The sequence below is a fragment of the Xiphophorus hellerii genome, chromosome 1, assembly GCF_003331165.1.
Source record: "Xiphophorus hellerii strain 12219 chromosome 1, Xiphophorus_hellerii-4.1, whole genome shotgun sequence".
NCBI lineage: Eukaryota > Metazoa > Chordata > Actinopteri > Cyprinodontiformes > Poeciliidae > Xiphophorus > Xiphophorus hellerii.
The window spans coordinates 1,972,922-2,117,100 of record NC_045672.1 but is presented as its reverse complement, the minus strand read 5'-3'; the positions used below and the strand labels follow the sequence as shown (position 1 = coordinate 2,117,100).

The 144,179-nt window shown below is 37.8% G+C and overlaps 5 protein-coding genes and 1 non-coding gene across 9 annotated transcripts; 4 read left to right on the top strand and 2 right to left on the bottom strand.

Annotated features, from left to right (window-relative positions):
• The first annotated feature begins 37,715 nt into the window (after positions 1-37,715).
• trnaq-uug (transfer RNA glutamine (anticodon UUG)) lies at positions 37,716-37,787 on the top strand. The gene has a single exon. It is a non-coding gene; the product is annotated as a tRNA-Gln (tRNA).
• Positions 37,788-38,478: 691 nt separating this feature from the next.
• Positions 38,479-77,412, bottom strand: LOC116723574 (calcitonin gene-related peptide type 1 receptor-like). The gene is made up of 13 exons (XM_032568605.1): positions 77,283-77,412; positions 57,035-57,092; positions 56,763-56,937; positions 53,551-53,658; positions 53,278-53,390; positions 52,913-53,004; positions 52,612-52,741; positions 52,242-52,395; positions 45,303-45,363; positions 43,757-43,823; positions 42,975-43,190; positions 41,488-41,529; positions 38,479-40,782 (listed from the first exon to the last, which is right to left on the bottom strand). The coding sequence occupies exons 2-13, from the start codon at positions 57,086-57,088 to the stop codon at positions 40,519-40,521; spliced, it is 1,476 nt and encodes a 491-aa protein (XP_032424496.1). The 5' UTR covers positions 57,089-57,092; positions 77,283-77,412; the 3' UTR covers positions 38,479-40,518.
• A 1,933-nt stretch (positions 77,413-79,345) lies between these two features.
• On the top strand, positions 79,346-105,001 carry itchb (itchy E3 ubiquitin protein ligase b). 2 transcript variants are annotated; one of them, XM_032568596.1, is made up of 25 exons: positions 79,346-79,502; positions 84,137-84,175; positions 85,109-85,200; positions 86,639-86,780; positions 88,119-88,243; positions 90,121-90,255; positions 90,376-90,424; positions 91,019-91,188; positions 92,339-92,570; positions 92,920-93,015; positions 93,827-94,001; positions 94,711-94,780; positions 95,903-95,987; positions 96,063-96,191; positions 97,141-97,213; positions 97,481-97,552; positions 97,745-97,833; positions 98,050-98,209; positions 98,312-98,445; positions 99,018-99,158; positions 99,236-99,356; positions 99,448-99,552; positions 101,415-101,511; positions 103,158-103,230; positions 103,354-105,001. In XM_032568596.1, exons 3-25 carry the CDS (start codon positions 85,131-85,133, stop codon positions 103,451-103,453), a joined length of 2,643 nt encoding a protein of 880 aa, XP_032424487.1. In that variant the 5' UTR covers positions 79,346-79,502; positions 84,137-84,175; positions 85,109-85,130; the 3' UTR covers positions 103,454-105,001. The 2 variants fall into 2 exon arrangements, with proteins under 2 accessions (XP_032424487.1, XP_032424481.1); XM_032568590.1 differs by lacking the exon at positions 84,137-84,175 and having other exon boundaries at positions 79,347-79,502.
• Positions 105,002-105,727: 726 nt separating this feature from the next.
• znf341 (zinc finger protein 341) lies at positions 105,728-117,102 on the bottom strand. Of its 2 annotated transcripts, none has more exons than XM_032568571.1 (16): positions 117,047-117,102; positions 116,088-116,198; positions 114,806-114,996; positions 113,673-113,822; positions 113,287-113,601; positions 113,003-113,174; positions 110,819-110,912; positions 110,648-110,738; positions 110,059-110,218; positions 109,750-109,982; positions 108,495-108,703; positions 108,174-108,270; positions 107,777-107,909; positions 107,538-107,649; positions 107,334-107,404; positions 105,728-106,430 (listed from the first exon to the last, which is right to left on the bottom strand). In XM_032568571.1, exons 1-16 carry the CDS (start codon positions 117,075-117,077, stop codon positions 105,886-105,888), a joined length of 2,715 nt encoding a protein of 904 aa, XP_032424462.1. In that variant the 5' UTR covers positions 117,078-117,102; the 3' UTR covers positions 105,728-105,885. The 2 variants fall into 2 exon arrangements, with proteins under 2 accessions (XP_032424462.1, XP_032424469.1); XM_032568578.1 differs by having other exon boundaries at positions 110,819-110,909.
• A 499-nt stretch (positions 117,103-117,601) lies between these two features.
• e2f1 (E2F transcription factor 1) lies at positions 117,602-132,039 on the top strand. 2 transcript variants are annotated; one of them, XM_032568561.1, is made up of 8 exons: positions 117,602-117,740; positions 118,666-118,957; positions 119,227-119,326; positions 123,747-123,966; positions 124,034-124,186; positions 124,784-124,898; positions 125,237-125,525; positions 126,768-132,039. In XM_032568561.1, the coding sequence occupies exons 2-8, from the start codon at positions 118,706-118,708 to the stop codon at positions 127,007-127,009; spliced, it is 1,371 nt and encodes a 456-aa protein (XP_032424452.1). In that variant the 5' UTR covers positions 117,602-117,740; positions 118,666-118,705; the 3' UTR covers positions 127,010-132,039. The 2 variants fall into 2 exon arrangements, with proteins under 2 accessions (XP_032424452.1, XP_032424443.1); XM_032568552.1 differs by having other exon boundaries at positions 117,603-117,740; positions 118,626-118,957.
• Positions 132,040-133,245: 1,206 nt separating this feature from the next.
• On the top strand, positions 133,246-140,524 carry LOC116719683 (protein-glutamine gamma-glutamyltransferase 5). Its single transcript, XM_032562290.1, is given in 11 exon segments — positions 133,246-133,889; positions 133,978-134,076; positions 134,161-134,309; positions 134,465-134,642; positions 135,034-135,147; positions 135,150-135,171; positions 135,299-135,402; positions 135,554-135,819; positions 135,884-135,949; positions 136,038-136,078; positions 138,672-140,524. Coding segments are annotated over 11 exon segments (1,452 nt in total). The 5' UTR covers positions 133,246-133,633; the 3' UTR covers positions 138,829-140,524.
• Positions 140,525-144,179: the final 3,655 nt, after the last annotated feature.

The following is a 144,179-nucleotide window of genomic DNA, read 5'->3' as shown; positions in this document are numbered from 1 at the left end:
CTTCAATAAATGAAGCAATGATTGAAATGAGTCAGAAAGACCATGTATGTAACCAGATTTGTATACCCAATGTATAAAATGACATAATCCTTTTCTTTAATTTCTTTTCACTAATTTAATGTCACATTAAATCAATGTCATCTAATTTAAAGTCACTACATTAAATTAGATGTAAACTTACCTGTTTTAGGTTAGTTAAGATGACAACACTTATTTTTATTTTCTAGATAGAAAATAAATGAGAGAAGGAATGTTATATTGCTTCTGTAAAATTCACTTAAACAATCTAGGAAATCCCAGATAATGTAGTAGTGATGTAGATAGTTCTCAACATTTAAGCTCAATGAATCAAAACTAGTGGATGCATCTGAAGGTAACACATAAATACACTGTTTCCATTTCACATCACAGTATATCTGACATTAGCCAAAAAAGATAAAATATTGAAATTATTACTATTATCATTATAGTAACAAAAACAGACAAATTTTGACAGTTTTACATATTTTCATGTAAAACCTGTGTAAAAGTACAGAATTTCCACAACAGAATGAGACTATTGATAAAGATTGTTTTTTGTTGTCATTATTGTTTGTTTTTAGGGTTGAAAAATTGCCTTTTTCTCTTCACTTACTATTAATGTGAAATTCAACACATTAATAGTCAATGTGTTGAGATGTGAGATATCTTTTGTCACATTTCTTTGATGAAAGAGATGTGTTTATTCTCTTTTGTCAAAGTTTGATGTTATTGCTTATTGTAAAACCAAAAGATAGAAAAAGAAAACTACTAAAAATGTATTATCAAACCAGGTTACACAGACATAGCCTGTCAGGTCACACAGGAAGGAAGAAGCCAATATTTTTTTTAAAAAGCCACATTTGTGTAAATAAACACAAAGACAGAGAGCTGAAAAAAATGGTTAGTTAGCTCACAAATAAATAAGCAAATATTTGTAAGCCTATAACTAAAAAAAGCAAAATCATATCTCACAATTCTGGCATGGCATTAAGTAGAGTAGAAATATTTTAGTATTGCTAACTGAACTTCAATAGTAAACACTGAAAATGACTAAATGCCAGACAGAAAGGTTATGTGGATTATTTTTATACAGTCCATGTACGTAACCAGATCTGTTTTACGGTTTTCATGGAGTTGTTTTGAAACCTTGAATTAGCTTTTTACACAATGTAAAAGAAGGCTTGAAAAAGTCATTGCTACAATATAAACAGTTGTGTTTGTTTTTATCACAACAGTCCTTTTCAATTCAAATCACTAAAAGCCTGACATGATTTTTAGACCTTCAGAATATAATTTCTATTGCCTCTGACCAGAATCTGTCTGGCACTCACACCTGGTCCCATAAAATTATAACGGCGTGTAGGGGTGCGCAACCATTCATGAGGAATGACAACCGTGTGAGAGAACGGTTTGTTCACACATCTTTCTTCTTTTTTTAAAAGATTACCATTGTTGTGGAACGGCACTGCTCTTTCATGACAGGAATGTCAGAGCTTCTTGGTGAGACAGCAGATTTGCAGATTGACTTGTTTCAGGCTCCTTTGCAGCTGTCATGTTCTTTATTATGTTAATCATGTACGACTGAATGGACGTTAATTAGCACGCGTGGTTTTTGTTAAAGATGTGCATTAATCCAGGACAGTTACATCTATGTAATATTTGCCAGTCAAAATAAAACTTATTTAATTACAGAAAGCAGAAATAGCATTTGTGGAAGTGTTTTGAAATGTTTTCTTTGTGATTTCAGACTACTTGTTATGCATGGATGTGTGTATGTGCGTGTACACACATATATGCGTGTGTTTGTCTGAGCTCGATGTTTTTCCTTGCAGCCTGCTTGTGTGTACATGTGCTGGAATCTAGGCCATCCCTTGTGGCTTTGTGTCTGAGAGGCAGGTCGGTCTATATATGAGGGGCACATGGGCGTGTTTCTGTTTGGGGTGCATGCGCAGATGGAGGGAAGGGGGGGCGACTTCATTTTCCTCTATGGTTCTATGTACATAAAACATAAAAAAAACAGAGAGAGTTTTGGGTATTGGAGATGATTTCGCTGTCTTGGAGTGTTTCCAACAACAGAAAGAGGAGACAGTCTGACTGAACACACACTCAAACACACACATTCTCTGCAGTTTTCTTTTCCCTCACCAGCTTCCTTCCTAGAACTATGAATCTCTCCATCTCGCTCCAAAGCCCCCAACTCCAAAAACCACCGCCTTCTTCTCTCCAACTCGCTGGGTGAGTCGAGGAAACAGCTGGAAAAGCAAATAGTTGCGAGCAGGCCCGAGTTCTCCGTGGCCCGCTCGCTGGCTCTCAAACATGATTGCATTTCAGTAGGAATGAATGCGGTCCTCACACTGAATCTCTCTGCTGCATGCAAACATCAAGAAAACCAGAGCGGCGGCACAAACTGGAGAGAAACCCCTGAAAAATCCACGTCTGTTTTGACCTGGATAGATATAGAACGAGGTTCAAAAAAGGGTTGAAATAAAGTGTTAAAATACAGCGCAGCATTTGACAAATATAGTTTTGAATCACAGTCACATGTGCAGTTGAAAGATTTACTACAGTGTCATCTGCATGTGCAATGGATTTCTAGAGGATGCACACAGAATGGTAACTTAATAACCAACTCATTACGTGGCAGAAAGGTGCAAACACCTTGAATATTTTTTAATACAAACTCTACCACATTTTAACAAAATTTAGTATGATAAACCAACAACAAAAAAGATTTTGTAGTTGTAAAATGAAATAAAAATCATATATCCTGAAAAGTGTGCCCCCTAAGCTAATTCTTGTAAGCCACATTTGGCTACAGTCACAGCTGCAAATCTTTTGGGGGAATGTCTCTGCCAGGTTTATGCAACTAGAGACTTAATTTCCCCCATTCTTCTTGTTGATATTATGGACAACTCTGAGCATCTTCTTCATGAGACTGTTAGAAAGTCAGAGGGTCTTCAGTCAGAAGCTTCTTCCAATTTACTGTATTCCATTTTGGTTTCACCTGACCAAAGCTCAGAACAGATGGGCAGTTATCACACCATTTAACAATATTATACAATTTTCTTTTATCATTCTAAGATTTATGTTAATCTATGTTAATTTACATAATAGTATTTGTAACTTCAAATACTAAAATTATGGTTAGTTTTGTTACTTTTATGGTTTTCTCTCCAACTGTTGATTTCACAAAGGCAGCAATAAATGTCAACATCTGAAAGGGGTGGTGTGAAATATTTTCTAGGCACATACTGCCGTTTATAGTATAATCAAATAACTATGTTATCCTCAGTTGTTATAAAAGTGCTATATATCAAGTATAACGTCAAAGAAATTTTATTTCCTAATTTAATACCTTGAAATTATGCTTCTGTCTTTTAAGAAGCTTCTTCTCTTTCTGGAACTCCACCATGTTGTGATTATGAGGTCATCACAACATCGCTCCACTGTTAACCCTTTAAAATCGTTTTTACCAGGGTTGCTCTGAGATGTTTGCTAATTGTTGCTAGCTAGTCTGAAGGAGCTGAGTGGGTCAATTGCTCTGTAAGGTGGAAGCTCAGAAACTTGGAAACTGCAGCTCAGTGGAGGGGTTGCTTCCAGTTAAAGCTAAAAACAAAAGTGGATTTAACATAATACTGCCCCTATAAAAAATCTGATCATTATGTGCAGTTTAGTGATACAATTGCACTTAATGTAACTTGTGTCCTGACGTAGCCTATTTATTAATTGGAAAATATTTTATTGTTGTGTCTGTTCTTTGACTCCAGGAGTTCACAGTCATTCCATCTGTTGCAAAAGTAAGTCCATAATTTTGAGGATTCTGATGTGGTTTCATTGGATTTTACTGAATTCAAATTTACATTTTATTTGCAAAAATACTTTAATGCCACATTATTTTCCTGTCATGTGACCCATGGTGTGCACTTTATGCCTGGTTCATCACATGAAATTTCAACTGACAATTTTTTTGGACCCATCAAGAACTCTGTTTGCAGGTGGGGGCAGTGTAGAAGATAAGACTTCCCTGGAGCCCATTTAAAGTGGTGATCATCTGAGTAGGAAGCAGAAAAGTTTTTTATAAAAAGGAAGCAGTAGGCGAATGTGGCTTGTAGTCCGCTGCACTTTCAGTGGTCGAGAAAGTTTGTGAAGCGCTGTTGAAAAGAAAGTCTCTTAGCATTCCAACATCAATAAACTTGACCAATGTTCAAAAAAGCCGCTGCATTCTTTCCACTCAGAAAGCAGGAATTTAGAAAGTGGGGCAGACCATGTACTGCATAGGAGAAGTGTAGCAGCACTGATTAATGGACATCATAGTTATATATTTGGTTGGAAAAACACTCAGGTAAATGTTGCCTATGTGAGCTGATTGAGGCTTGACAGCAAAGTCCTTGAAGTGGCAGCATGTATTCTCTACTATTTAAGACTTGTGGCGTTTACAGCAAGCTCCAAGAGAAGTTACAGGGGGGTTTCTGTGTAAACAGTTGAAAAGCAATAAATCACAAGTCCTTTGAAGCCACGTTTAATTGAATCACTTTGCCATCAAAAGAAAATCATTAAAGCAGTTAAAGAATCTGTACACCCTGGAGAAATGGCTTCAATCCAGCAACAAATTGACGTGATCTTCGAAACTTCTGCATTTCTGCAGTAATCTCAGAAAAACATCTGAAAACCACCAGGTTTTCAGATGTTTTTCACAAAATATGAGTTTTTCAGAAAACTCATATTGGACCGTCAGCTGACCTCAGCCACAGCTTAAATCGCTTCATTGATCAGCTGTTTCTTTTCTAAACACTCATTCACCAGGTAGGCAGGAGAAAGATGCAACAACACACTTTAAAAAAAATACCCCAAATCTGCTTCATAAAATTAAGGCAACTCATTTCAACCAATGTTATTAACTAAATCTGACTACATTTTTAAATTTGGGTTAAAGTTAATTAATTTACACCTTTTACTTCTAGTAATTTAAGTATACTCAAACAGTCATATAGAGATAAATGACCTTTAAAAACGCTAAAATAAAAAAACTTTATAAAAACTTGATAATCAAATCTCTCATTACTACAGTGTAAACTGCATATTTAAATAATTTAGAATGAACCAGTATTAAACATCGTATTCAAATAATAAAAAAAACAAAACAATGTGACAGCTTAAAAATCCAAGTTAATGTTAGATATGGATGATCACCAATGTTAAATGCAAATTTGTGTATGAAAAACTAACAGACAAATCTGAAGTCATTTAATGAAACTTTAACTTTGCATTTTCAATAAGAGTAGCTGGTTCATTTTACTGACAAAAAATGTGCATAAATAAAATTCTTTCATTTCATTTAGCTGTAATAAGTAAATTTGACTTAATTTGATTTAACAGGGAGATCTGAATCATTTCATGAAAAGCTTATTTATTCTGATCAGAAACATAATCATTTTACCAGAATTCATATAATCATTGTGAATTTGTGTCACAATTGTGACAGAATTAATTTTGAGTCACAAAATTAATTGAATTGAATTGACACAAATCCTATTTGTTAAATTAATTGTACACTAAGACAAGCAATTCAGGAATGAAATTTAAAAAATTAAAACATCAGAGATTTTAAAAAAAACACCTTAATTTCTCAAAATAGTATCCTTTTTCTTTAAATCGAGATTTGTGTAATTTGTCTCACTGACCTTGTGCACATTACATGTTAATGTTGAAATGGTTTTATGCTTCTTATGAATATTTTTGTGTTTTATCAGATGGACCCAGGAAGATTAGTAATGGGTAGTTTACACTAATGGGGATCCTATTAAATAAATAAATACACCAAACAGTTTAATTTCAGATTCAAATAAACAACTGCCACAAAGTTATTACGGTACCTTAGTTATATTTTGCTTAACATATGAGTTAAAATCTTGATCAGGGAATCGTTTTTTTCTTTTCTTTTTTTTTTTTACGGCGCATACAGGAGGAGAAAGCTGCTGCAGACCCTATTTTATTAGGGTCCGCTCACCCTGGTGGTGAGCGGAGTGTCAGGAAGCTGCGAGAGGAGAAAAAAGGAGACAATGAAGAAAAAAAAAACACACTTCTAACTGAAAGGAGATGTAATTAAAGGTCTGAAGGGAAGTGGTGATTGGGTGAAATGGGAGGATAAAACCGACTGGGCTGTAAATACGCGGGGGCGAAGAGGTTGTGGGAGGATCAGGCTCACAGTTGGAACGACAGACGACTTTCTATTACAGTAAAATTGCTACTTGAGTCGAGTGGTGTTGTAATAAAATTGCAGTCTCCCATAAAAAAAATCTAACCGGGATACAAATCTTTAGTCTTTACCTCTCCTAGACGACTTCTGCATCACTTTGAGACAGGCTTTTGTCTCAGATCAAATAAAACGACAGATTCTCGGCAAGGAAACACATGAAGCACGTTGGCATATCGGTCATCTGGAAGGGCTATTTTTGTGTTTGTTTTGTTGTTTTTTTTAGAGTGGGTGGAGTTTTTTAAGCTTTCAAATAGATTTGGATTGTTTTTCTTATCAAGTTGATTAAAAAATAGTCATTTTGAAATTCAATAATTCAGTTTTATATCTTTCTTTATTGTAAAAGTATAATTCTGACCCAATAGTTTTATCCAATTTTAGACCCATAAAATGGCCTTTTATTTGCCTCTTTTTTCCACGCTGCTGTAGAGAACCCATTACGTCTTTCACATCACTGCTTCTTGGACTCAGTTCTGCTTTTGATATGGTAGACCATTGTATCCTTGGTTATGCCATACTGTCAGGATTACAGAACCTAAATAGCAACATGCTTATTTGAGGAGCTGCAGTCAGACTGAGCGACCTTTTGTCCTCAAATGCTTGCCTCTCTTGTGGCGTCCCTCATGGCTCAATTGTTGGACCAGTTCTTTTTGCTCTCTCAATGCTCAAATGTTAATTGTTAAAGCACATCGTCAGAATTATACGACTGCTTATTACGGCCATTGTTGATAGAAAAAAAAAAATAAGAGCAGTAAATTTCTGCTAAATTTTTTTTAATTTTTAAGATTAATCTCAGAAATTTTCTAGAAAACATTTGGAATTTTCTGAGGTCGAAAAGTCAAACATTTTCAACTTTTGAAAAGTTTTTTCTAGAAGATTTGAGATCTCAAAATTACTGAGTTTTTTTGGAAGAAATTTGCTCCTTTTTTTTTGTCTGCAATGGCCGTAGTACGGTATGTAGAATTTATCACTATGTGGATGACACTCACTATGTGACACCAGACCTCTTTTGAAAGTCAATTTTTACCTTGAGTGTTTAGAGGAGGCTAATATGCGATGGGATGAAACCGTCTGAAATCAAACACAGGGAAGATGTTGTATATTTTAGAACTTACATCCAGTAACATTTTGTCTCTTCAAGTTGTAAAATGAAGCCCTTTGTCAGAAGCTCCTCCGCCTCTGGACAATTTCATCTTTTTTTACAAATAGACAAATCCTGCAAGCTTTTGTTTTCTTGTGTGATTAAGAATGATCACAGAGGTGAGTCCACCTCTTTTCTCTAAAGTTGCCTTCATTACATTCAGCCCAGACTTTTAAACTGGTCTTTAAGTTGGCGTTAGAGTGTCATAGTAGATCCAGCTAAATGTTTTAATGGAACATGAAAGTGAGATCACGTTACTGACATCAGTGGCTGCCTGTGCGGCAATTTTAGAGTCAATTGTACGATTTTATTATTTGCTTTTAAATCTTTATATGGGCCAGCAGCTTGCTTTATTAACTCTCCATATTCCAATTAGCTCTGCTGAACTACTTTTTCTTGCAATAAGGTGGAAACAGAGAAAACTCTGGAATAAACTATCCCTGCAGATTAGGCCCGCCCCATCATTACTCTTTTTTAAAATGTGTCCTATTTTCTGTTTTGTAAATTTAAGTAAACCGATGCTTTTCTGTGTGATGCCTTTTTTGATATTTTATGATTTGTAGAGCCTTTTGGTTAACTGATGCTTTTAATGTGCCTCAAAAATGCATTTGATTTGAACGGAATAGTTCATGTAATCAAAAAACCTCATTAAAAAACATTGAAATTTTACAAGATTCTCGTGGTTAATCTAAGAAATTAGCCTGCCATTTAAAATTTAATTTCTATTATAAATTAGTTTTTGAGTTGAATTAAATGAATGTTCAAGGTTTAGATCTGTCATTTGTTTCTGCTCATTCAAGTATTAATAGAAAGGAAGCTTTATCAGATGTTCAGCTGATAAACCACGTTCTGCTGTAAGTGTTCAACCCATTTTTTCCCAGCCTTCCATTTCATTTTATTTATTTTTCTCCACTTTAAAAATGTCAAAACAAGTGTTCTTCTGACATTTTTACACCTTCCCCTTTTCAAGAAACCAATATTCACGACATATTTCCCAAGACAGTAAGGCGTTTAGCACGTGTTTCCTGTGCAGTTAAAACTTTTATAGTTTTGTTTTTCTTTTCTGCTTCTGTCTTCATGTCAACAGTTTGAACCACTCAGAAAATTTCTTCTCTGCATTTTCTTTTTTGCTACTTGAAAATACAGTCCAAAGTATCCACCAGCTTACTGTGTGTTGCACCACCTTGGCAGAGTCCAAAATATATTTGATGGATTATGTCCACTTGCTTCAGCTCTTCAGGAAGTGTTTAATGTGAAGTGGCTGGTTTGGAGAGTGGATGCTCGCTGTGTAAGGAGCTTCCAGCGGGACTAAATACAGTCATCTGCACAGAACAACACAAACATAAATCAACCGTACCCTGACAAAGCATCTGTGGAGAGTAGTTTTTAGTAAAAAACCCCAAAAAATGACAGTCTTTCACAAATATGTTTCATAAGTCAAGATCTAACCAGTGTACAATTACTTATCTTCAAACTAATGCACACTTAAAGGAAGAAAATGAAAGATGGACATAATGCTTATTTCTAGTTCTTCCAATTGTGAAACAAATAAGCAAACAGAAATTAGATTCAATTGCAGCTCAAGAGAGAGAGAGAAAAATCCATCAATTAAGATGCAGTTATAAAAATACACATTATCTCATCATCCATCAGCCAATCAGAGGAGACATCAGCGTCTTATTCAGGAGTTGGAGCTACAAGCCTCTTATACTCCGGAGGTTCTGCATTTTTGTCTGAAAACAACCTATCATCCTCCTATCACTTCCAATGGTCTTTTTTTCTTTTTAGCCATTAGTAACGTCCGGTTGTTGATCATGTGACTTTCCTAATGTGAAACTTTTCATCAAAAAATTAGTTTTTTTCGAAATTGCCATGCTACCATTTAGCAAATTTTTGGAATTTCAATTTGTGCAATTCTATGGTTCAATGTAACTAATGTTAGCTAAATGTTGTCATTGATCATATTATTCATACATAAGCCTGTCGCAGTCGTCAATTAATAGCATGATAAATTAAAATGAGCTTCATAATTTCCATTCTGAATAATATTTTTTAAGGCATCATAATCAGTTTTATTTATGGTTTCGATTGTGTTTTTTTATTTCTGTTTTGTTTATTGTTTTTGGTTGTTTTCTTTTTGAAATGTAAAAAAGAACATGTAAAAAAAGAGGTGTAAAAAATCTCCCAGTTGGTTCTGTACAAAATTAAAGTTTATTAATCTTTGAAATGGTGAACTTGCTTCATAATTCAATATATATTACTTGAAAATTGTCATGATGGGTTCCAGTTTCTTCACCCACACACAGAACACCACCAGGAGAATAGATATTCAGACAAATAAAGTTTATTTTGACAATAATGAGAAGTGAGATTGTGCGAGTCTGGTCCTTGGGGTTGGCAACCGGAGTCATCTGTACAATGAAGAGCAATGAAAAAGAGAAGGTGAGTTTGAGGTCGTAGGAAAGTGGAACTTCGAGAAGAATAAGACTGATCTTACTTGATTTGAAGATAGACCGCCAGGAGGGCAATACAGTGGTTTCCAGAGTATGGTCTATTTGTGGGTCTCCTTGAAGTGGTCCGGGTTCCAGGGGGAGGTCTTGACAGAGTGAGTTCTTGTTGGTGATGTAAAGGCTGCTGTGGAGGGCGGACAGGTAAGTTCAGGTGGGGAGGAACAGAGGAGCAAACCGACTGCCAGCTGGGAATCCAAGAACGGTTTATTGGAAATCTGCAGGGGCGAAGAAGGTACTCGGGCAACCAGTGGGTAACAATACATGGCATCATGAGGGAAGAAAACCCAGAAATCCAGGTCTCGGACTTCACAGGGGAATTTCTAAGGCGTCACAAAGAAACACCTGAGAGAGAGGGGCAACAAAAATAAATTACTAAAAGTAATCTTCAGAGAAAACTCAGAGAGCTAGCTCGGAGGGGCACAGAGTACCATAACTGGCAAACACTCAGGCGTTGAAGTGCTGGCACCCTGCTCCTCATATACTCCGGGATGATATAGAGTGATGAAACACAGGTGCGCTGACACAGTCAGCGGGCACGCCCTCCAAGCTGTGAAGCCTCTAGTCACCATCTAGTGGATGAAGGGGGAAGCAGCAGGCAAAACAGAAAACAACCCACAAAGAAACCAAAACCCCGGTTCCCAACAAAAATGGTCTCAAAACAACAATGTTTATCATCAAGTAAAGCTTGTTATTGTGACAGGCCTATTCACACTTGCGCAAATAGCTGCTAAATACAGGAAATGCAGAGGAGAAATATGTTTTGTTGGCGCCCACTCTACCGTGGCACCCAATGCGTTCCATATCCACTTTTTGCACTACTGGGTCGCATCTGTTTTAGTTAGTAGTTTATAATATACACAGTCTTTCTCAGCTCTGCTACAAAGAAAAAGCAAAACTGTGAACTGTGTGAATTTTAACACTTGAATACTTTATTATTACGTTCCTGGTTTTGTACGATCTTACTTCTGCTTTTCTATCTCAATATATTCGTCACATTCTCGGTTTTAAAATCTGCACTTGTCTTAGATCATTCACGTTTGTTGCTGTTTGTTTTGCCTCAGAAGCACACTGAATTGACGATCGTCTCATCTACAATGTCAATAAAGCTGACTCAGTGGACCACGTTGTTCTGACTTATGTGAGGAAACGGGACTAGAAGTGTGTGTGTGGCTCTAATTGAGAGAGACGGAGAGGACAGGAAGGAGAAGGGGGGTTACACTACAGACACATGAGACAATGGGAGTGCCGCGTCATCATTTGACAATGTCTGGTCAATGTCAAGCTGTTGCACAACACCCATCCCACCCCTCCCTCTCTGGTCTCCTGTGTCCTCCTTTGTTGCCTCGTTTTCTTGCAGCTCTGCACGCTCTCTGCCTGTCTGCTCTCTCCAGTCCACACAGCAAACGTAATTATAGAAGGCCTTTCTGCTCTCTGGAGCAAAACGTAGGACATTTGGGAGCTACCTGAATGTCGCAATGATGAGAATGTTTCAAAATGGACCTAAACTCAAAGCATTTTCAATGGCCTCCACTCCCCCCTCCTCCTTACATGTAGTCCTTCAGCATTCTTTAAAAGGAATAACAATGCTGTGTCTCTTCGCTGTCTCGCCTTTCATTCCTGTGCGCCTCTCTCTCCCTCTGGTCCCTTGTGACCTCTGCCTCAGTGGGAAATACAGAGTAGGAAGTGCAGATCACAGCTTTAAATGATTCTGTGTGTCTGGAAACACGGACAAGTCCACAACCAGCCAGCTAACCCCTGGCTGACCTGAACTCTTCTGTCTTCCTCCATCGTTTCCCCTACATCACATTCCTCACTGCCCAGTTCTTGCCTCATGTAATGGTGAAACATAATTCTCCTGTAGGGCCATCATGTGGTAACGATGCAACCATTGGTCAAAATTTCTGATATTTGCTGCTATAATTCTGTTTTTTCAAGAACTTCCTTTTAGATTCATTGTTCTTGTTGAAATGATTCTAGTTGACAGTAAAATTGCATAAAACCTCCCTACACTTGTTTTGCACAGCTGGAAACTGCCAGATGGTCTGGAGAAGGACGCTTGGCTTTAACCCATCTGACACTGACCTACCGCTGCTGTTTATCTTTACTATTAACAGCCCCACTGGGAAAGTATTTGTAGAAGAGCATTTTCTGTTCAATATGTTTCTCCTCATATATAAATACAATCCTGAATAATCATGATAAATATTCTTCCTATAGGCTAGACTGTTGGCTAAATAAGTGATTAAATTGAACCCAATTTAGAGTTTTACAGGTCAGCCAACCTCTACAGTGAAAACAACATTTAAACCTTAAAGTAATAACAGAAAACTGGAATAAAAAAAAATTATCAACTAAATTGCAGAATCCGTAATTAATTGAAAAACACTTTTTCTTGCAGAATTATTAAATAAATAGTCACATGAGCTCAACAACAGACATTTATTGTTTTTGATGTCACCTTTATGTTATTTAACTATCAGACCAATGCAAAGTGCTATTATATCTATTCACATTTTCAGGGTTTTATTCACGTAGCTTCTTTGAAAAAGTACTTCTTCAGAAATGTGGACACTGACGTTAGCATTGGTAAGTCTGTGCTGCTGCTACATGCTTAGCATTGAGATGCTGTTTGGACAGCTTTGCAGACAGGCTAACTCCTTTTAGCACAAAATGAACACAACAATAGTCTTTTCCAGCATCCTATCAGATCAGTTTTTAAAGCAAAATCAACCCCCAGTGAGACCAGAGAAGCTGCTTTGTTGTCAGTCACTGGTTTTTTTTTTTGCTTTTGCATCAGATTTACTAACGTACCAGAAACAAATACAAAGGTTACCAACTAGTAGCTTTAATTGTAATTTTATGTTGAATGCAATCACATACATCTAGTCAGGTTTGCAAAAGCAGACTACTCATTAAACTTGGTAAATAAAGTGTCCCGTTTCCCATTCTTGTTATCCAGAATGGAATAAAAAATGTATTAGGTATCAAAATACAAATAACCGACCCCAAAATGTACGATATTTCATGACTTTCTTCTAAAAGAGAATCTTTTTTTTTTCAACAGAAATCCTTTCTGTTGTATTATTAAAATACTGTGCTTGTTGAAAACATTTCATAATAATAGCAGTCGTAGTACACTAAACGTGACAGCTTCTGTTTGTCGGTCTGATGTAAAGAGCAATGCAGTTGGCTCCTCCACATCCTGCTGCCCAGAAAAAGTAGGAATCACCATAGCAACCAGTGACTATCCTTTGTATGAAAAGTATGAAAATTACACATGGGAACAACTCATTTCACCCAGATCCTCAGAGGAGATTCCAACCAGCATTATAACAATCTCTGACTTCGTCCTTAAATAAGAGCCACTTGTTTTTTTCCCTGAATGACAGCAAGAGTGTCTTCAATCAGAGGCTTCTTCAGGTTCATTGCAAGACTGACTGCTACATAGCTGCTCACAGCATTACCATCTTTGAAAACACTAGAATGATATCACTTTCCACAAAAAACATTTTCTCTTTGGGATGAACAAGGTATTTTTGAACTGAATTACAGAGAATCGGCACCATGAGGGACACAACTGCTGAATCTGTTGGTTTTCTATTGCTTTACTACATCTTGACAATGTAGAAAATTAATGACAGATCTGGTTATGGTGATGTTGGGTTGCTATTATTTTGACCAAAGCTCTATGTTAACATATGAAATAACCAATAAATTACTACTTGCTCTTTACTTGAAATGTGTCTTAAAATGAAGTAGATTGCATAAACATCTCTCACCGGAATGGAAGATTTTCAGTAAATAAAAATTTACATACATTCTGTTTCTGCTAAAATATACAAATTAGAGTATATTTGTATTTGTAAAAGGTTACTCCTCCTGAACATCCATAGGCTGAGCTTTCTCTGTGGAGCTTTGATGAATTTTGCATGGCTGTTTGCCTAAAACGTTCCCCTGCATAACCTTATTTTCGAACACACTCGTTAGTCTATTAATGAGCAGAGCCATGTGAACCTGATCACAACATCCTAAGAGCGCACAACGCTGACAGTTAAAACCAGCACAAAGCTCGTGACAACGCAAACATCTGGCGGGTTTTGCTCCATGCGGGATGATACGTGCACATTTCCACGCGTACAGGTATGATTGCTTCTTGTATCCACGCGTTTGGACACACGTGTAACACAGGTTGTTTTGATTTTCATTCCCAAGACAACAGGTGCAAATCGGGAGCTTATCCAGATTTCCACCTTCCTCTGTTATCCCGCCTAATTTCCCCCAGAGGGAAAACACGGAGCGGGGGAAGTGGGTTCAAAGAGGTATAGGCCAGACTTATATAAGTGGAGCGTTTCCCAGCTGTGATGGCTGAAGAATGTACGGTATGCGCATAGATGCACATGTTCACAATTTGCACAGATGCATGTCTTCCTACTTGCATCTATTGCATGTTGAAAAGCAGAGCGGGAGAAAAACGTAAACAACAGCTCTGATCGTTATTCCTCAGAGGCCGGGTTATACATAGAAAATTATACACTGGAGAGCCAACACCATCTGACTGAAGCTCGCTCTTTCAAACCAAGAAGTGAATCACATTTGTTCCATGAGAAAAAACAGCATTAAAAAAACATGAAAAACAAAAGTTTTTTCCTTACAGTCAAGCATGTGGAGTCCTGGTTTAGATAGTAGAGGGGCCCCATTCGCAGTGTGTGTGTGTGATTTACACCCCCACCCCCGCCCCCACATACGCACACACACACTAATACACATACCTGCACACGCACACACGCGTAAGTCTACTGATGGTGGGACAAAACTTAAATTTTTAATAAATTTAATTTCACGGTCTGTAATGAATTATTCACATTTAATCACATTTGAATCAAACTACATAAAATAAGCAACATGTTCAATTTAAAACAATCATTTGCTGTTAAATTATTGTGTAAATAGACACATGAACTCTGCATCAAATATTTATATTTTTGATACCAGCTGATTTAAAGGGCAGCTGGCTCTTTAAATCCTCGTTTGATTTTTACATCACTCTTTATGTTCTGCTGCAATTCAGTGCGATTCTGCTTGAATTTTTTAAACCTGTAGTTTTAAAAGGACATGAGGTAGAAAAAGGCAGCCAAGTACTGTTGTGGCTCTACGACCAGAGCAATAAGCTCCCTGACATGCTGGGGCTAAATCTTTCATGTGAGAGGGGAGATGGGAGTTGTGTGTGCGTGTGTGTGTTAGTATATGAGTGACAGACAGCTATAAAGCAAGCTTGGTCAGACTGTGACTGAGTGTTCACATCCTTAAAATTCCAACTGAAAGGAAAAGTTATTTAGAGCTGTAAAGTAATAAAACAATGAGCGCTGTATTTGTTAATGTTTGATGAGAACTGATTCAGTCTATATTGTAAACGCGCTGCAGCTGCTGAGGGCCGTTTTATACATTAAGGTTAGTTACAGGACTTGGCTGGGGTCAATGTTTAACCATGAGTGTCTGTGCTCTCCGGATTTGTTGCATGAACTAATAATAATAGAGGCCTAAACTGGGAAAAGTACACAAAAAACACAGAACTGAATGGAATAAAACAGTCAGTCTTTTAAAGCTTTTTCTACCTAATTATGGCTCTTAGACAATCAAATATTATTAATTCTGTTTTAATATGAATGGCTTGTATTGTGGTGAACTTTTGTGCTATATGGGTTTTTATTCTTTTTAAATTTGTAACCTGGTATGTTTTTCAGATAAAAAAAGAAGCTTTTTATTCATTATTATTGTTATTCTCTTTTTGATGGAAAAAGCTTAACTTGTGTGTAATGGACAGTAACATATTGTGTTTTTATTGATTGTACCCTGAGGGACTACAGATGAAAACTAGCACATTATATCATGTGCAACATCCGTTTTGAAATAAATTAACAGCAACAACGTTGATCATACAGCAAATATATTTATGACTTTTTGGTCATGTTGAAACCACGGGCTACCAGGTGATTTATTGGGATTTTATGGAATAGATCAGAATAATGCCCACAAATTTATCTTGAGGATTTTCATGTAAAGAATTGTAATTTGTTTTTGTTATTTTTTATTGTTTCCTTTCTGACAGTGTCAATGTGAAGCCCATCAGATTTACCTTCACAAGTGGAGCATTACTGCTTTCTGTATGATGCGCCACCTCCGACATATGTATGAAACTTTATTAGAAATTGTTTTTGTTTATTTCAAATGTAATAGACACAGAAGCAAAAAAGAAAAAAAGAAATGGACAAAGGTGGAGGAAAAGGTTTAAAGGGAAAGAAGTTGATTAGAGAAAGAAGCAGAGGGAGAAAACAAGTCAACACCCTAAAAGTGAATTTATACATGTGTATCAATGACGAAATGTAAATACAATACCGACTTGGAAAAATAGTTACAGTCATTCATTTTTTCCACATTTGGTCACATTGCCATCTCAAACTTTAATGTATTTTATTGGGATAGGCAAGGATTGATATTTACTATTTATCCTCCTTCATTTACTCCCCGGTAAAATCACCTTTCACTGTAATTACCACTGCAGCTTTCTACATGAAGACTGACATTTTAGTCCATTCTTTACAAAATAGGTCAACCATAGTCAGACTGGGTGGAGAGTATTAGAACAGTACGTCATGCCACAGATTTGTATCTACATTTTCTGACTGACATGAATATGCTTTCATGTAACCACTCATTTACATGAAAGCAGACAAACCCAAAAGTGTTAAACTCCAACCAAAATTTCAGAACCAGCAGGACTAAAGTTTGAAACCATCTGTACTAACAGGTTTTCTTCCAGGACTTCCCTTGTATTGAGCTCCATCTGTTTTCCGACCAACTCTGATTTACTTCCAAATCCCAACTAAAGTCAATGATGGTACCTCCACCAGGTTTCACAGCAAAGATGATACTTGAAGTGTTCTTTCAGAGTTAGTTTGGAACCAAGCATCGTGTTTTGCACGTGGGCCAGAGAGGTTAGGTTTTAGTCTTGTCTGACTCTTTCAAATGTTTTTTTTTGTTGTTGTTTCCTAAATTGCTTGTAGCAGGCTGAAAACAGGATTTCTTATTGCTTTCTTTCAACAATGGCCTTCTTCTTTCCACTTTTCCACTAGGGCCATGTTTGTGGGTACATAAATAATACTTACCCTGTCAACAGATTCTTCTCTCTGGTTTCTCCAGAGCTACAATGAGGCTGATTCTCTGACTGGTGCTCCCTTTCTCCAGGTTTCCATTCAGGTAAACAGCCATGTCTTGGTAAAGTTGCTGTTGTGCCATACAGAGTATTCATATTGAAAAGCTACATACCAGCGACCTCTACAAGCAATGATTGTACTTTTAAAAATGTTGTTAAAGAAAATGTTTTATTTTTGCCCCATTTCATTACTTTGTGTTTGTCTGTTACATAAAATCACTACAAAATACTTTGGAGTTTGTAGATGCAGTGTGACAAAATGTGAAAAAGTTCAAGGATGTATTTTTGCAAGGCTCTGTGCTTGAAAGAGCCTTCTCTTTTCTGGTCGGTCTTTTTAGTTCCACTGAAACAGGCATTATCTTTTAAAATTACTCTTTATTAATAGTTCTTCAAGAATTCTGAAGGTCTTTTTGGTAGAATTGTACTCTCGTTTCCATTATATTGCCTGAAGATTTTCACCAAATGGTTTCTTTTGTTAGTATCATATGGGCATAAAAGAGCTTGCTAAACTCTCTACAAATAACAGATGATTTAGTAAAGAACTAGCCAGGGATGACTCATCCACTTATATCTCATTTTAAGCTGCTACACTCACTACAAAGTCAGTCTCTGTTTACTTTCTCAAACCCTTAATTTATTATTTGTTCAAAATAAATGGAGTTCCCCACAGGACCCTGAATACTTAGGCTCCACTGTGAACAGCCATCAGAAGTAGTGTTCAAACGCAGAGCACAGACCGAGGAAAGCTTTAAAGATTTATGGGGAGACTAAGCTTCGGTTTAGAGATGAATGATGCAGGCGGAGGCCAGTGACCCAAAGGGCGGAGGGAGTGGGTGTTGGGGGTATGGTCGATTAGGGTGTGGCTACAGACGGGACGAAATTAGGACACGGTTCAAAAACACAAAGGGATTCCAACAAGGAACAAAGAGCCAACTATAATGAGTACAACTGTGGCGACACAGAGCACGTTAAAGAAGAGGTGACGACACGTCTGCAAGTTGTTTGACCGCTGGAGGTGACTGAGGGATGAGACGCAGGTGTTGATGATGACTGTTCTGGGTTGCCCAGGGAAACAGCGAGAACAGGAAAACAGAAACAGTGCTGTTGTTACAGATGCACTTGTTCACGCTCACTAACATCCTATGCCCTTTGAAGGTTTATTAGCTGTGGTCAATTGCCTAAGGAAACCCATTAATAGCACTATCTGTGACCCAGCCCATATATTTTGTGTAATTTTTGGGCTTTATGGTGACATGTTAAGCAGGAACTAAAGGAGAAAAACTAAATGTCCTTTGAGGTGATGTAATTACATTCAGTTCCTGACGAAACTCACCAGCCAAAAAAAAAAAAAAAAAAAAGGTTCTGAATGTTCTTCATCTGGGAGCCATAATTATTTAAACAGTGAAAAGATGACTTTCAGTTGAGTTAGCAATTAGTGACTAATCTAATTTCCCGGAATAGTTGCAGGGGGTCACCATCTCTGTCTCAGGAAGCCTCAAAGATGCGTCATTAAGTCTGGATTTCAGTGGAAAGTTACTGTGTCGTAAAAATCCTGCCGAGGTTTTTCCTCCCCTCGCCAGGAAACACTGCCGGCTTGCAATTTGGGAATGAAAAAAAAATAAAATCTTTAATCCCAGTTGAAATTTGAACATTAATTGTGGGTTTTGGTCAGTGACTGCTCATACGTGGAGCATTTACAGATGAAGAGCACAGGGTCCAGTGTGTGGTCAGGCAGGTCTTTAAAGTGCTAAAATAAGACCACTGACACTTCTCTTCTGTTAGCAAACCACTTGCATTTCATACCAAGACCTTGTAAACAGATAAAAAGCGGAAGATTTCAAAGGAGACAGTATTTTTCTCCAGGTGGAGGGCAGATTAAATGAGTTTTTACAATATCCATCCGTCCACCAGTCCATCCGTCCACCAGTCCATTCGTCCGTCACTGTCCTGTACACATTTAGAAATTTATTTCATGTCTGTTTTCTGTTTTCAGTTTTATACATAAAACTTTGAGCTTCCTATGTTTATTTTAGCCAATTCCCATTAAAAATCTAAAATATAAGAAATCAAGGATCCAAAATATGTAAGCATGTTTGATGTAAAACATATTTTTATAAATATTTAAAAGACAAAGCTAAAATGATTACAGATTTGACATTTTGAACAACATTTTATGTGTTTTTTATCTGTTGTATTAACAATACAGTTCAGTTTGGTGCAAATAATAGCTGCCTTTAAATTGCTTTATAAAAAAAAATGGACATTGACATTCTTACATTAGCAGTTAGCTAGGTTAGCAGGGCTAGCTTTACTAAGATGTCAGTTTTTGTGTTTATATAGAGAATGTATCTTTGTACCTTAATGCTGAGACTTCCAAATCCAGTGTAACAGAACCTGATATTTCAAAATATTAAACTTGTTTAAGCATGTTTGCTTCCTCCTACTCCCCAAGGATGAAAAACCTCAGACATGTCTCGACATGTTGCAGGAGATTCAGTTTCTTTTGAAACGACTTCTTACCTACTTATACTGCCTCATATTTGTTTTTGAAAATAGTTTACTTTAAAACTTTATTCGGTATTAGCTTCCACTCTGAAAGATGTTGTTAGAGCATCAAGGATGCGTTTATGTATCCTGTGTACAGCAATGAGAAAAACCTTTGACTTTTGAGCTTCTGACATCAGTTAAGGTTGAGCTCTAATGACCAACATTACCTACGCTACACACAGAAAGACACACACAGGGACATTTTAGAAGCACCCCTTAGCCTCACACTCTGCTATTTTTGCTAATTTATGGAATATTTTGCCTTGAAAGAATCATGAGAATTTTATGTTGTGAGCTAAAATTTGTGTCCTGTGTTTTTTTTTTATTATTATTATTCTATAATAAAAGACTTCATATATTGACTGTGATGTAGTTCAGCTGCAGAAAAAAAACAACCCTCTAGCTTGGTAAAAACCAGCCCCTCGTTCTATGCTTTGCAGAGGGTCGGGACTCTTAGCTATTGAGAAAATTGCTTCCTGGAGGCGTGAACTGTTGAAATTTTAAATTTTACCCAATCGTTAACGTTGCCTGTGACGTATGTTATGCGCAAGTTTCATGCAAGTTTAATTGAAATTGCGTGCGCTATAAATAACTATCAGAGAGAAGTACTCATCCAAACGAGGTGGCTGTTATTGCTAATTCTTTAAAATCACTTCCTCTGCTGCCTTTGCTAAAACTACATACAGATTACAAGTGTAAAACAGCGCAGAAGTTCAACGTCCTCATTCACAACTTCTTCTGTTCGTCGTTTGGCCTTGTAGAAATTCTACCAGAGGGAATCCAAGCGAAGGGGAGCAAGCCCAGACTGTGCTGGAAGTGAGACTTTATTCTAACAGAATTGCACAGGAAGGCACTGACGTGGCTAGCACCAAATAAATCTTATGTCATAATTCTGACTGGCCATCAAAAAGACAGGTCTTAATCATTTTTGATTGTAGACCAAAAGTGCCAATACCTCTCTCTTGAAGTTTTGTGTTCCTGTAAATTACCACCCTGTCATGTCTCACCTTAATTTTTGAGGGGATTTTTCAGTTTCCTCACTGCATTGAAACAGTGTTGATAAACCTGATTTTAACTGTAAACCAAATGATTGGTTTGTGTTTGTTCTACATAACTAAGCTACAGTATGGAACATTATTTGTCATGAGTAACACTTGTATCAGTTGTCTGTCTACCTAAAGAGTCTAAATAACGAGGCATTTTGCCACAGCCGTTGTTACAGATTGCACACTGATAGCAGCTAGGCATGATGCTTCTGTATCCTGCAGCCTGAAAGGTCACTGTCATCCAGGAGTTATCATCTGTTCTCAAGCTCATCAGTCAGTTATCTCAGTGGCGCTGAATGTTTACTCCTATTGCTGCTGACCTTCAAAGCAATCTGTAAGATTCGGTTTTTTCCAAACCCCATCTTATCCAGGTCCATCTGTATTTCCTTTTTTTTTCTCTCCTTCTACAATATAAAGGCCAATGATCCAAATACATTTCATTTATTGTGGAGTGGAAGACCTATTTACTGGGCTGGTAATGTTTAGTTCACTCTGAGGAGTGCTTGCTTACACTGCAAGTCTGTCTGTGGGAGTTTTCATCAGTGCAGCCTGTGGGTTTTATCAGAGGTGTCCCACCTGGAGGGAGTCTGGGAGTAAAAACAGCTTCAGACAGATTTAGAGGTCTTCCTGCTCCACAGGAATGAATGAATGAAGAGTGTTTGTGTTGCAGTGGTGTTTGAACAGCGTCCTTTTTTTGGAGCGAGTCTCACGTAAGAGGCTCCTGAACTGAGCAGACAAAATGCACCACGGCGCATATGAATGATTTTTTAAAAAGAACTGAAAGGACAAAAACCTCTAAAACAAAAAAAACATTTTATGTACAAAAGAACATGACAGAAAATTGGGGCCTTTTTAAATAATAAATTACAGAAATTACTTTGTTTACATTTATTTTAAGTTTGCAAATCACAAGAATAAAACTTTAGAATGTTTTATGTAAAATACAAAGGGCAATATCCTCCTGAGACCCAGCAATACATTTTTGTCCTCTGTGGAGGACATAGGTTTTTTTGTTCATAACTCTGAAACCATACATGCCACTGTGTTAAATCCTGTTGGTCCTTAGAGAGGACATCCTGGGCCTCGAAATGTGTTCATATTTGCCACAAGAGAGTCCCGATGTCCTCTCCAAAGGACATACTGTAATAAATAAATAATAACATGTTTTGAAACTTTTTCAATTGTAGTGATGTTTTTTCACTCCAAAGAGTCATGTAGTGAAAAAAAAAAAAATTCAAAAACTTTTTTTTTTCTGGGTCTCAGGAGGATATATATTAAGGTTTTGGGATTTTTAGTCTATTTTCTAGAAACTATCAATATTTCCAGAACTTACATTGGCATTTTGTGGAATTTACAGGTAAGGAATCCTAAAACCGCCCTGCGACAGACTGGCGACCTGTCCAGGGTGTATCCCACCTCTCGCCCAAAACGTTCGCTGGAGATAGGCACCAGCATCCCTCTAGGGACAAGGGTGGACAGAAATGGACGGATAGATGGATGGAATCCTAAAACCTAAAGATACAAAGTGGTATGGACCACCTGTGATGTCACTCAAGCAAAATTCTGCCTCCCTCCCTCCCATCTCCTAACTCCCTGCTAGAGGGCAAAAACCTGCAGACTCATGATGACTAGCATTGTTTTTAGCTGCTAAGTCGTCAATTTAATGTGCATCACTTTAAATGTATGTGTGATATATAAAAGAAAAAGGGATGCTACTTTACTCCTAATTGTCAACGCTACAACAACTAGACACAAAGTCAGGAAAAAGATTTAATTAAAAGTAACAATAAAATAGCGGAGGATAAAATAGGTCAGTTATGCTAGCCTGACTTTGACAACCTTATCATGTAGCTGTTATGTGGAATTTGGTGTTTCAGTTCAGTTAAAAAATAAAAAAGGCGACCCTCACACCGACTCTGACAGATCATCAGTAGAGCAGGGGTTTACATTAGCCAATCAACCACCACAATGATAGATTATCTCCCATCCAAAAACAGCCAATCAGAGCCGATGGGAGGGTCTTAGTGCCAACAATTAATCTCATGCACTTGCTGCTAAATGTGCTAATGGTATAGAAACAACTTACCGTTACAGGAAAACTGTTTATCCAGTGTCATCGGTGGTCATGCTAACTAGTATTAGCATTCATGACAGGCTGTGCTAGCTGCAGCGCAGCAGAGAGCAAGGAGGAGGAGTGATGACCAGCGCCACATGGAGGGGTGACTGACAGTCACTCTGGGTCTTTGCAGTGCTAAGACCCGCCTCCTGGCTCTGATTGGTGTCTCTAGATAGCACTGGAAAAAGACGAAGGTGCTCAGTTTTTTCACAGATTATCTGTCTCATACCATACTGTCACAAACATGGGAGTTTCAGCAATATGTAAATGAAATTTTTTTTTTATAAAAGTTATATACTGCAGCTTTAAAAATCATTTTACGTCCTCTAACAGGATATGTTGTGGAACTTAAAAGGATATTCTGAAGAACCAAAAATTATTATTTTTTGGATGTGAATAATAATATTTTCTGAAACTTAGAGGTTCCCTTGAGGACATTATGCTCAATGGCTGCTCTTCAAAAAGTGTGACGGTTTTTATCTCACCTCATTATCCAGTTCTTGAAAGTAGCCAGCAAGTTTTGTAAAGTAGCAAGTTCCAAAATGTAGTTTGTCAGTCATAGGAAGTATCAGAGTACAAGCACCATTGTAAGTCATTGCGGTCTGCAAATGAACCCTGTAAAGTTCCAGAAAGTATTAGTTTGCAAATTCCCCCTAGAACACAGCTAGGTACTGATAAAAACAAAAAAGAAAGTAATCCAAACATTTTGGAACGTATCAGGTTACAAGTCAACTCGAAGTCCCTCTACAATATAGCCTTATTCATGAAAGTACCTTGGATGTTCTGCAAAGTAACTTTTAACTTTCAGAAGAAAATATTTAGCTTTCAGTATGTTCCAGGCTGAAAGTGACTTTATAAATCTATATGGTCCTAAAAAGTAAGCTGTAAGTTTCCAGGATTACCTTGTAGGATCAGAAAGTAAACTACATTTTGTAAAGTAGCTTTGTGGAAAATAGCCTGAAAGTAATTTTACTTGAATCAATTGAAAATTATTCCCTACGGTCAGTTCCCTCCTTCTATAAGTTCTCAGTTCAATTAACAATTTGTTGAATTTTAAGGCCAACTCAGGAATGACAGACAATAGAAATGAACTGCTGGCAAACACTGCATTGATTTGCTGAATGACTGACAAAGCCATGTGTTGAGCATCTGTCTTGTGCTGAGAACTTTGTGACGTTTTAAAATATAGTTGTTTCTAAGATTAGGTCTGTTCCTGTATCCATCCATCCATTTTCTGTTCACCCTTTGTCCCTAATGGGGTCGGGAGGGTTGCTGGTGCCCATCTCCAGCTACGTTCCAGGCGAGAGGCGGGGTACACCCTGGACAGGTCGCCAGTCTGTCGCAGGGCAACACAGAGACATACAGGACAAACAACCATGCACACACACACTCACACCTAGGGAGAATTTAGAGAGACCAATTAACCTGACAGTCATGTTTTTGGACTGTGGGAGGAAGCCGGAGAACCCGGAGAGAACCCACGCATGCACAGGGAGAACATGCAAACTCCATGCAGAAAGACCCCGGCCGGGAATCAAACCCAGGACCTTCTTGCTGCAAGGCAACAGTGCTACCAACTGCGCCACTGTGCAGCCCCCTGTTCCTGTATGTGACACAAAATAAATTTAGTGAGACTGAAAAAGAGTCAGACCAAAAGGAACTGCAGGCAATCATTTCTATGGGACTTTCTTCCATGTTTGATATTTAATGTTTTTGTGTGGAACGAAGAATACTTAATGATTTCATATTACATGCTTAATGTGTTTCAGGTCTTAAAGAGTCTAACATATGACTTATACTACAACAGTTTGCCTAATTTGGAGAAATTACACATGGTTACAATTTTCTTCCATTAACTCCAACACTTGTGGGACCCTATAAAAAGGCTCATTCTGGTGCACTTAGCAAATCCACTTCACTTTGGCATCAGATGGTGCCTGTCTATCTGTACCAAGTAAACAGTAATAATATTGTGGACATACAGTATCTACATTTCAAGGTGTGTTAACCAAACAGGCAGGTAAAATACAATTCATACGTAAACCAAAATTATCATCTTGACGTTTATCTTGATGGGATTTGTGGCTCTTTGAAGGGATCTGAGTCTTCAGTTTCACGTCAAAGAGCCGTTCAAATTATCCATTTCTAAAAATACATTTTTGAAAGAAAAAGTCATCTTATTCCAAATATAGATTTATTTTAATTGCTTTTATGACTGAGCTTCTCTGAAAAGTTGAATCCTCTGTATTAAAGGGGAATTATTAATGTTTTACAGGCACATAGTGCCATTTTATAGCACAATCAAGTCACTATGTTACCTTCAGTTGTTATGAAAATGTTACATACATGATATATGACTGAAAAGAAATGTGACTTTCTAATTTAACGCCTTAAAATTAGGCCTCTGTCTCTATAAGAAGCTTTTTCTTTTTCTGAAACTCAGCATTCGTGGTGGAAACCAACTCCGCACCTTGCCCTGAACACAACACTTCCACCACAAAGCATGGTAATGGCGACATCATGCTGTTTTTCAGATGGAAGATGGATGGAGCTAAATACATGGTAATCCTGGAAGAAAACACATCAGAGACTGGGAAAAAAAAGACTTTGAAGCTAGGAGGAGGTTCACCTTCCAGCAGGACAGCAACCTGAAACCAGAGCTACAATCGTGGTTTACATCAAAAAACATGCATGCGTTAAAATGCCAGTCAAGTTGCACGTCGGAGTTTTTCTCTCTCTCTTTCTCTCACACACACACGCACACACGCGCGCATACGTCCCCACATGCACACACACAACCAGTGAGCTATTAATGTAAATGTTGGTAATTTTACTTGCTCATTAGAGAGTCACATTAAAGTAATGAAGCAGTTGGATATAATCATCAGTGGAGGTGGGGTTTATTGGAACAGTCCCTGGGAGTCTGGGGATCTTTGGCAGGTTCCTGTGCTGCCCCCATTAGTACTCAGCTTTTGGGGAACATTTTCTGGGGCAAAAATAAAACTAATATCTCTAACATGATCATTTATATCTCTGACCACAGGAGGTGTTTCACTGCAGAGTTGTGTTTTTTGTAAAACAAAAGTCCAGCCTGCAGGATCTGGTAATAAAAAACAACAACAACAAAAACAAAAAACAAACAAACGCTGCAGTGTCATGGAGGACAACAGACTGGGCCAGCCCAATAACAGTTTTATAGGCTGATTCAGTTTGTTAGAGAAGCTCAAGGTTTTTTTGTTTTTTTTTCATGTTTATGCATTCATTAAACTGGAAAGTTATTGGGCTCTTTAAGCATTTTACCTGCCGATCAGATCCAGAGTGGAAAGCAGTTTGTTTGCTTCTTTTTCTTTTGCATTTCTTTTGCTCAATCTCCACTCCAAAATGATTTATTTGGCAAAAACATGTAAACTGACAAAATTAAGATGATTCAGCTTTATTCTGGCTTTAAAATATTTTTGTTTTGGTGATATAAACTTGTTGTCATGCAGATGATGTCCCAAAACCAATAGATAGCAGTGTTTTGAAAACATTGCTACATTGGACTGGATCTCTGTCAATACGTTTCAAAAGTCCTTTTCAGTATAAATAATCTTATTTTTCTAATTTAACAGTTCAGAAATCTTTTACAAGAATTCTTAAATGATCTATGATTCATTCATTAAATAAGGATTAATGTGTTTAACTATAAATCTACAATAAGTCTTAGTTGGGTTTTTTTCTTAAATGATGATGCTGAGTAGGTAATGTAGAACACTACGTAGCTCTAGCAGGAGTATTTATTTTTTCATTAGATTCCCATTAAATTAAAACAATATACTCCAATATTTCTGATTGGCTGGTTTGGCTTAATTATCTTTTTCCAGTTCCTAGTCCTCGCTCATAAAACATTGAAGAAAAACAAGGAAAAGACAAAAAGACATTCAAACAGGATTTTCTGACCAAGTCAGAACAAGCCCTGATCCACCCAGCTCTGTTTGTTTGTGTAATCATCTTTGCTTCCACTGTACACTTTGCTATATTCACCTAATTCTGTGTAAACTTTGTGACTGTTTTTACTCTCCTATTGAACAAGAGGAAAACTAGTTGTAGTTAAAGGCTAGTTGTAGTGTTCTACAACTAGCCTTTAAGCTGAAGCTTGAATCAAATTTCAAACTTACATTACTCTAGTTTTCTTAATCTTTTTACTCACAGCGCAGTGTATTTGTCTTGACTACGTCATACTTTTACCACAAAACATCAAAAATGTCTGCTGCACCATAAAACTTTATGCTGTAACTAGGCTGAGAGTTGCTTTTCAACTGTAATAAATGGACCTATTTAATGTGCGGATGAATTTGATGATGACACTTGACAAAATGTAATGTCTGTTATTGGCTTTCATAACTGTTGACTCTATGATGTATTTCTGATGTTTCCCTTTGTTTTCACGATGTAAAGCACTACAAACTGCCATGTTGCTGAAATGTGCTACACAAATCAACTTGATTGATTGATTGTAATAACATATATATGAGATATGTAATTTATTTTTCTAATTTAATCTAGTAGTTTTATTTTAAACTTTTTCCTGGTGGTGGCCATAGCAGACGTACCAGCAAAAGATTAGTCACTGATTAGCCTGATCTGTTTTGAGGAAACAGAGAAAGCTCCATTGAGAGTACTATTGATTTGGTGGAGGTGTAGGCATTCTCAACTGGTTTATCAGAAATGGAAGCGCAGATGAAAGATGAGGCCAGCGGGAAGAAAGTAGGACAGGAAAAGTAGGGGTTCGAGCAGACAATCTTGGGGAACGCCGTGGGATGGAATTGGCCAGGAGGAGGCGCAGTTGTTTACATAGATGAACTATGTAAACTATGTCTGTCTGAAAGGAGGGATCTGAACATATATAGATGGCACAGAGTCAGTGATGTGGAGGAAGACTCCAGGTGGGTGCGTTGAGTAGCCTGGTTGATAGTGATGAAGGAGAGGTGGGGTTAAGGTTACTTGATAAGGAAGAATACGTTCTTCAGATTGAGTTTTCAATAGAGTAACATTTAAAGAGACAAGTCAATTATATAGCATTATGTCATAGCATAGCAGTGAAGCGGGCATATGAGACAGGAGTTATTAGAGAAAATAAGAGGGTGGTGAAGGTTCACTGCAGCTGAGGATGTCAGGCCAGCTTTGGCTTGCTTTCCTCTGCCGCTGTCTCCTTTTTGGAAGTCGGTCGGGGTTACCCTCAGCAGAGTCCTGAAGGTGCAAAGCGGGGATTCTTGATGACTTGATCAGACATGACAGAGCAGCGGTGAAGGAGCCATCCGTGCCAACTAGTATAGAAGGAGAGGACAGAGGAGAAAGTCAGTCACAGCCCAAGGGCTGAAGAACACGAGAACGCGTCATTGTTTATATATCTGGTTTATTGGAGATTATTGTGACATAAAAGAAAAACAAGAGGAAAACTAACTTAACTAGCAAGATCCCCTGGATGCGCTTAGCAACAAGGAAGACATCTGGAAGACATAATTAGTAAGAGAGAACGGGTTCAAAATAAGATCAAGGGAGCTTATATGTCCAAGGTGTGAGGAGAGCAGGTGTCAAAGGGTGCTAATCTGGAGCTGAGTGCGCTACTTAGATGATCCCCCCGTTACCCGGCTGGTTGAAGTCAGGTTGCTGGGTCCAGTCAGAGCATGTGATGTGATAAACACAGACAGAGCCTAGCATGCAGCTCCCTGGGCCAAAACACCAATCTGGAGCATATGACACGTACCAAGGGATTCAGATCAACAACAGAGTAGGCTCATAGACGCTTTGCTTTCTTCATAATAGTTTTTATCTTTTTGTGATGACATGAAAAGATGCTGATGTAGGCTATAATAATGTAAAAAAAACAAACAAATAAACATTAGTGAACTATGCAAGAAGTTTAAATAGTAAAAAAGAAGCAGCTAAAATATATTGTTTTTATTTTTGATTTTGATATGATTAATATATTTTTGTTTTTCTTACAATATAAAAAGGGATTTTGTTTTTTTTACTTTTTCATTTTAATATTCGTAAACCATTATGCTTGTTTAATATATATATATATATATATATATTTTTTTTTTAAGTATTTATAATAACATTAGGAAGAAAACACTCACTTTTCTATTCAATGAAAATATATCTTTATAAGCTTCACTAAAACTCCCATTTTTAAAAGAAAAACAATTTCAAAAACACAAACTTTGGTTTGTTGGCAACCTCTAAGGTCTTTGTCATCGTCACTGATTGGCTGCATTTTTCTTTTGCCTATAAATTGGAACAAAATCTCAGCTAGAGTTGAAACAATTAATCGATTTAATTGATTATTGAAATAATCAACTACTGTAGTTTAGTAATTGATTAATCATTAACTGGACAAACTCAGAAATGACTTTGATGAATAAACAACACCTTGTAATTATGTTAAAACTGTAGAAGAAATGTTACAATTGTATTCAAAATAATTAAAAAAACGTCTTTGTCACTTTCCTTACTTTGCCTTATTCAATTTCTATAATTAATTAATAATTAATTATTAATCGGTAATGCAAAAATGAGTCAATCAATCTATTAATAATTAAGCACATTTAGTAAAGAAATGCTGTTATTGCATTTCAGTCAATAAAATGTTTATTTTCTTATAATAAGAATAAAATTGAATCATTTGTTTGCATCTTTTAATTTATTTCTAATATTGTATAAAGTAAACTGAAGCGGTTAAATAAAAAATCGCCAGAAAGGCCAATTTTCTTATCCAATTAATCAGTTAAGCATCAGCATAATTGATCAGCAAAATAACTGTTTGTTGCAGCCCTAATCTCAAATATTACAGATAACAAAACAATAACTAATGGATATGGGAAACATAGTTTCCTATGTGTGACACTCCAGCTGCATTTCCTCTTTCCTGCAGCACCAGCACTACCCGCAGCACTGCCGGCACACAGCAACCATCAGATATCCTCAATCTCAATGCGAGCCATCGTCCCAGGAATGAGGCTGTGTGCTTACAAACTGTCTGAAATAAAAACATCAGGAAATCTCATGAAGCACACCTAGATGCTGACATGGGGGTGCAATAAGGAGGTAATCTCTCCAAGCTGTAATGTAACTTCATATGGGGCAGATTTTGTTTTAATGCACGGAGCACACCTCGCTCAGCTCAGCTCTGCCTCTTTCCTTAATTTTCTCTGTGACTTATTTAAAAACTTCTGCTGAAACCTAATAGGTCCAGGTGCTCCTAAGGTCAGTCCAAATGCCGTCCCAGTGAGCCACTGCTGCAAAAACGCACTCTGGGAGCTGCCGATTTTAACATTACCGACTATTACGTGTCAGTTAACACTTCTATTTAAAAACTGGTCAAATTATCCCATTTCAATAAAGCTAAAAGCTGAAAATAATACTTTCAAGACCGACTAAAACAATTCAAAGACTTTTCGGTGTGTTCGGTGTCTGGTTTCACCACCAAAATAAACCCTTCAGCCCATAACAAACATTATCAGGTGGGAACGCCGGACCTGTCCCCTGTAATTCTCATTCCAGTGAAACCAAACCCAACCTACCGCATTTAGACAGCTCAAGTCTCGCAAGGACTGTGATGAAAATCTTGTGACATGTTTAGCTTTTGCAGGAGGCGGACTCAGGAGACTCCAATCAACTGTCCTAAACATGCTGTAACAGTGCAAGTGTGTTCTAGTTCCTGAAGTCTTTTTTCCCTTTAGGTTGCCTCTCTGTTTAGGCAAGCCAAATGAACACATGACATCACTAAGGTTGTAAGTCTAAAAAGGGAGAGAAGGTATGTAAACTATGCCAAATCTGTCAGGCTAAATTCAAGGGAACTCAGTGGTCCTCTCAGACTCCACAAATAAGTTGAAATAGATTACAACTATTTATTTAATCCTGTACTGTTAATGAAACCTACTTTGTTACACTACTAAGGACTGACTTGATGTCATTAAAGGGCCAGTGTTATGTAAAATCAACTTTTTTGAGCTCTAGATTATAAGATTACTCCCTCATGAAAAAAACATAACTGGAGTGTCACCTTGACTCTTTGCATGCATGTTTGAGAAATCCTTTAATCTCTGGTGGCAACCATTTGGGTTATGTAAGGGCTTGCTCTGACCTCCTCAGAGCTGCAATCTCGAGCCAAGCTTCTTCATTACAGAGCACCTCTCTGCTGCAAATCCCCCACTCAGCTCCTCCAGACTAGCGGCAGCAGCAGTTAGCAAACACCTGCTGCAACTGTGCATCTGCTGACCTCAGCAGAGGAACTACTTCTCAGTGCAACGCTCCTGAGAACGAGTGTTAAAGGTGTTAATAGAGAAACATTGCTGCAATGACTTCCTCAAGGTGGAGTTTCAGAAAGACCAGGAGCTTTTAAAGAGACAGAGGCCTAATTTCAAAATGTTGAATTGCAAAGCCAAATTTCTTTTAAGTCATATTTGATATACATAGCATTTATATACCAACTGAAGGTAACATAGTTATTTGATTGTGCTATTAAAATGTCACTAAGTAGTTGGAAAATATACAGTATAACTCCACCCCTTTAAGTCAAGGCCAATTTTTGGTACAGAAGCAATCATATAGATGAAAATTCAAGACTAGAGTTATGTAGTTAAAACTATCAGGAGAGTTTAGGGTCTTAAATAGTCAGGATTATACTTATACTCAAACCGTATAGCGTATCAAAGACCACATTCTTTTTATTCTCCTCTTTAAATTCCATTTTATCAATTTTCTTTACCAGCTCAATTCTACTGGGTCAGAGGAGGGCAATCTCCAAGAGTTAGTGGGACATGGGGTAAAAGCTCAGCAGATTGTCAGTCAGTCATGGAGCAACTCAAGTGACACACAACATGAAAAACTGTCTATACACACTCACACCAAATGACAATATAAGTCAACCAATTAACCAACTAATATGTATTTTTGGCTTTAGGGAGCAAGCGAAAAGAGATATTTTTTTTACCAAATTTATCTTTTGGCAAAGAAGAGGTTGTGGGGTGCTGTGGTAGTGCAGGGGTAAAGTACAACCCATGTGTGGAGCCTTGACCGGGATGTCATAGGTTCTAGTCCCAGTCTGATGACCTTTGCCTACATGTCTTACCTCGTTCTCATTATCCACTTCCCTGTCTAACCAAATAAAGGCTGCTAGAGCCAATAAAACCTCTAAAAAGAGGTTGTCTTTTTTTTTTTTTGACCATTATTTTAAGAAGTTGACGATATTTAATATACAGCATGAAAGCACACATGGGAAATGATCACCAAAACATCAGATGTTCTGTGATCATTTGCAGGAAGAGCAGCCTTTTAAACTCATATACCAGGTCTATATGGTATATAGACCTGGTATAGACCTGGAATGAGAACTTAGAAAGTTCTCATTCCAGGCTACTGTTTTAAATCTAATATAAATATAATACAATGTGACCAACTAGAGTTAGGGTTTTCACTCCTTTAAGTTATTTGATAGTGATTAAACTTCTTAGTCTATGATAAAGGCAGAGAAAATAAAGTTTGTCATCTGAGCTGTTGTCATTTCAGAATTTCTCCTTTTAAAAACTCATCACCATCTGCTCAGTGTTTTCTCAGCTGCTCAGCATTAACATGCTCTACACGGCTCCTTCACGTCTCCATGAGTTTTTCTGTTCTTCTTGATTATGAGTTAAACTTTCATAAAACCCAAACCCTCCTGATAGTGACGATCAATGACCTTTTCTTGATCCTGCCTTGTTTTGTCCTGTTTTCACTGGCAGAATTACATTCATAATGACATAAATCACCTAGAACTTAGAAAGCTGAACAAAAGAACCTCTTTTTTTTTTTAAATGCGCTCAGTAATGACTCACTTAATGTATTTAAAAAGCTTCTTAAATGTTTGGTCTTCACCTTCTCCTTTGAATACAGCTGTGAAGGACAGCTGAAGTCAAGTAGACCCATTATCCTAACTTTCCCTCCTACAGTCTTACATTTCCTTTTGAAATGTTCTTTCTTTAAATTTCTTGATCAGTCACACATTGTAAAAAGGATCATGTTGTACTCCACTTGTTGTTTATTAAACCTAAGGAATACAGGTTATTGCATCATGTAGCATGTATGCTACATAGTGCTACATTATACTACCAAAACTACTGAAAAAGCTTTTGTGTTTTGGTAAAACATTTGGATAATCTTTCAGGGAAGCATTTGTAGGAGTTTCAGATATTTTCTAACACACATGGTTACATATTTAGTTTGTTATAACTCTTAAGCTGAGAAGAGTTGCTTGTTTTTAGTCGAATGCATGTCATGGTCAGTTATTTAAAGTTTTAAGAAAACACTATCTGAAAATGGGTTAAAGGTAAATTCACTAAATACCAGCGACCCACTGAGCAGCAATTTGCTACAACAGAGCCAAGCTCATATGGTTGTAGTAGTAGTTTGTAGCCTTCTCTGCCCAACACCACCTTCAAAATTAAGGACAAAATGTAAAGGTTTGCTGATCCAAAACAGGAAGTGCCAAAGCAGTTAAAGTAATAACTTAGATCTCTACAAATCCATGCATTCTAACATAACTATTTAGACAGTCTGGTTTGTTATAACTGTATGCTTATTGAATAAAGAAGTAAGGAACTAGGATTTCACATATTTTGTACAAGTAGAATTTTTTGGCTTGGTTTGGGGGTTTTGGTAATTCTGTCTTTATTTTTATGTCAGAATCTAATGGAATGGAATGTGTACACAATATCTGAGTGAATTGGTCAGAATTTCCTCCAGCTCAAAGCAAAAAAGACTACAGGTTTAATATTTGGTCCAAAAAAGGTCAGAAATCAAAACTGAGCGAGGCTCCATTGGGCTAAAGAGCACAGAGTGAGCAAAAACTTAGATATCTAACAATCTGAGGCCTGAAGTTTCCCCCAACGAAAGTCAAACATTAGCTCATCCTACTGCCACCTTAAAGATACTGCAAGAATAAAGACTTTCCTGCCAGAAGAGGACACTGGTGCAGTACTACATAGGCTAGACCATTCCAGTCCTCAAGGGCTGCTGTCCTGCAGTTTTTAGATGTGCCACAGGTACAAAACACTGGAATGAAATGGCTTAATTACCTCCTCCTTGTGTAGATCAGTTCTCCAGAGCCTTGCTAATAATCTAATTATTCTATTCAGGTGTGGTGCAGCAGAGGCACATCTAAAAGTTGCAGGACACCGACCCTTGAGGACTGGAGTTTGACACCCTTGGGGCTAGACTTTGGTATTACAACCATATCAATCATGCTTTTTTGTGCTTGTTTTGGTTTTGTTTGATTTGTTCCTCTTTTCTTCTGGTCAAGCTCTTAGAATTACTGGAATACCAAATACTCTACCATGTCTGTGCTGTTGTGGACCAACTCCAGTCAGGATGGAGTTTGGATAAATATCAAATTAGGATTTAGCCTAAATAAGACAGACAGGGATTACAGGAAAAGAAAGCAGAAAAGCTTCTAAGTCAGAGTGAATGGGTTAAATACTGTATAAAATCTATGCACAAGATTCATACAAGTTTGAATCTTCTTTTACTTACTTCATACTTCATATAGTTTTTACATTATATAGTTTTTACTCTCAAAATGTATGCAATTGAAACCAGATGTTCATAAATGCTTTAAAAAAAACTCCAATAGCTAATTATTTCTTATTTTGTATCATTGAACAAGAATAAATGTTACCTGTTTTACATCTGCTGAGTGAACCAAAACCATTTCTAGCTGTTAAATGTTGTTGATGAATGTTGACACCATCGGGTGTGAGGAGATTGAACCAGACTTGTGGAGATCTGTAGATGTTTTCCTGGTTTCTCTAAATTATTTTCATAATATGACAAAAGCAGTAGCGCTTGTGGTATAGACGATATGAGCAGCTGCCCATGGCGACTTCTACTCTAGGGCAGCATGAGCTGCCACATCATTAAAAAGTGTGCAGTTAAATTTGTAGCCTATTTTGCTTGAAAATTAATTATTTAACAAAAAATATGAGCTTTTTACAACAGTTTTGCAATTTAATTTGTGTTTCTTGAAGTGTAATAGTGTAAACTGTCTAAAACATTTAGCAGTTAATTGAGTTAATTGTCATTGTGCAGTGACATTTGTCTTAATAAAAATTTAACTAGTAAGGCATAATTTTGTAAAATTTTGACAATTGGTGCAATTTATTTTAATTAGAGTTTTTTTTGTATTTGTATTGTTTACATTATGAGAGTTTGTAGTATTATTCTAGTTACTTTCACATTTTTTCAAATAAAATATGAAAAGTAATTTTGAGTGTGTTCATGATGATACATGATAATCTAAAATGATGTGTGGAGCATGTTGGCACCAGACAGGCTAGGACCGCCCCTGGACATCAGTAAGCACATTTAAATCCGATGTTGTGAAGTTGACAAACCCGTTAAATTAGAGAATGGGCTTTCCAAGTTAAGTTAACAGCATATTCATTTCAAATTATGTTAACTTCTGAATTAAAAAATGCATTTTAAAGAATCTCTCCAACTACTTTAAGCAAAATTAAATATTTTGGGCAATCCTGACTGAACAGGAAAAGTTTAGTCTAATTTAAAGTCAGGTAGTGAAGAAGAAAAGCAAATGTCTTAATTTTCTTTTCCACAATGTGTGAAAAATCTAACTTCATCGTTTAGGTAACTCCAGCTTTAACATGATGCCTGATTATTAGATTCTTCTTCTCAAAGTCCAGCACATTATTGATTTTCCTCTACGCTGGTTAAACATGAGTACATGTGTGTCCTCACGTATTCTCACTGTCTTCCTAATTATATGTGCATGCATTGTTCGCTGGTCCAAGGGGGTGTCAGGTCAGGTGGGAGGGGTCTCCTCACGTGTCAGGGATTGTGATGACACAGACGAGAGTGTGGGAGCTTTAAGCTGTTAGTACAGGCTAAGCTGTGGGACATTAGGTTAATGTATCCTCGCGGCTCCTCTGAGTTAAACAATAGCTGAATGGAACCATAGAGGACAGGCCTGCCTACAGCTACAGTCTGGGATTATTCACCGGAGCATGAAGAGTCACACTTCTTGGAGTGCACTGCAGAAAAGAAAGTAGATATTTAGCTTTGATTTATTAATATGTGCTGCAATATAGACACTAACTATACAAACATACCTAAAAGGAAGCACCTCAAAACTAAAAAACGTAAGCGAGTTTTTTCACATCAGAAAATAATAACAATCAACTGGTCTGAGGTTCTAAAATTATTCAAATTTTAGAATACACACTCAATGTATTTGACACTGTCCATTATTCATTACTCAACAATTAAGGAGAAATTGCCTATTTACTTGTGGAAACAACAAAGTGCATCCTTGCAGCTTTCACAGGATTTAAGAGGGAAATTAAAGCAGGAAGGAGCTGCTAACTAATCACTAAAGTGCACCTGTGTGCATGAACCTAATTAGGCCAATTAAGTCCATTGTCCTACTGTAGAACAGATTCCTGACAAAGGGAAAATACAGTAGAGTTCTCAGTCTGCACAAGGAGTTTGTCCAAGCAAACACACCCAAAGTGTTACTCTACGTGGTTGCATGAGTTAGATTCGCAAAGCAGCATAGAAGGCTTATCAGAACACCCAGAGTTGACCATAAACTCCTCTATGTATCAAAGCGTTCTAGAGAGAAATGTGAAGCGATCTGAAATTTGACTTCTACAGAATGGAAGGATGCATTGTGATTAAAATGGAATATGCAAGAAACTACTAACTTCAATGAAATAATGAGATGTTGGTAGTGCAACAAGTCAAAAATATGCACTATAATTTAAGAGACTGATTGAGTTATAGAGAGCATGACTTCTGAGAGGTACTGCTGGTGAAGATGGTTCTACAAGGCTTTTAATTAAACTGTGTAATTAGTATTTAAACAAAACTCTTAATTTCTGACCTAACTTTGTTTAATAAATAATGACAATAATGTGACAATGCTTTTCTCTGTGTTTGTAGACTTCAAAAATGAGAATAAAACTCTATTAGAGGATGTTGAGGAACAGATTATTGCCATCACTTCCTGCTACCTTTATAGAAAAACTTTTATTTTCAGTATATTATTACTGTAGCTTTGGTAAATATATTTTTGACATGTTTTAGTGATATTTTCCACATCAGTTTTATACAATATTCAAAGACACTTAAAAGTTCATTAACACCAAAATTGCCAGGGATAGTCCACTTCATACTGTAACAGCCTTAAATCACACAGCGATTCTGAGGGTCAAAATTCTACATCTTTAATTTAATGCGCACTAATATAAAAGCATCTGCTGCCCCCTAGAGGCAAATAGTGTAACTACATTAACACGAGCAAGTCCTTCGCAACTTCCACAAAATGGTGACAACCGATACACTGAAATACGTAGCAGTATGCAGAACATTGCTGAAAGTATATCTTAAGTAGCTAATGGGGCCTTTGTTTCCCTTTATGATTAACCTACAATTCGCTTTTGCTGTTCGACTGAGGCTAGGGACACCACTGCTACCGGAGTTAAATGCTGAAATAAACCAATTAAAAACGTCGTCCATTCAAATTTTCTCAACTGGTGCTTAGAAAAAGTGTTTTAAGAGGTTTAAAAGCAGGCACCTTAAGCAATTAGTCTCTAAATTCTGAGTACACGAAGCAGATAGAGGAGAGTCGCTGTATAAATCGTAGCATAACTTGCTATTAGCTGAGCTGCTTTAAGGATACGTGGCATCATGTGACGTGTACTGTCAAAATACCAGTCATGTGGTGTAATGTCTTCGTAAATTGATTTACTACCTCAATATATTAGACATATATTCATTTAATAATACATATATGTGTGGGTGTATATGACCTTAGAAGTTGAGTGCGTATTATTATCTGGTCCCATGGTGTAATGGTTAGCACTCTGGACTTTGAATCCAGCGATCCGAGTTCAAATCTCGGTGGGACCTCATCCTTTTGTGCTGCCTTGGAGTTGCGTTTTGATTTGAAGTCAATACAAAACTGTTTCAGTAGACACAAAATCGTCCTTAATCTATGTCCAATTCATTTCCCATAACTAAATTCTATAGAAAATTTAGATTTAAATTTAGAACTTTATTTCCACATATTTATGACAGTTTTAAAATATAAACATCAGCGACATGTTATTGACATTTCTTTGGATATTATTTTTATTTTGGAATGTTTCTCAAATCTGTTTCTCGGCTGACCAGCACTGACGGAAGTGACCTGATACGCTGCGTCACACAGCGCTTTCATTCGCAGCTGTTGTGCTACACCCCATCTGTGATCCCTGCTGTATCTACACTGGAAAGATTTGATTTTATGCAAACTGTTTATTCATCTGGCTTACAATGACAGCAAACGTGTTAAAACTTCTGTAGTTTTACAATAAAGTCTGTAAAGAGTAGTAGTACTGCAAGTGTATATACAGCATAAAACATGGAAAAGGAATGAAAATAAAACTCCACGGGTGACACAAAATTGTATATCTTTTGGATTTGTAGAGAAATATTTTGCAGCAGACATACAAACCAGTAAAAATAAAAACAATAGTATCAACATTTAAAGACATCTGAAATATTATTACAAATATACATAAACCTTACTGAAGTAAAAATTAAAAAAGAAAAAACTATATACTGACAAAAAATGCTGTGAGGTTTAATTTTAGAATAAAAGACTTGCATCAAATTAAGATTTTTTACAGCAATACAGAAAAATGTATGACATTATATAAACTGTAACATGTGTTGTTGACGTGTTGGCAAATCAAGCAAGTATTGTGGGTTTGCACTTTAACACAATCTATGATGTTCCTGGATATGCTATGAACAAGATTTATGGTGTTGACAACAGGGCCTACTTGTTGTAAACACATTCAGTTAAAAGTTCAACTTGACTTGCATACCAAATCGAGACTAAACTGTCTCAGTTTACGGTAAAAATTGGCTTTTATTACTCAGTTTGCTGTCCAAGCTAAAGGCTCCAGATAAAAAATATCTAATTTACAACTAAGCAGATATGAGAATAGCTGTGCTAAGCTTTTGAAAAAATGACCAACAGTCCAGGAAGCTGGTTAGATTTAGTAACCAGTTAAAAACAATTTTCACTCTACTGTGTTTCAATAAGACACAAAAACGAGAGCTACTTAAGAAATGCCTCATTCCAGGTTTAGAGTTTTCAACCGAGAACCTAAGACTAAGCCTACACAGTGCCTTATTGGGTACCTTACAATGGCAATTTGGGTTTCTTTTAGAAGGGCAGAGAGAAATTGGCTGGTGACCAGAATTGTCTGAATTCCTGCTTGGTAAACCCAGGCAGGTGACCAGCCAGTTTTTTTGTTTTCAATCAGTGAACACACCATGCTTATCATTACCAGGCTTGTGCTCATAACACTGTGATGCGGACGCTGAAGCTGAGCGGTTAGCTATTTTCATAACCAGTGGGGTGTTTACCATGAAGCTAAAGGAAACACAAAGATGTACAGTATATAAGCTATTTGAAATAAAACTCTATTTTCAAAAACCAGTCTAGAAAGATTTGAAGTTAGGTCAGGCTGTGAGTAAGAGGGCAAGATTTAAAGCTGATAACAGGGAGGCTAAACCGAGTACAGAATAGTCATTTTATCTTTTTGAGCTTTCAAAATGTGAGCAACAAGCTGGATTTGAAAATCCAGCTTGTTAAGGCAAGAATTCAAATTCTTTAGAGACTGCGATTTTAACAATGCTATCTGTACTAACCATGCTAATCGCTAACATTCTCGTGCAGTAGCCTCACTAATATAAGTAGCTGAAAACTGCTGCTGGCAGCAAGATGAAGCTCTTATTATATATTAATGTATTACAGATTTTAAAAGGAAATTGTAAAAAGCTAAGTGGATGTAGACAATTTCACAAAATGAAATTCGGAACCAACCACCAATTTCTGATATGTTCAACTCTGGTCTCCTTGAAAGACATGTGAATTTTTGTGTGCGTGTGTGTGCGTGTTATGGCAGTTAGTGAGGTCTCCAACGTTTTTGTGAGTTACGGGTCAGAGCTGGACATTTCCAAGTTGCCATCCATGGTTTTTTTTTTACAGTTACTGAAAGTAAAGCAGAGCATTGTTTGAAGTCAAAATACCTTGTGATAAAAATGGGATTTTTGTATTCTCTTGAACCTTTTCACATTTTCTCATGTTACAACTGCACAGTTTGATGTGTTTTATACACAATTATGGACGACTTTGTGCTAATCCGTCACATAAAATTCACTGAGGATTCGGGTTGTAACATAGGAAAATGTGAATAGTTCAAAATACATACGCCAGACAGTGTAAAAGCTCCATAAGGCCACAGTGCACAATTTTGTAGTAGCATTTTCAAGTGTTGTATAAAAGAAACTTTAGTTAAAAACAAGAAGGAAAAAAATATGATGCACTGCCTATTAAAATGCACAGAAACAATACAATGGCACAATGATAAACAAATGTCTTCCTACAAGTTCTTGACTGGTGTAAAAATATCAGATTGTTCATACAATATCATTTATGTACATACAAAGCAATCACTTTCCATTTACTTTGTAAATGAGTTTTTAGTTTCTTTTTTTCAGATGTTGGGTGCTTTAGTTGTTGGACACCACAGCCGTTATCTCTGCTGCTTCCAAAGTGAGCGGTCGGGTCTTGGTTTGTGCATCCTTATCCTGTCTTTTGCTGCCCCACAGGCATGAGGTGACAGGTTTCCGTCTGTTGGTGAGACGGCGCGGGGGCAGGCACCTCGACGGGCACCTCAACGGGCACCTCGACGGGCACCTCGGCGCTGCCAGTGGCACGGCTGGTCTCCACGATGGAGGAGGTAGTGTGACAGCTGAAGTGATGGCTGACGAACTGAGTTTCTCCCAAACCCGTTTTCCCCCAGGCGATCTTCCACTGAACCCACTTCCTGCGCAGCGCTGTTTGGGCCTGCACATGAATTCAAACACATGTTTCTGGATTGCAGTTTTAAACAGCCATGTTGTAAAACTTAAAAAATTTGGTTTGGGAAACCCTCTGAATTTGATGACATCCAGCTTTGTGGAAGCGTGCTCAGGAGGTCTTGAGTGGTAAAAGATATGTAAACTAAGTGAGAGTATGTAAAACTTGAACTCAGTGCACCCTAACCCTAACCCTATGGCAACAGTAAATGTTGTTTTAGGACTATCTGCAACTGAAGGACTTTAGAGAGGATTCTTTTTAAATACTTTACATATTTACTCTGCATATTCCTGTTTTATGAAGAACTGCTTTCAAATGCCTTCATTGTAGCAGGAGTTTAAAAAAATACTTGTCTGCTTAAAAAAATGCAGTGGAAATTAGGATTTGTTGCTACTTATCAAGATTTGATGTTCTTCTGGAAAGAATATACAATATAAATGTTCAAATGATAAAATTAATTAAATTCCAGTAAGAAAGCAATGGCATGGCAAAATGCATTAAATATGATTTTTTTTTCTTGAAAGCCATTTTTTAAAATCTTGAGCAACATGCAGACATACAGAAATACACATAAAGAATGAATGTAAATTAAGTAAAAAGATTATAGGTAATTTAATTCTTATTTTCTATTAGATAAAGTTGAATAATTTTTTCATAGAATTGGATAAGGTTGAAATAGATAGATCAACATACCTCTGCATTGCAGAAACAGAGAATAATTGACACAAGGAGTCCCTACAAAATAAAAGACAGTTTATCAAACAATTCATAACGGATACGAATAAGATTATCATATTAGTGCAGAAAACACATGAAAAAGCTAATTAATGATTAAAAATACTCAGTACTCATAACATAAACTACATTAAACATGTTTGGTGTAGTTTTCTACAGATTAACAAGCTCAGGGAAATGTCATGTTTTGTTTTCTCCTTTACAAGTAAAGGATTTGATACATATTTGATTAAGATAGGTTCAATTATTTTAGAGATCTGTGCTTGATGAAAGTTAATGGTACATTTATTTTGTTTAATGAAGTTAACTGATTACATGTGCAATAAAAATAAAGGAAGGATTTTAGCATAGACCTTTTAAAAATCTTATAAATTTTTTGACTACAGTGGCTTGTATTACAGCCCCAAATTTTAACATATTTTCTTTGGATTTATGTATATTTGTATTTAGCCTCCTTTAGGGAATGTCTCCACCAGACAGATCTGGATTCTGACAAAAGTCCAATTCTGTTCTCATTTGTCCGTTTATTCCTGCAGGTATGTGTCAAAATCCCTGCAGAAAGAGTCCTTTTTGCTGCAAGGCAATGATCAATGGCACAAAAAGTGGATATGTATGATGTGCCATAGGGGTGCTGCGCTGTAGGGGGCGCCAAAACAATGGTATAAAAAATTACTATAGTGGGTATTTCTGTATTTCACAGCTTTTTGCTTATGGCTAAATGATGCGATTCACACCAGAGTCAAGTTCATGATGTGTCCACATATAATTGACCTCAGAAAGGTCAAAGTTGACTCCCTGGCAATGATGATACCAGACTTGTCACTGCGTATCCCTATTTTGAAAATCCTTTATCATTTTCCTTCCATTTCATAAAGATGCTTTGTTTTTTTTGGTTTATCATATACAGCCTCCTTTAATGTTTTATTTATTTTATTGATTTTATAAATCAGTCATAATCAACAAAATTTGCCATTTTGACCAAAAAATTATATAAAACCCCTTTCTACAAAATAATGACAATTAAATAAAAACATTTAACATAAAATAAGTGATTGGATAAATATTCACCCCCTTCAAATCAGTGTTTAGTTGATGCACCTTTGGCACGGAGTCTGTGTGTATCTGTCTTGATCAGCCCTGCAAATCTTGAATTAATTGGGGGGGATTTCTCCCAGAAACTAGTTTTCACTTTGACATTAAAAGTTTTTTGTTTCTTTTCTTTTTTTTTTTTTTGTAATTTTTTTGTCAAACCCCAATCCCCCAAATTTTATTGATCATGATTGATTGATTGACATCCAGAGGGTTGAATCCTGTAAAATTCCTCATGAGACACTAAAGTTTGCAAACATAAGGCAACAAAATATGAAAAGGTTGTTGAGATTTTAATACTTTTGCAAGAGATTGTAACTCTGAAAAGTAGCTTAAAAAAAATCACACGTGTGTACCTGGAAGTTGGAAAGGATCGCCACAAAGCAGTAAATGACTTGGTTATCAAATTCGTGTGGTGTCCAGGGCATGAGGATGTACTGGACTCCCAGCAGAGGGATCAGGATGAGCGTGGCTCTCACCGCCTTCATGTAGGTGGTAGACTCAGCGCAGTGCGTCTTCCTCAGCTTGGTAATGAGGACTCGGATGACGTTCAGGAGAAAGAAAAAGTTTACCTGATTGGGTGGACAGAAGACAATACAAGTGAAACGACAAAAAGATACAAGTGAAACTGCAGGCATTCATTGTAGAGGAACAACCTCTGTTGGATTATGTTCAACCTCTGTTGGACATAATTTGTAGAAATTTCTCCCAAACATCTGCTGATTGAACAAATAGTAGACCAGAAGGTCGACACACCAGCTAATGGACAAGAAAACTTCGTACAGCTCTGGTGTCAGAAATAGTACAAAAGTCCTTGTTGTTTTTAACTCCTTCAGCAGTCAACCTTTCCAGAGGTTAGTAGATGGCCCTGGGCTTACGTAATGAACATTAATCCATCAAAACACAACATCGCTTCAGTAAAACTCAAGCTGCATTAAGCCCAGTGGTCCAGATGATGTCTGGCCTGTTTCATTGAATTCTTTTGATCTGAAAAAAATAGAAAACCTATTGAAATGCCCAAATCATTTCCCATCAATAAAAGTCGCATAGCTCCAACACTTTTTGACCAGTGTTTATATGATAAAACAAGTAAAGGAAATGCTTGATAATATGCAGAAAAAAACAGATAACTACTTACAAAGAGTGCAGCATGAATGGGCCCATGAATGATGTAGAGGAGGTGGGAGTTTGAACTGATCCAACACCTGGAGAAAACAGAGCTAGCATTTTAGATAAAGCTCCGCAGCTTTGATACGTTTACAGAAAAGACCATTCCGTCAGCTCAGATGACGGTTGTAAAATCCAATTAATACAAATACAAAAATACTTAATTGCTCTCAAAAGGAGATCAATGTTGTTGTAACTCTTATTACATTGAACAAAAATATAAACGCCCCTTGTCAAATATGAACATTTGGATTACACAATATATAGAAAAACTTAAAGTATATTTTCAGCTATTACTGATCTTTATATCTGCATTGATAACATGGTGGTTCAGCCATTTGTAGCGGATTGACAGTCCTTTGAACATGATAGAGGTCAGGTTGAGGAATTTGCCGAGCATGCAGGTTGGCTTCTCGTTGTGCGATGCGTCTGTTGTGCAGACCAGTAGTCTCATCAGCTGTGTGTGTCGCTGGTCTTAGCTGATCTTGTGCTGGAGTGGTCACACGTGGCTGACGAGGATGAGGTCGATTTGCAGTAGTGCCAGGCTGTTGGAAAAGAACTCTTAAGCGGCCAATGGTCCGATAATGGACATAGAGCCGTGCAGCTACTGCTCAGGTGGACATCCCTGCATCCAACATGCCAATGGCAGGCTCCCACATAACTTGTGACATCTGAAACTTTATGACTTGTGACAAAATTTGACATTTTGGGCTGGCCTTTTATTGTCCCCAGTCCAAGTATTGTCCAGCTGTTCCTCATTTTGTCTGATCATCCACTGGACATGCCCCACCCATGCACTGAGTAAAAAAATAATTCACTGAGTAATGCTCACTGACAGCACGTTGAATTAAACATTATATACAAATCAAGAGAAATATTACTTTTGTACAATAAAATGTCAGCAAATGCTCATTTACAGTTGTTAACTCCACATGGCAACAATATTTGACATTGAGCATTTATATTTTTGTTCAGTGTATTTCAGATTCTTCAGAGTTATTGTAGATGATGATGGTTGTTGGCAGGAAAGATCTCCTGTAGCAGTCTGTATTACAGAGAATCTGAAAAAACCTCTGACTGAAGACATTCTGTTTTCTCAAGACAGTTTCCTGAAGAGGATAGTCAGGGTTGGCCATCATTTTCTTTATGAAGAATCCTTCTTTTCATAGTCATGACCATTATTTTATTCATTTTTTTACTGCACTATTGTAGTTATTAAAGTAGAGGTTACATACCAATGATTAACTTAGCTGTTATTAAAATGAACATTTCTATTTGACTAGATGTAAGCTTTAATAAATAAATAAAAATGAATAAAAACAAACCAGCAAGCACAGGACACCCAACATGCCACTTTTTATGCATTTATTAGAATAATATCTGTGAAAACTATTTGTGAGATTTATTTTGAAAAAAAACTGGAGTGAGTTGGCCTAAATACAACCAGGAGGATAAATTAGGGTTGATCATAATTCAGTCAATACAATGAAACAGACCACAGGAAGAAAAGTACTCACGTGTCATTAAAGTAGAATCCACGAGCAACAGCATATATAAGGGCAGGAAAGATGGGAAAAACTGCGAACACAGAAAAAAATCCACAAACATAAGAAATACATCATCCCACCAATCCCTGTAGAAGCTGCTGGAAGTTATAATAACTTAGGTTAGTTGCTCAGTAGGTTAATGTAGATTAAAAAGTGAAGAGGAAACACTGAGACTTTCAAAACATTCACTTTAATGTTCTATAAATTAGTGTCTCAGTTTCTATTTTGGCAATTGCACAAGTGATATAACTCAGTTTAAACAATTGTTTAAACAATTGTTTAAACTGTTTATATACTGTTTATATACCAGCATATATACTGATATAATTCAGTGTAAGCTATTGCTTAAACTGAGTTAAACAGCCTTCCATAAATAAATCAGATAAATGAAGCTGCTCCATGTGCATTGATTCCAAAAGCTGGTTAAAAGGAGAAACACACAATGCTTTTTACTCAGCTCAGTAACATAGCCCCAGCATTTCAAAAGCAACAATCACGTGAAGGAAAAACTGATAAGTGTGGAACCAGAGAGCCTCATCTGGAGAGACACTTATATAAGGAGAGGAATACTCGACCAGCAAGGTTACATCTTTGTGCTGAATGATGTTGAAAATGTATGCTCTTAATGCACCAAAGGTAGTCCAGGTCTTTATGTGTAATAACTGCTAACGTAAATATAGAGCTGGTGTGAAGTACCAGGTTTGGGAGGTTCAAAACATTTATATAGTCCATGTTACTTGTATTCATCTCCATGGCTCCCGTGACAAGAAGTCTGTTCCTGCCTCTGCTTTAACCTCTCACTGCTGTCAATCAAGCAGATTGAAAAAACTGAACCTCCTTACAGGTGTGATGTTAGATAAATGTTTAAATAAAATGTACTTTTAAGTTTCTCTTCTATGATTCTTCATTACATCCTACCAAGCATCTGAGGGTGAATGCTAAAATTTCCCTTAAGTTTCAGTTTAGCTAAACGATGTAAATCCTTACAGGCTGACATTAAGATGGTTCTCTGAACTGTTTCAGGAGAGTTTAACTTATTTAACTTATAGGAAGTCTTGAATCAGGTGTGAACTTCAGTGTTCATTTTTTTCATCACAGTTGTGAATTGATGTTTGAAAAGTCTTGAGGAGGATTTGAACAGTAATTCCTTTGTGAGCAGGCTGAGGAGAGCAAATTGAGTAAATGGAGTCCTGTTGAAATAATTCATTTCTATTCAGGCCAGTGCAAGAATCAGATTGGGGTTCTGATCAAGGTATCTTTTAATAATCGATATCAGAGTCCCTGACTTCACTCACTCTGTTGTTGCTCTACTGTTTGTAATTACGTTAGCCACTCCCCCAGTGAGCCACGTGGCTAGCATTTTGCATAGCTAGTTATGTCAGTTGTGTGTGTAGCTTGCAAAACCTTGCCTTACTTCATGTAATCCGTGGTGCTTTAATAACAGAGTGAGGTGTTTAAATATAGAAACACTTTAGCTTGAGAAACTGCTGTGACAGGTTGAGTGATGATTGGGGCTCCACCACACCATCTTAGCCAATCATCCCCTCCCTGCTCATCCTGTCCAATATGTACTCATTTAACAAGGCAAGAGTGGTGAAACACCTCCCTCTGTTATCAAAGAACCAGAGATTAAATTCATTAACCCATTTCTTTCTAACATTGCTCAATGGTTCGGGAGAAATGATCCACCTGGCAGTCATCCTGATCCAGGCATGAGGTAGGCCCCGACAACAATTAAACCTCTAACAAAGGTGGATGGAAAGCCTGTACTTCCACAAGTGAACATCTATTTGACAGTAAGACAAATAAATGTTTGCTTTAGGCAATGCTTAGTGTCTAAAGCAGCCCAGGGCCTCAACCGCACCCTAGTGGCCCCAGGGAGCCAATGTAAACTGATGGAGATCACAGGCATTCACCCTCTTAGCTATGGTCAAGAGTGGGAGCAGAACAGAAAGAGTTTTCATGGTAATACCTACAATAGGTCCAGATAAACTTTTATAGTTGTAAAAGCCTTCTTCCTTTTCTAACAGTCACTGTAGAAAATAAAGCACCTCAACTAGAGAACACTCAAAAGAAACACATTGTTCTCACACCATTTTCCAGAAACCAATTCGGTTGAATTTTGGTTGATGTCTTCTGGAGAAGGACTTGCAGAAAATAAATTCCCTTTTACCCAAGAAAGACAAATGATCCTCAATCTCTTCCTGTGACAGAAAGTTCCTTTGAAAAAGAGAAGTCCTAGATCTCCTAATAAAAACAGGATTATCTCCAGATAACTTGCCCATACAACAGGTTACTGAGCCTACTGTTGATTGTTCCCTGATGGTTGATGTAATCTACCACTCTGGAGTTTCCATCTTCACTAGTTTCCAGACATTTGTGTGAACCAATCCGGAACTGTGGATACTGGATACTACCACCTCCAGGGTGTTCTGCTTTTGTTTTGTTGGTTTTTTGATAGAGTCTTTCTGCTCTTGGCATCATGGAAAAGTCCAAAAAACTTTTATTTTTGCTGATTCTCCTGAATTAGTTGTGCTAAGACACAAACAAATGTACTGTAATACTTACCAAGTGTAAGTGGAGTGTGTGACAGAAGCGCAAGATGGCAGCTTTTTCTGCTCCATCATCCTCTTATTATAAATATGAGATGGAAAACTTACAAGGACTGCTGGTAAATTTAAAAACCCAAGAGGATTTGATTGCCAAGCAGTGATGTTCAAACACCTCACAACATTTCAATGGACTTCAAGCTAGTATCCAGAAGACAAAATGAGAAGGGAAAGTTGTCCGCTTTTTGTTATTTGAGATAAAACTATGAAGGCTGGTGTAAAAATGGGAACCTCAGACGGTTATTCATGCTTTTATTTCCTCTCAACAAGACTACTGTAACACACTTTTCACATGAATCAACAAAAAGAAGCTCTTGATCGCCTTAGTTTGGCCAAAAACTCTGCAGCAGTGTTTTAACTGGATCAAACAGAAAAGCTCACATCACTATTTACAGTGATGTGAGTGATTAATTTTTATGGCCCTGCATGGTCAAGCTCCTTCCTTTAAAACAGAATGATAAAAGCCACTAACATAAACTTTTGGCACCGGCACAGCTGGCTGCTTGCAGACGCAGCTCCCGTCGTGTGTGTTAATCTGTGTATATTTGCTGTAACCAATTAAGGATCCGTGCTTAAAGAACCCGTAGATCATCAGTTAAGCTTTCCACAATGGCTGGATGTGGTTCTGTCGCTGTTCTCCGCGTTCTTCTGCTACTTTTTCTACTCTTTGTTACGGAGAACCTCGCCGAACGGAGTAGCGGCATTGTTTACTCGCGTGAACAGCTGATTGCGCTGTGTAAGCCTCCGCTGCTGCCCGGAGACGGGCCTGTGGTCCCAGAGGAGTTACGGAGGAGACGCCGGGGCTGCAGGTCTGGAGTTAAACGGAGGGAGAAGAGGAGACGGCACAAACCAGCGGTACCAGCGATTATTGTGGGGAACGTGAGGTCTTTGGGGAATAAGACGGACGAACTCACGGCGCTGGTTAGGACCCAGAAGGAGTACTGGGAGTGCAGTATCTTCTGCTTCACGGAAACCTGGCTACACTCGCTTATTCCGAACTACAGCGTGGAGGTCCCTGGATTTTCCTTGGTGCGGGGGGACAGGGACTTTTCCAAGAGTCGGAAGAAGAAGGGCGGCGGGATTGCACTTTATGTGAGTGAGAGGTGATGTAATCCCGGTCATGTTAACGTGAAGGAACAGATTTGTAGCCCGGACATTGAACTTCTGGCTGTGGGAATGCGACCGTATTATTTACCGAGGGAGTTTACGTCCGCCATTTTGATCGCTGTTTACATTCCCCCATCAGCTGATGCAGCGGTGGCCTGTGACGTCATCAGCTCTGCCGCAGCCAAACTCCAGACTCAACACCCAGACGCCTTCATGGTCATCACAGGTGACTTTAACCATGCCTCATTGGACAAAACTCTACACAACTTCCAGCAGTATGTTGACTGTCCCACCAGGGAAAACAAAATGCTGGATCTCCTGTATGCTAATGCCAAAGATGCATACAGCGCCACAGCCCTGCCCCCCCTTGGCAGGTCGGACCACATCTTGGTAAAGATGACTCCCAAGTATGTCCCTCTAGTGAGTAGGCAGCCTGTGCGCATCAGGACGGTGAAGAGGTGGACACAGGAGGCAGCTGAGGCACTGCAGGACTGCTTTGGGTCGACAGACTGGGATGTGCTCTGTGGGCCTCATGGGGAGGACATCGACAACATGTCTGACTGCATCACGGACTACATCAGATTCTGTGAGGACACTGTCATGCCAGCCCGGACCGTGCGCTGCTTCTCCAACAACAAACCCTGGATTACCAGTGACCTGAAGGCACTTCTAAACAAAAAGAAGATGGCTTTCAGGTCTGGAGATAAGGAGGAGCAGAGGAGAGTCCAGCGTGAACTCAGAGAGACACTGAGGACATGCAAGGACAACTACAGGAGGAAGCTTGAGTCTAAACTCGAGCAGAACAGTGTGAGAGATGTGTGGAAAGGAATGAAGCACATCGCTGGGATGAAGGGGAAGGACACACAGACATCTGGGAGCCTGGATAGAGCAAACCAGTTCAACCAGTTTTTCAACAGGTTTAGCTCACCTCCTGCTACTCCCCTACCACCACCATCCCCCCACACATCCACACTGCCCCAAGTTGTTCAATCCACCTACCGACATTCTCCTGCACACCACCTCTCCTTCAGCCCCCCATCCCACATCCCCCCCCCCCTCCTCCCCCATCTCCACTGCAGACAACAATACCTACCCCCAGCTAACGGTGACTACAGGCCAGGTTAAGAGACAGTTGGAGCGATTACACCAGGGGAAGGCTGCAGGACCTGATGGCATTACACCACGGATCCTGAAGACCTGCTCCGGCCAGCTGTCCCCTGTACTGGCACACATGTACAACCTGAGCTTGAGGCTGGAGAGAGTTCCGCTGAGGTGGAAGACATCACATGTGGTTCCTGTTCCCAAGACGACAAGGCCATCCGACCCAGAGGACTACAGACCAGTTGCTCTCACATCTCATGTGATGAAGGTCATGATGACCCGAGGCCTCAGCTGGTCCTGGCCCAGCTGAGGCCTCGGGTGAGGACGTTTCTAGACCCCCTGCAATTTGCCTACCAGCCCCACTTAGGAGTGGACGATGCCGTCATCTTCCTGCTGCAACGAGCACTTTCGCACCTGGATGGTGGAGGAGACACTGTGAGAATCACATTCTTTGATTTCTCCAGTGCCTTCAACACCATCCAGCCTCTGCTACTGGGTGAGAAGCTGCGGAGGATGGGTGTCAACGACTCAGTGATCTCCTGGGTTACTGACTACTTGACAGGCAGGCCACAGTTTGTCCGTCTGGGCAGTGTCCTGTCTGATGTGGTGGTCAGTGACGTAGGAGCTCCACAGGGAACTGTGCTTTCTCCCTTTCTCTTCACCTTGTACACCACTGATTTCCAGTACAACTCTTAGTCATGTCACCTACAGAAGTTTTCTGATGACTCAGCGGTTGTCGGGTGTATAGGGGATGGAGGGACAGCTTTGTGGAGTGGTCTGAGCAGAATCACCTGAGGCTCAACATTAGTAAGACCAGAGAGATGGTGATTGACTTCAGAAGGAAGAAGACATCTTCACGGCCACTGAAGATCAAAGGGGAAGTGGTGGAGGAGGTGGAGGATTACAAATACCTGGGAGTTGTAATCGGCAACAGACTGGACTGGGCATCTAACACTGACGTGTGCAAGAAGGGGATGAGCAGACTCTATTTTTTAAGGAAGCTGAGATCCTTCAATGTGTGCAGCAAGATGTTGGAGACCTTTTATCACAGTGTTGTTGCCGGTGCCATCTTCTTTGCTGCTGTGTGTTGGGGAAGCAGCATCAGAGCCAGCGACTCTAATAGACTGGACAAAATCATCAGGAAAGCTGGCTCTGTACTGGGACTAAGGCTGGAGTCCCTGGAAACTGTGGTGGAGAGGAGGACACTGAAGAAGGTTCTGTCTATTATGGACAATAAACAGCACCCTCTCCACCACATAGTGGACAGACAGCGGAGCACCTTCTCACATAGACTGCTCCAGCTCCGCTGTGGTAGGGACAGATACAGGAAATCCTTCCTGCCACATGCCATCTCACTGTACAATAAAAGCTAAATCATTGTTCTGCACTAATCAGTCCGATTTTGCACAACTGCACTGTGGCACACTTGCTGTACATATATTTACATATACATATCTGCATTTTTTAAAATCTTTGCAAGGACTGCTCTAAGTTGCTTTTTATATTAACAGCATTTTATATTTTTACAATTCATAGCATTTTATATTTTATTTTTATTTTTTATTTTATCTACAACTACTACTCAGTGGTAGTTGTTATTGTGTCTTGTCTATATGCTGTAACTGCGAAGTAATTTCCCTGCTGGGATGAATAAAGTACTTCTATTCTATTCTATTCTATTCTATGAGCCCTCTGGTTGTCAAACCAAAATTTACACATAGTTCCTCAATGCTGATGTAAAACCTTTAAGACTATTGAACTTCAACTATGGAGATAGCTTTATTTGTATGTAGGTTGTCTTTAGAGTCTGAAATAACTTAAAAAGCAGCTAAATGCATTCTTATTCAAAGACATTTTGCCTTAAAATCCTTTGGAATGCAAACTGTAGTGTAAAAAAACCTCATAATTCCCTTCAGTCTCCCAGCAACCAGCACAGTCAAGTCCAGTGCACAAATTAGAAACATGCAATGCTTCTGCCCTTATTAAAGCCTTGATCAATCAATTATTTAAGGCAGTTGTCTGTGAAATCTTATATTTAATGCAAATAAGTGGATCTGAAACAGCTGTAGATAACCAGAACTTCCAGACTTACCCCATCCCAGGACATAGTACCAAACCAGCTGCTGTTCCCCCACAAAGACGGCCACTATGATGAGCGTGTGGAGATAGATGCCCTCACACAGCATCCAGAAGTAGTTGGAGGTAGACGTATACACAACCAAAGTAGCCAGAATCTTGCAGCTGACCTGATGGTAAGAAATTCAAACATTTGTTCACTGATAGAAAACACAAACCCACTAAAATCTGTGCAAGTACAACAGAAATCTATGAATTAGCACCTCTTCTATAAACCCCAATAAGTCCAGCTTACATAATGTATTTTTCTATGTAACTATGTATTTTTCTAACCAATTAAAGTTAAATTCTTAGGTGCAATGAAATGAAGCAATTAATCAACTCACAGGGTTGATGGCATTTATGGTTTGCCTACCACCGGAGATCATTGAAAGCCATCCCATGGTAAACACAGAGTTGAAGATGAAAGAGATGAACATGTTTTTGTGGAGAGAGATCCTCTGACAGCTAAGACTTCTAAAAAAGAAAAACATATTACAGAGAAGATGAAAACAATCAGATTAATTGTATTTTTAAAGACATAGAATCTGAATTTTTCTCTGTGACATTTATTTAGTCGTTTAAAGTCATTAAAAGAAATATACACAGCAAATGGACGTAAAATTGGATCAGGCAATTTAGACTCACTTTAAATAGGAGAAGATGATCAAACTGATGATTAAAGAAATGATGGATATACCATGACCGGCCATAGCCAGGTAATAGAGACTGAGTGTAAACTGCAAGACAACATAAATGTTTGGTCATAGTTAAAGTACACACCTGCATAACATAACTTTTAACCTAGCAACAAGACAAAAAAAACATGGGTTTAGCTGGGGGAGTTTGCATAGTCTCTATTATAACGTGTTATAACAGGAAAAGGAGGGCCATCAAATGTACACAGTGTCTCATCTGGAGTCATGAATGTAGACAGATTAAGATAGTTTCAACTAGCGGCGGTTTCTGATATGGTCTACATGGGCAACTGCCCAGGGTACAATGGGCATTACCTTGAGTTTGTCTTTACTGTTGGCAGAACACAGTGTGTAGTTGGTCCAGACTCTTTTACTCGCTGGATGGTGGAACCACTGGCCATCAGGATTGCAAATTTTGGTAGCTGTTTCTGTTGTAAAAAATGAGCAGAAACTCACACAGTCAACAGCAATGTGTACTCAAAGTGTAGTTATTGCTTTTCCAGGAAGCATGATACCCATATAACTAAGATAAATGCAAAACAAAACAAGCTTTAATACACATGTATGCAAAGCTTTTGAAGGCCTTACCTCTGGCGTCAAAGTCTATAAAGTATGAAGGACACATCTGCATGGAAGTCCCCGGCGCCGAGTCGTCCCAACACATCCAACCGTCCCACGTACGGTTACAGAAAGGGCCTGCAGAGAACAAGACATCTAGAACTGAAACAACAGCAGTGTAGACGTGAGTCAGAACAGTGGCTTTTTTAATAAAAATAACAACATTGTACTAAAAACAACCTAAACACACAGAAAACATGAAATAAAGTGAAGAAAACAATAACTGACAGATTAAAGGCTCAAAACCATTGCAGAAATGCATCACTGTAGATACTGTAGTACAGTGAAGACAGTCAATGTTTATGTGTCCAGCCAGTTTTAAGGTAATTAATTTTTATTTTCTACAGAACTGGAGTTGAGAGACCAGTCCTGGTTAATATTTCCCAAACTTTCCCTTTTGGGCCATAATTTCAAATGGGATGTATGGCACAAGAACCAAACAAAAAAACAAACCTTTCCCAGTGAAACATGGTGATGGCAATGTTACTTTCCATCATGTGAAGCTGGAATGTTTTATTTTTATGAGTGAAGGTTGAATTGAATAAGAAAAAGTTCAAAATAACATTTTCACCCAAAGCCTTTATATATTCAGAACAAATTTCATATTAAATGTGAAATGGATTAGCTGGTGTGTCTAGTCTCAAGGCATGCTTAATGTAAAAGACAGAATGGGGGTTGATGTCATGTTTGAAAATGTTTTGTCCTGGTTTTGGTTGAAGGTGGCCACTTAAGGGATAATTCAAATGTTAACTGTGTGATTATTGAAGTGACATGTTCTCCTTTCAGAGCCAGGTGATTCAAACAAGCTGAGCACTGAAAAAAATTGAAGCTAATATTGGACTAACCTGGAAATGAAAGGAAGGGTTAGATTTACAACTATGCCAAAAGGGCAGTCATATCAAAAATGAACAGGAAAAGTAATATAAATGTTCTCTTTAACAATGATTGTTATATTTTATGTCTCACCAAATCCTCGCCCACTTAAAGCTTGTCAACAATGGACGGAAACCTGCCAGTGCTAAGTTGCACAGAGGCATGTTGGGAAACGCTACACAACATAACATTTGAAAGGCAATGAACGGGAGAAAAGGGCGCTGAGAAAGAGACAAAAGGCAAGTTTCCTTTCCTTCAGAGCAGACTTCCCTTCAACCACCATTTCTTTGTCTTTTCTGCTTGACTTTACATGGTGAAAAGTTGACAGGATGACAAGTAATGGATGGAAATCTGCATGTAAAGAAACAATCTGGTCCACATTAAAATATGTAAATGCATTAAATGCTGCAGGATTTCTAAGATGGTTACCACCGTTGCCTCACAGCTAGATGGTTATGAAATGTTTAATTCTTGGCCATTCTTATTTGTCAAAATAGAAAATAAAAATCTAATCATTTTAAAAATTCTGCTCATCCCTTTTTGACACTAGAAATGGGAAACACTTTGTATTTAAATTTGAAGGTTTGTATTTTAAAACAAAAATAACTTTAATATATTTTTCTAAAAGGAAAACCAAATGACCAAGTTAGACCATTAGTCCTCCTGTCCTGTTAACTGTCTGAATGAGAAAGGACACCATGGTTGTATAATAAACAGGAAATCGTACATCCAGGGCCGGGTTTACAAGGATCTGGGCCTACGGGCTGGAGATAGTTTTGGTGCCAATTATTTGGCTGCAAAGAAAATTATTTAATGCAAATTACATTATAATAGATAGTCTTATATGTATGAGCTGAAGCATATTAGCTACATATTTAACACATCCTGTAACTGATAACTCCATGTTGTTTCTAAAGAAATTGACTACATCTTTATAATTTTCAGATACTTTAATATTTTCAAATGAATAAAAATCATTAAATAATACAACTGACAAGATTGAGGGCCATGAGTTTTATATAAAAAACCTACATTCATTAAAAAAAAAAAAAAGAAACAAAACAAAAAAATGAAAGAAAAAAGTCTTTGAGCCCCTTCACCCCTGACCGGGGCTAGGTCAGCCCTTTTTAGGGCATGTGGAAGTGAAAGTGAAAGTGTCATAATTATTTGCTTTTAATATTGTCCTGTGTTCCATTTTGGTATTTTGTCTTACATTCAGGCTTCTGTTTTTTTGTTTTGTTTTGTTTTTTTTTTTTCTTTGTCTTGAGTCGAGTTTTTATTTGCTGGTTTCACTTTCTGCTCCCTGGTTTCCTTATTATCTATTCTGACTTTAGGTAATCATTACTCCCTCAGTTCATAATCTTGCAGATTATCAAGAAGATCTTTAACATTAAGCACTTAGATGTGGCTCTGTGTGACTCATGTCATAGATTTTGTTACAGTTCCTCTTGTCTTAGCATCATCTCATGCTTTATTAGATAACTAAATTAAACTAGATGGAATCAAAATTAAATTTAAAAAAATATATCATCCAACTGTTTCTGGAGCTTGTGGTGCATCTGTGTGTTTTTGGGTTCTTTATCAACCTATATCTCTCCTTGGATTGTAACGAGAATTAAACAAGCCACACATTTTTCAAATGTTCAAACATCAGATTGTTATTTTTCCAAAAATAATAAATAACTTTGTCCGAAGTCTTAGTCTCATCTCATAAAATCATGCGAAACAAATTCCAGAACCAGGAGGAGGGGCTTAGCTCTATCAATCAACGCTGCTAAATGTGCAAATGCTGGAGAAACAATTTATTGTTACAAGAAAACCGCCGACCTAGGTGGCTATTCTAACTAGCCTAGCATTCACAACAAGCTCTGCTCATAGTGAAAAGCTGTAGCGGTATCAGAGAGTGGAGGGCAAGGGGGTGAGCAGTATCACACAATCATGTTATTGACAGCACTAACATCCACCCCCTGGCTCTGATTGGTTGTTTCCAGTTAGCATTGGGAGCACTAGGAGAAGGCAGAGGAGCTAAACTTTTTCACAGATTGCCTGTCTCATAGTATACGGACACGACATGAAAAAAGTAACTCCCAAATTTTTGGAAAAGTAAAATACTGAAGCTTTAAAGTGCACATATACAGTAAATGTAGATATTAAAACCTATCACTTATTTCATAAAATGTATATATTTATTTTATTTTTCTCTGCCATTAAGCAGATTTTTCTGTCAGATATGGCCCAGACTTGTTTTCCACAAAATAAAATCCTTTAAATAATGCTTTTAAGGACAAGTGGCCAAATGACGACCTCACCTTCATCTGTGTGAAGTGGCTCGTGAATCATCTTCAGGTAACATTCATACTGAGCCAACAAGATCTGATGTCTGGAATTTCCATACAGGGAAGATAAATCGTCATTGCTGAAATCTGCCTCGTCTGCTGGCTTTTCAGCTGGATCCAGTGAGCTCACATCCTGAGGGACGGAGACCTGGGTGTAGCATAACCAAAAACATTATCTTTACCATTAAACACAGCTGTTAAGCCCCATGTTCAGACATAAAAACATTACAGTGAGCTGCACTCACCTCTGTGCCCAGCGCCAATGCAGCCACGAGTGAGAGAGTGAGGCTCATCCACATGTCTCTAAAGGAGGGAGAAACAACACTTCACGTTAAGAACCAAGTCGGCAAATTGAGCAATAATTGTTTCAACTACAAGATAAACTTGATTTTCTTTTCTAATAAAGGAAAAATTCATATAATTTGAGTGGACTTATTAACTGTAAAGTAATCCCTGGACATATTATGCTGCTTTTAGTTTAAAGATAGCATTGCACTTTTATTTACTTTACATGCATTTTCTCATCTATGAGGACAGGAAGTTCATGCTCTTGCAGTCATTCGTCTCTGCTGTCTCCACAGGGTCACAGAAACAGATGTGTGTTTATTATTATTACTGGGCAAAAGGGCAGCAAATTCCCTTAAACAGTTTCAGCATTAATGAACTAATGAACTCCCCCCTCCGCCTCTCCGGCAGAGTCTATAAACCTACGTGCAACTTGACACGTTCTGTCAGGGTAAACAGGATTTCCCAGCCACTGTGAATTTGGATTTAGGAGTGAATAAAGAATAATTTTAGAACAGTTATGACAACATGAAAATCAGAGCTGTTCTCACTCAACTCCTTCAGACTAGCCAGCAGCAATTAGCAAACAGCTGGTGGGACTGCTGAGCTCATTATAGGAGCTGTTGGACAGAGCAGCACTGGTAAAAAAAACATTGTTAAAGGGTTAATAGAGGAGCCATGTTGGGAGGACTTCCTAGAGGCAGAGCGTCAGAAAGAAGTTTTTAAAGAAAAAGAAGCTCAATTTCAAGGCGTTAAATTGCAAAATCAAATTTTGTTTCAGTCATGTTTGAAATGTAAAGTATTTTTTAACCACTGAAATTAACATGGTTAGTTGACTGTGCTATAAAATGGCACTGTGTGGTTGGAAAACAATACTGCCCGCTTTAATAAATAAATCTTTGTTGTGGTTTGGATAAAATGTATCAATATACATCCAACTTTGAGAGATTTTTTTGTTAATCTTCCAATTAACAAGACACTTAAGTTAAAATGATGAATGTTTAATATGAACACTCTTCTGTTTTATATGAACAATAAAACAGAATGTTCAAACTAAATGAAATGAGGCAGCGTTCACAGTATGTGTTGCTAGTGGGGCTGAGCAGAAGGAGTACCGGCTGCCAAGTCATTTAACACAAGACTCAATGTTTTTGGGAGGAGGCATTGCATTAAGAATTGTACAATTATATGTTTTCCCCCTGAACCGAGTTCGACTCTCCTTCGCTATGACTGTGACACGCACAGTAATACAAACATTATGATTTGCAAGACCATTCATCAAGAAGCAAACAATGAGTGCCCTTCAATGTTATGCACACAGAGACACGTACCGATTGTTAAGACATCACAAACCAAAGCACCAACGCTGTCACATGATTGTTTCAATTTGGCAGCTGCCACTCTGAGCGAATGTCACCAATAAATGCTGCGTGCAATCAATCTGTAAACCAAGCAGAGTTATTTGGGTTTTCGTTCTAGATTGAAAAGCTTTTGTTTTATGCCTTTGTTTGTTTGTCCTTTCAAAAAGAAATGTATTAAAAGGGGTCAAAAGCAAAATTATTCACTATTAACCTGACAGCTCTGTTATCAAATAAAACCCTCTCCAGTCAGCTCACAATAGGCCTGTTGCAATAAGCAATGAATCAATTAATCACATGATAAATTAAAACCAACACACTTATAAATAGACAGGAACAAAAGAATTAACGTATTAAAATTTGAATGAGTTTGGACCAAGATATGGTTTTCAAAAATACAATTTTATTCGAGTGTTGAGCTGGATGGTGAAAACGCTTAACCCTACATTATGAAAACTGTAATAAATAACTCATAATGCATGAAAGAGTTGTTATTTTCCATAAAATCCACAAAAGAATTGTTATTTGTTGGATGTTTGTGCTGGAAAAGTGTGAAAAAATACATGAACCGATCGATATCTGCCATATCTCCATCTGCTTCCAGCATTGGTGCTGATTTTAGCTCAGGGATGTGTCACAAATTCATGTTGCATAGACAAGCATGCTGTGTGTATATCTGCATGCGTAACCAGCCCGACCTGTGATCCTCAGAACGACATGAAGAAGGAAGGGTCAAAGGTGAGCTGACAAGTAGCGCCATTAGCAGGAAACAACAATCAGCTCAATCTGGCTGTTGTTGTAACTGAAATGTTCTCCGAGAGTATTTCTGAATTAAGTCCTTTAAGTTTTCTGGTTGTAAATTGTTTTTTCAAACTGGTGCGCTAACTGTCCAGTGTCAGAGTCATATTCTCAGGCCAAAAATACACAACAATATAAAAATAAACATCAAATACAGGTGCTTAAATCCACAATCAAACCCAAAAAGTTGTCAAGAACCTGAGGCAACACAGCAACTGCAGACCATCACACTACCAGCATTGTGTTAAACTGTTGTTATGACGTTCTATTTGTGAATAAATGTGTTGGGCGAGTACCTTTAAAACTGTTTTTATCTTGATGGTTTATAGGATATTTTTCCTAACGTCTTTTGTATCAAGATATATTTTGGCTGATTAGTTTAGTTTTAGATTTTATTAGCCTGGCCATCGCCTTACAGTGCAATTCAGCTCAATTTTCATCTCCCTTCACTCACTCTGGGCTTCCTCCTATTGTCTTGAATTCCTTCTGTAGATTTTCTACCGGGCCAATTAGTGAACAAGAGAAGTTGTAAACAATGACGTTGAACTTCTGCTCTGTTTTAGAGTTGTAGTCTGTCTGTAGTTTTATCAATGGCAGCAGAGGAAGTAAAGGAAGCTGTTCAGTCCTTGTTGGGCAAACTTCCAAAAATTAAATCAACAGCCGTCTCGTTTGGATTGGTACTGCTCTCTTGGCTACTTACAGCACAGGCAATTTCCAGCAAGCTTCACATTGTCGACTGGGTAAAATCTAAAAGTTCAACAGTTTCCACACCTTTAGCAAGCAATCGCTTCTCCGTAGCAGAAGGTCCAGACCCTCTGGACATTAAGCAGCCTCAGACGTCTCCTATGATGCAATTTTTGTTTCTTTCTTACTGTTGAATCATGAACCCCAGTCTTCACCAAGACATGTGAGGCTGACAGTGATTTCCATGTTTTGGTTCCTTTGTAACTTCCTGGATGAACCATGAAGATTGGGCACTTTGGGTTTCCGTAGACCGACCTTGGGAGGATCACATCTCTTCTCCGTTTCATCTGTTTGTTGTTAAAAGATCTCACTTGCCACTGACTTCTAAAGCATCAGAGTTGAGCATGTAGCCTTTCACAGGCTGATAGATTTCAAACACTTTCCTTCTCATCTGTTCTTCATCAGGATGGATCACAAATCGGAACACAATGTGCTAGTTTATGAGCTTTTTTTAAGCCAAATTGTTGAATTTTAGTGATTTCCTAATTCCACAGACCTTTAAGAACTAGTCACAGGGCAACTACTTTTTAACAGCAATGTTTAAGAAAATTATTTTAATAGACGCTTTGGTAAGCAATGTGCCAATATATTTGCAATACATGTACTGTATTGGAGGGCGCTACAGCAACAAAAACTGAATAAGATGTAGTTGATGTATTTGTCACCACATCGTCACATGCTACTTTGGTTATGCATAAATTGCTTTGTGAAAATTTGCTTTAAGCAGATACTGTTCCTCCATGTTTGTTGGTATCTCAGTTTATTAAGAAATATATTTTTGCTGCAGCTTCCTCTCTAAAGACCATTCTTTTAAGCCGAGTTCAGCCACAACAACGCCATGACTCTGCTATGAATTAAACACGATACATCTTTGTCCTCCCAACACTTACTGGCTGGGTCACTTTAAGCACCACAAGCAAACAAAGTGTCTGCCTACTTCTAAATAGTAGCAAAGCAAATGATTTATAAATGCTATTGTTGGTATCCATGTTGATGATTCCTGCGAAGTGGAACATTTTCCTTTAAAGGAGTTCTGACTTCTTTCTGTGAAGTGATGTTTAGATGATCTGGAGCCAGTTACTGTCAAACTGGAATGCAAATCTGGAACTGGAAACAAAAATCCTGCGTCAATTTGCCACATGGAATCACACATGGAGAATAAAACACCATAATAGCAGAAAAGCAAAAATATTCAAGAATTAAGTCTGAGAAATTCAGTCTTGTGTTAATTCCTACGTGGAGCTAAGTTTTTAAATCTTTTTTGTTTTAGTCACATCCTGAATCTCAGTGAAGGAAATTAAAAGCCAAATTCTGAAAAATGTGTGTGAATAGCCTTCCTAATGTTGTTAAACTTCACTTGCTCTTAAGTGAAAAAAAATCTTTCTACCAACATTTGCAAAAATGAGGCATTGCAGAAAATGAAACAATTTCAATCTTTCAAGTTTGTGAAAAACAATGTTATTAAATATCCCAGAGAGTTTAAAGAGCTTTTTGATACTTTGATTTCTCAAATAAATAACTGGGTAGAGTTTTCTAACTAATAAAACTGCATTACTAAATCCAAAAAAGGGCGTACATACAAGGCTGTAATTATAGTGAAGTGGGGATAGAAACTGCTCAGAATGAACAATGACTTTCTCTGGAACTTGACCTTTCCAGAATATTCAAAGTCAGTTACTCAGCTTTTGTTTTTCGCTATTTTTACCTGATAAATAGGAAGCCATGTTAGAAAGCTGTTTGGATCAGACTAAATATGAACCAGAACAAACGCTGAAAAGATTCAGTGAAAGTGGAAATTCAGAGAAACATTTTATGGAAAGGCAAACGTTATGTTATTTGACCACAGGGACAAAAATTATGTTTGAAAGAATAAAGGCTTTTAAACCTGATAATGTCATAATAAAAGTAGATTAAGAAATGAAATAGAGGAACTATTCATGATCAACATGTTCATAATCCCAAACATGAATCAGAACTGGCTTCAGACTGCAAAAAGCAGGATAATATTCTGCAGTAATGTATGCATATACCAACCACTCTTCTTTACTAAATCTAATAAAGATGGTTTTGGTGTCTGAAACTAAAAAAACCATGACAGAACCTGTAACCTAATGAAATAGTTTGCAATAAACAATAAGTCAATTAATTGCAAGATAAACTAAAGTGAGCTCAATAATTTCCATTTGCATGATTTATAATTATTCTTTTCTACTAAAAACTGGATGTCAGTCTGCTGCTTTGGTCACAATTAGCCCTTTTCTGAAAGACAATTTTGCTTACAGAGATTTCATAATTGGTTTTATTTGTTGTTTCTGTTGTTTTATTTATTTTAGATATTTAAAATATCTTCCAGTTTTGGTGTTAAATTTTCATTAGACTTTAAAGTTTATTGATCTTTGAGAATGTGTTCTTGCATTATTATGCCATTACCATTATATTATTTGAAAATGGTCTCAAAATAACAATTATATTGTTTATTGCAATAACTTCTGGGACGATCTATCATCCAGAAAAGGTTGTTATTGTGACAGGCCTGTGTCTGATGCAATATTATGTTCTTAAACATCTTGTTTTTTTAGCATATCATCATCACATTTAACAGAAACAAAGACTGTGTGAAATTACTTTATATGTTTCATGATTGAACTGAGTTATCAAAATAATAAACTTTTCAATTATATTCAAATTTATTCAGAGGCTCTGTACATACACACAGTATTTGCATATGCTGTTCTTCCTAAAAGCTCAGCTGAAGGTTTTTTTTGGAGTGTTGAACAAGCCCTGCAAAACTTTGTTTGGTTTCCCATTAAAGCCAATGAACCGGACCAGAAACCACTGAAAACCTTTCAGACACACACACACACACACACACGCACACCCCCATACAAGACAAAGGAGGTCAAATGAACCATGACATGACTCATATTCTTCATGACAAAAACAGCTTACTCCCTTCAGGATACACATATGAGTTTCTGGAATTCAAAATAAGCCAGGTCAAATTTAATCTCAGCCTCCCTCTGCATTCTGAACCCCTGAACTGAATCTGACGAGGAAATGAGTCAGTCTGCAACCTCGACCCCTGCAACTGAAGGAACTCATTAAATGTATTGATTTTAAATTAAGTAAGCTTTTAAATCTAACTGGGCTCATTATTAATTCAGAGTTACATTTGTATCTTTGGTTGTGTTGAAAATGATTCAGAAAGCCAGAAAAAAACTAAAAAAAAAAAAAATCAAAATCAAGTTATTCATTATTGCCCACTAATTTTCAAGCTGCCTCTCCTTCCAAATTAAATATGATCCTCAATAGTTCCCAGAATGCATCATGGATGCCTGTCAAATAATGACCATGTCATATAAACAGTGTACAACGTGTGGGTGGGGGCAAATTTAATCAGTAGAACATATGACAGGACTGCTAGATAGGGGAGGAGACAGCCGAGAATTGACTCATTGCATTCCTGTCTTTTGAGGTAACGCTTGTTAGGAAACTGGCCATAGTGTATCCATATTTTATGAGTCGACTGGATTTTCACTTCTAATCCAGAGTAATTTTCCTTTTCGCTGCATTAGTATCAGCTAAAACAGAACAAAGATACCGCTTTACAGCAACGCTCAATGAGAAGATAGAAACGGTGAGGCAAAAGTTGATAAGGAGGTAATTAATAATAAGATACAAAATATAATCCTCCAATAAACGGCACCAAGTCCATGCTGGAAAATGAAATCAGCATCTCCATTCATGTATGCTGCAGCTTGTATGAAGGAAGCATTAATATTTCCTGCTAGACAGCTGCATTGACTGTGCACTTAAGAAAACCCAACTGATTGTGGACACTACACACTGGACTTAAAGAAATGTGGATTCCATTCCAGTTTACGGCTCATCAGTATCAACATAAATTAACAATCAAATTCTAACATTGCTGATGTACTTCAGAGTGATTAACTCCCCCAGCCTGAGGAGAAGGGACATAGCCTACAGAGCCTCGGTCAATCAGATGGTAATCACAAATTAGGGAGTTTCACACCTAATGGTCCGGTAGACTTGGTTTGACTTGGGAGCAAAATGATAACATCTGTTACATTTTCAGCTGGCTAGGTTCTGGCCTATGGTCTTTTGTGTTTAAATAGTTGTTCAAACACAAAATCAAGGCTAACCAGTCAGCAGTAATGGGCATATACTGTTAAATACTTCAGCAACCATATCTAACAGATGACTTCAGGTGCATCATCTGAATTTCACCAAAATTACACCAGAAGTAGTACAGCGGGTTTCCTTCTTCGTTCTTCTAGTACAGGGGCAACTCATTATGCTAACCAGGAAAAATATCACATGACCTCTTGCCCAGACCCTCAGAGTCCTGCAGACATGTGCATAATTTGACCAGAACCTGAATATGAATCCCATCTGATAAAAGTAATACCTGGCCTGGGGTCTTTCTGCATGGAATATTCATGTTTTCTCCATTCAAGTTAGGCACCTAGAGAGAACGTGGGCTCTCTCCAGGTGCTCTGGGTTCCTCCCACAGCCCAAACACATGACTGGTAGATCAAATGATTACACTGAATTATCCTGTGTGCGTGCGTGTGTCTGTGTAGTGGTTCATCTACCCTATTGAGTACCATTTCTTTCTTCTATTTCTTTGCCATATTTACTAGCTTTCTGAAGACAGATGGGCTTTATGGGGACTAAAGCCTGGTCCTGATACAGTTGAGCCCCTTGTTCAGGGTCAAAGGTTAGGTTTAGAGGTACAGAGTGAATTAGGTTTTGGCTAAGGTTAGGAAGAGATTAGTACTGGTTAGGTATAGAGAAAATATCTGGGTTACATATATGTCATGATGTGTTGTAGGTGAACCCAAAAGCTCCAGGCAAAAGCATAGAATGGCCTTGAGTGTTTAATAAAACAATATCAGAATCCAACTACAAAGGAACATCCAAAGGAGCGCAACAAAATCTAAAGCAAAATTCAAAACAGCAAACATGTGGAGGAACAGAGGAACACAAGGGGAGAGATGAGCAAAGTGACCAACATAGTAACCAGACGGACTGGCGAGTTGTGACTGAGATAGAGGAGCTTAAATACTGGGAGGCAGCAAATGGAACAATGGACCTAACTAGATGAGATGATTGATTACAGGTGTGAGTAGTTGGCACATTAGCTAGCTGAGGGGCGGGGAGAAGATGGCACAAGGAAGCTAAGGAGATCTGCTGGGGGAATACAAAAGGGAGGAAACAGGGAGCTGAAAATACTTCTAATACTAAAAAAACACTAAGACTAAAGAAAACCTGATACTAGAAGAGAAAAAGACATGAGGGAAAAACTTAAACAAACCTAAACAGAAACAAGGCTGATCTAACAACAATAAGAACTAAGGAACATGGAGCCATAATAACTAGAAGATCTAAACAAAGAAATAACCTAACTAGAATCAGTAAAGAAAGATGGACATAGATTCAGACAAAAAGACTAACTAAACCTAAAGTAACAAAATAAGAAAACTAGAAATACTACAGGGGGAGGTAGAAGGACTTAAGAAATAACCTAACTAGGATTACTAAAGGAAGATGGGCATGGATGCAGACATAACAGAACTCAGCCTAAAGTAACCAGATAAGAAAAGCTAGAAACACTACAGGAGGAAGCTATAAGGACTTAATAACTTAACTGGAACTACTAAAGAAAGGTATACCTAAACTCAGACATGTAAGAATAACTGATCCCAGGGTGATGAAATAACTAAGAAATAAACATTACTAGAAACACTACAGGGAGCCTGAAATAAGAAATAACTAGAAGGATTACATAAAAATAATCTAACTATAATCACTAAAGAAACCTAGACATAGACTCAGGCATACAAGAATAACATAACCTAAGGTAACTAAAGAATAATGATAAATAAGATGCAAAACAAAACCCAGAGTCCTGACAGTATAAATACAACTATTAAAATGAATGGAAATCAACACAAAGTCCTAATATGGGCAGAAATACAAACTCGAGTGTGTGTGCATGTGTGTCTGTCCTGTGTGTCTCCTCCAATAATCATTGGAGGGAAGAAGGTAAGTAGATGTTTGAAAGAAATAACAGTTCTCCACTGGATACCCTGAATGATACCCTATGACCCACTAGCTTAGCAACTCATGAAACAACTTAACTAAACATATCGACTGTGTTTTATCTGATTTATAGAGACATGTTTTCACATGTCTATGTCTAATAAACTAAAGGGTCACTGGTTGGGGTGACGAGAAACCCAAACATTGTTATGTTGCTATTCCAGAATTAGCTTTGCTGTCCCTGGTGCCCTGCAGTAAAATTGACTGCAGATGCTTGTCTCTGAGACTTGAAGTCCTGGGAAAGAGAGAGCTCAGCCTCTTCCAAGTCTTTTATGCATCATAGCAAAATAAAAATGACCTGATCACAACTTCAAATGTACAAAAACACACAACTGATTTCTGACAGTCATCATTTTTTAACAAAAACATCTGGCATCAGTCTCCAATTTTAATTAAAATAGACTAAATATTTTTGTCTTGTTCCACCAAACAGTAGAATTGAAAGGGGGAGTGTCCCCCCCCCCAGTGCTGTAAACCAGAGTTTCATCCAAACCCTTCAGGTTATTTTTAACAGAATCATAAAAAAAATATTGTATTCTACTCTGCATTTAAAATTAATTTATAAATGTTCATAACTGGACTTTGGAAAGAGGCAGCAGATAAAACAAACTTAATATTTCTTTTTTTTTTGGTTCAGCTGGAATGAAGTCATTGCACCTAATGTGAGAAAACATCAAACAGACAGGTGTGTGAGTGACTAAACAAAAAAAAAAAAAATCACAGTCTGGAATATTTATTCTGTGACGATCGGCAACAAAGGGGAACAAATGACCGCATAATAAAAGTAAGTTCCTTTTAAGATATCTAACACAAACATTTCTCAGAAGAACAATTGAAGAATGGTGTGCTGCCGATAGCAGTGTTTGACAGATATAAGATAAAAACCTAGAAACAAAATGGAAAACAATAAAAAGCAACAAAACTGCTGGTTAAACTGAGACCAGAGTAATTTCAATGACATATCGGTACACATGCTAATTCATTTCATTCTTCTTTTAGGAAAACAAAATAAATATCTGACTTAAATTTTTTTTTTAAATCACAGATTCACATGTAAAGTAATATTTTATTCTTGCCATCATGTTTCCTTGGGCTGGTAGTAATATTAATTGGGGATGCACAATATATTGTCACTAACGTCGGTATCGGACGATATTGGTATCGGTTTGATAAATAAAACAGGGCCGTATTAAAAAGCAACTTTTTTCCCCATCATATTAATATCAGATACCGATATTAGCCTAAATTTTCACATCGGTGCATCCTAAATATTAAACTGGCCCAGCCCACCTAGATTCCCAACTTGAAACCAAAAGGCAAACAAAAGAGGAAGCGAGGGATCAGAATGATTGCAAGGAGACTTTCCAACCTCCAACATTTGGGAATCACCACAAAAGATAAATCAATGTAAACATGCAAAGAGCTTTTTGGCAAGCAAATACTGTACTATCATTATCATCAAGGGTATAAATAATTTTACATACATAACTAAGTGTGAATTAAAACAAAATAAATTAATTATTTCACAATTAAGACTGTTTTTATATTACTCTTATCTTTAGATAAATACCTGTCTTCATTTCCTGTCAAACAAACTTCTTGGTTGACTGAAATTAGTTTAAAACTAAATGCAAATCTGTACGAGATTTTGTCACATAACTTTATCTACACACATGGAACAGACCAGACACCGTCACACATTTACATGCATCCAGTTTCCAGATAATTTTTATTACCTTTGCTACTGGAGCTGGTGCAGCAGACACATTTATTGTTAATAAATCAGTTAGATAATGCTGCACAGCCAAGGTTTTGTCTCACTTTCCTCCTTTATAAAGGAAGCTGATGCCACATTGCAAAGCCCCCGAACAGGAAACACACATCTGCGCACAACTGTTTGTCTATAAGTTGTTGTCAAAAGTTATTAATAAAATTAGTTTTTCCAGATGATCAGAGAATCAATCTGGCACAATTTTAATTTGATTGAGTTTGAAAATTTTGTTTATTTTATGGCTAGTAAGTAAGAGTTTGAAACTGGGGTCACCGTCTCTTTTACAAACCTCTAAAATAAGTGATTTCTTCTCATTTCCCAAGTAAGTGAAACTATAAACCTACAATTTTTCTGACATGAATTGATTTTTTTGATTTCTGCCAAGATCTCCTTGACCTTGTATGCATGTGTTTTAGCATTTCTCACCCAGTAAGGTTAATTTTTCTCACAAATATTAGAAAACATTGTGAGCACCCACTACTCCCCACGGGGCCCACAGTCTGGGCCCTATTAAAAGAAGAGCTGTTTTTGGGTTAGCGGTTAGGACTAAGGTGTGAATCAAGTTTATGTTAGATTTCTGGTCAGACATCTCTCAGTAATGGTTAGGGTAAGTTTAAGGTTCAGGGTTAGCTTATAGAAATGAATGAAATATGAATGGAAGTTAATGCAAAGTCCTTGTGAAGATGGAAAGATGCAATATGTGTGTGCTTTAGTTTTTGGCTATCTTGTAGAGCACTACTATTACGCATTTTATTTCCATTTTATCAATTTCAGAATACCAACTCGCACAATCTCCTTATGTGAGGAAAGGCAGAGGAAGGACGAAGGTTGAGAAGACCACTTCCTGCCACTTCTCAGCTCTCCACTTCTAAAGAATCCGGCCAGTTAAAAATAAGCCATTGTTACATACACACAAAGGAACAATGAAAAAGCTGTCAAACAAGGAAGGTGAAGCTAACGTGGAGATCTGAGATAAAAAAAAATAAAAACACACATACACACACACGCACACACTGGGTTCATTTGACAATGGTTTTTCAGGCAAGTTAGTAAATAATAAAAACAGTGACTGTTGGAGTAATTCTCCTGAATGAATAAATGTACATGAGAAGATGTTACACCAGATTTTTAAATCAGATGTTTGCATATGTAACACAGTGCATATATTCCAAATATATTTCAATTGTTTGTCCTTTTTATCTTGCTGGCTCCAGTTTTTATCAAATTTTAGCTTTTAATGAAGCCTGCAAAACGTTATTGTGTTACTTTTGATCTTTTTGGTTAACTTAAGGAAGTTTGAATTAACTTCCTTAACTTAATGTTAAGGAAGTTAACTTAAAGTTTCTTATTTTGGTCGATTCATCTCCCTTCAGATTTTCCCCTTTTACAGATCACAAAAATTACATCCTGACTACAAAAACACATATTGTAGACTCACATCAAATGACTTCAACCTTTCGTCTGTCACAACAATGAGTAACAGCAGCAGAGAGGAGTCGCCATCCAATATCACTGAGCCACATGTAGCAACTGCTGTATTTCTCTGTCCAATTTACACAATCAGTGCAGCCTCACTGCCTCATTCACAAATAATGATAATGGTGCAAACATGGTCATCACACAGAAGAGAGCAATTTACCCCATTTTTCCTTCAGGTGTAGTTGTTCTAGTTTCATGACTGAAATATGACAGTCAGTTATAAAAACTGCAGTCATACAAGCCAAATAGAGAAAAAAATATGTTGTTGCGATTTTCAACATCAAAACACGCGTCTTAAACTATTGTAACACTAAGTGGACACTTTAAAATCAGTAATATTAATAATACATTTCACTTTTAATACACAATCCTTTGTAAACAAAAGTTATTCAGTAGTTTTCCCTCAAAAAAATGGTCAAAGTTCAAATGCATTAGACTGCACATTTATTATATAAATATGAACGGTACTAATTTTCCGTACACTGTCTGTTATTTATATGTTTTAGTCAGAAATATGTTTATTGCATTCTGTTATTTTAAATAAATAAATTTTAAAAATTTATTTAGCTTTTAGGATAATTTTTTAACCTGAATGAACTAGCATTTACTGTATAACCATTATCTGTTGGAAAGGTGGAATCTTCTTTCCATGAAGAAGGTATTTTTTAAAGATGAACAGTTCCAGTCTTTAATGCTGTCAGAATCAGTGACTTTGAGATTAGCAGCATATTTTGGGTACAATGTAAAACCTTATGTTTCATTGTATTCCTGTGCTTTTGGTTACTGTTCCCTAAGCACTTCCTGGTCTTTAACATCCATTTCCCTTCATTTACTCACTGGTTCAACATTAAATAATCAAAGGTTCAGTTACTCCATGTCAGATTCCCTGTTGTCCTCACCTGCTGTTTCTGGATAGTTCTGTGAATTAAAATCATCTTTTTTCACTATGCGCAACACCAACCATGGCACATCTATACATAATGTGTAATTGAAATGCAGGAAAATTTGTTTGCCAGCAAAAAGCGAAGAGCAACTGTTTCTTTGAGGGGTTTTGTGACTTAGATGCAGACTCTAGTTGTCCCACATGGGCAGCTCTTTCAGATTCAAGTTGTAAAACCCAACAGAAATTATTTCACTCATCTATTTAAAAAGACACAATCATTGCAAACATGTTGGGGGTCACTGTAAGCATTGACACAAAGCAATGTGAAATTTTACATTCCCTATCTCTGTTGGCTGCCAACCCAAGCAGCTAGCAGGATAATTGAAGAGTTATCTCCGCTCTTGCTGAGCTGCAGCTCAGACGTAATTATGTGGGAAAAAGAGAAAAGCTTTTGGACAAAGTGCTTGAAAATGGCTCCCACACTCATTCAATACATCAAGACAACAAATTATATGGCAAACATTTTCAACCCTTCCATCAGCAATATAAACTCTGCAAGATAATTTATCTTATTAAGATGCTTTAGTGGGTCATTTTTATACATGCATACATCAAATAATGAATTAGTCTAAAAAGCAACATCAACATCCAAAACATCATTAACACACAGTTTAACTTACAAAATAGATCACTTGCTTTAAGTTCTTATATGTACAAATTCTTTGAGGGTCAAACATCATGAGGCCAACAAAGTCATGATAATTATTATAAATGTGCCATGTAACCTGATTTTATGTGAACCACTGACATGTTGTATAAAAGGAGAATAAAATAAATCTTTTCTACATCTTTGATATTATTCAACATCTACAGGGAAAATTTAGGTCCTATAATTTCCCATCATACCCACTGCTGCACACACCACAGTTCAACCACTAGAAATCTTAATAAAATTAAAGCCAGTGTTGCTTAAAGCTTGTTGCTAAAATTAGCTTACTAATTAGCCAGCTTGGGTTAGCTAGCCTTTGAACTGCAGACTTTTGGTGTGCTAACTTTTTTTTTCCAATAGAAAGTAAACTTAACAGTAATTGGAAATAGTTTATAGTTTTCACCCTAAAATCTTTCAACAAGCTCACAAAGGGAAAGTGACTCTTGGCAAGAGTTACCAAAAACATGTCTACAGGTTCTGTTGAATCAACCCATGTCTGAATTGGGTTAATTCAGACATGAGTCATCAATACTAATAGCTATGCCAAATATTTTTTTTCTTCATAACAACGATTAGTTTTTTAATATCTGTTATTCTAAAATAATTCCTAACATAACCTTTGGTGTTGTCTTCAGTTCAATTTCAGATTTTTCATTTACAGCTCCTTTAATCTGTAAATGAAGAATTTACAGATGAATGTTTTGGTGCCAGTTGATGCGAGTAAGATAAGTAGATTAGCCAGAGGTATTTTTCCTGAACAAGGGCGCCTGTTGTTGAGCCCTTCATTCGCTTAGAATGAAAACATTAAGATGATCTAAATACTAACAGAGCTTGGGGTTAGTTTTCAGTTTGCCACAATAACTGATTCTGTGTATTTTACAGATATTTGTACTTATTTCACGTCTTGTATTCGGGTTGGAGGTGGGGTGACTTGCATGTATAGCTCCTTCAACATTAAACTAGGGCTGCAGGTAAAGATCATTTGATCATTGTTCATTCTGTTCTGAGTAGAGCATATTTACAGAAAAAGACGGGGTTTCTTTTATCTTAAATGCAAAATGTATTTTTGTACAGTTTTTGCTGCTCTGACAGTTTTATCCTTTCAGCAAATGACTTATTTTTAGTCTTTTTACACGTAAACAATTAATCGATTACTAAATTTTTTGACTATTATTTCAATAATCGATTATCACAATTAATATGATTAATCGTTTCAGCCCTACATTAAACAGTCCTACAAAAATTGGGGGTGCACATTGATGTTAGTGGAAATAGCTAACATCAAAGTTACTTTATCTTCTTTGAAGAAGATAAAATCAACATAAGGTGGTTGTTAGCTGGATGTGAAATTTGCAACATAAACAAATTGGAAGGCTCTGCAAGAAAAACATTCAAGTGGACTAAAAAGACATCAGAGTTAGGACAATAATCACAGAAACATGCTTTGAACATAGAAAATGCACAAAACATTAAAGACAAAGATATAAAACAGGAGACAGTATTTGTGGTCAAACTGTAAAAAATCAACTGAGATCAGTCATGTTAATGACTAGAACAGTCATTAACATGTAAGCAGAAAAAACGATGTTACTGGGCTAAAGAGAATCAGACGTAGCAGTTTCCAAAGCCACTGATGATGTAAAGTTGCATGTCAGGTGAAGGATCAGGTCTGATTGGATCCGAATTGAAGAATTTGCTTTCTCACTCATAAAGTCCAATTAAAACTGTTTTTTGCATTTTAAAAAAATTATTTCTATTCATTATCCAAGATTGGAGTGACGGCAAATTCAACAATGCCATTTATTGTGTAAGTATGTTGTCACATAGTCTGATTGTTCAGCTGTTGGGTTTATATTTGCACCATGTCGGTTCTCCAGAGGGTTTAATGGCACATCTTCTGTCCCTTATGTATAATTCCTTTCACTTTTGGTCTTGAGCTTTGCTGAAATGGCCTCTTAATGCTGTCTGATCCTATAAACCACCTAAGAGAACAAGCAGTTAGCAAAATTGGGATTTATGAGAACCCAGCCATCAAAGTATAACTAATTACTGACTTTATACTCTTGTAATTTTACCAGACTCTTTTATTTTTGTAATTTGGTATTCCATTATAGTTTTAAATTAATTTTTTGTTTTTAAAAAACTCAGCAAGTCTAGAAGAACAAGCATAAATTGTTCTCTATAGCAGTCTTTCATAGTCTGCTATATTAACTTGTAGTGAAATAGGATGAAATATAAATCACACCGACTTGTGTTTTTAACATCTTTTAAATAATAGGCAACTTTAATATTTGCGTCCATATTTCATTTTCAATTAATTAATATGAGATTACGCATCGAGCGACAACTCCTGCACCCCTGCAACTATTATTTGCACACAGAATGCAAGCACACATGCCAGCTATCTACCACCTAGGCTAAAATAAGCCGAGGTTCTCTCACAAACTCCAAGGGGAGAGGAGGTTGTTGCTTGTGTTATGAAAACTGGACAGCAAGTCGTGGAAGTGGGGGGATAGCTGGAACCAAAGTGGCCAAAACACCTATTAATACACTGATAGCTTCCTGGCAAGAGCAGGCTGTTCCAGTCAAAGGTTCCACTCGGCGGGTGAGGGGGTGGAAGTTTCCCACGAGCGTGTGCGGAGTCAGCCTGTATCATCCAGGGAAGACGGGGAGGTGTTTAAAAGTCAAGCTGCTCTCAGATCAATGTCTTGAATGTGAGTATTAAACAGGAAACAACTCCTGCTGGTGGTAGGGACAAAAAACTGCTTTAAAGATGACCCACTGTAGCTCCTTGAACAGGTCAGGATAGGGCTACGGGCTACACAGACATGTTCATTAAATTTTTACAAAAATCATTCTAAAATAATAAGATTTCAGACTTTTTTGAGCTCCTTTGACGATGAGCTGTCTTAGGACCTCCGTCACTTTAAATCCAAATAAGATGCTCCACGCCCAACAACTCAACTTTTACAGCCACACATGCATAATTATTATACCTACATAATTATGAAATTTTGCATAATTGTTGGTATAATTAATGGCACTGAAACAAATAAGAAAAATGTGCCAACAATAAATTAGTCAAACATTGTCTTATGTCCTTTACGGTACCACACACACCTTTCTGTCAGATCGGCTTTCATAAGTTTTTATACCCTTTGAACCTTTCCTCATTGTATCATATACACATACAGCACAAACGAGAAAGTATTTCCTTGTGGTTTTCTCTGAAAGACCAACCTGTCCATGATTGTGAAGACTAAGAAAAATGATACATGGTTTAATTTTTTATTTTTTCCCCTTTATTTGCATGTTTTCAATCAAATTCCTTCTTTGACAGTGAGGGGGAAATGTTTGTACGTGGGGAACACATGGATTTCAGGGAAACCTGGAAGCAGAACACATGGAAGCTGTTTGTGAAGAAGATCGAAGGTTAGATGGAAAGGGCCAGATTAACTAAAAAGATCCTCTGTGATCATTTCAAGACCAGCTATTCAAAAAACATACTGTCTTATATCATTTACGGTCTTTATTATCATTTATCAACCAAACATTCCTCTGTAGTGGAGCCTACAGAGTTATTGACAGCATCATTCCTGCACCATGGCAACATCAGTCATGACTTGGGTGCCATTAAAGTCAAACTCTGGCTCAAATGAACAAAGTTAACTCCCTTTGCAACTCAAATTCTTCAGGTTCTGTGTTGAAATCTGTCAGCATAACTAGAAATGTTGCTTTCAGGTTTTGCTTGTGCCAATGGTGACATCCGTTTTTTTTCTAGGTCTGACCAACTTAGATTGTGACCGACTCATGCTTTTTTTATACAAGAGAGGAAAAAAAACCCCTAATGGTTAAGGTTCTTTGATACAGGAAGTAGTTTTGAGTCCAACAGAACATGAAAGAATTACATGATTCTCCATATTCTTGAATCATAGAACATGCCATATATGCCCCTAATTTTTTTTTTTATACAGTAAATAAACATAAAAAATGCAAACAAAACGTCTCTGTTTGAATGGTGTGTTTACAGACCAAAAATGAAGGGAGTTTATAGTTTTGATGCATTTAATATACATGAAAAACAATCAGATTTTTAGTATTTGACCTAGAGACCACCGATTTGGCCAGTCTCCGGTGAACTGATTGGTGCGTCTCTACACTTCTCTCATGCTAGCAGAGCAGTACAATTCCTAGGCCTCTCGTGATGTCATCAATCTAAATACGCACAAAGCAGATGACCTTCTCTTTTCCCTCCTGTGAACTTTTGACAAACTTAATATTTTGTGAATTGCCACAGGGGAAATTCATACTTCATAACCAATCTTTTTTGTGTCGGTGTATATTTTAGAGTAACAAGAAAATACACCATGGAAATTACCTTTAAAGCAAAACCAACCAGTCTGCATGAGGTGGAGTAGTGATTGCTAACATGCATGAAAATAACCCAGGAGAAATGCAAATTATTTGAGGGAAAAACAACAAAAGCTTTTGCAAGCTCTTCTAGGCTGCTGGGAGCAACTGAGATTATTCTAGTTTGCATCTGGCTGTTCTCCCTTTACGCTGTTAGCAGATTTAATGTGAAACAAAGCAACTTTCTTTAACTGCAATTTTATGGGGGAATTTTTCTGCCATAATCTAAGAGCACACATGAAGTCCTGCTTTCAAAATAAAAATGTAAGCAAAAGTATTAAAAGTTTTGAGAACAAAAGACAAGAAATCTTGTTTTCAGACTAAAAATGTGTGCTCTTGGATTATGGCAGAAAAATTCCCCCATATAATGTCTTTAATCTATCTAAAAAAAAAAAAAAGCCAAAGCAGATGCACAGAGGCATGAAAAAAATTTTCACATAGAGATTTATTTTTTATTTCCTTTTTGCCCTGAACATTAAATCCAAAATGAAATTTAAAATGAACAGGAACCAGTGAAAAGTCTTTAAAACCAGAGGGGTTTGAGCTCTTCTGTTTCCAGTTAAGAGACTTGAGAATAATATCCAAATCATCCTTGTGAAAAACATAATAGAACCCCAGCAAGAACCAGGATGTTAGGGAATAATACATTCTGCTCTCTGCCTGAAAATTGGAATGGAAAAAGTCCATGCACCAGTTCATAAATTTCACTCAGATTAATCATCTCCTAGTGAAAGAAGATTCTCTTCCATGACATTAACCAGGCAGCGCATGCTTGAATATCCTTCAATAGAGATGAATTAACTCTGCAGAGACAAAGCGATGTAACAAACCCATATCCAGTTCTTGCAAAAGCTTGACGTGTCACAACCAGTTTTAAGGTTCAATTACTTTTTCACATGACGCCAAGCTGGTGCGGATGGTCATTTTAGTTTAAAAAAACAACAAACTATTCATCTCTGTCTATTTCTAAAATTTGCTTGATGATCTAAAACATTCCTTTGTAATAATAAAAGCTAAAACAGAATAAATATGCAAGGGTGCACATACTTTTTTTTAACAGTACTTTATCTTCAGGTGTTTGTTCATTACTGATATAATTTAAACATAAACCCTTTTGAGCCTAAATGAACAAGATTACAGACCATCTTACTGACTGTCAGTCAGGGGCATCTTGATCTCAGCTGTAACTCAGACTGCTATTATATGTGGAATCCTTCATACACAACGACTATCTTGGATGATATGAGTTACAGCAGCATTTTCTTTGGGGTTAGTAAAGTATTTTTTAACTGAACTGAATTGGAGCCATGCTTTAAGTATCAGTTGGTCACAATAGAGTGAGTCTGTTGTTATGACGTCCATTAATGTGAAGCGGTGTAGATGAAGGGCGAGTCCTCGGTCAGCACCAGCGAGCTCAGAGTAATCCTGACGTGACATTTGACATCAAGGATGGCAGTGATTTAATAGAGCTTAATAGTGTTTCCTCTCGTTGCTTAGATAAAGCAATCTATCTCTGCAACAGCAGCTCTTTAAGCAACAGTAAAAGCAGACAAAAACACTTGCATCAACCTTCATATCCTTTGACAGGAGAAGCAGTTACAATAACTGACTTAATGTGACTGCATCTTAAACACACTGCTATTAGATTTCAAATAGGAACTTAGAATGTGCATCGTATTATCTATTTGATTGATATTAAATGACTTAGTTGCTGCATAATGCTGCATTTGCCACAATATTATATATTTGTTTTTAAATGCATTGCCAGCTTTTTCTGTTTAATATAAAAAAACCAAGTATTCCACCTTGAGCTGTGTAGGAGTATTTATTTTTTTAAATAACACTACTGTACTTTCACCTGATGCCTCATTCAGTCATAAAACAGAAGTAATTCCGTAAAACCTATCTAAAGTTAAGATTCGTGACTTACCCTTTTTTGAGTGAGATGTCAAACTTTAGTTTCCTCCAGTGCTCGCATGACCCGAGCTGGAAAGCGTCTCATTCCGTCTCTCTAACAACTCTGACCAAGCCCACAGACTGAGCTGCAGCTGTCAAGTCAGCTGACATCACGTGCCCCCAGTCCTGCCGGTACTTTCAAAATAATAGAAACAGCGATTTAAATTTTTGTTTAAAACCTCGGTAGTCTTAACATCGGATTCTAATTTATTTTAGAGGATAAATATGGACTTCGGATTCTAATTTATTTTAGAGGATAAATATGGACTTCACTGTAAAACAACCAATTTTAACTACAAAACACGTACCGGAGAGGCATTCATAAAGAGAACTATTGTGGTGCTTTGTTGCCTCATGTCCAGCAAAACAGCGCCATCTGCTGGTTAAAGTTGGATGTCTTATTGCTGGACTTGTTCCTTACTAACTAGCCGACGTATGACCCGGTCAGAAGCGGAACGAGAGGAGCTTTTCCTCTTAAATCAGCACAATGCCGGTCAGAAATTACCTGCAAGTGTGTGTGTGTGTGGGGTGGGGGGATGGGGGGGGGGGGGGGGGGGTGTATGTATGTATGCGCGTGCATGTGGGTGTGCATTTACAAAGTAATACTAATACAAGCAATATTATTAAATTAAATAATGTATACACTTGTGTTGTTTTGTTGAAAGAACTCATTATCTTTATTCTTATTCTAATCTAATTAATTGTTTGGCTTGATTAGCTAGATTTTATTGATTTTATTACCATTATTAATATTAGCTGTAGTGTTAACTGTGTATTATATTTTCTTATGTTGTGAAGTTGCCCTTATATTACAGTCTCTGATTCTTATTTTTCTCTTTCTGTATTTCTTACCTTAGTTTCAACATGTATGGTACATTTGAATTTGTCCACTGTAGGTCAAGAAAATATATTCTTCTATTTTATTCTGGTAATATTTTTGAAAACTGATGGCAGATTCTCTATGGGCAGATGGTGCCACCATGGTCTGCATTGCCAGGCAGACCATGGTGGCACCATGCCTGGCAATGCAGACCCTTCTTGGACGAGCTGAGGGGATCATCATATTCGTGCGCTCTTTGAAAGGTGTGCAAACTCCGCTTGGCCGGTACGTCGCTCTGCTTTCTTGGTGACAAAATGGTGCGTACCGAAGCAATTCTTGATTACAATAATTTAGAGAACAAACACTTCATTCGATGTAATTAAATAAAGTGTTAACGAGTTGACTTTCTTTTTAGGTGAAAACAATCTGATTAAAAACTGCATTAAAAACATCGTGATTAACGTTGGTTAGTGTGTATTTTTTACCTGTTGTATAATTAAAAATTTGTGCTCCACAAAAATATTTGACCAATTTGTATGCAAAACAACGAGGGTCTTCTGAAAATTCATCCCCTTCACCATTTCGTACCTTTGAACGAAACGATCGTTAATGTTTACTCCATCTAAGAGATTCTATGATCCTATGTTGACTATTTGAAATTATTTTTCCTGGCTATAGCTGACTACAAACCAATTCGTCCCGTCAGCCATTAGCACCCACAAGTTTTATACCTAAACATTTCATACTAAAACCAGTGTTTTTTTGTAATTCAGAATTACAAATAAGACATAAATATTTCTGAATAAAATTTCTCATAATTAATTTTTTGAAAGCTTGTTCTTACAGTACATTGTAGGCTATATCAAATTATTTTTCGTTATGATTCCCATTTGCACCAATAAATCTATAAAATATGACTCCTGACTAAATCAAAATAACTCTTAATTTTGACATAATCTATATGAATGAAACATATTTTCCTTAAAAAACAATAGACAAATTCACCCTATTTGGGACTTATCCTTTTATGACAACTTAATTCTGTAAACAAATCAAATTCTTAGCAAATGAATTAATAACATTAAATTGTTTGTTAACAGGTGCGAAATGGAGCCGTAAATGCATCAGCATGTTTACTGATCGCTCATTGGTGCAATCAGTCTGTTATCTGAGCCAATCATAGAACGAAGGGGGGTGTCTAACATGCGCCCCACCTTCTTTCGATCACGTGACGAGAGCTCACGAAGATGGTGGAAGTTTCTTCTTCCTCTGAGTGAGACACCCCGACAGAAACCCAAACATCCAGTCGGACCAGGGCTGGGGGAACGTTCCAGCGCCGCCAAAAACATCCTTCAAACCTCCATTTGGTTCTCGGTAAGACTAAAGCAAATACCTGTTTGTCTCGGTAAGGTGGTTTGTTTTTAGAGACTCCGTAGTTTGGGGTTTTCATTCTGCCATGATGATACAGGCCAGCAGGCTCTCAGGCTGATACGGCATCAGGTTGTCAAACCTGAAGACTTGCTGATGTTCAACACGTACACAGCAACTACACCAGCCAAGAAAATACAACTGCTCACAGTGACAGCTCCCTGTTTCACTCTCCGAGCGGGACTTACTGTTCCCGGTGCTCGGCTACATTTGTTAGCACATTCCCAGTTCGAGCAAGTTATGTAATGTTTGTCATGTTTATTAGGCTAGGGTGCCAGAAAAGGCTAGTGGAGGCTCGAGCAAGTAGAGAAAAGTATTCCCTTCGTCATTTGAAACCTTTCTGTAGTTGGATATTCTTTAACTTTTACAAATAAGAACGAATAAAGTAAACCCATTAACTTCGTAAAACCCAGCTGTCAGAAATGTTTTCCATTTACAAGGAAAGTGTCGACCACACCTGCTACTGCGTCACTTAATGATCTGGCTAATTACGTTCACCAGCAAAATACAAGGCAGTAGTATTAATGCCATTGAACTATTTTGTCACACTTTTTTTTGGACAGTTTCTTTCTAATGGCCACTCTTCCAAAATTGAATGAGTCATTATTAATAGCTTATTAATTTTCAAAAGTTGACAGGAACTAAACACAAATTTCTCTTAGGCATTGTGGGACGTTGTGAATTAGTGGTGAAATTCAACTTTATCAACCAACAATGTGTTGAAACCCATTTAGGTGTTCAAATTTGTTCCAGTACAAGCAGAAAATGACCAAGTTAACAGGTTTTCTCCATCTTGGGGAAAAAAAAAAATGGTGGCCCCGTGACAAATAGGTCACCTCCTGCATATGTATTTTGAAAGACAGCCTTTATCATTGATATCGTCGTTTTCCGTTCCTCCATTAAATATTAATATGCTTTTATTGCCCGTTATTACCAAGAGCCCTTTGTTGGCGTCTCTGATTAATGCTCTCATTGCCAGGCCTGTTAGCTTAGGTGGGCAGTAGTTCTACCATACTCTATTTTCAGATGGTGCTATCAAGGGCGTAAATTCCATCTCATTATTGGGGGGGACCATAAACATGAAAATTTCTGAAGAGCAATTTTGGGGGAATTGGCGAGGTTCCATTGAAATGTAACATAAAATGTGGTTTAAAATGTTTTTAAACCACATTCAAGCTGCAGAACCAAAAATGACTAGTAATGCACATCAAACATGTTTTATTCTCAGTAAGCAGCCTGCAGAGAAGTAAAACTAAAATTCAAATCTTGCTTAGATACGAGTTTTGTTCAGTCTGACTGATCTAATCTCTGCTACACCTTTACAAAAATTTAAGGTTCTAAATTCAAAAGCTTTAATGAGTAACTCCTCTTAATAAAATTCCTCATAAACATTGATTTATTGAAATGGCTCCCAATACAAGTTATGGCCTATTTAAATTATAACTTGTTAAGTTGCTTTATTTTTAAGCCTCTTTTAGTTTTGGCATGAACTGGGTAACTGAGAACAAATAAGTAGATAGAAATGAATATCTGGGGAGTATCATAATTTAAAGGTGACACTTAAAGCACGAGAGTTTATATAGAAAAAAAAATTCAGATTTTATTTTGTGGTTTTAAAGGCTCTACGTTGAAGACGGTGAGAAATGAAGGCATAACATTTTGTCAATTTCTATGTGTTCTCTCTTCTGTTCTTGGCTCCCACACACAGAGCTGGGTCCACTTGCTCAGCCCCTCCATCCCATTTCAAACTCTTCTAATTTAACTAAAAGTTAAACAGTTAAATATGAATGAGATGTTTGCTACCTTTAACAAAAAAGCATAAGTCTATGAAAGCAGTGTAGCAGTTTTGCTAATAAGGCAGTTTATCGTTATTCAGTCAAAGTAATGAAATAAACTGCAGTCTGATTTTTATTCATGTATTTCTTCCTGCTGAGCAGTGAAGTAAATAAAATGTTTACATGTCTTTTGCTGAAAGTATTTACTTACTGGAGAGTATTTTATTTGTGATGCAGAGCCACAGCAAACAGGTAACTCCTTACTTCAGCGGCTCTGTGCCCTGTTGCTCCTCCTACACTTTAGACTGAACCATTGTTCTAATAATAGTAGGGGGGGAGACCTAAAAATGTAATCTTATTTTTTTCTGAGATAAATGGCAGATTTATTTTTGGTTTTTTTTTGTTTCCTTTGCCTTTTCATATTGATAGTATTTAAATGCAAATGTTTCTTCAATGATTTTTTTTGGGGGGGGACAATTCTAGACTTTGAAGAGAAGAGACTGAAACTTCAAAGAGATCTGACCCCCTCCCCACCCTCTCAGGATTTACGCCTATGGGTGCTATGTGAAATGTTTAAAGCTTGGAAAATTATTTTACATCATACATTTACATTTTTTAAATGTTGCCACTTTCTCCCTGACCTGTTTGCTATCTGAAAAACCCCTAAGAATTTCATAAAACATATGGATTTATACTAAGATTAACTAAATACATGTACTAATTGATAAGTAGGATAGAATGCTAAAAGAAAATATTTTGTATATATATTTCTTGTTTCATCATAGTCTTATTTCTGTGTGCAAATGGCTATTAAACAGTCCCATTGTTTTTTTTTTTTTTATCCTTTTGAATCTTTTCCCAGAGTGGGTTAGTGTGAGCAGACAGAAGTGTGGATGAATGGAGTCTTTTCTATAGCTGTGTGCTCTGTCTGAATGTAGCTGTGAGCGCACAAGTCCTGCAGAGACAGCAGCAAGGTACCAGAGATTCTCTCAGCAGTTCTCGCTCACCATGCTGTTCGATGCCGTTTGTCCTCCGCCCTGCTGTTTCCAAACCAGACAGAGAGGCAGTGAGGAAGCTCTTGGCGGTCACTGTGTAAAATTTGGCGATAGTCTGAGTTGGAAGATCTGCTTTCCATTAGCTGCAGATCAAGTAAAGAAGCTTTCTTTGGCTTTCAGATTGCATCTCTGGTACGGATGCATCGATCCACTTTTTTCACTTCCGATATCAATAACAATATCTGAGGCATAGCATGGACCAATACTGATCTGATACAATTCAAATGACACACATGGAGTTCTAGCTACTCTAAATACAGGCTGATTGTCACTCAATAAATGAAAAGTGCTCAAAGCTATTGAGAAATTGACAGAAGGAATGACATTGGTCTATAATTATCAAGACAGTAATTCCCTCCATCAACAAAGTAGGAATATTTTTCCTAATGTAAGAGGGTTTTTTTCTGCACTTAGACTATGAAATTTAGCTCAAGTAGGACTGCTGTCTCTTCTCTATTTCAAATCAAAGCAATTATATCATGATAGTAAAAATGGTGATATTTTTACTCATGGTTGTCACTGTAAAGTGAAAGTCTCACTCAGGTCCAATTGAGGGTTAGGTAGTTTTGTTTACAGGGAACTGTTAACCCTGGTCCCTGTCAGCTGGCCTAATGACATTGTTGCTACAGCGTAAATAGCAATGGACTCGGCAAACACTCGACTTCAGCCACTCCAGAGGCAGGACTGTGAGAAATGCAGAGCTGAAGGCAATTAGGAACATCATGACATAATAGTTTTTATTTTCAACATGAGTCAGTGGAACGTGGCGCAGTACAAACACGTTTGGATGTGGTCACCGTCCGATCTGTGATTTGAGTTGGTTTGTGGAGTCTCTGCTGTCACAGCGGAGAGTTTCAAAAATGTTGACACTTCAGTGTTGGCTATGTAGACATCCCGAAGTTTAAAATTCAGCAAACACCCAGGCAGAGCAAAGCTAGCCTTTCTGGAGCTTCAGTGTCAGCTGTTGCAATGAATTATTGACTAAGATCAAAGCCATGGTCGGAGTGAAAGTTTAGCTAGGGGCTGCTCTGTTTCTCCGCCGTGCATTCCTGACTAGCTGGAGCGGGGACCATGCATTATTCAGAGCCACTCTAAGGTAATAAACCAGATTCAAGGACAGATTGCAGGATCTGGTTCCTGTGCACATGTCCTGATTCCTTGGGATTTATTGTTTTTTGTTGCTATGATATGGGATTCACATCATTCATGAATGCCCTGCGTTATAATTTGCTTCCTGGTTTTGGCTCGGACTCCTGTCCGCTTAGCATCACATATGCATTCGAACCACACCAGAGTTCACCTCAATCAGATCTAGATCTAGGTTTGTAGGTGGACCAGAGTTTAGTTTTTTGGTCTGCATCAGAGTTTGATTGTTCATTTACATCTCCCCATGTGAACCGGACTTTCTAGGCAAACAAACTGGAGTTAGATTAAAGCTGTCTAAACAGTCCTGGTCTATATCTGCATCAACCACCTGCATGAACTTTGATTAACTTTAAAAAATATATATTTTAGTAAAATGCAGAACGTTTCAGACTTATGCTTTAAAGCAAGAATCTGCAGGTCAGACCTCAAGGATAAGGAGAAATGAGCAGTATCTGTCTGGATACTGCTAACTCCACTTTAGTGTGAGACATCTATAAGTAATATTTTTCAAAGTTCAGACTAATTCACTCTTAGACTCAGATTTGTTTTGAGTATAAAGCTTAAAGATGGTGTATGTTGACTTTTGCCCTCTTATCTATCACAGCGGTGAAACTTCCATTCCATTCACCTGAAGGCCTGACTGGTAACTCTTCTAGTTATTTGTGTTTAAATATGCCTCTGTGTTTTGGATTTCTACTTTCTGTTGATGCTTTTAGAGACTCTGGGGGGGAAATATAATAAGCAGATGTGTGTCTACAATCATCCAGTCTGTGAATTTTAACATCAGGAAGAGGAATGAAATTGTATTTTTAATGTTTCCATTTCCTGAATCTGAGATGAGGCCTGTCATGACACCAAAATTTACTGGACGATAAATTGTCCCAGAAAATATATGGATGAATGATAATATTGGTGTTTTTTGAGAATGTTTCAAGTAATATAAAGGTAAAAGAACATATTGTCAAAGACTCATAAAGTTTAAATTCTAATGAACATTTAACACTGGAACTTGAAGACAAATTAAATTTCCAAAATAAACAGAACAAATAAATTCAGATTCTGTAATCAAAATTGTCCTTCAAACAAAAAAAGATCCAGATGATACCAAAGCAGCAGACTGAAGACTTTTATCATCCAGTTTTTGGCACAAAGAGAGAGAGAGAGAGAAACGAGAAGAAAAGTAATTCATGCAAATGGAAATTATAGAGATCATTTTAATTTATTATCCAGGTAATGCATTATTGCTAATTGCAACAGGAGGGCTTCGTTTTTCAAATCTCATAAGAGGCGACTGGACCAAAAAGGGGATCACAGTTGCATATATAGAAATTCATTAATCTAAAGTTTTCAATCAGTAACATCTGATGAATTCTAATTAATGTACAATTTGAGCAAAAAAAATCATAACAATGAAAAATAATTAATCTGACATACAGTAATTAACTGCATAAGTATGAAATGGAGTGTATACATATAATAGTTGTGAAATCTGAATTGGCGAAGGCATGAATTGACCCAGAGCTATAGGAAACTGCTTGGTTTCCATCTTCTTAATGATTTGTTCTCTTCCCTTCAGGCCCTCTTCCCAGCCCTATGTCATGGCTAGTGGAGTCGCTAAGTCAAGCACCTCCAATGGGTACCCACCGAAGGCACAGCTACAGATCACTGGTAAGTTTTAACACTTGGTTTTAGGTGGAATTAGGTACAGGAAGGGAAAAAGAGTGGTGGTTGAACTATGAGCTCTTTCAGTTTTCAAATTTTTGTCTGAAGAAGCACAAGGTGATGAAACTGCAGAGTGACTGTTCCTCACAGATAACAAGTCTGAAACACCCACTAGCTTTGGACCAAAGTAAATGGAGTCCACTTCTCTTTGTTAATGGACTTTGGATTCCACTGAAAAGACAATAATGTCAGCACTAATTGTTATTATTCTGAGTAATGTCCAGGTACTTCTACATGTCTGTATTGTAGTTTTTGGAGTACAGCAACCTCCACACTTGTGCGAGTTAATCTTTGGTCATCATTTTAAAAAAATTTTTTACCACTCTTACTGTAGATATGGGCAGGTAAAACTGAGCCATTTCCTGATTTCTGAAGACTAACATATGTCTGCTTTACTAAAATAGTATGCTCACTTATGTTTCCTGTTTTGAATAGGAAATAAAAGGCTACTCGGTGTCATTATACCCTGAGATGCATCACTACACAGTAAAAACAGAAAATCTTACCAAGTACTTTGCCTAGTTTCTAGTGCAAATACCTTGATACATTTGAAATGGGACAAAACTAACTTGCATCACTTCAGCAAGTTATAGGAGGTTGTCAATAATTTCTTAATATTGATGAAAAAGTTCTAGTTTCACTGGCAGATTATTTCACTTACAACATGAGAAAAATGTCTTGAAAACAAGTACTTTTTTTTAAATCAATATTCAAAATGTATTGACTTAAAACAAGATCTTACATTTTGCTGAAAAGTTATTTGTGAGTTTGCTTTGTCACATTTCAAGTGTACTAAGACATTTACACTAAACTCTAGACAAAAATAGATTTTTTTGCAGTGTAATTAAAATATCTTCGATACTTGGACTAATTTAGGGATATGAATAATATTTGATGTTTTGTGGGAACAACTAATAATTGCAACTCTGGTGTCAAAATAAATTCTGTCTGAAATTGAGTTTTTTCCTCCTTATCAGTAAATGTTTTCATTGTGAGGTTATATTCCTGCAATAAAAGATACAAGAACGTCTTTTATTGCATTGCATTAGAGTTTCACAAGTCTTTCTTATTGGAACCAGTAAGCATGTAGAGCAGTGTAGTTGAATTAGACTACTCTGGCTTTAAACCCAGCAGTCTGTTTTGTTTACTTAAGCTTACTGTAAAACCTGCCTCATATTTGCATCCCAGCACAACCCCACAGATAATGCAAACACACTACAATAATGGGGAATGCATTGATTAAGATAAAAATTTATACCACAAAATATAACTCCATGTTTCAGTTTTTCACTCTTGGATTGGTCATGTTTTAGCTCCTTATCCTTTTTTATTTCCATTTCCTGCTAGTGACTCTGTTCTATGACACCTCCTCTGTTTGTTTCAGTGCTATCAGCAAAACTGAAAGAAAACAAGAAGAACTGGTTTGCTCCCAGTCCATATGTAGAAGTGACAGTCGACGGGCAATCCAAGAAAACAGAGAAATGCAACAACACTCACAGTCCCAAATGGAAACAGCCGCTCACTGTGTAAGTCAGCATAACTGAAGACTCATGTGACATTGTTTCACAGATATTACCAGGACTTCACTTCAGTGACTAGTCAGGGAAAAATTAGCACATTATATTTTGGATTCACTCAGCTTTAGGAGGCAGTGCATCATGCCTTGCGCATTACTTGCCTTGAAGGCTTAAATGTTACCAATGAGGTGTTTCTGAAAACAAGTCTGCAATTCTTGAAAACTGTTGAGCTATTTCCAGGTTTGACTGAAAAACAGCAATTTTCTTTGGATTAGTTTGTTTTCTTAAACAAAACTATAAGCTCACAGAGTTTTATGGAAATTTTTGTGCTGCTTTCTTCTGCTGCTGGAGCAAAGTCCTCTCAAATGTTTCTTTGCAGGAGAGTAATGACAGCTTTGTTATGAAAAACAAAGCATAGCTTTAACTACAGCAAAAAAACTTCTTGGGGACAAAAATCTTTATGGGAATAAAAACTTTAATCGCATCTCTACTAGCAAACTACAAAAAATGGCTGAGAGGGGCGGAGTGAAACTGTTTATGACCTGGTGGTGGGCGGGGCTGGAAATGCATCTTTTGCATTTAAAGGGACGGCACAAAAATGAGTTCCTCAGAAAAACCTCAGAACAGGAATAAAAAAGGACTGGAGTGACAATAATGAGGAATTCAGACCAAAGCATTGCAGTTCCACTTTATTACTGAATGATTTAAGTGGGAAAAGGATTTAAAATCATGAGATGTCCAATCCACTGTAGACATACTTGACACAAATTCCTATTGAACTTTATTTTTTATGTTTTAAAAAGATTCTGGAAACGTCAGGCTCTTTATATTGGAAATAGACAAACTCTTGTGTCACAATGTTTTTTTTTTTGTTTGTTTTTTGCATGTCTAGCCTTAAGTTTTAAACAATACATGGTGCCAAACAGGCCTCAGTTTTCATTATATTTAATAAAGAGCTCTTCTACAGTTTCTTTTAGAGCCTTGACAACAGAAGCATGTATGTACGAAGGGAGGTAATTGGAGCCATGTATTCACAATGTCTTTTCCTGGTGCTGGTCAAACAGCTGTCATGGTGTTATTTATAGACACTCTATGTTCTTGAATAGTTTGACTATTAGCCAGAGGAACATGTATGCAGATTCTTTAGATGATCTAGCTAAATAATCACCTGCAATATGTTTTACCTGAAACCTAGTATCATTACATTTGTGCAGACCAAGTATCCTGGATGCCATAAAATGTATTTTTATAATAAAGAAAATGATACAAGGACCCTGAGGGTCTCTAAAAAGCAGAAGCTTTGTTTCTGGATTTCTCTGGATTTATTAAAACATTTTGCCTCAACAGGATCGTGACTCCATTCAGCAAACTGGTGTTTCGTGTGTGGAGCCACCAGACCTTGAAGGCAGACGTGTTTTTAGGTATGGCCATGCTGGACATCAGCGAGACTCTCAAGTCCAACGACATGAAAAGTGAGTAGTTGGAATGCAAACAACTGTCAAAACATTTAGCCCCCTGCAGTCATCTGGTTATGAAACCATCATATGTTACTATAAGCCATGTATGACTGCCAGTTGCTGTTGAGATGAACACCAACAGTTTAGAAAGAGGCTGGGTACGCCGACTCATGGTTCACCTCACCTGAAATGGACCAGCAGAGCTCTACACACCTGAGGAAACAAATTGTCTGATCTGGAGCAGAGATGCGTCTGAAACATGCAGAACGCCCACTCTTGACAATTAAACATACATTTTGTTAGAGTCCACACCTAAATCTCAATGAAATACAATAGAGAAACTTGAAACCTTTGAATAGTGATGTTCACACTTGGCCTGTCAAAATTTTGCTGGGCGATAAATTGTCCCAGATGTTATTGTGATGAACAATAAAATTGTTGTTTTGAGACAATTTTCAAGTACCGGTAATATGATGGTAATGGCACAATAATGCAAGAACACATTCTCAAAGATCAATAAACTTTAAAGTCTAATAAATATTAACACTGGAACTGAAAGACATTTAAAATATCTAAAATAAATAAACAGAAACCACAAATAAAATGAATTATGAAGTCTCTGTAAACAAAACTGTTCTTCAAAACAGATCTAGTTGGGCCAAAGCACCAGACTGGGTGACTTTTATCATCCAGTTTTTGGTTGAAAGACACGAGAAAACAATCATGCAAATGGAAATTACTGAGCTTGTTTTAATTTATTATGTGGTTTATTGATTTATTGCTCATTGCGACAGGCCTAGTTTACACATGCTTTTGTATCCAACCTGACTGAGCTGGAGATGTTTTGCTAAAAAGAATGGACAAAGATGTCTGCTGTAAAATTTCAAAGCTGCTGGAGATGCACCTCAAAAGATTTGAAACTGTTTGGTAGCAATAAGGGTCAGAATACAAAAGCATATAAAATTTTTCAGATTCAATTTATGAAAATTATTTTAATGTCAACTAACCTAATCAAAATGATGTACTATTTTGCAAGGTCTATTTTTGAAAAACTTATTTGACAGAATATGCAAAAGCTGAAGGTCTCTGGATACTTTTTTTAGTGTTGATGTGTTTTGCTTTCTCAGGCCTGCAAAGCTTTTTGGAGCATTTGAGATCATCAGATTGCATAAACAGAAAATGTTTCATCAGTTTGTAGCAAAACGCTTGGCTCTTCCTCACCACTCTAGTATGTGAAACTAAACTGCATAGTTCATAAGGAATGTGAAAGATTCACACCAGTTTTTCTGAAATAGTTCTTCTTTCCCTGTGCTCATAGCTGAAGCTCGATCTTATGTCTATGCTTGTTGTATGTTGCAGCTGCATCTCTTGGTGACAAGTTGAGCAGTTTTGGAAACTAATCCAGTAGTGGAAAAACATGCAATAAAAAGCAGCTTGAATTTCTTGCAGATTTCATGCTCTAGTAATAATCATTTCTGGTATGTTAGTCATTGAGAAGTCTGCTTGGTTTTTTGCATAGCTACACTCATTCCAGCACTGCTGATGGTTAACTTGTGGTGAAAATTACATACTGTGATTGATGTTCCATGTCAAAACAGAAAAACGCACAGTTTTCAGAATAGCTTTTAGCCCAGATGATGCATCATCGTTATGTACCGGTACTTTACAACAATCTCCTGATTGAACTTGCAACAATAACAATCCTAGGCAGAGGCAGCCCAGTAACTCGTTTTGTTTTCTTTCTTGTTCCTCTCATTTATTTGACATATTGCATGTGTATCTGTTGTCCAGATGTGATGGTGTTTTATGACGTTCGTCTTCACTTTATCTCACCGTTTTGCATCGGTAAGGTTTTACAGTGTATTTCAGATGCAAATGTGTTGTCTCTGTAGTTTCCGATCTGGTGCAGTCACTCCAGCTGCACGCTGACAGAGAGCACTCAGACATGGTGGGGGACCTGTCCGTCTGTCTGGACGGAATGACGGTGGACCCAGAAATGTTCGCCTCAGCAGAAGCCGACCACTACAGTGAGCAACCTGGATTTAAATTAAACCTTTTCAGTTCATATTGACTGTTCATATAACAGTGCAGATTATATAGTATGACAGCAGCTTTTAGATTAGTCTTTTTGTTGTTTTTTTTTTTAGGTACAGCTAATGGAGAATCATCACAGCACAATGGGGATCCTGCTGTAAGGTAGATAATAAAGGCCCATTAGTGGCACATAATTTTATATCAGTCAAATGTCTTGAAAGTAAGATATTTATTTGTTTAAAGTTGGAAAGAGATTATGCCTATTAATTTACTAATATAATTTATATCTTTGTCTTAAGCGCAAGTATCAGAAATAACTGAAGGAAATGAGATTTCTAAAGTAAAATTGTGCATACTACTTTAAAGCAAATGTGCATTTTGGTGCATGGAGTAAAATTATAGATATTTTGGATGAGAAGTTGTAAAATAATCTACTATAAATATTTCAAAACACTTTATAGGAAAAAAAAATTATACACTTCTGAGTTAATGAGGAGAATGATAAACTATTTGGAACTTAGTTTAATGCATACGACCATGAAAATGTATATTGTAATTATTGAGAAAGGGGCAGGTTTCCACAATATTTCTCTTCTTCCTGCTCCTTTTTCACTCATGTTTATGAAGTGTTGTAGGAGAATCTGTAAATTATGTTAAATTATGTTATGTTAAATTATGAGTGAATAAACTGGTTGATGGACATCTCTAGCTTTATTTGGTCTTACTTTGGTTGTCTGTTTTTTTTTTTTTGGACAGGTCAAGTCGAGACAGCTCTCCAGCTGTGGACACTGATCACAGATCCTCTCCCAGCACCCAGAGGACAGTGAGCAGCAAAGGGTCTCCATCAGTGGGAGGACGGCCTGCCCGACCACCCAGACCCTCCAGGCCTCCTCCCCCAACGCCCCGCAGACCAACTGCTTCACCAGGTGGGTCATGAAACCGTCTGTTGCTGTTTTTTATTTTTTATTAATTTATGTTTTTTTAAGTTTGACGTCACACTCGTGGCTTTTACAGCTCTGTGATGATCTCCCAAGGGGTAAATCGGATAGGAAACAGTGGTGGGAGAACTTTAACCTCTCCCCTTCAGCTGACTGCATTCACAACCCATTTACATAACACAGAGGAAGTTTGATCTAAAATGGGCTTTTACAAAGGCATATATTTGGTAACCTGTTTGAGGCACTTTTAAAGGACCAAAGTTCAAATGTTTGCCATTCAACACAGTATGACATCCTGTCAACGTCAAACATTTACCATGAGGGTGACCTCACTGCTGAGTTAGGCCAAAACTCAGCAGTGTTTTTAACAACCGCTTTATCAGTTTAAACCAGTGGTCCCCAACCAGACTAACTCATTCTGCTGGTTGTGGGCTCAATAAGTATTTAATTATTTCTTGCGCTGCCCGGTACCGGTTCGCGGCCCGGGGGTTGGGGACCACTGGTTTAAACCATTCCTATTCACTGAGGCAGGAAAAATACAGGCATAAAATTATGACTAGCATGGGCACCCTGGCATGTCTGGAGCTGGACAACCTCATCATAACGTTACTGTCTTCAAACAGTTGAAACTACAGCACTTCATCTGTCAATGTGTGTTTGTTACAACCAAAACAAACACATGAGTCTCGCACTAATGGGAGAAATGGCTCCTGGTCTTCCTACAAAAACAAAAGAGAAATCCTACAACTGCTAAACTCTTGAGGCCACTTCAATTTTGTTTGCATTTCATGAAGAAGAGAGTTTACTCAGTGTCTTCTTCTGATGCTTTCATGTAATTTCCTTCAGCGGTTCTTGGTGCAGCGCCACCACAGGTGAGAGGGGGAACAGCTTGTTCAAGGGGTTTGGATCATTTGACTGAGGGCAGTGTGAAAGCAGATAAAAATGAAACAAATATTAGAAGAGTCTTCTGGAGTATCAGATGTGAAAACAGCCTTAGTTATGCTTGGGCTTGGCTCCAGTTCTCCATGTTGATGGATCCTGATCTCTGCACCACAACAGCTGCCATTTTGGAGGTGCTTTGACCCAGTTGCTTTTGTCACTTTATAGTAACATTTTATGGGTTTTTCTTCCCCCTCAGCATCTTCTACCAATGGGATGGCTCCCACAGAGACTAGCCAGGGCCAGGCAGCCTCTGATACACCGGTGCGGACCCCGGGGCCCTCATCTGCTCCGGACTCAAGCCCATCGACGTCCTCAAATAGGAGCTCCATGCCCGCCTCCACAACCGGAGGCGCAGCAACCAGACAGCCGACCACGCCTTCCCTCCCTCCCAGAGCACCATACGCCAACGTTGGACCATTGCCTCCTGGGTTGGTTCTTATGCTGCAGTCTGCGCTGCTCAAAAAAGCTGCATCAGCAGAAAATACAGGAAGAGAAGTTAATGAGTCATTCGGAGAGACGGTGTTAGGAAATGGTGCCATCTTTTTAAGCCAAACAAAACCAGTAATCTTGATCAATTTAGGGCATAAATATTAATTTCTGAAATCATTGAATGTTTTCTTCAGGCTGTTGTGATATAGTTGTTTTACAGGAAGAGCAAAATAAAAGCTTAAACTTCTAGCATAGGTTTGCCACACATGAATTATGGGAAATTTTTGCCTTTTTAAAAACTGTCTTGTATGTTTGATTTATTTATTTTTTCACCTGTTTGTCCTATAGATGGGAGCAGAGGGTGGATCAGAATGGCAGGTTGTATTACGTGGACCACATTGAAAAGAGAACAACATGGGAACGTCCTGAGCCGCTCCCCCCTGGGTACAACTTCTTTTCTCAAGACTGATGGCTTTAAATATGGATATATCAGTATTGCAGTAATTACAGTTCTTATTTTTAATATCTCTACAATGTCAGCTTGCATAGATTCACAGTTGAGGGAAAAGTATCTTCTTCAAGTTGTCCTGGTGATTTCTGTGAACTTGCTATATTAGCTGCTGTCAACAATTATTTTGATGCACAAGACAAATTATTGGGAGTGAAATTATTAGTGTGATTCAGGTTAAAATGCATATGTAACAAGTTTCAAAGAAACAGGTAAAGATGTGTAAAATAAACCTTTAAAAATTAAGATATCTTTTAATGCAGCAGAAAAATTTAACCTTTTTTCTGAATGCATTTATTTAATGGGAAGGAAAAAAGTCTCAAAGAAGTAATTCTTAGTTACTGGTGGCGCAACAGTTTGAGTAATGGTTGAGTAATGGTTTGACCATTACTCAAGCCATTACAGTTTGAGTAATGGTACTCAAATTAAAGGTTGTACATTTCTAAATGTTCTCGTGGGAGATGGCAATGCTGCTGGAATAAAAGATGATTTTATGATTTCCACATCTAGATGCAGAAATCACAAATCAGTACAATTCATGATTAAAATCAAGTGTCAGATCTGTAAAGTTTTTAAGCCACCTAAGATTCAGAATGTGTTTTAGATTTGATTTTAGGTCTAAATTGGTTGAAAATGGCTACAGCTTTTAGCTTTTACCTCTTTTTTTCCTATTTCTCCATATAAGAATTTTTTTATTTTCTCTTCAAGTGTTGCAGAAATAAACGTTTCCCTTCTGCGTGTCTAAAGGTGGGAGCGTCGTTTTGACCAGATGGGCCGTGTCTACTTTGTTGATCACATCACGCGAACCACCACATGGCAGCGGCCCACGGTGGAGACGGTGCGTAACTACGAACAGTGGCAACACCAGCAGAGCCAGCTGCAGGGCGCCATGCAGCAGTTCAACCAGAGGTTCATCTATGGGGTAAGACTTTCTCCTTAACATGTGATGGGAGAGTGGGGGAATGTGGAGGTTGGTTTTATAAAAAAACAAAAACTCTCAGTGGGAGAAAAGCGTTTTTTTCCCACCGACCTTTGTTTTTTAAAAATGTTAAAGGGTAAATAAAGGAACCATGTTGTGAAGAGTTTAGAAAGAAAAAAGTGTCTTAAAGACATTAAACTGGTATCATGAGATTTGTGTAGTGGGAACCTTGCGAAATCTGTTATGGATAAATTTTCTAAGTATATCCATATCTAAAATATATCTGAATACACAAACTGAATTCAGACAACTTGTGACTGAAGAAAAGAAAAAAAAAGTGTAGCAAAGATATTCAGCGTCTGTGATTCTGTGGTCTTAAGGCAGCATTTTATTTCATAAAGATTTGATCTGGAAATCTCTACACAACTTCAAAACAACTTCATCAAACCGCTTCTACTTCACCAATACAATGAAGCAACTTAAATTACATAAATATATTTCCACATCTTGTCATGGTTCTGTGTTCTTTGTTTATCTCATGTAAAAAAACAAGGCAAGATTTTGATCCAGTGCTTAATAATTGTACCTAAATTTGTGTCACAGAATCAAACGGAACTCTGGAAACTTTTGTACTTTGTTACAATTTTATCTAGTTTTAGTAAAATTCAGTTTGTTTGTCTTTTTTTTTTTTTGTCAACATTTGTCCTTGAAGGTTCAAGACCAGGCGGCAGCTACTCAGAATAAAGAGTTTGATCCTCTCGGCCCTCTGCCTGCTGGGTGGGGTAAGATCATTAAAGGCGCCGCAGCCCTTCAATGGATCAGGCACATGAACATTGACCCATCATAACAGGTTGTAAAGTTATATTCAGTATACAGCCCAGATCCTTTTAGGAAAGTCAAGATAGGTTTATTTGAAAAGCATCGTTCATGCTCTGAGTGATTCAGAGTGCTTTGATGGAAAACGAAAGAACAGATATTAAGAAGGGCCGGTCAGAAATATTTAGACGTCTGAAACTGAGCCCAGAAAGTTTAATTTATGTTTCTATATGTACATATAAAACCTAACTCATGCAAAATTATACAGAAATATACTAATCACATAGAAGTGTGGCTTAAAAAGCTGGGTTTTTTGTCATGTTTTATACATTAGACCAGTCATCCCCAAGCCCCGGGCTGCGGACCAGTACCGGTCCGTGAACCAATTGGTACTGGGCCGCACAAGAAATAATTAAATATTTCCGTTTTATGTATTATCCGAGTCTGAAGGATCTTTTATTTTGAAAATCCTTTAACCGGATTCTCTCGGTTGCGGCTTGCGGGCCAACATTGAGCCCACAAGCAGCAAAATGAGTAAGAAACAGAGGTCTTTGGAAAGTTTCTTTGCAAAGGGAAAAGACCCAGAGAAGAGACATGAGAATGGATTTATCCCGGTAGGTGATTCCCACATTACAAGCCCACTCTGTATGATCTGCGGCGACTGGTGTTCTGTCAGATCAGCATACGCTGTCAGATCGTCATACGCTTAGCACAAAGTGACGTCTATATCTGTCAGACAAGTATACGCTGTCATTACCATATGATTTTATTTCATCAGCAGCATAGAATCATGACGTAGATCGTCATACACTTTTATAAACAACTGTAGGACATCCTGACTCAACGGTTAACTAGTCAGACCGTCATCAAGCAACAGGGAGGCGAGTTTTACACGGGAGTGTGTTGTAGTTGACTGCAGCTTTAGCTAGTCACTGCTTTAAATAGACTTTTAAACCACAACAATGCATGTATATTTATCTAGTTCTCATTGAAAACTGTTTATTGACTTATTTTCGTCGTAACTTGTCGTGTATGGTGAACTGACGGGAGCAAATGAATGCATGCAGATATGTTTTCTGTCCCTTCAGAAAAGAGGACGGATGGCAATGGAAGAGTTTACTTTGTCCATCACCAGACCCGCTCAACTCAGTGGGAGGACCCTCGAACTCAGGGGTAAGGGAGGGAATGCAACCCCGTCTTTTTGGTTATGTTTTTCTGAAAACATCTTTTTACAATTCTCATTTTCAGATTACTGAACGAGAAGCCGCTTCCTGAAGGCTGGGAGATGAGATTCACCGTGGATGGCATTCCTTATTTTGTAGACCACAACAGGAGAACGACTACCTACATTGACCCTCGCACGGGGAAATCCTCTCTGTATGTTTTCCTTCTCATTACATTCCATTCCCCCCTAAAAAATGTAAGCCTTCCTATTCATGAAGAGGACAACCAGGCTAGCTAAAGAAAAATAAGAAAATTTAAGAGAAAATCTTTATTTTAAAAGATTGTGGAAGAGGTCAGACCTGTTCATTGCATGTAGATACACACTTTAGACACGTTGCATGTTGTTTTTTTACATCTGAAAATTTTGAGCATGCGTCCAATACTGGAAGGCAAAAAGATGATTCTTTAACATTCTAGCTGCGCTTCCGCTGTACAACAATTCTGTTACCTACATCTCCAGGTTTTATTTAATTATTAATTTAGTGCATCGAAGAAAAAATAACACTGAAAAACGGTTGATATTTAAGATTTGACACATTGTGTTGACTTGACAGCTAAAACCAATAGTAATCGTCATTCAAATCCACACTAATTTGCTCTGATAAAAACAAACTAAAACATCAACAAGGAATTGTTGATGTTATTGAATTTTTCAGGTCACCAGAAACATTGAATTTTGTCACTACGCAGCACATATTGGACCACAATTACTTCTATTTTCTGCTTATTTAAAGTGATAACTATAAACTGAATAATTGCCCATCTCTACTCCTGTCTTTTTGTTTTGCCTTTTTCTCTTACATTGACACTCATGAGCTGGAAGCAGGCGTATTTATGACTTGTGTTGCATGTTGTGGCCAAACAGGTTTGGTAAAACCACAGAATGATTAAATGAGCTGACACGAACTGCTAACATCCTGACAAAGAAACCTGAGCAGGTCACCCCCTACCTAATGACTCCTGCTTTTAAATAAAAATCTTTTTATTATTCTGCGGCGTCAACAGCAAGCACTTACACACAACTCAAAGTTATGTTTATAGAACTATTTTTTTGTTTAATACACACTGACATGTGATATAATATTATTATTATTGTCCATAGTGAAAATGGGCCACGGATCACTTATGTTCGAGACTTCAAAGCCAAAGTTCAGTATTTCAAATTCTGGTGCCAGGTAAGAGTCAGACTGACACCATTTTTGTCTATTCCACTCAGAAGTACTTCTGTGTGGAATATTACCAAATGATAAAGGTTTATAAGTTATAGTTTGTCATTAAGCTACTGCAGTATTGAGATGGGGATGAGTAGATTTCATCCCACTAATATGGAAGAATAATCTGTAGATAAGATGCAGTCTGAAGTTGTTAAAACAGTGAGTGCAGCTAAAGGCATACTTTCTTTTCAGAATTAGAAAAATCTTCTTTCTTTTGTTTTTTTCCAGCAACTGTCTTTGCCTCAGCATGTTAAAATCACAGTAACGAGGAAAAACCTCTTTGAGGATTCTTTCCAGCAGGTATGTTTGCAATGAATTCAATCTGACAAAGTGTTCAGTGGAATTAACCAGAGCTGCTGTTTTCCTGAAATAACCTTTAATTAGCTAAAAAGCTAAACTCAAAACATTTTGTATTAAAAAATGAGTCATTGTGAGTTGTATTTATTTATATTTGTATTATAGTTGTATTTATTTATATTTTGTCTATTTTAGATAATGAGCATTAACCCTCAGGATTTGAGAAGGAGGCTTTGGATCATCTTTCCAGGAGAGGAAGGACTTGACTACGGAGGTGTTGCCAGGTAAGTTAAGGAGATTGAGAACTTAATTCTTGCCACACCTTTAGAATTTTCATCATTTGCTGATGATCTACGCTAACTCTGTTATTGTCGTCTCAGAAGCTTTAAGAAGCGTATAAGTTTGACTTTTTGTTTCATCTCTTTGATTTCCACCAGTGATTGGAATGTGTCTTAACAAAAGCCCTTGTTGGACTTGTTCCTCTCTGTCCTTTCCTGTAGGGAGTGGTTCTTCTTGTTGTCTCATGAGGTTTTGAACCCCATGTATTGCCTGTTTGAATACGCTGGTAAAGATAACTACGGTCTCCAAATCAACCCTGCTTCAGACATCAACCCCGACCACCTCAAGTATTTCAAGTTTATTGGACGATTCATTGCAATGGTTAGTTTTTTTTCATCATGACATTAAAAAAAACTTTCGGAGTAGTTGAAGAGGTCTGTTGTAAAAAATATAAATTAATATTCCATTGTTTTTATCCCTCAGGCTCTTTTCCACGGCAAGTTCATCGACACTGGTTTCTCTCTGCCATTTTACAAACGAATGCTCAACAAACCTTTGACACTCATCGATCTGGAGTCAATAGATCCTGAGTTTTATAACTCCCTCATGTGGATTAAGTGAGTGTGATCATATCATTTTAGCTCTTAAGATTGATAAGACAAATTAAGTAAAAGTCAGTATTTTAAGATGCCTAAATGTCTGTTTTTTTCAACTTGAAGTCAGATATAATTGTGGTTGTATTGGAAAAACAGCTTAGATATGAAATAATTTTTGTTAATTTGAACTCAGAAATGGTTTTGGTTGAATCATTCAATAACATGAGACTCTCCTAAAAGAAGTCGAAAATCTTTCACTTTTTAAACTCGGAAATTTCTTCTTTTCTCTAGAAATTTTCTGTGATTGATGTCAAACTTTGATTTTTTTTTTTCTAGCAACTTTTCAAACTCAGAAATTTCTGAGATCTCAAAAAGTCTTTTGTAGCAGAAATATATTCTTTTTTTTTTCTCTCTGTATGTACAACGTCCTTAATGCACCATCTTAGTCCACACAACCAGATTCCAACTTTCCCTTGTTCTGACAATTTGTCTTAGAAACTTATCTGGTTTGTCACATTGTAAAGCGTCTGATAGCAGTGGAGTGTAAAAGCGAGCAGTGATACCACTGTGACCAACGTGTTGTCTCATTTCAGGGACAATGACATCGAGGAGTGTGGGTTGGAAATGTTCTTCTCAGTTGATAAGGAAATGCTTGGAGAAATATCCACCCATGAGCTTAAAGAAGGCGGGGGAGACATCCAGGTTACCGAGGAAAACAAGGAGGAGTACATCAAGTGGGTTTTTCTTTTTGTCTGTGTTCTTTTTTTTGTGTTGAGTTGCGTTGTGTTTACCTCTCTGCTGCGCCCTGCAGGTTGGTAGCAGAGTGGCGGCTGTCCAGAGGAGTGGAAGAACAGACGCAGGCGTTCTTTGAGGGCTTCAATGAGGTCCTCCCTCAGCAGTACCTGCAGTATTTTGATGCTAAAGAGCTCGAGGTGAAGCTGAAGCACAAACTTGTTTACATAATGAGTGATTCAGAAAACACAAGAGGCGCAGGCTTTAGGATGAGTTCTTGTCCTTGCACAGGTCATGCTGTGTGGCATGCAGGAACTGGATCTGGGGGATTGGCAGAACAACACCATCTACAGACACTACACTCGGACCAGCAAACAGATCGTCTGGTTCTGGCAGGTCGGTGGGAAACGGTTGGATATCGGTTTTCACTAAATGGTGAATCATTTAAAACGGAGACAGTTATAACAAAATTGATGCTAGTGTGGTTCGCGCTCCTGGAGTTTTGTGACAAACTGTCAGAAAAATGCACTTCTCCTTAAAATTGTTTTTTCTAGCTATGATGGAGAATCTGGATGACTTGAAGGGGAAAAAATGGTGGATGTTTTATGATGGATAAAAGTTGAAATGTGAGGAAAAAAGTGATACTCCACATACATCTTTATGTACATGTTTCTCATCAACCCTGAAAATAGCAAACATTGAAGGTTTGCTTCAACTACTTTCAAACTGAAGACTGTTGTCATGGTGACCTGGTAGCACTGACGTACGATGCATTCACTGATCTGACTTATCAATAAAACAGTTTTACTTTTTGCTTGTCTTTGAAACAGCACAAGTTAATTTTACAGTGAAGTTTTTCTGTAAAATGTTTTTCATTAAGTTCAGCCATAGTAAAATTGTTGTCATCACTAGGCCTGTCACGCTAACAAATTTTGCTGAGCGATTAATTGTTTCAAAAATTATTGCAATAAACGATAATATTGTTTGAAGACCTTTTTACACTGATTTAATGGAAATGATGTAATAATGCATGCAATTTCCTGCCAAAGATATATGCACTTTATTTTCAAAAGAACATTTAACACTGGAGCTGATAAACATAATAACCAAAAACAAAAATAAAATGGATTCTCAGTCTCCATTAACAAAAAATGTACTTGAATAAAAACTAAACATAAAGCCAAAGTGGAAATAAATACTGCATTCAACCAAAAGAGTGCAGATTATTGCCCGTCAGTAATCATTAGATTTAAATAGAGAAGATGGGCACATCTGACTACCTGATGCAATAGTTCACACTACACGATTTTTTTGCCCCGATTGTCCCCTTACGACAATCTTAGAACATTGGCATTCTAAGATTGTCGCTTGCGATTTCGTAACCAATCATCCTGTAGTGTGCGGTGTGTTACGGTAGATTGTCAGTTAACGCAGCCTGTTGAATGTGACAGGTAGCCAATCAGAAAGCTCCACTCCGTGCTTTCTGAGGGGAAATTACGGAGGAGAATCCCAAACAGCTGACACGGCACAACCCGAAGTCCAGCAGACATTGGAGATGATATGTGGAAACAACATTAATGTTTATTCAACATTTCGTGCAAAGAATATAGAAATGACAAGGGGAGGAGTTGGAGCGAAATTGCTACCGCAGTTGATAAACCTGGTAACTTTTCAGCTGTTCTTCGTTAACGTGACATAAATGGATTATAATGATTTTCATTCAGTCAGGACCGACACTAGCCACATTCATTGCAGGTAGATTGTAGTAAAGCATTGATTAATGCCTGGTTTTAAAATTAGTTACCTGGACTTGTAGCCATTATTTTGTGCCCGTTGTTGGACGGCACGATCGAACTGTTAAACGTAGGATTTCTGTCGGCTAACGTGTGATCTCTCAGGTTTTGAAAATGGGCCAACAATCGGCCGCCAACTTTACGATCGTATAGAGTGCGCTGGGCATTACACTAAGGAAATGAGGAAGGGAGAGGTTAGTGGAGAGCACCGGAGTTGAGCCTTTTTTCATTCAGTGTCATCAACAGAAAGAGAAAAAGGCCAGAAGAAACGATAAAGCCGATAATTAAAATGAGGTCGATAGTTTTAATTTATCGTGCGATTAATTGATTTGTTTATCGCAACAGGCCTATTCATCACTTATTTGAGCAATTTAGTCAGTAAACTCTGACTAAGGTAATCTATTTTAATCTGCCATTGCTGTAGATATTTTCTTGGACTTCTAATATCAGTATTTCTGTCTGCAGTTGATGAAGGAGATGGACAATGAGAAGCGGATGAGGCTGCTGCAGTTTGTAACCGGCACTTGTCGTCTGCCTGTGGGAGGCTTCGCCAACCTTATGGGTAATTAATCCTCTCATTAAAATATTTCACTTGACACGTTGATTTTTTTTCACGTATCTCATATATGTATTCTATCTGAATAAGGGGACAGTTGGTCAGCTTTAATACGTCTAAAACCCTGGCTCTGGAATAACTTGAGCTCCCCGTCTCTTGTTTCCTGAAATGTTTACATAATGACTCTGCACAGAGCAAGTTCTCTGGCTATGGAAAGCCAAACCAGTTCTTTTACAGAACCAGTTAAAACTGGCTCTACTCCTAGTCCTGTCCTTCATTGGAATCAGCTCTCTTTTAAAACACACAGGATTGTGTGTACATAGTTTATTTCCAGTTCCAATTACATTTTTTTCCCTCTTTGCCATTTCATAAAATTGTTTTCTATTTCCTCTACTTGTTCACCATATTCTACAGTTTTACTTCTGAAAGAATCAAAAAAATTTTGGGTTTTCTTTGCTGTTATTTTGTGGGGGGGGGATTATTCCGATGGTAAAGAGTGTCTCTCTCATTGCTCCAAAAATAATGCATAACAATCCATGTTATAAATTTTCAACCCAGTCTTGGCTGAAACACCTACATAAAAATATTCCACTTTGTAGTTTACTTTTTGGAACATCCTGGACATTGTCGTTTTGTTTTTGTCTTTGTCTTTTTTTTTTAAAAATAAAACAATGAAAAGACTTTAAAAATATGAAAAACTTATCTGGATATGTCTGAAGCTGTTAAAGGTTGAATGAAGTGAAAATGAAAAAAAAAATTAAAATTTTATCTTAGTATTATTAGGTGTACCATTTTGGGTCAGCAGGATAAATATTGTCATTTTCAAGGTGCTTCAAGGATTAAAACCCTGATAATCAACACTCTCATCATACACCCCAAATGTAACCCAGCTGTGTGAAATTTTAGCTGTTTTGAATTAAATTAAATATTGGGTGAAATACTGTAATTAGTTTCTAACCAGAGGTAGGATTTCTTTTACATTGTACAGACATTTTTAAAAGATTATTTACTTCAGTTTTTGTTGTTTGTTTATATTGTTTGAGTTTCTCAGGATTATTCAAATGAATATTAAATGTTTGTATGCCCATGTATGTTTTAAAATATGTCTTCACAGTTGAATTAAATTACACTTCAATAATTTAATGCTATAATTAATTTAACCAAATTGGGGATGGGTGATATGGCCTGAAATTTCTATCACGATATTTTGTGGTATTGTGGTAACGACAAAAGTGACAATAACGTGATAATATTTATTACTTGTGACTGTGTCACAGCTGTTACAGCCCCACAAACACAAATACTGCTCCTGAAAAACCTGTTTATAATACACTTCTTTAGGACGCAAGGCACACAAACTGCTCACAGTAAAAGCATTTATTTGTGTTTTCTATTGATGCGTCTTTCAACAGTGGTTAAAACAGTAAAACTAACGATACAACAAGAAGGATAGTTTTTTGGGGTTTTTTTTGTAAACATCGTTAATTGAGATTCATCATTACATTTATCACAATAAATAACAATATGATAAATACTCATCCCTCAACCAAATGATTAAACCTATATGCCATTAAATAAATGAATAAAAAAACAGTTAAAAACAGACATGGGGACAAAAGACGATTCAAACTGCTGAGTGTCCCTCATTTCAGGGAGTAACGGGCCACAGAAGTTCTGCATTGAGAAGGTGGGAAAGGAAAACTGGCTGCCCAGAAGTCACACATGGTGAGTTTCAAAAAAAACCCAACATCAAACACACAACTGTTCTCCTTCTGGGATCCTTCAAGTGATTATGATGAGAAAACATATGTTCTTCAACTCTCTAATGTGTTTATTTTCGTGCTGCAGCTTCAACAGATTGGACTTGCCGCCCTATAAGAGCTACGAACAACTCAAGGAGAAGCTGATGTTCGCTATTGAGGAGACGGAAGGATTCGGACAGGAGTGAAAGAGGGAGACGAAGTGGGAAAACCCCGACAATGTTTAAATCAGGGAGCGCCAGCCTGCAGAAGCAGCAGGTGTTTGGGAGAGGCGACGCTCGTCTGCATGCACCGGCTGGTGAGATGGCTGCCAGCATGTACAGTAGTCGGGATCGGGGAAATCCTCAAAGCAAACCTCTCATGGCTTCATGAGCGGGAGCAGAATTTCATATTCCTTCAAAACCAAAATCCGAAGGCTGCCTTCCAAATGCGGTCATCATGTCAACGACAGAAACTCATGAGCGGGGGCAAGATCTGAAACGTAGAGGGCGTGGCTTTAAGTTTTCAACTTGGCTAAGTTCCCCCAAAACGAGTCGCTTTCTAATCTGAGTCTGTACTAATGATTTAAATGATTCTTCCTCTCTTAAGTTAACATTAATGACTTTCAAAAGCTTCAATAACAGACAATCTTGGTGCTTCAGAGATTTGGGATTCCTTGCTTTTGTTTTGCGCTCTGGATTATGTCGTGTTTTGAGTCTGTGAATCGATGAATGATTGTGAACAGTGTTGTAACCTCCATTATTTTTTTTAATGGTGGTGGCAAATGTTATAAAAACCATTTAACTGGCCCTAGTTTTATAGGGCTGGAGTCTGCACACTGTGATCTGTAATAACAGGACAATATGGATTAGAGTATTCTGGAAGAATCTTAATGTTCTTAACAGCTTTAATGACCTTTTTTGGTCTTTTAATGTACAGAAATAGTCTTAATTAAACCAATTACTTAAAAATCCCCAGAAGACCAGAAGAAGGATAATACTGCATCAAACCAAATAAAATTTAATCCTATGAGGCACTTGCATTGCAACCCGGTTGTCTCTTAAACATGTAGCATTTGAAACATGAACAAGTGTTTTCTTGCCTTATTTTGACATCTTTCACAACAGACCTCAAAAAGGAAGGGATGCAAATGTCATTCTCAAAAGTCAGCAATAACTGAGGAAATTTAAATCCCGCCTCTCTCCTTACGCCTGTCATTTATAGCTCATTATGTCTGAACTTGTGAAAAATAATATATTTTATTGTAACTCGGCATTAATGAGCACCCTTGGTGAAGATGTGTGAAGCAGCTTTTAAAATGAATCTTTTTCAATAACATTTAGAAAACTTAGAGAAATCTGTTAAGAGATGTCATTTAAAAGCAAAGTGTAAATTTAAAAATGCTTGTTACGGCATTTTAAAACAAATGTTTAAGGAAACCAATTGTGGTAATTTTATAAACGGAAAGTGAAAAGTAATTGAACATGAGATATAAACTGAATCTAAACTGAAAGATTAAAAGTCAATTTTTCAGATTCTTTTTGAAGAATATTTTACTGCAAAGAAAGCTGAATTTATTTTGAGGCTTTTTAAATATTTTTGTCCTGGGTGCCAATAAATCTGGAGTGCTGAAACTCCAGCACTCCAGAAAGTCATGGCTTTTTTTTTTCTTTTTTTTAATCACCAAAAAACTTTTTCCTCACCAAGTGTTGAAGCTGAGGAAGATTATGTAATAAAATGAAACCTCGTGTTGTGAAGACTGTCTGTTTAAACTGTGTAGTCACACACTGAACCAGGAGAGGAAACTAACTGATGAACTTTGGATTCAAGATGAATTATCAGTTTTTAGCCTTTCCCCCCTCAGGCTCCCAGCCAGCAGAAACAGTTGGTCATGTGGTAAAATAATTCTCTCTGATCAGAGAGAATTATCTGATCAGAGATAAATAAATTAATAGAGAGATAGATAGAGAGAAATAAATAAATTTATTTATTCCCATTGGAATAAATAAATTAATCAGAAATGTCCAGGAGAAACTGAGGTAGGAAGATTTATTGGTAATTTTAGTTAAGAGAACAACTGTATGAAAGTAATGGATGTATGAGGATCAAAGGTCAAGTTGTGCTCATTTTTGAATTTTTCACAATGGAAACCCTGGAACGTCGTAAACAAGCAGATATGGAAATAAAAATAAAGATGCTAATATTTGTTTAAATATTTTCCAGAATCCTGGTTAATCCAGCTAAACCACTGTCACTCCTGTACAGGACAAGAAGCTGTAAATGGTGTTCATAGCAAAGTTTCTAAAGATTTTAAATAAGAAGTTTAAGGCAATGCTCTATTTTCTTTTCTCTCTAACTGCTTATGTACATGAAAGATGTGTAACATAGGAATTGTCACGTTAATAAATGAACTCAAAACATTCTGTTTTTGGTGTTCTGGTGAAGGTAAATGTGTTTTTAAAAAAAACAAAAAAAAACCTGAAGGCTGAAATACTGGCATGAGTTAATTTTAATTATGTTCTATACAAAACTCTGGGGGAAATGATCATAAAACATCTGAACAATGGAACTGTTTTAATATAAAACAAATATTCTGATTTTCCAGTACAGGAAACAGCTTAAACAAAGAGGCAGGTTTGGACTACAAACATGGCTGCCTCTGTGAACTGTTGTGGGCGTTGGTCCCAGTCTGTGTCTGCAGCTCGTCACTGGTTTCCATGCCACCATGTTCCTCTGCCCCTCTCTCAGTCTGTCCCTCGGTGGTAGCCATGGCAGCATGGTGGCCTCCATTGGTCCCCTCTTCGTCCCCTGGCTGAGTTTCTCCTATCTCCTGGTCTCCATCGGAGCCGTCCTCTTCCTCTGCCTCCTCTCCATTAGTCTGCAAGCGTTTGGAAATCCTCGTGAACCTGCTTCTCCTCCCGTTGCGCTCTCCTTCCTGCTCCTCAACCGCCGATGCTCCTGCAGCCTCATCGGCCTCCTCATTCTCCTCTGTCCTCTCCTCTGCTCCTGTCCTGTCTCCCACTGTGGGACATTTGTGGTCTCTGTAGTAGCTCTGCCTGGTGAACCCCTTGTTACATGTAGAGCACCTGAACCTGTAGTTGTCTGTGTGGGACTGCTGATGCTCCAGCATGTGAGCCCTGCGGCTGAACGCCTTCTGACAGAACAGACACTTGTAGGGTTTGATACCTGGCAGAGAGGAGAGCTGGTTACAAAAAGAGCAAATGCCAAAAAAAATTCTAGAATATATGAGAAATTTACACAATCAACTTTTGACAACTTTAACACCAAGAATAAAGGGCACAGGTTTGAATTTAATGTAGATTTTCTCAGGGTGTCTGCATAACTATAAAGAGTCTTAAATTCATCTATCTAAAATAAAGCCCTTAAAATGTCTTAAATTCATTTTTAAAAAGTAAGTTGGGCTTTAATATGGTCATTATGGATATTAATTTAATTTTAGAAAGTGCAAATTTCATCACCAAACTTCATCCAGCTAAGTAAATTCCATTCATAATGGTCTTAAAGCATCTTAAATTTGAGTTGGTAAAACCTGTAGGAACCTGTAATATTCTTTTATTAAACAATATTAATATGAGGTCAAAGAAGTATTTATATCTGCACTAATATTTGGTTTTATGTCATGCATTGGTGGACACACTTTCACTACTGTGGAACTAAATTTTCCATTTACTATTTTTGGTAACTTTGAAAAAGCTTATTGCACTTAGCTTCCTCTAAATACCATGCTGATAGTTTAGTGCTTTAGGGTTACTGTAGCTAATTTTCTAATTAGTGGTTCCAACCATTGATGGTTCCACCACAGCCACACAACAAGCTTCATGTTTGATCATTACAAAATATATGGACTCAACACTTCGAGCTCGATTGAATTTTGAACCCCAGATGAGACAAAGATGAGCTGTTTGACCACAAAGACTAAAGCAACGTCTGGAAAGCAATCAGTTCCTGATAAATGGACTCAACCCAATGTGGTAAGAAGAGTGGTCAGATATCCTAGCAGAATTGTGCCAGAAGCTTGTTTATGTAAACTAGGAAGATCTTCAGACAGATGGACCGTCGTTTTCTCACCAGAATGTGACAGGATGTGGGCTTTCAGTTTGTCTGGTCTGTTGAATTCTTTGGTGCAGCCCACATGTGTCCTGAAAAAGGAAATAAGGGAGAATAGATGCAAAAATGTGTAAAAACATTAAAGTATTTGAGCTATAATTACATAATTCGGGTCAGGGGAAGAAGTTAGGAACTTTTTTACTCGTCATCCTTCAGGAGCCTCACCTGAAGGGACACTTGTATTTCTTAAAAGGCTCGTGGATCAGCATGTGTCTCTTCACTTTGTCCTTTCTGTTGAACGTCGCCTCACAGAGGGAACACTTGTACGGTTTCTCACCTGGAAACGGAATAAAACTCATCTTTTGTTGGATTCAAGGTTCACACAAGTTCCCTGACTTAACACTACAAAGTGAAACTGCACATTTTAGATCTGAGTTGGAAAAAACCTTCGTTAAATTTCAGACCTGAGTGAATGCGAGTGTGCAGCTTGAGGTAGTGCTCAGTCTTGAAGGCCTTCTTGCAGATCTGACACTTAAATCTTCCTCCAACGCCATGAGTGGGCAAGTGGCGCCGGAAGTATCTCTCACATGGGAAGACCTGATGATGAACAGAGAGACGGCAAGCAGATCAGAGCTTATCCAGACATTTTCAGCTAAAAGTGAGAGACTTTGGTGTTAAAAGATCAAGAGTAGCTTTAATCACTATAGCAACACCTAGTGACATAATAAGGAACTCCAGACTCAGAATGAAATGGTGTTTAAAAAACGTTGCTGCTCCTGATTTTCTCTCTTGTCCAAACATGAGCAACTATTGTATCACTCTGAGCCTTAGATATGTGCAGCATGATGGTGAGAGGCGTACCTTCTGACAGTGAGGGCAAGGGAAGCTGTGGGAGGCGGTCAGCAGGTGTTGCTCCAGAGCTTCCTGGGTTGAATATCTGCTCTGACATTTCACACACCTGCAGTGACACACAGAGACACTCTAGTAAAAACTAAACACTGCATGTAAAGGAAATGCTTTGGGGGTTTTCTGTTGTATTTGGACTAAAGAAAAAAGTCGGAGGGGGATTTTTAAATATAGTAGAAAACTAGATATAGATTGATACACAGACATTTCTTCTACATGTTTACTGAAGCTGATGTGTCAGAAGGAACATCCTGCAGGAGGAGTGGCTGTCCTGACCTGAACACGCTCGTCTCCTTGCGGGTGTTCTGCTGTGGGCAGAAGCAGTGGGAGTACTGGTGGACTCCCAGCTCAAACAGGGAGGGGAAGACCTTGCTGCAGAGGTGGCAGCGGTACGTCAGCTGCTCCTGGTGCGTCCGGATGTGTTCCAGGAAGTGGTCAAGCTTCTGGAAGGTCTGGGAGCAGCTCTTCAACACACACTTGTACACCTGCAGGGAAACACACAGCAAGCAGTAAGAGCGGCTGCATGTCTGACACAACTTTAGTCCCAATCTTCTCAATCCCCATTACTGGAACTTGTACAAAAGATTAAAAAGCAAACTAAATTTCTTCACTTTAACTCAATTTCTATACTTTTTAATGTGATCTTCAATGAGATTTCTTCAGGCTTCAGCTGCTAAAACAGAAAAACAAAACATTTCTCTCTGCTTGTTTCGCCCCAAACCTCTGAACAAGGAATGGATTTTAACTTTGTTCCATCATTACTGAACCTCCCTCAGCATAGATATAGACATATTTGGTAACCATGGAAATGTCAGACTCTCGGCTAGAAGCTGCAGGTCAGACCTTAGTGACCAGGAACACTTAATCAAAAAGACATTGTAGGGAACTCTGATGGTGCCAAAAATGTACAGATTTTGGTAGTTTTAATTTTTTTCAATAAAATGTGCCTAAATTTGTTGAAATTGCTTTTTGTTTTACACTGGATTTCCAAAGTATAGACTTAAATTAGAGTCAAATATAAAATGTTCTTATTGCTTTGTTATAATTCAATAAAAATAAAATCAAAAACAAGCCATTTTACACATGTAAAATTAATTGACCTATGTCATTTGCTTACATTTTTTTAAATAATGAGGGTCCATCTGAAAATATTGTATGAGTTTATGGGGTAGGAGTTCATAAGTTTCTTACTTCTTCCTACTCCTTTTTGAGTATGTTAAGATTATTGTACAAAAATGTGTGTCTTTTGCATTCCTTGTTCATGTGTGTGATTTTATACTTCTATCAAAACACAGAAATAACCAGTCTTGTAGAAGGTGCCAACCTGTGCCAAAGATAAACACCGAGGGATTTTATTTCCCAAAACCTCTTTACATTTGCTGTAATTATCTCCAGATGCATCAGACTCTACACAGGTAATGTGGATCTACAGTTTACAAAGGTTTGTAGCCTTATTCATGATATTTCCAAAAGGTTTATATAATTTGACAAGGGACAAAAAAAATAAAGAAATTATTTTCTCCTGCCTCACCTGCTCGCCTTTATGCTGGGTCAGGTGAGACTTGAGTTGGAAGTAGGTCTTGAACTTGCAGGTGCAGAACTGGCACTGGTAGGAGCTGTCTATCACAACAATCTGCTTGGTTTGAGCGCCGCCCTGCTGGTTCTGGTCGGACATTGAGCGAGTGAGACCATCCTGGGCGTCTTCCCCTCGGCTGGCTGTCAGACCGGGTTCAGCCTCTGTCGCTGCCTCCTCCCCTGGTTCCTCTGTAAACAGGAAGTGAGCTCACTGTACAGGTTGTGAATCTGGAGTTAGTTTTTTTGTCCTGAAATTGAAGCTCACCCGTTTGGACCGGCTCTGGTTCTGCTTGAATCTGGTCTCGGTCCATGTTGCCTTGTTTCTGCCGCTCCGCCATCCGTTCTTCCTCAATGAATGAAACGGGAACCACCTTCACAGTAATTGGCAGCCGAGACACGGTGTTTGCCACGGTCATCGGCCACACCTGGACAGTCAGGGCAGCAGGGGGCGCTCGTTCATACAGATGTGAATCTCTGTGTTTTGTGATTTGAGTTGATTCCAATTTTTAGGGTTCAGATACAATATTTAATTCAGAAACCAGTTTTTCTTTTCAAACGGTCAAGAGTTCAAATTATGTGACTGACAAGATGAAACAAATACAACATTTATTCAAAACAATTCTATTATGATCTTAACTGCCTGGCTTTAAATACAAAAATATAAAAAAATGAATAAAAAACAATTTTACAAAACATTAAGCAGATTCAAATCGATTTGACCATTTTGAACTGAATTCCAGGCCGAAGAACTGTGATTCCCATGTAGAATCATTTTGTTTTTTTTCTGCACATTTACGTATTTACTTCAACCATCTTAAAATTCACCTCTAGAAAAACAAAAACAGACAGTCCACCTTGTGAGTCTGCATGTGTTTCTTCACATTGGACTTCTGGGCGAAGGCCCGCCCACAGACGATGCACTGGAACGGTTTCTCTCCTGTGTGGCTGCAGGCAGAAAACAGACCAATTGGTCTCCATCGACACTGGAGTCAGTTGGTGGGTGAAGTCCACGTTATGCTGCTCACCTTCTGATGTGCTGCTGGAGGTCAAAGTTTTTGGAGAAAAACTTATCGCAGAAATTACACTTCAGCTTCGGACCTTTTCCCTTCAGGTGATCTGCTGAGGAGAGAAACCTAGAACTAGAATTATAGACTTTACTGTCATTTAAAATCTACATTTTGAGTAAAATGTTGTTGCAAGGCTCCAATAATGATAAAATAAATAATTAATAATAAAATGTATGAATCTAAAATAGACAATATATATATATATGTATATATCATAATCAGCATCGTAGTCCAGACTTTTTCAACTTGATTGGCACTTCTGCTTTGCATCAATACCTTGAATGGTTGATTGTTTATTCCAGTAATATTTGAGGCAGATTGTGATTTATCTGTAACTTGTACACATATTGGAACTGAATATTTAGTATTCAGTTCCTTTTTACAAAATGTTCATGTGATTTTTTTTTTATCTGTGGAAAAAGGCAAAAGTTAGGGGGACTTAACTTTTGCCTTTTCCAAACCTGTCGTAATAATTTATCTCAGTAAGCAATAAATCAATGAATTGCTTAATAAATTAAGCTCTTGATCATTTCCATTCTGATTAATATTTTATTAAGTGTAATTTTGTTAATAGAGACTTCATAATCTATTTTCTTCATGGTTTCGGTTGTTTGCGGGGTTTTTTAGTAGTTGTGATTTAATTTTAATAATTAAAATGTCTTCCAGTTCAATAGTCTTTGAGAGGGCAAACTTACATTATTATGCCATTAACAATATATTACTTAAAAATGATCTGAAAACAAAAATATAATTTATCACAATAATTTCTGGGACAATTTAGAATTAGATAAGTATACATTTGTTATGGTGACCGGCCTAATCTAGTCTTACACTTTTGACTGAATATCTTCTTGTAGCTGTCCATGTTTCCTTTCACTGGCGGGTTTACTGGTATATTTTGAGCCACTGTCATGTTACAGAGCATTTTAGAGGGTTTAAGTTGTGGGTATCAAACTATGGCCCTGCAACCCAATTTGGCCCGCAGCACAATTATATTTGGCCCAAGCTGTATCTCCAGCTGTCTGCCAGAGGCGGCCCCACTAACACTACAAACCCTTGAATGTTTTATAACCTAACATGTGAAGTCGACACCTCCGGTCTGATCCTGAACAGAAAGAGTTGATGTGAAGATTTAATTTCCCCTTGTGAACAATGAAGTGTTAAAAAGAGGGAAATCAGCTGAAAACAAATAAATCAATGATTTGCAAAAACTCTAGAAAACCAGGCATCATTTCCTTCACTTCACAGCTAAACACAAACATTACTGCAGCTGTGGCTACAACCACAGCTGCATTCACACGCATTCACACATCATCGACATGTGAAGGGGTATGCGAAATGTGTGTGAATGTGTGTGAATATGAGTGACTGATTTCATTATCACATGTCTTTAAAAACACTCTGGTGGCTGGAAAACCAGTAAAATCACAGTAATATACATTCACAGTCAATCAAAGTCTTCGATTGATGCCTGCTAAAACAAACAGTGCTCCATATTGTAGCAACTAGTTACATTTACTCAGTTACATTTACTCGAGTAGCTTTTTGAAATGTTTGGAAACAATTTACGTCTAGTAGTATTTTTACTCTGCTGTACTTTATACTCTTTACTAATTTTCTTATAAAATATCTGTGCTCTTAATTGGGTAAGATGTCTGGATTCTCTACCACTGTAAGGAACGTCACAAAAATTAAGAACAAACTCCTTTTAAATAAACATTCACCACACACACCTGCAGTTTTTTATTAAAGTTCCATCAGTTTTATATTGACATAAACTGATCTGGAAAACAGTTTATTTTAATTATGTTATTTATATAAATTATTTTCATTTTGATTCTTAAAATACCAAAATTACCACATAACTTTATATTTTGGTCCATCTTCTGATGTAGTTCTTAATTATTAATTGATGTTCTGATCAGTTACTCTGTACTTCAGTAAATTTTTCAAAAAATACTTTTGTTCACTTGGAAAAAAAGTGAAAAAATTTCTTGGATTGTTACTTGTTACTTTTAATTGAGTAAAAATATGTTGAAGTAGTGACACTCTTACTTGAATCCACATTTTGGTTACTCTCCCCATCTTTGCATACATAAAGTAGTTGTTAAGTGACAAAACGTGACTCTAGTAAGCCATCACCTGCTGCTCCGTCCGTTGTCTTCTTGCTGCTCCGGGGCTGTTTGGGTATGATGACCTTTTCGAAGTCGCTCAGCTCCGCCATGCTGCCCATGTGGCTGCAGCTCTTTGCTTTGCTGCCCTGCTTCCCGGGGCTGTAGACAGGACTGCTGCTGAACGACTGGCCCTCCACGCACTGGCCAGGCACCCAGTGAGAAGGAAACAAGTAAGAAACATGGGAACTGGAACTGGATGGTGTCTGAGATATTGAGAACCGCAGCAGGAATCAGAGAGGTGGAGGAACTCACCTGAACAGGGTGGAAAGCTGGCAGGCCTAACGTATGGATCTCTGCTGCACCGCCAGCACCAGCAGCCGCTGCGGCAGCAGCAGGGCCTGCCATGTGGGGCATCGTGCTGTACACCTGCACCACCGAGTTGCTGTGGCTCACTGGCACCTGGGAGGAGAGGGGCTGCTGGGTGGGCTGCCCAGCTGGCAGAGCGGGGGGCGGTGCCTGGCTGGAGGGCAGAGGGTGGGAAGCCTGCTGCTGATGCTGCTGATGGTGGTGGTGGTGGTGATGGTGCTGAAGATACGATACCCCCGCTGTGTGCATGCTCAGGTTGCTCTGCAATAACAGCAAAACATCTGAAGAATGTGTTTCAGTCGGAGCAAAGCAGCGGCCGCTCCTGGATGTACCTGTATGGGCGTCTGCATGGCGGCCATGGGCTGGTCGATGGAGGTGAAGGCGGAGATGGCCGACATGAGGACGTCGTCGCTGACCAGCACGTTGCCTTGCACCAGAGTGTGAGTCAGAGGAGACGGAGGGACTGTTATATAGGTGGATACCTGATGGCCGAGCAGGATAGAAGGAATTTAAACAACTACAGATAGCTTTTAGTAGTTTTTTAGCATTTTGTTGCAGATTTGATAATTAGCGTATCCAAATACCATTAGCTTCTCGGCTAGCATTAGCTAAGAACCATTTTCTTTTTGTGCCATTAAATATGTAGAGAAACACCAACTTTAAAACTTCTGGGTTTCTACTCATTTTTATTCTCTGTTCAATAATTATTACCTTCGTTTAGCATAAATGCTACATCAGACCTTCTGATTTCATGCTAGCTTGATAAATTTGACTGGCAGACGATCAGAAAGATGAACATGGCAAATAACATTACAATAAATTACTTTAACTTATATTTTGCAGTTATGATTGAAAAGCAGATTAGATTTTAATATTAAAGAAATATTAACATTTTCTGATTAAAAATGTATTAGACTCAACTTTTTAACTTGACATTTTTTTATATCTGCCATTTTTCCGAGGGCACTACTTTAATACTTTAAAAACCACTGGGCCAGATTACAGCACTGATGTACAGTATTAGTCACATCAAATATTAATCGGTCTCAAATCTATTAATAAATGAGTCTGAAAGAATCCAAATTTGGAGCTAATATATATTTAAATAATAATAAATAATAATATCTATTTTTTCCAAGTATCTTTATTTTTAAAACAACAATAACAAGAGAATTGTTCCCCTCCACTGTCAACACATACTTGCTCAGGAGAAGGGATTGCTGCAAGCAAAGTGAGTAGGCAATCAGATTTGAGGCATTCGTATGCTCTGCAATCTCTTAGTTTCCACTGATATTCCTTAACAAAAAGGAAACGGGCCTACAGCATCACAGATCCTTTTCCCACATACTTATTATTTATATTAAGTAGAACTCAGCTGGAATGTCTGTTGCCACAAAGCTCAGTATTGATCACAACTGACCAAAACACATCGTTCCAGTTACAGTACACCCCGCTCTGTCCTCACCTGTCTGTTGGCGGCAGTTTGGGGTACGGAGCCGATTGACGGGACCGGAGCGTAGGCGTTGGTGGAGGCCAGGGATACGGTGGACAGGGAGGGGGCGCCAGACTGGCACTGCTCCCTCTTGTGCGTCATGAAGCCAGGCAGAGAGTTGAACTGTTTCTTACACTTCCCACACAGGAACACGTCTTCGTCGTCTGCAGGATGATTAAAAACAACCAGTCCGGTTATTATTAGTGGGAAAAAAATTCCTGCTTGATGGATGACTGCAGATGAAAACGAGAGCAAACAGAATATTTCATACAAACTGGTTCATCACTCCAAGCAGTGAATTCCTGCACGTGTTCTCCTGATCTAATGGGACATTTGTAGTAACTCCTTCCTGAGTTCCATGCAACAAGCAGTTAATCAATTAATCACCCAATGATTTCCATTCTGATGATTTATATTTTTTGAAGGGCAAATTTGTTTACAGACACTTCACAATTCACTTTATTTATGGTTTCTGTTGTGTTATTTTTATCTATATTTTATTTATTGATTTTGTTTGTTGTGCTTTACTTTGGATATTTAAAATATCTCCCTGTATGGAATGTTATTTACAAAATTTAAGTTTATTAGTCTTTAAAATGGCAAAATTGCATTACTATGCCATTATCAATATATTTCTCCCAAACTGTCTTTCTTAAAAGAAAAGAACATAATCTGCAGAGTTAGGGGAAAAATCATTTACAAAGGTATTTTCCAGAATTTTTTTACAACATTTTTTAACATTTAGATACAGATTGTCCATTTAAGTTTAACTGTCTTTTTTACACACAGTGCTCAACCTCCCTTCCAATTCCACTCTTCTGTTTTTTTGCATCTGTATAATCTTTGATCAGTTAGAATTTAGAAAACATGGTAAATGTGGACAGGACTTTTAATCGATTATATTAATGTTTGTAAAAGTATCCAAATTAAACCCAGTCCAGCTTTGAATTCAATTCAAAACATACAAATAAAAAGATTTGGAGGCCACAAATCTGTGAAATTGCCTTTTTGTGTTTACATTTTAAAATTTTCTGACCAAAACTCGAGTTTTCTTGAAACTAAAAATTAAGGTCATCATCCAAATAATGCAAGAGCTCACATAAGAAGAAATTTAGATTTTTTTTTTTTCTGGCTTAGAAAAAAATGGAATAAGAAATAAAGTTTTTAAAGTTTGTGTGTATTTTTCCCATATTAAACTGTAATTTTTCCATATTATTCCAGACTGTGCAGGAACCCTGTGAGTGATCTCACGTACCCATGGGCTGGATGGCTGGCGTCGCAGAGACATTTTGGCTGTTTGGGTCAGGAACTCCACCTTGACCATCCAGCAGTGACTGGACTGCCAGCACAGTCTGGTTGTCCATGCCTGAGGAAGATATAGATGGAGATCAGGTCACTGTGACAAAAGTAGTTCTTTTCATAATATGATGTGCATTCTGACATATCGAGCAGTAGTTTTGATCCTCTACTTACTAATCAGGCAATTCTGAAAGCAGTTGGTTGCACATTTTATTTAGGGGTATCTGAGTAAGGCAGTCAGAATACAAATGTACGCCATATTTTTCAGAGTTTTTTTTTAATTATTATTATTATTGTTATTATTCTTAAGAAATAAAATAAAAAACAGTGTATCATTTTCCATAACACTTCAGTTACACTTATGCACTACTTTTTCCATCACATGAAATCGGTTATGATGTGAAAAAAATGTGAACAGGTTCTAGAGTTAAAAATGATTTAGTTGTGCAAAGAAAACATCATTTCTGCAAAATGTTCAGCTTTCTATGTGTTTACGTCTCCAACCACTGAGGTTTTGTACTCTGATTACAAGTTGTACATGGGTTCAATGTTAATATGAAATCCTAAACACATCAGGCCTAAAATCGAAGCTTGAAACAACTTAGTAGACTTGTGACAGCGTGTTGCAGTTTAAAAGGACAGCAAGAGAAACGAATATCGCCTCAAACTGCGCACCCACAATAGGATGTCTGATAGAAAATGGCTGGAATAAAAACGGGAAAATATTTCATATCTGCTTGGTTGTTTACACTTACACTTTCAGAGTTTTTCTGTTCTCTACAATAATAAACGTCTAACTGAGATTCAGACATGTTTTTCTGATTTCCATAAAAACCACAAAATATATTTATCAAAAATATCCTCAAATGCGCGACTGTGTTTATGGTTATGCAACAATAAAAGGAATATTACTACCTTCGAGCACCTCAAATATTGCCTGCGCCATCTTGAAGCTCTCCTTTTGTGTAATAGACGCTCTACTAGCAATGCCTGCTGCTTGGTGTAAATACACAGAAGTTAAGAAAACGTGAGAAAAGCATTTTAGACTTGAAGGCTTGACGGAAAATTCAAGTATAGCTAAGTTATTGGGGGTAGGTTTTACTTAAGTTACAAAGTGTAATAGCTAATAATAAATATGTATTAAGTACCTGTATAAAAAATAACTTGAAAATAATGAGAGGTGCTGGATTTTTAAGCTCAGTTTCAGCCATAATAGCAAATTTGGTATTTGAAGGTTGGTATAAGTTACAGAAGTAGCACATTAACTGAAATTTTGTGTATTTAGCCATTTTATTGAATAAATGTTGATTGAGAATGATTTTCTTCGATGAACATGAACGCACCTTCCAATCGAAGAATCTGTGCTCGTGCACGTGACAGGCAGCTGTTCTCGCCAATCAGAGCCCACCAGCCTCGCGTCGCGGAAAACGCACCTCTTTGACCAATGGGGTTCGGTCTTTCTCTCCACGTGCAGGTTTCGCGGCAAAAAAGATTTCGCGCGAAAACCGACCAACAGCTTGTTTGGATGTCGATCAGCTGGGACAATAACAACAAAAACGGCAGAAAACTGGGTCGCGAGGACACTTTTACAGATCGGCCGCGCCCAGTGGTAAGCGACCCGAGGACCTCAGCCTGCCGGTGTGATAAATGAACGTAGATTTAGGCTCTTTCATTTCGCGTTATTTTTGCATGTTTTGTCGGACTGCTTCCTGCGTGCCCCAACAAAACGAGGGGAATGAAGATATACGGCTAAAGCTAACATGCTAACTCACCCTATACATCTATACGCAACTTAAATCTTGTACTTTCATCAAGACAGACGCCTGGTTTCACAAATATACAGACAGAGATGATTTCGGCGCGTGGCAATGCGTTTTGGTCTGTAGATATTTTATGCTGATAAGCTAACTTCTGTAGGCTGCACTAAAGTTTCTTTAGCTAAATATACGAGCTCTGATTTCAAGGTAAAATGAAATGATGCCACTATAAGGTGGTTAATAGCTAGCCTAACTGCTGCCCGGGTCATTTAGTGAACTTGTGCGAGTCTTTGTTGTTGAGCTATAAGTTAGCTTGTTAGCAGGGCATCACAGTGGCCAGGCCGCGGCCGAACTCTGCTGACAGGAGGCTCGAAAACAAAAGATCCGCTCGCTCCTGAACCAGCTCATTCATAACCAGCGTTCATTACCTCCACCATAACATTTTAAAAATCTTTTTAATAACATTTCTGCCTTTGAGTCCGTAGGCGTGGTGCGGATTATGCAATTGAGCAACGATTCTCAGTTGCCAATTTTCCTGTTTGGCAGAACATCCTGTTTTTCAATTTAACCTCTGATCTACATTTGATTGATCAAATCAGTATTTCTAATTTAGATTTAAGTGACTAGGTCAACAACTTAAAGAAAAAAGGAGCTTTGCTTTTGAGGAAATGCTCTAACTCCTTTTAACAACACACACCCCTGAAAAGATTGCCCATTTTGCACCACAACATTCACAGGACACTGCAAATGCCAGTAGGTGTTGGTCCTCTTTCACAGCACGGCATCGCAGCGCGCCCAGAGTCCAGTGAGGACCACCATGTCAGAAACTCTGATAACAGGGCAGACGTCGGAGGATCTGCTGGCGGATTTTGAGACGCTGCTGAACTCTGGGACCATAGACCTGGGTGAGGAGCACCAGATAGTGATCATCACCAGCCCCAGCAACGAGGGGCTCCACCCGGCCGTCGCCCCGACCAGCACAGGGGAGATTCTGCTCTTTGCCACGCCGCAGGGCCCTGCCGATGTAGGGATCCAGGACAAGAGGCGGCCGGTTCTGGGGAGACCTCCGGTGAGAAGAATGAGGGATGGGGAGATAAGATGAGGGGAGGGCGGGGTGAGAGAGAGAGAGTGAAAGAGCAACAAGGGAAGTGGTTAAACGAGGGCTTTCAGATGTTCTGCAGTGCAGCAGAGCTCTTCCTAAATCTCAGCATCTGTTGCTTGAAGGCATTTTGTTTTGCACATCTGCATTCTCCCATGATGCATCACCTCTACATTATCTAATACAATGTAATAAACCTCCGTTGTAACATGTTCTCTCCTCCACCTGCCTGTGGTCAGGTAAAGAGGAAGTTGGATCTCGACAGCGACCATCAGTACGTCAGCACCACGCGACCAGCCACAGGCCAAGTCCCGCCCTCCACACCTGCTCCTCCTAGAGGTAGATGCATTTAAAAAAAACAAAAAACTCACAGCGGGAGGCATTCATCAATGCGAGTGCTTCCAACACACACACACACCCACACACACCCACAAACACACACGTATACGTCAACCTTTGTTATTGTTTTAAGAGCAGCTGCTGCTTTATTTGAAACGTCCTCCATTGTTTTCCGTCAGGTTCAGTAGTTAAAGGTACTAATGGCGGCTTTTCTCTGCGTTCAGGTCACATCCAGTGACAAGTTTTCACACCACTCACCCTCAAACTTCTATTCACACTGCAACTATAAACTACAACACCTTGTATCAAGGTTTTATATGATTGACATAAAATATGATATGGGGAATAAAAATGTTAACCTCCCTTTACTCAAAAGCACAACACAAGCATTTGCTTTCTAAGTAGTAAGTTATGCCTGATTGTGTGCAATTTATTTGATCTTTGTTCATTGAGATGCAAGATCTCATTTACAAGAAAGAAATGTTTTTATGAAAATAAACAAAATTACAAACACAATACAAGTAGTTAAGAATTATGTCTCAGTTAAATAAAAACAAGTGCAAATTTCAAAAAAAGTTTTCTCTTTTTGTATTAGATCAGAGCAGAGTAAGAAAATGCTTTAGTACAACTTCAGACTGCACTAACGAAATACTGAAAGTATAAATTCGTCTGTTCTGTGAAGGCCTCAGAGGTTTGTTAGAGAACGAATAGCATCACCAAAACAAGAAACAGGCTTTAAATAATAACAGACTTTTGCTGGGGAATAAATTGTCTCAGAACTTTTTGTGATAAATGGTAATATTGTTGTTATGAGATCATTTTCAAGTAATGTAACAGTAATGGCATAATAATGTAAGTTTGCCCTCTCAGAGATCAATAAACTTTAAATTCTAACAAACACTGGAACTGGAAGAAATTTTAAATATCTAAAATTAATAAAACAGAAACAATAAATAAAATGGATTATAAAGTTTCTGTAAACAAAATTGTTCTTCAAAAAAGGACAAGTTGAGACCAAAGTACCAGACTGAAGACTTTTATCATCCAGTTTTTGGTAGAAAGAGAGAAAAGAGAAAAACAATAAATCATTCAAATGGAAATTACTGAACTCAGTTTAATTTATTCTGTGATTCATTGATTTATTGCTTATTGCGACAGGCCTAATAAAAACACAAATCCACTAAGCCACTGTTCAGTTTGTCATCCTGACATGAAAATATGGAGTAAGGCAACCCTGTCAGGACATGACTCCTGTTCGGACGTGAGAGTTTAGTGAAGCTATTCACAAATCTGACTGTTATAAATGGGCAGGAAAGAAGACATTTTTGAAAGAATGTCCTAAGAAATCCTTTTTGTAATTTGCTACAAGACAGGTAGGGAAGATGGCAAACATATAATTGGAACTTTTTTAATGTTATGCATGGTGATGAAAGAACACTGCACACATGGTGAATCACTGTGGTGGCTGCATCATGTGCTTTTCTACCGTGGAAACAGGAAGGTGGTCAGAGTCGATGAAGGACAGAAAACGGGGACGTCAATTCAGTTGAAATAACTTTATTTGTCCCCAAGGGGCAATTTCAAGTCACGAGTCGTACAGACAGACTGAAAAGTCATAACGGGCAACAGAATTAATAAAATTCACACATGCTAAACAGACAGGAAAAAGTGCAGTGTAATTTGTGACTTTGTACAGTGTGTAGTAATTCTGTAGCCAGTCAGATTAAAGCTTATTTACATGATAGAATGGTCAAGTCAAAGCCCAGACCTACATAACTGAAAACAAAAACGGCTAAATTAAGATCATTAGGAAATGGGATTTAAACAAATGGTTCAAACATTTTCAGTACTCTGGTAATTGTTGGGTTACAATGGATAACAAATATGATTTTATATGAAATTTGACACTCACGAAAGGAAAAAAAAAACATAAATGGACTTAATGAGTAACACACAGAATTAAACAGAGAGAGCAATCACAGCCCAGTATGATCAGAACATTGCTTAGTGAAAGATCATTCAAATATAACCTAAACTGAAACAGACTGGATCAAGAGGGCAGCCTTACCTGCAAATAAAACAGTAGTTATAGTTTTTCAGTTTGTAGATTAAACACCTCTTGGTGTTTTCTGTTGATATTGTAGTGTATGCAGACGACTCATACACAGCAAATCACCTGGAACAAGCTGCTTCTAGGTTTTTGGAAACAAATGAGACAACTTTGGCTTCAACCATCATATCTCAAAATGAAAACCGATTAGACGTCGCAATGTATTTTACAACTTAAGTACAACCAAAGGAGTTTCCCAATTTTTCATGTTAAAAATCTAAAACTCAAGACTGTGGAGGAGATTAAATATTTTGGCATGGTTTATGAGTCCAACATCATCAAATCATAAATTATTCCATGTAAATCTTTTAGACAAGTCAGAAAAATAGATTAGCGCTTGTTAATGTTAAATTTTTTAATAAATTGAAGTACGTTTTTTTGTTTGTTTTTTTTTTAGATTTTGTAAAAGCTTAGTTATTACCTTTTGATCTGTGTCGAAAACATATCGACATATTGTCCACTTACCCATATAACACACTAGTTGAAGTTGGAGGATGATGGTGCAGCATGTTTTTTAATGACTTACCACATGAACAAACTTCTTCATATGTGATTTTTAAATTGTTTCTTATTTAAAGGAAACGGCGCAATTGGGAAATTGTTCTTTTTTTTTTTACATTAGCAGAATACTAATGTCAAAAAACATTAGTAAAATAGCTGTGTATACTAGCAGAATACACTCTTTGGGCATCTTTCAACAACGGCTCCTACTTCTCTGACTTACCAGTAGACCTTTTTCAGTTCAGCTATTTGCAGTTTTAAGGTCATTTGTTTATTTCTAATCTGCCATTTCCTTCATGCCAAACAGGATGAGTCTACAATCCCTCAGTCAGAAGAAGTGAGACACTCTTCCTCTGTTTCCTCAGTGTCCACTGTTGGCCTGCAAGGCTGGATCTCAGTACCATCCTGACCTTTACTCCAGCACCATGTCAGGAGTGGAAAACAGATGTGCTGATCAGATTGTCTGGTTTTGTGTTAAAGCTGCAGTGAAGCGACATTGTTCCTGCACAACGCAGCCAAAGAGGAACCTGTTTCAGTTAAACCCAAAGGCCGACGTAGAAAGAAGCTCCTGTTGTTTTATCTTGTTTCACTTTGTTCCAGCCGCCTGCATTTCACTTCCTGTCTCTGCTGGAGAAGAATATCCAGACATCGTCATGCTGCTTCTTCCATTTGTTTTGTCCCCTGAACAGTTGTATTTATTTTATTTTTTTCTTCTTTGTTTTTGCAGTTGTGCGATACTGTTTTCATTCTTGGATGATGACCTGAGCAGTGCTCCTTCAGATATCTGCTTTAACTCCTCTGCTCTTTTTTAGGCTGCTCCAAAAGCAGGAAGTTGAGTATAGTAGAGGGAATTCTGGGTAAATACAATCAAAACAAACAAGTCAGTCTAGCTAGTCAGTCTTTAGCCAAAGACAAAAGAGAAATCCGACAACAGCTAAAAATTGACATCACTCCATTGTTTTTTACATTTTGTAATGAAGGAAGTTGTTCTCAGTTTTTTCTTTGGAGGTTTTTATGTCGTTTCCTTCAGTGATTCTTGGTGCAGCGCTCCCACAGGACAGAGGAGGAACAGGTTTTCAAACACTTTGGTTTATTTGATACAGCAGATAAACACAGCAGCTGAAAATGGAACAAATGTTATAATTTTGGTTCCAAATCAAACCGAGTCTTCTGGACTATCAGATGTGAAAACACCCTTAATCTTCATCTTGCTGTTTAATCACTAATGTTTCCTCAGAGGCCTTCACAGAACAACTGGATTTATACTGAGATGAAATGACTCACGAATAGGATGTTATTGGTAATTACATGACTTCTGTAGGCAATCCGTTGCGCTGGATTTTATTAGTGGCGTCAGAACAATGGAGGTAAAATTTCCTTCCACATCATAGTTGTGTCCTACTTTGTGTTTAATAATTAAACAAACAGGCCAATGTTTGAAGTTGTAATGTAACAGATGAAATGGGGTGGAATATTTCGGAAGAGGATTTTGCAAAATGTTGAACTCGAGAGCAGGAGCCCTAAAATGGAGGTTCAGTTTGCAGAACATTTAATAAACCAGGAGCCTCTGTTAATCCTGAGCATCCTCTTCATGACACTTCCCTCTTCATAGAAAAGTCAGAGGCTTCTTCAAATTCTCTATAACACAGACTGCTACAGGAGATCCTTCCTGCCCACAACACTATCAGAGTCTTAAATTAATATGAGTTGCTGCAACGTTTAATTTGGGATTAATTTTTTGGGGGATGTTTTTTGAATGAATTTGAATTCTACAGGAAATGTAAACCTAGATCTTTTTTTTCTGCAAAGTTCCTCGAAGCTCGACGGAGAAGTCCCGATACGACACGTCCCTAAACCTGACCACCAAGCGCTTCCTGAACCTGCTGTCGCAGTCGGCCGACGGCGTGGTGGACCTGAACTGGGCCTCCCAGGTCCTGGATGTCCAGAAGAGACGCATCTATGACATCACTAACGTCCTGGAGGGAATCCAGCTCATCTCCAAGAAGTCCAAGAACAACATCCAGTGGCTGTGAGTGTGGGAGCAAACTAGACTGCCGGAGTAACTTCTGAATTTTAACCCAACTGTTGTTCCGCAGTGGCAACCGTATCGATGCCAGCCTGGTGTCCCGGCACAAGGAGCTGCAGAGGGAGGTGTGTGATCTGACTGAGGCCGAGGAGCAGCTGGACGAACTCATCTCTAAATGCACCCTGCAACTGCGGCTGCTCACAGAGGAACCACAGAACAAGAAATATCCTTTTACTGCTTCTAGTGAATGCTGTCAGAGTGACCGGGTTTGATTCATCAGTTGGTTGGACAACTGTACACCTGCAGAAATATTCATACTTAGGCCTGTCACAACAACACATTTAGCTGGACAATAGATAGTTCCAGAAATTATTGAGATAAATAATAATATTGTTGTTTTGAGACGATTTTCAACTAATTATGATAAAGGCATCTCTTGAAAGACAAAGCATGCATAATGATAAACAGTAACATATGCTTTTTCACTTTTGAGATGTTCTGTATGGTTTGCTTATACAGTTCATGTTAACTTGAATGACCAATATGGAGTTCTTCTTTTGCACTGTGACAACACAGGAGGGCATTTTATTTGCATAAGGTAGAAGAAGGAACTTGGAAACGTAATTTGCAATTTAAACACTGTTAAAATCCTGTCTTTATTATGGTTGTATGCAGCAGTTTCAACATTTTTTGTACAACCATGTGGTGCTAAAGATAAAGCTTTAGTCATTTTAGTCACTGCAACAATCAGAAAACAAAATTGTAAAGTACTTCAACCTGCAAACAGAAGTGTTAGCTCTTTAACAGCTGCGTCCAGCAGGCTGGGCTACGTGCGCTGTCAGGACCTGCGGCAGTCATTCGACTCCCCAGACCAGCTAGTCATGGTGGTCAGAGCTCCTCCAGAGACCCAGATGCAAGTCACAGAGCCCAGCGAGGTGAGGGCAGAGGAAACCCGCCTCAGTAGCTGCGTTTACCCTATAAGTCCATAGTTTGACATTTTGAACATAAATTTGCTTAATGGAAAAGCGCCAATTTAAAAAACAAAAAATACTCTTTGTCGATCAAAAGCTTCACAAGTGGTGTGAACAAACTTTTTCACGTGTGAGTTGTAATTTTGTTTTTTATTTAGTAGAAACACAGCAATTGCAAAATTGTATTTTTTTTTCAACATTAGTAGAATATTGACAAAGTTTGGACATGTTTGTAATGGAGCTGCAGTGTGTGAGTTCCTCCTGACTGAGCGGCGCTCCTTCATGTCGTCCGTCTCTCTCAGGGCTACCAGGTGTCGCTCAGGAGCACGCAGGGTCCCATAGACGTCTTCCTTTGTCCAGAGGACAGCTCTGGCGTGTGCAGCCCCGTGACGGGAGGCAGCCCGTCTCAAAGCACCTCTGACCCCTCCCACGCCCCACTCCTCACCCCACCCGCCGAGCCGCCGCCACCTTCGGCCCGTACCGGAGCAGCAGCGCTGGACAATGGCGTGTCTTCTCCAGCGTCCACCTCGTCCACGGTAACGGCGGCCTCCCAGCAGGAGGCTTCGCCGCTGGTGCTGGGTGGGGACGCAGGTGAGAGTTCACTCTCAGGCGTTTCTTACACACAAAAAGATAAAGACCGACAGCGAAGTCAACATGGCTGATCTCAGGAGAGGAAACTGTATAAGAGTGACGAGAACTAAAACCACAAGTACTATATCTTCCAGAAGGAAGTACCGTATAGTAATAGTAAATAACAGTAATAAAGTCACTGTTATTTTGTTTTGCCATTTTTCTTTTTTGTCACATTTTTTGACTTGTGAGATTTATACTGCAGAGCGACTTATTGTCAGGGAAATACAGTAGTAAAGAGAAGGATGAAAAAATTCAACTGAGCTCTATAATAGTATAAAAATTTGAAATTGACATGAAGCCAACCCAAAAGTGGAATAAATCAAAACTACAGGATCTAGCTGGAAAGGCTGAGAAGTACCCATTTGGATTTATTCATTTTCCCCACTTATATAATAAGAATATCAAGTCTAGAAATCCGTTTTATTAGATAACAATGATATGCAACAATGTTACTGACTGTGCTGTCTGCGTTTTTCCAGAAAACAACGACCAAAAACAATCAAATCAGATTAAGATGAGCAGCGATTTGTGCTTTACAAGCGGAAAAAGCCACATGTACTGCAGAGTTTACCCAGAGAGTCGGGTGTTTGGTTAGCTGAGTAGCAGCACACACAGAGGGTCACTGCGGGGCGGGGCGGGGCGGGGCGAGGCGAATGAACGAACGGTGTGTGAGAATACGAACATACCATAACCACATGACCACGCTTTACGGTTCCTTTCAACTAAATTTGTTTTTGTTCAAACTGAATGCATATTTAAGTTAACTTCAGATCCTGTTCGTTTTTCATGTCTCTTTTATGGTTGTAATGGCAGAAGTAAATCATCATGTGAAATGTGAAAATGTTGTAAAATTGAAAATTAAAAAACAAAGAGCATGGAAGACCCTGTTTTTCTTTGGGTTTAGCTATTGTCTGCTGAAATGTTGCTCCAGTAATTAACTAAATAAGTGTAAAGCAACAAAGTTGAGCCACATTGACAGACAGGTTAAATTGCAGTGCTTACATTGCATGTCTGACGGGGGTTTTTTTTTTTTTCTTTTGACATGTTTAGTTATCTCAGAAGTTGATCAATCTCTCAGCAGGAACGACCGGTTTCACAACAGTGCTTAAACATAACTCTAACATCTTTAGTGGTTGGCTGTGTTCCCGTGCCATTGTCTTTTTTTTTGTTTTTTTTCACACTTCTTGCTTTCGTCAACAGAATCTCTCCTGGGGGGAGACCTGTTCTCCAGCCTGGGGGACATCGACCACTTCGACCTGTCACCCCTCTCGTCCTCGGACCTCCTGAACGGAGAAGGCCTTCCTCTCCCGTTGGACAGTTTCATCAACCTGTCCCCTCCCTACAGACACGACTACCATTTTGGACTGGAGGACCATGAAGGAATCAGTGAACTGTTTGACTGTGACTTTGACGACTTGTCGCACGTTTTGGGCGACGGGTAGATGGAGAAAAAGACGGCTTAAATCGTTCCTAATGTAGGACTTTACCTTTCCGCTGAAGGAGAGCTGTGAACCAATATTTCACAGTCCAATCTTAGTTTTCCTTCCCTTTGGGCTCTGGGAAATTGCCTAGTTATGAAATCTCAAATTTGCCCTTAATTGTATATACCAATGTGAGCAAATCTCTGTGGCTATTTTTAAAAATTTTGACCAGGATTTCAGCTTTAGTATGGCTATTTAAATTATTTATATAAGTTTATTTTGATATTTTGTACCACGTTGTTGATTTTGGATGAATTATCCAAGTAGACATTGGGCAGAGGGGGATTGGAGTTTGCATGTGCAGCAACATGACGTCTAGGATTGGTTTCTCTGAACACTGATTCCAGATGTCAAGAGGAATTTTGATCGTCAAGGGAAGACTGACGGCCTGCTATTAGAAAGCATCCCGGAGGTTTTCAGAATGAAAATCAGCAGAAAAGCACAAGGTAATTACAACATTGGAAGATTCTCCCATCACTGGAATTCTGCAAAACTAGATCATGTCGTGTCTATAATGAGATGTTTTCAAAGCCAGAGCCCTGATGGGATTTTTTTATCCACTTTTAATGAAGTACTCTTCTCTGATTACATTGTAAGAATCATCGTTCTTAGAATTTAACAGTTCTGAGGACTTCTCTGGAGGAGAAACAGTGTCGGTGTGTGGGGAAACCAAGCAGTGACAGATGAGGATTAATTTCTGAGCATCCTGATAAAAAGAGGTTCAAAAAGACCCAAAATAAACCCATCCTTTATTCTTGTGGCATAATCTCAAAACTGAAAAGTTTAGAAAAACAAGATCTTTATTTTGTTAAGAAATAATTGCATTCTAGTTATTAAGAAGTCTGAATTTCAACATGGCGACGCCCATCCACTGCATTAGCTCTGACAAATATTTTAAGCTTTACTTTCCATAAACCCAGGTCCCTCTTGAAAATGAGATCTAGATCTCAAAGGGGTTTACCTGGTTAAATAAAGGAATAAATAATAAAAATAATAAATAAACACCACTTTAAATTTCTTCATCGCATCATTCCAGGCTCTACATGTAACATTGATTAAGATGCATTCTTCCACCTGTGTTCTGTAAACATATTTTCATCACATCTCACTACTGTAGATGTGAGGAGCGGCCATATTGAAATGCAAAGTCCGCCTTACAAGTTGTGACTAGAGGCAGTCGGAGTTGCTCAGTTTCCCCAGTGTGAGATCCAACTTCAGAGGGCAATCAGCTGGTTTTTCTGACTGAGAAGGCAGAATTTTCCAGTTTTGAGTGCATCTGTATTAGCATTAGCCCACCGCTTTTCTAACAGATTGAGGTCTGGCCATTGAAAAGGCTTATATTGTGTCTGGTGAACCATTCCCATATTGATTGGACCTGATGTTTGGGGTTATTATCAGATTCTGACTGATTTTCAGTTCACTGAAAATCAGATCTATTTTTATTCTTAATACTCTGTTTTATACTCTAACTATGTCCATACTGTCAGGCCCACAGCGTCACAGACTCTACTAGACTTTTCTTTCTTGTGAAAAAGCTCCATCTCTTGCACCTTTGAGATGATATGCTGGTGTAGATTCCCAGTCATCACTGACATGGCAGAAGGCAACTGGTCTTCTTCTGGTGTTTCACTTCTCATTGATAAAGCTTCATCGAAAAAGCTTCTGAACATTGTTGGAAGTAGCTGTCGTCAGAACTCCCACAACAATATGGTTGTTAAGGTTGTAGATGTGGCAATTAGGACACGAATCACTAGCTATGTTTCCATTTACCATGTTGCACAATTTGACATTTAGAAAATAAATATGCAATTTCCAATCTTGAAAAAACTTGTTTTTTGTTCAAATGTTTTGGTGCTAGGATGACGCTAGGGTTTTTGGCCATATAAAAATTGGTTTAATTTGCAAAACTGCAACAGAAACACTACTTTGGCCTCACACCATCCACGACCGGATGCTGCCACTGGCGCAAACCACGAAGAAGAAGGAAGCAGTTGGAGGATGATGGCGCATGAATTATTGTTCACGAGTGATTTTTAATTCCATTTCTTATTTAATGAAAACACTGCAATTGCAAAATTGTATTTTGTAGACTTCAGTAGAATACCAACAAAGTTTTACTCACTTTAAAATGGAAACGCAGCTACTGGTGCTTCCCCTCCACCCAGCTAAATGTTTGGATTGTTGTTGCTTTTGAGATGATCTCATTTTATGATTTCTAAATGTATTTACACCTTGTGATCAACTGTTTACCAACATACTGATATTATTCTTGTGTTGCACTTCAGGAGGTAGCAACAAACACAATAAACTGTAAGCGGTAGAAAGCTATCCTGGGGTCAGTGTTGACGTTTTGTATCGGGTCAAAAGTGAAACCGGCCCAACCCAATGAAGATCGTTGAGCAGCATATGATGACATGCTGATGATGATGTTCAGCACCTTTTCTTGCATTTAGAGCACTGTGTACATTTTAACAGTGTGTTTGAAGAAAAAGAGGAGAAACCCCCGTAGAGATGTGACGCACACCAATCAGACGAACCCTGAAAGCTAACACCGCCTCTTTGGTTCAGTAATCCCAGCGGCATGCTATTAAAGCACACACAGGCTTGTTTGTGATCTCTGCAGGTTGACTGAATGTGAAATGACAACGAGTTGCTCAGAGTCGCTTGTTTATTGAACTATGATCTGAAAGGGGTTTCAGTCTCATCAGACCAAACCAAACGTTTCCAGATTAAATTCAAGTAGAATTTTAGCAAACTTCATATCTCTTGTCATAGTAGGACATTTCTCCCAAACAGCTGGTTAAATGGCGTATAATGGTTGTTATGGCGACTTGGTGACTCCAAGATGACACATTTTGCCCCTGTTTTCTGAACAGTGAGCTTTGGAGATATTTCTGCCCTTTTGGACCATCCTTCTCACTGTGGGACATACTAGTGTCAAAACGTATTGGGAATGTATGGATTGAAAACAATTGCGCTTCTATAGATTATGTTAAGACAGCTACTTTTCCCTCTACATAATAAATTCTCGAAAGTTAAAGGTAGGGTTCTTAATTTTTTTAGATGAGATTATGCTGCTGCAATAAAAGATTTAAGTAAGGTTTGTTTATTTTTCTTTCTTTTTTTTTACCAGCGATGCCAAGAAGTTTGTTTCCATGTCTGCAGACTGCTGCGGCTTTGAGTAGCAGTTAATCCTGATCAGACTCACTCAGTCCTCACGGCGTTCAGCCACAGTCTCAGGTGTTTGGAGCAGAGTGAAGTCTTAACTCAAACATGTGAACAGGTGTGTTTCAAGAAGGGTTTTGTGTAGGTTCTGGTGTGTTTTATTTTCCTTTACATGTTTAGCAGAAGATTCAGATGTTAGATGTTCACCTGCTGGAAGACATGGAGCTTTAATCTCCATCTCAAAGCTTACACAGTGGACTGTGGATCACTCTGCATTGCTGCAGGTGTTAGGAAAGATTAGGTAGAAGTTTTAGATTTGGGGAAAAAGGAAAGCAGAAACGAGGACGTCTTGTTTTTCAGTAAATGCACTTCAGATCGGCTCAGTATTGATCATGCCTTAAATCAGTTACCTATCAGGTAGAAGGGAGTCAGTCGTCTTCATCTTGACTGAAACCCTTCATTCATGTTGTTTTCCGCTTCAATTGCATCAACCTGCATCTTCATATTTGATTACAAAGCTTGGAGGAACTGTCCGCTTTCAGTTTAGATCAGCAATAAGGCATTTCCTCGATATATCAGATGTTTCTCATGCAATGTTGTACGTGCAAAATCTTTGTCTTAAGTTATGTAAGCTAACCATTTTATTTGAACTTTTTGCTTTCGTAAGCATTGGACTTTGATGTGTGTGGGTGTTTGTGTTTATATTTATTTTTTGTTCTTGAAAAGGGTTTAGGAGGGATTAAGGTACAGGTAAATAGAGACTTTATTTCAAATATTTTCCGCCAATTGTGACATTTTTGTAAATCTCCACCTTGTTTTGTGCATATTTATAACTGAATGTTTTTTCCCCGTCCTATTTAAATGACATACTGTATTTCTCCACATTTACCCACCTCCTCTGAGTGCCATTTGATTGGTTAATGACTCCTAAACAAGGTAAAAATGACTTTAGAAAGATGGAAAGTTTTATTTTCTTTATTGATAGATGTTTATTACTTCATGTTTGAATTGTAAAATTGGTTTGAAACAAAAATATTTGTCATAAGTAGAATTTCTAATCTGAAATTAGCCATTTTTTCAGTTTCATGCTTCAAACTCCTTTTAAAGTGTAAAATCTTCATAACTAATCTAATATTTTATCTTAAAATCCAGTTTGTAACATGAAACTATTAGGAATTTGTTTGCTTGGCCTTAAACTCTGAGCGGCAGCTGAACTGTAGAGTTGGCGGCGCCACCCTCTGTGTGACTCGTGTGTTTTTCTCTGCAGGACGTAGGCAGTGCCTTGGTGAGGTAAAGTGGTGATTGTTGTGTGTTTGTGTTGTGGTGAAAGAACGTGTGGTGTGCAGGTGGTGTTGGATAAAGTTTGCACCTTTTAAACTTTTTCAAAAATTAATTGTGTTGCAGTTGTAGAAATCAGTGGCTATAAATGGCTTTTTAAAGAAAATTATGGGTCAGGGATGTGACAGATTATTCGGGGAATAGGACATTCAATCCGATTTTTATAACACTATGCTAAAATTTGATTTTTTATTTTTTGGCAAAGTCATTTTGGGATACAAATGAGGACAAAAGAAGAACTATTATTATTTCAGTCACTATGCTAATAAATATTGCTGTGTGCTATGTTATGGGAACCAGACTCATGCAACAGTGTACTCATTGTTGCATTTGTGTGCGCGTGCGTGTGTGTTGGTGCGTGTGTGGGGGTGTGCACGTGTGTGTGTGTGTGTGTTTCCAGAATTACAGATTAGTTTCAGTGCCCTTTTGTATCAAATTCTCCATGTCAATGTTTTTGACACAAATAAAAGTTGACTATTTTGATCTGACCTGTTTGCACCATCTCTTATGTGCATTACACAGTTCTGCTCAGTTTGCATTCATTTATTATTTATTAGCAGCTGGAAATATTGTAATGAAACAAATAAACTTTATTTTCAAAATGGAAATTGCTTAGAAATTTTAAATATTTGTAAATTCAGGAGCAATCTTGTTGGGAAAATAATGAGAAACTCAAAACTTGTTAAATCAGAAACGTTCTGTTATAACGAGGTGAATTTTTCATCTTGTTATAATAAAAATATGTTTTTCTCATAAATGACGATGTTAAAAGGCATAAAGTGACTATAACTCCGTTTTTCACATTGTTTCTTCTAGACGACTTCTCAAAATCCCAAGCAGTGTTACTATTTTTCTGTTACTTTTCTTATTTAAAACAGTATATTTATTTATATGTATACTTTTTTAAAAATCAGTCAAAACCAGTTTGTTCTTTTGTTGCTTAAACTAGATACTGCTCCTATCAAATTCAGTAAGTTTTTATAATACTTTAATGACTTTATACTAGTAATTTAATGTTTTTTTATTTTCTTAGTGTGGCTAATACAGTAAATGAAGGTTAAATCTTTTAGCATTAAGGAAACAAAAACAAAAATAAGCCAATAATCTGCATGGAAGATTATAAAGAAGCTACATTACATCACTGCCTCTGTCATGTCGGTGACAAACATGAATCTGTACATAAAATCAGATCATCAAGATTATTATTAAACACATTGTGTTTTTGCACAAAAAATGTCAAATTTGTTGCCTTTACTAAAGATTTTTATTCAGATTTCTTTTAATTCTTCCATTTTTTATTATTATTATTTTTGATTTATTAAAAAGACGAGTGGCCAGGATTAGACATTTCATACACTCTAAAAACTGCTGGGTTAAAATCAAACAAATTTTTATCAGTTTTCTAACGCAAACCTAATCAAACATGAAAGTGATCATGACCCAACATACTGGTTCAGGTTTAGAATCCCAAACCTGGATGTAATATTGTCTAAATCGAATATGTATTTAAAAAGGGTTTTTTTGTTGTTGTTGTTTTTTAATGTCCTCCTCGAAATTCATTCAAAATTTAGATACTCATTTATATTTTAAGTTTATATTTATGTTTACTTAGTGGTGAAAAAATAAGTTCAAAAAACATAAACCAAAATGAATTATCTGTTTTTGACTGCAAAAAATACTTTCATGTATATTTATTATTTAATGTTTAAAATGAAAAACAAATAACCATGTCTTTTATGGTTTTTCTTACTGGTCTCTGATTAGTTACCAATATCTTCCCATTTCTTATTCCATCCTGTTTTTTCAGCTAAGCGTGATCAGGTTTTTGTATAGTTCAAAATGGCGACTATGAAGAGGCTTCTGCTGATGTTTTTTTAGAACCCATCACCAACTCAATATTCATCCAATGTGTTAGAACGCTTCATCTTCTGTCCTAACAGCAACAGAAAATACCAAACCGTTTGTTTTGTGTATGTGTAAATTATATTCATACTAAAGCAATGCTGAAGCAGAAAACCAAACTTATTAAACATAGTTTAGTATTCAGTGTAAATTTAAAAGGTGTAGTTCCACATTTCCATTATGAGTGGTTTCCTCTGTGCAAGGAGTCTGACTCAGGGGATCCCAGTTTTGTTCTCAGAAGAATGTTCAAACCACCAGAGGTGGTCAGCTAAAGTTCATCCCAGAGACATCCGTTTTGAGTCAGTCACCATCCACATCTGCTCCCTGGTTCTGTTTTCGGTGGGAGTCTATCAGCTCCTGGTCCAAATAGAGACAATTCCAGCACAAACTTATGAAGTTGGGACATTTGTGCTGCTGTGCGATCCTTGGCTGAGAGGCGAGTCCATGTTTTTCTTCCAAATCCCTTTCCCACCTTTGCTTTTATTTTGTTGAAGATGCCCCACTCTCCTGCTACTGAATTTAAGATGATCCGGTATACATGCCACAGAAGGCAAGCATAGAGGAGTATGTTAAGAGTGATTATGGACTGGTGTACATGGGCAGTTGTCAAAATGTACAGAGTCGTTTGGTCAGGTGGGAAACACACAACAAAAATCCTACTGAATAGAAAGATTCAAAACTTTATTTGCAGAAAAGGATATAATAAGGTGTGTTTGGATTTGAGCAGTATGACCCGGGAGTTCTGGAGGCATGTCTGGCGCTACTGCAAGTCAGCCCACAGCACCAAGACAACAACCACGAAGACTACATCTCACGAGCAAACCCTGTGCACCTCTCTCTGGTCATCTGTGCCATGGTAAGCTATAACAACTACCCTATTATTAACAATAATGGATTCCAATGCACAAATATGTGCCAGTATTCATAGCAACATATCACCAAATCACATTCTCTAACAAGTTGCTGGTCAGTTCTACAGAACATTAGGTAATGTGCCTCTTTTTGTTGAAGGTAAATGCCAATGATGATTTGGGAATTCTGCTTGGAAAATGGGAGCATGACTACCGTGACGGTGTCAAGCCAACAGCTTGGACCGGAAGGGCTAAAATCCTCCAACAATGGCTCTCATCCAAATTCAAGCCTGCGCGATACAGGCAATGCCTGGTCTTTGCATCGGTCCTCTGCATCGGTACTTCTGGAATCATCACTATCAGGGTTCCAAAGACAACACAGTGAGTCTGGTTAAGATTCTGGTTGAAGGCTTTTTTTTTTTTTTGGACTTGATGTCTTCCTGCCTGCCTCCCTGGCCAGGCAAGAAGTTTGATCCATTGATCAAAGTTGGTTGGACCACACTCAGGTTTTTCTTTTTGCCCTTGTTTAGATTACTACTGAAGTATAAAACTTGTTCCTTGCCCTACACCAAGGTTGTTTTCTTGCCTTTGGACACAGATTTGGTCTTACTGATGAAGAACAGTGATGTGAAACAAACTGCATTCCTCTTTTCTGAGGAATGCAGTTTCTCAGAAACTGCATTTCTGAGAAATGCAGAACAAATAAAACACACAAACTTTTTTTTTCAGTTATGAGAGTTCTGGGGATTCCCTCCAGGAAGGTGGTGACAGTTTTCAATGCAGCCCATGACACTGATGCCAACACCACCATTGAAGAGTACTACACAACCAACGGGGAGAAGCTGGGTTGTCCAGAGACAGCATTTGGTACAGCAAATATAACAGTTTTTTTTTTAAAAAAAAGATGGTTATAGTTTTGTTATGCAAGGATAATCTGCGTCACCATTCCATGCATTTCGGTTTGTAGAGTGTGATCACCTGTGTGTACCTACAGGAACTTCCATGTATGGGTGGACTGCTGGATGAGGAGATCGGACCTCAGTCCAGGATTTGATGGTTGGCAGGTTGTTGACCCAACACCGCAAGAGTGGAGTCAAGGTAGGGTGGGAATTGTTTCCTAAACTTTCCTACAAACAATTTAAGTAAATTCACCCACCAGAGTACGGTTTTCCTCTGGAGAAATGTTTCTATTGAAGGTTCAAAGCGAGAAGTTTACACTCTAAAATGTAGTGGTGATCCTGTCTCATAGGAATATTCCGATGCAGTCCGTGTCCGGTTGCTGCCATCCGTGAACGCTGCTTTTCCGTGAAGTTTGACACCCCGTTCCTTTACGCCTCTGTTGACGGAGACATCCGTTGTCTTATTTTGCACAATGGGGTTGTGGTTGGGCAAAAGGTGGACACTGGGACTGTGGGACAGCTTATATGCACCAAAAGCGTCAACTCAGATGCTCTAAATTCTTATATCTGTCTTTGTTTAAATGCTCTTGCTGTCTTTTTCAGAAATGCAAAGACATAACTTAAGAGGTATTCAAACTTGTGTTTGTGTCTATAGGATTCGTAAAATCCTTCTTTAAATGTTTTTTTTTCATCTCTCTTTTTTCTCAAAGTCTCCTTCAGCTCACACTCAGCTGCAGACACTAGGGGTAACATTAAATCTACACACCCCACAGACGATATGTGTCGAGTTAGGTCTAGCTGCTGCAGCTCAAACTTTTTCACTTTTTTTCACAGTATGCAGGACGTCTCCTTGTTCTCTGCAGATGTCCCTGTTGGTAAGATTTTAGATGCACAGACATGCTGCTCATACATGAATACACTGGTAAATGTTTCCAAATTAACTTTGTTTTAGATGCTTTCTTGTGAAAACTACTGTCTCCTTAATGAAAATAGTTTAGATCTAAATAACTCTTTCCAAAAATTGTGCTTTAATGGGAGTAACTGCTTGAGTCTTAATGACGTAAATATTGTTTGTAGTTATTAGATGTAAGAAACTTAAAAAACTGAATGAGAAATGGCTGTCACCTAAAACATTCATTTCAAATCTCCTTAAATAACTATACTTTTATGTAATAAGAAGACATGAATGGCCAGAAATCTGATTTATTGTTTTCAGATTTGTTAAATGCATAAAGACCAAATGGAGAATCAGTTAATTTTGCTTTCACCCTGAGCCACAGAAATGTATTGTTTTTGATTTTTTTTTTTTTACTTTTGAAAGTCAATAAAATCTAACTCTCCCATTATTTTTTTTTCTTTTTGTATTATTACTCAACATTTTCGCCTCATATCAGGACACGGTCCATTACTTCTGATGATTGTATTGGTAAGATTTAAGGAAAAAACACATTCAACACATATTGTCAAATAACTACATTGTATTATTTTTCTAAACCAAATATGTAGTCTTTAATGCTTTCCAATGCAATCTTCTCAAAGTCAAAAAGTGCAGGCACCTTAATTATCCTGGCAGCTAAGCAACTTTGTCAGAAGTGATAATTAACATCCACCTATTCATATCACATGACTAATATCACTACTTACATCATGAATGATTGCGGCACTGCTCTTAATAAACAGAAAAGAGATCAACTGACGAATGTCAAGAAGAAGAAAAGAAATGGCACAAATGTCCTTCAAAATAAAAGAAAACACTTCAAAATAAAAGCATGAACATGAGACATCAAACTACTTGAAGAATTAATAACAAGTAGGTAAGGTCTTTGTTCATTCATTCTAGTCAAAAACCATGTAATAGATAATCTAGGGCAGTAGGGGGCGTTAAAGATGACATTCCTTCCTTAGAGAAGGAAGGAATGTAAAATTGTCCAAAGTTAAAGAACTGAGCAGTTTGTGTTTTCTTTAGCCCTTTGCTCTCAGTAGTAGTGTCTTAGTAAAACATTCAAAATATTTCTCCATATTTTGTCATGTTAGAACTACACACGCCAATGTATTTTGTATATCAACACAAAATAGAGCATCAATATAAAATGCAAGGAAAAGTATATAGATATGTAGCATTTTTTTACTATTAAAAATGATAAAACAATACTTTATAGAATCACCTCTTCCTGTAATTACAACTGCATGTAGTTTGGAGCTTTATTAGTTTTACACACTTACAAATAAAAATGTTCATAATTTTAGCAAAGTTTGGGATTGTTGTTAGATATGTTTCTGATTTTATTGCACAGGAATACTTCAGCAACCAGATTACGTCAGCCATTTCATGGCATAATTACCTTTGCAATACAATCGATTTTTTTTTACCTTATTCTCCTTTAAATATACAAGTTCTTTATTGCTAAGATTAGATTAACAAAGAAAAGCAATCTATTGCCCTTTCTACTTATATTTAGTGCCATTTTCTAAGCTAACACACAAACATTTTTGTTTCTGGAAGCACAAAAATTCCACATTCATTCCACACAGATTTATTCAGTTTTGCTGCAGTATTGGTGGAATGCTTTAAGTTCAGCACTTACATAATCAAAAGCAAAGCAAACAAGAGGAATGTCTTAGAAGGCATCTATCATAATTTGGCCCAAACTGGGTTTAGGAATACATCTGTGTATTCCTTTCAATTATGTTTGCACTTTCATGTCCAGAAGACATCTCTTCTCCAAGAGATCATGAAAAAAAGCTGAACACAGCCAAAGATTACGGAAAAGTGACCATATCTTTTAATGCTACACATTGATATAACTAGATAACAACAGGCATCCGTGTTGTGTGTCACATGCTACACCTCTCAAGCACCGCAGGTCCGTCTATAGTTAGTTTCCCAAAAAACAATATAATACTTAGCCAGGAAAAATCACTCCAAGCTAATATGACACATTGTGTATGTGGATTGAAGTTAAAACATGATGTTCTGAACACTGAGTTCTCTCTTTCTGTAGGTGTAGAAACAGACTTCTAGGATGCTGTCTTATATTCTCTCTATCCTTCTCTCTCCTCTGCTTGTATCTCCTTCTTTCCCTTTAAAAATTACATTTAATCACAGTGGTTGATTATGATTCATGATTCATGCTTTTGGTAATTTTTTAGAGCTCCAAAATATGATTATATAAATGCTTTATATTTGTATATAGGGAATGACAGAATGTCTTTTTAACCAGATATTGTGATAGTTTCTGTATGTAGCTGTTGAACAAGTGTGATTGAACACAGTTATTATGTGATCATTTTGCACACAGTAGAACACCAAACATCTCTCTATTTTGAAAGAATAGAGAGATGTTTGGTGTTTTGCCTGCTTTTGAGGAAAACTATTGGATCTCTGGAGCGTTTCAGGGCTCTGGAGATAAACGCTCTCTCTGTTTGAGCTGAAATTGGAAGATTAAGTTTCTCCTTTCTGTCCCCCAGGGTGGGTTTCCTTCATCCAGGCGAGAAGATAGAGAAGAAAGTGTCCGTCAAGGCCACTTCACATGGAACTAAGCTGCTAGTAGCTACTTTGTCACACAGCAACAACTACATCACTGTTTCCAAGAGTTACCACAAAGTTTCTGTCAGGGCCCCATGATTATGAATCTATTTTACCAAGCTCAACTCAAATCAAAATGTCTAAATTCACTTAATTAGAATATTTTAAATATTTGTATAAAAATTGTATTTGTGTAGCTTTTTAATAACATAACACAAGATATATGGCATTCAATTCACTGATGAAACAAGATATTCGAATAATAAATGGACCATTGATACTCAGCTGTTAAAATACAAGGCATTTACTAATTCAAATGAGTAATTTTTAAAATTTTATCCCTACACAATTTTGAACAGAGCAATAATAGTGTGCAGTCACAGGGGGATGTTACAAGTGACTATAAATACCCCAGACATTAAGAAGTATCAAATCACCTGTAAAGGTTAAGAGTCAGGCAGAAGAACAAACAAACTCTTAAAGGAAAGTCTGAAACTCTGAAGTTTGGTTCTATTCATTGATTTTGAGCAGTAAATAGTCAATTATCTTTGCATTTTTACTTCAAAGGTTTTATTTAGAGTTTAAGCTGTTTTAGATGGCTTAAGGTTTACAGCACAGCAGCCTTTCTTGCTTGCTTATCCTTGTGTTTCCACTTCAGTCACCAGGACAAAAAAGAAATGACAGGTTCAAAAATGAAGCCAAAAGAAGTCCCTGGATAGGTGGTGGTACTCTTCATTTGCCAAGGATTTTTTGTTGTTGTTTTTGATTGAGGTGGGAGTGTGCTGAGCATGTTTGTTAGTTTTTTTCTTATTTTAATTTAGTCACGCTTGTATAAAATAGTGAAATGGATGAATGGAATATTTAATAAATTAAAATTAAATCTTTAAATTCTGTTATTTTCCATTTTCAGTTTTCTATTTCCACATATTTCAGACTGTTTCACATGGAGGGTAATACCACATTTTTCCAAACAGATGTGCATTTTGGAGTCTCAACTTCAATCTGAGAGAAACTGTGGAGCGAGCGAAAGATTAGGGTGATGGCAAAAGGCTTTCCAACTTCTAAGACTTGGAGATAAATCCTCAAAGATTCAGGCGAAAAGCTGCTCAGCATTTATTAAAACCATTTGGTTGCTGTAATGCTAATAAATATTTTTCACTTGATTAAGGAAAATAATACAAACAACTTTTGAGATGCTATTTTTGTGCAAATGTAAATAAAAACAAAAAAGTATTTTCACTTTATATCCCTTTTTTATTACTAGGTATAAACAAACTTTATAAAAATAACTTTAAATCAAAATCTTTCAGAGGCACACTTTAATATTTTGGTTGATGTAACAAAGCTGATTTACAATTTAGATTTTTTGCAACTAGGTGTCACTATTCCCTAAAATTTCAAATACAGTGGCCTTCATTCTACTTGTCTTCGATTTAAGTCTGTTATTTTAGAGCTAGTCTATATTTCAAGACGGCAACAAAAACCAGAATGACATGCAGCCCAGGTCCACTCAGCCAAGAGAGAAACCATTTTAATCAACATGATAGGCAGCCTTTGGCCACTCAGCAATTTCATCCTCCTTGTTACCAATATATCAATGCATAGCTTAAGCATCATAATGAGTCTTGATTAAAATCAATAAATCCTACATTTCTTGTAATCCAACCTATAATGCGACAGGCTTCTCTGCCTAATGAATAAGTGGTTCCTCTGTGAAGCCTGGAATTAAATTTTTCAAGTCCTCTGTGCCACTTTGTGTGATTCCTCAACTTAAAATAAAAGCATGTATAATTAATGGTTTCTCTTTGACATTCTTGATTACACTGAGAAGCAGGGCTGCAAAACAAATGAATAAAAACCACTATTTGGTTTGGGATGCAGCAGGTGTGTTCCTGCTGCTTCCCAAACCAAAAGATGGAGTTTGATATGAAGAATGCAGCTAAGGAGATGTTTGTTTGTTTGGGTTTTTTAAAGTTTTGTTGTTCCACTTTTTAATAGTTCACAGATATGCTTGAATTTTGTCATATTTTTAAAGTTGTTACAGGGACTTCTTAGTTTTAGTTCAGAAAAAGGTGCATGACATTTTTTTAGTTTAGTTTATTAGTTTATTTCAAACAGGGACAGTGTGTGAAAATAAAAGATGCTTTGCACTAGATGTAGATTAAGTGGGTAGTATTATGTAAAATCATCTCTTTTTTTAGCTTTACATCATGTTATAATGTTATTTCTTCATCAAAAACAAACCTGGAGTGTTGGCATGATTCTGTGATGCATGAGAAATCCTTTAATCTCCATAGCAACTATTCAGCTGTGCAAAAATTGCTGGCTCCTCCTCAGAGCTGCAATTTATAAACTTCCACCTCACAGAGCAGCATTTCCCCACTCAGTTCCTTCAGACTAGCCAGCAGCAATTAGCAAACACCTGGTGGAACTGCGCACATGCTGGGCTCATTATAGGAGCTACTGCTCAGTGAAACGCTGATGAAAACCTTTGTAAAGAGTTAATGGAGGAGCCATGTTGAGAGAGCAGGAGTTTTTAAAGAGACAGAGGTCGAATTTCAAGACTTTAAATTACAAAGAAACATTTTTTTTAAGTCATATTTGACATACGTAGCATTTCTATCACACCTGAAGGTAATAGTTACTTGGTCGTGCTACAAAATAGGACTATGTGGTTGGAAAACATATAATGCTGCCCCTTTAAGTTAGTTTCCATCTCTGATCAGGTGAGTTAATAAAACAGTCTAAAATCCTAAGATCCCCATATACTTTATATACAATCCCTGTACAGGAAAAAAGTACAGCAATATAAATACTACTAAATGCCAAATTTCTGCTCTGTTATCACTAATTCCAAGGTTACAGTTTTATTTTTCAATGTGGATACTGCTGGTTTTCTATTAACTCTTTCCTGACATTACAAGGAAAGTCCTTCAGGTCAGTGGGAAACTTATAGTACTCTCAAGCAAAACATGGATTCATTTCTGGCCACATCTTGGCTTTCAATGGGAGAATAAAACAGATTAGTCTCTCAGGTTGCAAATCCAGGCAACCTGAGAGGTTTATAAAGGCGGTTTTCTTTTGGGAGTCATTGTCCCGTTATGACTTTCAGACAAGGATCGGTTTGACTCTAAGGTTTCCAGGTTTGACGTGCTTGTGTGGGGGTGTGCATGTGTGTGTGTTCATCCAACAGCTTGTGATCTCATCTCGGTGGCGGAGAGATTGAGGCCGAGGCGTCAGCAGACGTGAGACAATAATCAGGCTCCACACTTGCTGATTTTCAGACAAATTAAACGTCAGGGGAACGCAGGGAGCGGGACCGCTGCGCTACTTTGAAAAGCTGAGGCTATCATAAATTATTAATGGCTCCCCGTCACGGCCTCTTTCTCCTCATCCGTTACTCCATCCCTCTTTGCCCAGCCCTCCCTCCAGAGCTCCTCTTTCCTCTCTTCAAACAAACCTCACCCCCCTCAACTTTTTCAAATTCCTTTCTTCCTTCCCCACTTTTACCTGTCAGCTCAAGTTTTCCACACTCCTTCCTATCAGCTTTGTTTACAGTCCATATTCATCTTTCCTTTCTCATTTAACTCCCCTCTCCTGCCTCCTTTGTGTCTGCTAATTTTCACGCCTCCCATCCATCTGCTTTTCATTACGGTTCCCATGTTAATCTTGATCACTTTTTCCTCTTCTCAACACCCTCCTGTCATCCCTCCTTCCTTCATACCATCTCTTAACGCTCTTGAGTCTCAGTGGTGTTTAAACTCTGTTCTCCTCACCTGACTTGCTTTGTCTTTCAAGTTACCTTCAATGCGTTTGATGGTACACATAAATTATCAGTCCATCACCATGTAATTACTATTTGGAGCGAGTTAAAAGCTTTGAGGATTCCTGTTTCTAATACAAAAAGCTGTGGTTCAAGGCTCAGAGATCTGGCTATAAAAGTCCTTCACTCAACTAACAATCTCTGTTAGGCATCTCATTGACATAATTTGTCTTGAGGAAAACTCACTTTCATTCAATAATGCCTCATTAACCCCAAATTGACACTAGAGTGCAGAAATTCCCATTATACAGGCTTCTTAAAGGGGCAGTATTATGTATTTTCCAGGCAAAGTGTTCCATTTTTCAGCACAGTCATCTAACTATGCTACCTTCAGTTGTTAAGTTGTAATTGGACACCTTGAAATTAGGCTGCTGTGTCTGTAAGAAGCTCCTACTCTTTCCGACACTCCGCCTTCAGCACAGCAATGCTTCTCATTATGCCGTTGCTGTTCTTAGGAGCACTGGACTGAGGAGTAGCTTACATGATAAAATCAGCAGACTCATAATTTCACCAGGTGTTTGATAATTGCTGCTGACGCTAGTCTGGAGGAGCTGAATGAGGGAGTCTTGGGGGAAGGCTTCTCTGTGAGGCGGACGTTTGGCCATAAACTGAAGCTCCTCTCTGTGGAGAGTCAAGGATTTCTCACACATTCCTGAAAGAACCAAGGCAACACTCCAGGCATGTAATACCATTATAACATGATGTAAAGCTCAAAAAAGTTGCTTTTACTTAATACCATCAAAACATCATTCACACAACTTTATCTGTGGACTAATTTGTGCTGAATTTGGGTTATTCCTGGCATCTGGCGTGAATTTGTCCATTTATTTCAACTGAAACAACGTTGAGGTGTTTGTGGTTATTTTTCTTGCTGTGAGTGGGAGGTCTGACAGATAAAGTTGTTCACGATGGGGGGGCACAACTTTCCTGCTGCTCAGGAAGTGATAGAGGAGAAAGAAAATCATTTCCATTCTGTTGCAGATCTGTAATTTAAAATGTTATTCTGCTAGAACTGGGCGTGTAATGGACACTAAGTGCTCATGGTTTTCATATCAGTCTCTCAACATAAGCAGATGAAAGACAATCATGTCTGCTGACGGACTATTATTTGCTGGACACCAAATGTAGGTCTGCACCGCCCTCTCTTTGCTCATTACCTAGCTTTCATTCACTTGCTTCTCTAGATTGCCTCTCTTCATTTTTTAATGAACATTTTTGAAACGTTTGGTAAGTGCTCTCAGATTGCTCCTGTGTTTGTTTTGCAACCCGAGCAGCAAACGTTTCTAAATTTTTTGCTGAAGCTAATAAAAGAGAGAGAGAATAGAGAAAAGGAAGGAGTTTGATCGATGGGTATTTGATTGATTAGTCTGAACAGATGGGATGACTGCGGACCATTCATTGTCAAACTGATGTGGGCCGCCGGTAAAGAGCCTCTCTCCCAGAGCCAGATTCTGTGAGGCTAAATGTTTAAAAGCCCAAACATTTTGGGCTTTTAAAACACATAAATTCTAACTGAAGATGTTTGAAGCAACTAATAACTATTTACAGGACTGTAATAGTCTTAATATTTCCACTTCTACATCTGGTGCTTTCAATCACACACCAAACACACACAGACACCAGGACC

Bases quoted from the DNA above. Each gene is read 5' to 3' on its own strand.
- itchb (XM_032568596.1), top strand. From the start codon at position 85,131: ATGGCTAGTGGAGTCGCTAAGTCAAGCACCTCCAATGGGTACCCACCG. The intron at 99,159-99,235 runs GTGGGTTTTTCT...TGCGCCCTGCAG, and splicing joins AACAAGGAGGAGTACATCAA to GTTGGTAGCAGAGTGGCGGC. The intron at 101,512-103,157 runs GTAATTAATCCT...CCCTCATTTCAG, and splicing joins AGGCTTCGCCAACCTTATGG to GGAGTAACGGGCCACAGAAG.
- e2f1 (XM_032568561.1), top strand. From the start codon at position 118,706: ATGTCAGAAACTCTGATAACAGGGCAGACGTCGGAGGATCTGCTGGCG. The intron at 119,327-123,746 runs GTAGATGCATTT...TTTTCTGCAAAG, and splicing joins CACACCTGCTCCTCCTAGAG to TTCCTCGAAGCTCGACGGAG. The intron at 123,967-124,033 runs GTGAGTGTGGGA...GTTGTTCCGCAG, and splicing joins AAGAACAACATCCAGTGGCT to TGGCAACCGTATCGATGCCA.
- LOC116723574 (XM_032568605.1), bottom strand. From the start codon at position 57,088: ATGTGGATGAGCCTCACTCTCTCACTCGTGGCTGCATTGGCGCTGGGC. The intron at 52,396-52,611 runs GTGAGTTGATTA...TCTTACCATCAG, and splicing joins CCATAAATGCCATCAACCCT to GTCAGCTGCAAGATTCTGGC. The intron at 45,364-52,241 runs GTAAGTCTGGAA...CTGTGTTCGCAG, and splicing joins GTACTATGTCCTGGGATGGG to TTTTTCCCATCTTTCCTGCC.
- znf341 (XM_032568571.1), bottom strand. From the start codon at position 117,077: ATGGCGCAGGCAATATTTGAGGTGCTCGAAG. The intron at 113,175-113,286 runs GTGAGTTCCTCC...GTGCCTGGCCAG, and splicing joins CAGCTTTCCACCCTGTTCAG to TGCGTGGAGGGCCAGTCGTT. The intron at 109,983-110,058 runs GTGAGCTTCAAT...TCCTGTTTACAG, and splicing joins ACCAGAGCCGGTCCAAACGG to AGGAACCAGGGGAGGAGGCA.